Raw genomic sequence first — 121,896 nt, 5'->3', positions numbered from 1 at the left:
ACTGAATATTATATGATATGGGAAGTATTCTATCAATGGTTAGAGAGTAAAAAAGGAAAATTGGAAATAAAAGATTAAAGAAGAATAGAAAATATCTTAAGATAGAGGTATAAATAAGATGATAATTGTCCGTATTAGGATAAGGAAGATAATTATGTGTGAAGTTATTATTATTGTACTTTTATTAGAAGACATGTTGAGAAGAAAAACAAATAGGCTTATAACATTTAACTGTTTTTTTTTAAAGTTTTATTTTAACATTCTTATCCAATAACATATCCAATAACATATTTAATGTACTATCATATACAATTAATCGGATCTGCCCGGTCACCACCCCCTTCCTTTTACTCTCCTTCTCTACCTTCTTCTACTTTCCATAACCATCCTCCCCCTCTCTTATCTACATCCTCTCCTCCTTCCTCCCTACTCCTTTCTTCTCCCTCTTCTATCCCTCTTCCTTCCTTTCCTCTTCCTCCTCTTCTCTTTCCTACCTCCTTCTCTCTTCTACTTCCTTCTTTCCCATCATTCTGAAGTGGTAGCCAGGCAGCTCCGATCTTACATTAATTATACACCTTCAATCATCTTTGTACATTAACTATCAATCCATTTTCTACCCTCCTCCCCCCTCCTCCTCCCTTCCCCTTCCTCCCCCCACCCCCCAGGACTTCCCAGAACTGAATACAGGGTATAAAACTAACAACAAAAATTAAAATATAGCACAAATCATAATCCATAATCACTCCTTAAAACCTCCACTCCCCTTCCAGAGACAAAGAAAATACTTTTCTTCCAATCCATTATATATCAGACCATTCCACTCCTAGAATTCTCAGAAACTTCCGATTGAGTTAGTGTTTGTTCTTGAATAAAGTACATAGTTTTTAATATCCAACCTTCATCAATCAATATCAAAACAACGTTCCATCTTCCAATATTCACCAAGGGTTCTTCTAAAATGTCTTTCTTCCTTAAGCAGTCTCTCAAGAATAGTTCATATTTCCAACTTAATTTCTTTAATTTTTCTGTCCAACCTTCAAGGGTAAACAATAGTCCATCTTTTCACATCTTTAACATTTATATACATCAAATAATATTACAAATATCCAATATATCAATTGTAATAATTAAAATCTTCACTTTACCTTACTTATATCAAATAACATTATTAAAATTACACCTATAACTTATCCAAAATATATCTATTATAACAATTACATTCTAATTAGCCATATAACAACATTACATCCATCTCTTAAATATAATATTTAATCCGAATTCCTAAATTTTACTATCTATCCTCCAAAGTTAAACAATATTCCATCTTCCTATTCCTTTATACCTCAAATATATCAAATAGTACCCCTAAAATTACACATTTATATCCAAAAAAGTCATTTACAAAAGTTAACCATAATCATATATAATAGAGTTAAACATTCTCCCTCCCCTTCTTCTGTCTTACATATTTTCCACCATCTATTCACCATTCAACTTAACATCTATTAATAAAGAATTCCCAATCTTTAATACATTAGTGTAAAAATCTCGTGCTTTACAAATTGTATTGAGAAAATACTTTCTTCCTTTATAATTCATTGTTAAACCAGCTGGAACCTCCCATCTAAAATATATCTGATGTTTCTTAAACTCATCCACTAAAAAGGCAAATTCTTTTCTCTTTCTTAACATTTTAGGAGGAATTTCCTTCATCATTATTATATCTTGTCCTAATATTTGAAATTTATTTTTATAAAATGCTTGCAAAATTCCATACCTAATCTTTTTATTTGTAAAATAAATAACCACATCTCTCGGTAAACACTTCTGCCTTGCCCACCAAGAATTAACACGATAAATTTTTTCAATATTAACTTCAAAATCTTCTGGTTCCACTCTCTCTATGTGAGCAAAGGCCTGAATAAAAATCTCTTTCAAATTTTCTTCCTTACACTCTTTTAATCCTCTCACCCTTATAGCATATTCCATTAATTTATATTGTAATATAACCCTTTCTTCATCTGCCTTATCAACCTTAACCTGAATATTTTATTTTCTAAATTCAGATTAATTTAAACTTCATCTATTTTCCTTTGCAAATCTAAATTAATTTGGTTAAATTCATCCAGTCTTTCTTCTGTCTATGTACTAGATAACAATAATGGGGTAATTGATTCCTTTAATTTTTTCATCTCCCTCCTCTGCTCTTCCACCAAATCTTTAAAATCCAGTATTTCTTTCTCCATTTCATTAAATTTTTGATCTATTTCTGAAAGATGAGCCTCCATAAGCTCCTGTAAAAAATTCCTTAGACTTTCTTTAATATCCTCTTTCAATTTCCGTACCTGAAGTGAAGAAATTTCCAATATTTTAGAAGTGGTTAAATCTCTTTGCTTAAAGGCCATTTTTAAACTAAATAATACCAAGAAGAAGAAAAAAAAGGAATAAAAAGAAAAAAAATTCAATAAACTTTTCTTCTTAAACACTGTAAGAAAAAGATAATAAAAAAAGAAGAGATTTAAAAAAAAAGAATTCCATTTAAAAAAAAATCTTGTTATATTCTTCTTAAAGGTTCCACACCAGCAATTGTAATCAGCATTTCCTTAGCTTTTGCTTATCTTAGCTTTCACTTTCAAGACACAAAACGCCATCTTTCATCATCTCCACTCTTGAATACAAATACCTTCTCTGTCAGGGAGTTAAAATCATCTTACAATCAAATGCCAGCCCTCCTGTTTTCGGCTCTTTCCGTGTTGGCAATCTATCAATAATCCTTTTCAGTCACGGAGATGGACGCTGCGTTTTGTTCTGCATTTGCAGAAGCATTCTGGATTCTGGAGCTTTTTTCGAGGTATAGAAGGAGCGTTCCCAACAAACCACCAGAAATCATTCTGGGGCTTTCCTTGGGGGCTCTACTTCAGCCCAAATGCTCACCTCCCCCTCTTTGCCCGAGGGCAGAGATTTACGAGCTGTTGACAGCAGATTAACACTGTCTAAACAGCTCTACAGAATCACACAGAACTGGCGGACTGAGATAGCCCGCCATTAATGAAGCGGAGCCATCCGGAAGTCCAACATTTAACTGTTTAACATACCATGATTCCCTGAAAATAAGACCCTGTCTTATATTTTTTTTAACCCTGAAATAAGTGCTTGGCCTTATTTTCAGGGAGATCTTATTATTTTGAGGTACATGGAGCAAGATGGGGCTCCTCTTGCCATCTTACCTAATTTCCAGCTCTGTGTTTAAATATTTTTGGGGAGGGCTTATTTTCAGAGGGAGGCTTATTTTAGCGCATGCGCTAAAAAGCCCAACTGGGCTTATTATCAGGGAATGTCTTATTTTTGGGGAAACAGAGTACTATAATTTTAAGATTAGAGAATTATATTAAAGTGAATGATGTTGTAATTGTTGAAGGTTGGCGCACAGAGATATTTGAACCCAGAAGACACACTGTTTAAGGAAAGATGAAATGTTTGTATTTGGAAAAATAAAAAAAACTTATAAAAATACACAATAAAGCCTATTGCTATTAGTATGGAGAAAAAATCATAGTTGATACCTGATGATTTCCTGGACTAGTACCTTCAGTTTTCTGGGCTAGATTTCAGAAGTGATTTGTCCTTCCCTGCCTCCTGGGACTTATGCATGCCTCCTGGCTTCTTCTCATTTATACCTCTCAATGATATTGGATTACTCCTACCTCTTTGACAACATTGTGTTAAAATTCAGAGGAAGAACTCAGAAGTATAAAATATAGTTTCCCTTAATCTTGATATCCACTATGGAGTATGTGGCTTCCATTATTAGAGGAATCTGACAATTAGCACTCCACTCAAATGAAGACTTCCAGGCACATACCTTCATGTGACAGCGAGCATGATTAATGGGTTAAGAGCAGCAGTAGAACTAAGGGAGGAGATGGATAGAGAGAATGGCTCAATAATGAGGGTGGTGATGGGCAGAGAGAGACATGGCAGAAGGCAAAGTTTTTTACGAAACTCTGCTTAACAACTAATTTCGACAACACTGTCAAATAATCTACTAAGACTGTATTACTATTATTCTTCTCTTCCTTATTAGTATCTATCTCTTCCCACTTATTACTACAACCATGTTGCTTGTATCTTTCAATTTATATTGTTTTTATTTGTTTCCTAGTACGATTTGATAACTTATTAGTAACCTTGACTATCACTAAGTGTTGTATCTTTTTATTCTCGATGAATGTATTTTATTCTCCTTATGTACACTGAGAGCATATGCAGCAAAGACAAATTCCTTGTGTCTCCAATCACACTTGGCCAATAAAGAATTGAATTCTATTCTATTCTATTCTATTCTATTCTATTCTATTCTATTCTATTCTTTATTTTGCTTCATAAAGCTGAATCTCTTGCTATATTTTTGTACTTCTCACTATGAACATGATGCTTCAAATCAGTAGATTCTTACTATGAATGGACTGATAATTGACACAAATCAAATACTTTACTTCATTTTATCTGCACCCGTGAAAAAAGCAGTGATACAGATTTATTTTATTTATTTATTTATTTATTAATCATATTTATATACTGCCCTATCTCCCAAGGGACTCAGGGCGGTTTACAGGCACTAAAAACAAATAAATAGAATATAAATACAATATAAAACATTTAAAAAACTTATTCTAAAGCCCGTCCAATTAAAAATAGAAATAAAACCCAATTTAAAACCCAAAATTTAAAATCTAGCTCAGTCCTGCACAATTAAATAAGTATGTTTTAAGCCCGCGGCGGAAGGTCCGAAGGTCCGAAAGCTGACGAAGTCCGGGGGGTAGATCGTTCCAGAGGGTGGGAGCCCCCACAGAGAAGGCCCTTCCCCTGGGCGTCGCCAGACGACATTGCCTCGCTGACGGCACCCTGAGGAGACCCTCTCTGTGAGAGCGCACGGGACGGTGGGAGGTATTTGGTCGCAGTAGGGACGTAAATAACCCGGCCCAATGCCATGGAGCGCTTTAAAGGTGGTCACCAAAACCTTGAAGCGCACCCGGAAGGCCACAGGAAGCCAGTGCAGTCTGCGCAGGATAGGTGTCATATGGGAGCCACGAGGGGCTCCATCTATCACCCGCGCAGCTGCATTCTGGACTAACTGTAGCCTCCGGATGCCCCTCAAGGGGAGCCCCATGTAGAGAGCATTGCAGTAATCCAGGCGAGACATCACGAGTGCGTGAGTAACCGTGGATAGGGCATCCCGGTCCAGAAAGGGGCGCAACTGGCGTACCAGGCGAACCTGGTAGAACGCTCTCCTGGAGACGGCCGTCAAATGCTCTTCTAGAGACAGCCGTTCATCCAGGAGGACGCCTAAGTTGCGGACCCTCTCCATCGGGGCCAATGACTCGCCGCCGATGTTCAGCCGCGGATTTAGCTGACTGTACCGGGATGCCGGCATCCACAGCCACTCTGTCTTGGCGGGATTGAGCTTGAGCCTGTTTCTCCCCATCCAGACCCGTACAGCCTCCAGACACCGGGACAGCACTTCGATAGCTTCGTTGGTATCCATAGTGTCTGAAAATTTATATTTTCTTTTAACAAACAATTTTATTAAATGGGCAGTACAAAAATATTAATTAAGAGAAAATCTTGCTAGCGATAATATGGAATGGATGATTTCATCAAATATCATTCATAGAAAATCATGAGTCATGTGATCTATAGACTACAGTGATCAACAATTTGAAGGGCTGGTTTGAAGCTGATTACTGGAACTGGGAATCATCCTAGATGTAGGTTTTCAAGAAACAGCCAGTTCACAAGGTCATAATATACACACTTTGCACTTTCACTGTGATGAAAACAGTCTCCCACACAACCTAAGACACTCTGGAATTATGTCTGCTGCATGGAAAACATGAGGACAAAAAGGACATGTCCTCATTCTGCCAGAATTTAGTAACCCTAGCTGCATGGATAGTGGGATAGTGACAAGAAGTGGTTGCTAAGTGAAAAGAGAAAGAAAAGGTAAAAGAAAAAAATATGAGAAATTTATACATATACTGAAATTAACCACTAAATGCTATCTGGATTGGAAAGCAGTGAAATCTCTGTTTTGATAGTTAAATGCCTGGATGTGGGACTAAAAAGGCAAACTGGTGGTGTTGGTAGTGTATTTTCTGAACTGGAGTTGGATTTAGGTAGAAAGTGAACAACTAAAGCTTGGGGCCTAATAGTCTGAAGAGGCTTCTTGGAATTGTGGATTTTTTTTCATCTGTTACTGTTCTATTATAATTTTATATATGGAAGTCAAAATAAACTTACCCTTTCTATATGGCTCAGATAACCTTCATTGATAAGGATATGTTTTATTTTTACATACAATCACTCTCTTCTAAGAGGTCCTTTTCTTACCTTATTACAGGATTATTCCACATCTTGACAGCATTTTTGGCAAGTCCAGTTGTTACAGAGCCTTATTATGTCTTAGCATTGATTAAATAGAGTTTCTATGGTTTCCCAGTTTAGGGACTCACCATATCCAAATCTTGTCCTTTGAGTCTAATCCCTAACATGATCAAAATCCTATTTTGGCAATTATTCTGGAGATGTTGAATGACCTACCTTGTGCTTACTAGGAATATATTATGAATTCTACTTCTCTATGTATACATAGAGAACTGTTTATTTATGCAATTAAAAATACCAAGCTAAAGGATATTTCAGCATTCAGCTTCCTATTTTGATCTTCATCTTCTGCAAAAATGTTAATCTCTTAAAACTCACAGAAAAGAATGTATCAACATATTCTAGTGCTCTTGCTCCCATGTCTTAAAAAAGTACTGAAAAACCCTCAAGCCAAATTAGCAGTTACACTGAAAGATTTCTCAGTTTTTGAAAATATGTATACACCACATAGTTTTGTTAGCAACCTTATTGATGTGGTTCATCAATGTCTTCTTCCAGATTTGATTTTGGAATGTTTTCTCCAAGGTGAGTTGGTTTTCCTCAATGAGCAATAGCAGTTCTCATTCCCTCTGTGGATTAGTCTTATTTTTCTCCCCTTATTCCCCTTTCAGATTTACTAGAAGATGATGCTACTAGGAGCTCATGCTTTCACTAGCATCATTATCAGCACCATTAAAGCTGAGCCTTTTCACCCTATAAAGATGGTAAAAGGATAATAGGTAAGAATGGATGAAATCATGGAGATCATACAAACATTTTAGGAAGAGCTACTGAATATCACCAGGAGCAGGTCAAATTGAGTGCATTTGTCTATTCAGTCACAAGAGTCAGATTTAATTTGATGGCATCTAACTATTCTCCAAAGCATCTGAAGAGAGGACAAGAAGCAATGGATGAAAACTAATCAAGGAGAGAACCAACCTAGAACTAAAGAGAAAATTCACGATTGTTAGAACAACTAATCAGCTTGCCTTCAGAAGTTGTGGGAGCTCCATCACTGGAGGCTTTTAAGAGGAGACTGGACAGTCATTTGTTTGAAATGATATAGGATAGGAGGTCAGACTACAAGACCTCCAATGTCCTTTCCAACTCTTATTCTGTTAATTAATGAATTTATTTCATAAATTGGTGAATATATTTGGATATGCTTTTTTCTCATGCCTTTATAACCCGTTTATTCATAAGAACATTCTTTGTGTGTACCTAGCTGTTTAGCCAAAATCTGACCCCTTCACATTTCTTAAAAAAAAAAAAAAAGATTTTCTGTCACAAGTCATACAAGATTTTGGCCTCAAAAATATAGGGAAAAAACCTCTTTTAGAAGTTGCCTGCTGCTACTATTTCTCCATAAATGGACAGCAACAGATCAGAAAAGAGGCACCAAACCTTCATTTTTAGAATAAATACTCTCTGCCTGGTGTGCAAGAACAGCAGCCTCCCAACTCTTGAGCCTTCCAGATGTTTCAGTGGAACTTTGTGGGGAAAGCAGCATAAAAATCCATAAAAGTATTTTGTAAAAAAAAGAACTGTGAAATGATAAAATAACCATGCAAAGTTTTAAAAAGTTCCACAAGAGAATCTGCATTATAACCAGTGCAGTGGTGTGTTTCAAATGTTTTTACTACCGGTTCTGTGGGTGTGGCTTGGTGGGGATGGCATGGCTTGGTGGGCGAGTCAGGGGAAGGATACTGTAAAATCTCCATTCCCACCCCACTCCAAGGGAAGGATACTGCAAAATCCCCATTTCCTCCTGATCACCTGGGACTTGGGAGGCAGAGAATACAGGGGGGCGGGATCAGCCAGAGATGGTATTTGCCAATCCTCCAAACTACTCAAAATTTCCACTACTGGTTCTCCAGAACCTGTGAGAACCTGCTAAATAGCACCCCTGATTATAATTTATGTTTACTAAACTAAAGAATCACCATCAGTTTCATATTTCTTTACAATGTTTTGAAGACAGATAAAAATGTAAGTTTAAGTTCCAGTTTTTGTTGAGCTTTCCTGAAATTCCAGTCATTCAATATCTTATCTAACATGGCAGTTCATTACTGACATTCTACAACTTTTTTGGATATTAATCAGAAGCATTAATTTCATGTCTGGTTTTCTTGTCTGCTACCTTAAAATCTTCTTTTCCCTAGAGATAAAAAAGGAATCAATTCCATTGTTTCCACATTGCAAAATTCATCTCCACTAAACTGATATTTTCAGTCCAATAATTTTTGTTTGCTTTTAGAATTTTGTTACGAATGGCAGATTTCCTATATATTGGAGAAATTTAGATACCAAACATCAGAACATTTCTTAGATACAGGCTCTTTCTGATTGCTGTGCATTCCTTTGTTCAGTCCAATCTTCCCTATCTAATTGGTAAAATATTCTGTTTCTATTCAGCCTTTTGCTTCTGCACCTGTGTGCCTATATTTACCTACTTTCAAATTACAGTTTATGGCAGTGATGGCTAACCTTTTTGTCGTTGCATGCCAAAAGTGCCCATAAAGCAATGTGCGTGCGACCCACACACATGTGCCCCACCCCCTGCCCGTTTTTGGCTTCCCGGTTAGTGCAGGAGGCCTTCCATGCCCAAAACGGGGCACAGGGGTGCCACACAAGGCCCCAAAATGCAATGCAAGTGTCCCCCGTGCATGCACCCCATACATACGCGCAGCATGCACTCCATACGCATGCGCAGCAGAGACCCAAAGACCAGCTGGCCAGCGGGAGGCATACACGCATGCGCAGTGGAACTGGGCTAGGGCGACGACTGGCATGCCCGTAGAGGTTCGCCATCACAGGTTTATGGCCTTTGTTCCTTATCTCTCATTTCTGTCTCGTTATATTGACAATAAATGCCATGTCATTTCAGCCTTGTCTGTCATTTGCTTTTATTTCTTGACTGTAAATACAAAACTGAGCTGTCTCTTGTTAATTGCCAGTTGCCTAAAGAAGCATACAAACATGCAAATTATATAAAAAAGGAAGGCAATTGATTGGCCCCTTTATCAGTTGAAAAGGAGTATGATTTGCAAAATGTTGCATCATGATAACAGAAACATAGGAGACACTCCATCTTGTGCCAAAATTATATGTTACCAGGGTTTTGACTGCCATTGATGCCATTAGAAACTGTCTGGGCATAACTGTCTTGGCATAACAGACAAAGCCGAGGGCACAGTATCTGTGCTTTGGCTTAAGTCTATTAGCTTGATATGCCACGTTTCTCCCTAATGCTATACATGATACCTCTCGGATTATAACCTGAACTATTTCCCCCCATGTATACTTACCTGTGCCTTAAGATCTTCTAATGAAGCCTTCCACCAAAGGAGGCCACTACAAACCAGAGTTTTTTCTCTGGGGGCATCCCATTTACGCAACGCTCTTCCCAACTGGTGCTCACAGAAACATGATTTTGTATTTTATTTGATTTTGTTGTGTATGTTTCCACTCACATTTTTAAGTATGTCTTTCTGTAAACCACACATAAAGCTTCATTTTTAAAAATAATTTAAAACTTTTAAAAATTATATGATTACAAATCAATTTGAATAAGGGTGAGGGTTCAAATTCAAAATTGGCTTGGACATTAGGAGCATTCCCTCTTTGTTTTTTTTATACAAAATGGAACACATTGGATTTATTTATTTTTAAGCAAAACCAACACAAATCGGGAGTAACTTGCCCATTTCTAGTGATTAAATATTTTTGAACATGGAATCCTATAATTGTAAAGGCCAGATTTCTGTAACCAGAAATATATTTAGATTTGAGTAAATCACTCCAATTCAATTACAGCAACTTTAGGTTTGGTTTTTTAAAAAGTTCCTTCTTAGCATATAAGGGGGAAACATCAAAATGCCTGCAGCTGCTTCAATTTTAGCAGTTTCCATGCCTTTTTAGCAGCAAGAACAATAGACTCTTGGAAAATTCTAAGCCTGCAATTTCAGTTGAATATCTTCAGTGGTTTCAACACAATACTTTTTTGAGGTATTCCTTTCTGTATCTTTTAAAGCAAAATGAGATGAGACAATACAGGGCAGCCAATACTGCCAAATAGTCAGGCAGAGAGCCTTAATCACATTGAACTAATGGATGACAGTTGATAAAGATAATATATGATATTCTGCCTTGATCGCTGGATTTGTGGAGCCCTAAGAGAGCTGGTATAGCAACTTGGGGAGGAGCCCTCAGCACTGGCAGGATTGATTGGGCCAATACCTTGAAGCAAAGAGAAGTTATAGAGTTGGTGGTCAAAGCGAAGGAAGCTTACGTTATATATAGACTTTTCATCTTCTATTCATAAATACAGTAAACTCCATTTAGGCCGTTACTTCTTTGTGTTAACTCGTCACCATTTCACTTATTGATGAAACTTAAACTTTGTTTGCACAGAATTTTAAAGCAGATTTGATCCAAGAGTTTATTCCTGACTAATTTGCCTTACTTGTGTTGGACACCCAGTGGTGTTTCCAGAACCAGCACAGAAATGAATTCACATGCTGTTCTCTACTGATGAGACTGGCTCTACCAGACATATCCACAGCAAGCCAAGAATTTGTCAAAATAGTGAAATGTGTGCCTTGATATCATGATGCAAACATCACCCATTATGTACTTGCAAAGAGAGTTTATGTTGCAATATCATAGCACACATTTTGTCATTTGTTCCTCATAGGCCTTACTCAAGTGTGGCTTTTATTTCACCTTCACTCTTATTCATCTCCCCAAAGGAATACAGTATATTGCTCAGCCCATTTATGATGTTAATGGTACCATTAAGTATATTTCATAAAGCAAGTAAACTGAGGTAGACAAGTTTTCTACATAAATCATTGATTTCAAGGATATATTCCATTATATTTACATAAAGATTTCTGTAGTCCCCTGATATTACACAAATACAAAAGTGAAAGTGGACAGAGAAGCTATTTTTTGCCAGATGTGGAAATACAATGAAAGAAATCAAGGAGGATCTTTGGCAATAACTAAAAGTCTATCTGAAAAATGATGTCATGGATCGTAGTTATGATTAATTGCTTTTTATAATATCAATAATTTCAACTTACAAACTTCTCTTCTTTGTAACATTATCACACACTATAAAATCCTAAACATTCACCCAATTCTGTATTATATACAGCATTAGATTTCACAGTATAAATGTAACATCTTGCAATATCTGAAGCCATTTTCAGTAGTTAATAATAGCTTTCCATGGTCAATTTTTCAGTACAGTAAAATAAAACCAAAGTGCAACAAACATGAAATTCACTTAACAAAAGCAAAATGCAAAGAAAATTCTAATATATGCTGAAGATTTGGCTTTGAAACAGATGGATTGTCATTATTCAAAACTAGAGTTTACTTGCATATTTCTTACTGTCCTAATCAATCAGCTCCATGTGTCAAGGAAGCCTCCTGGTGGCCATAGTCTTCTATTACAGTTTGATAATTTTGAATCATAATTTATTTTTTTCTTAAAAGCACAGTATCATATTGCTACTGTCACAATTGCACCTGGCATTTAAGTAAGATTTTTTTGTGGTCTGCCAACAGCCTGTGAAGCTGGCAACAGAGTCGGATAGCGATGAGGCTGAGGAAGAACATGGGCCAGTCCTGGAGGCTGGTGAAGGCCCAGATGAGGGCTCTGCGTCGGGAGGCAGAGGTGGGACCAGGGCCATCGGGGAGTGATGTGCGGACTCTGGAGCCTGCAGAGGCTGACAGTAGTGAGGAAAAGGAACACAAAGAGCCTGTTCCTAATGCAAGCATGAGAAGAGCTGCCAGAAGGCAAGAGCAGTTAAAGCAAAAAGGACGACTCAGGAGTAGGGCCAAGAGATGATTGGACCCTCCTATAAGGCTTAAAAGATCAGCAATGGTGTTTCAGCTCTTTGTTGGAAAACAACGTTGAAAGCTTTGCTCCTTGTCTTGCTACATTTATTTCTTGTCGGCATCTTCTGCTTTTCAACTTTTGCCAAGAAAAGCCTTTGGCAGTTTGCCTAATTAGACCAAGATTGGTGATAAGACTGAAGAATTGTGTTATGAAGAATTTGCTGTAATTTAGTTTGGACGATGCTGAGAATGAGTTAATTCTTAGCTGTTCTAATAAAGTCTGTTTGTTTTTGAACTGATTACTACCTACTTGGGCCTGGGTCACAACAGATTTATCCAACTTTTTCTTCAGAAAGGGCACATAATATTGAATATGGATCTCTCACTTGATCATCTGAGTCTCTTCACTGGCATCATAGAATTCTTCATTGTCACTTTCGGTCCTGGATGAATCTTGGTCAGACTAAAACAGAAGTAAGAGTTGATTACAGGACTATTTCTTCAGCATAATTTGGATAAAATATTTAATAGGATCAATCCTGATACAGCAATAACATTTTACCAATTTATGGATGGAAGATAGAAGTCTTTGACAGGTTTAGCTTCTCTTATTGTTTTTAACATTCCAACTGCACTACACCTAATATTAAGAATAACTTACAAAGATTTTAAGGTTTTAAAAAGTATTTAAATAGCATACATGAAAATGCAGTAATTACTAGTGGAAAGTAAGCAAACTGGTATATTCCAATAAACATATATTTTTAAATTTTATTAGAAATACTATACAATCTGTATCCATTAAGAAAGCTGAGTGCTGAAGACTTGATGCTTCCAAATTGTGGTGTTGGAGAAGACTCTTGAGAGTCCCTTAGACTACAAGGACATCAAATATTTCCAATCCTAAAGGGAATCAATTTTAGATATTGGGAGATATAATTCAACAATATTTCAATTTCAACCTAATTAGTATGCTATACGAAACCTGCCAACAATGGCTTATTCAGAAGCCACTCAAAATATGGTTTAGCACAATGAATTAATTTGGGGATTGACTTAAAATCAACTAGACATTTTCATGCAAAGTGATAGAACTTGAATCATTCAGTTTTCAACAGTATACAAAACAGTAGTTCTATTTTTGTTGTTGTTCTGTTTTATGCATTTTCAACTGTCAGTCAGAAGATAGGGCAATGATATTAACTACTGAAATATGTAAGATGTTATCTCTTTGACCAAAGAACTATGTACCGTAAAATGATTTAAATAATAATACTGTTGAGGATCTTTTGAAGTATTTATTTATGTATATTTAGTTGAGGGTGGGGTGGGGGAGTAAAAGAAGAATGTTTATGACATTTCTAAGAGTTAAAAAAGCAGTTATATAAAACAGAGATAAGAAAATACCATCAGCTGATACAATTATCAATATATTTAGAAACTGATTATGTACAACTCATGAAATTTAATCAAAGAGGCTCAACTTTTTGATTAATGGGAAGCTTTTTTGAATATTAAGGAAGTTTTTCTATATTTGCCTGTGGAAATGTAATATATAAAATAAAACCTCAATTTAATGAACCAACATTTAACAGATTTTGCATGCAAGAGATTAAATTTAAATAATAAACAAGACAGTTCCATGTGAAAATAGTTTGGTGGAGGTAGTTAAAATTTGCAATTAAATTCTACGTCAACCATTTGTGATTATATATTTTATATATCATGGTTCTCTGAAAATAAGACAGGGTCTTATTTTCTTTTGAACCCTGAAATAAGGGCTTGGCCTTATTATGGGGGGGGGTGTCTTATTATTTCAGGGGTGCAGGAGGCCCCAGACGGCCTGCGCACTCACAGCCGGAAGTCTGGCAGAAAGAGGCTCCCTTTGCATGCTGCCATCAAGCCCCCCACCCCCACGGGGTGTGTGTGTATAATGCGAGTGGCCCGAAGGCACCAAGCTGCACGAGTGCCTGTCCCCACCCCCCCCGTTGGCGCACCTCCCAGGCCTCATCATGTCGATGTGGGTGAAGCCGGTATGCACCAGGTCCTTGGGGAGCTCATAGCCAATGCCGCCTGCGCCCAGCACCAGCACCCACCCGGAAGCCACAGCCTGGCCCAGCTCTCCCTGTAGGGTCCAGCTCCAGCTGTCACCAGAGTGGGTAGTACACTCCCAGAGTGGCCGCTGCCCTGGCCGGGGTTTGGAAGCTGCAGAGGCAGAGTTTGGGAGAGAGAAAGAAAGACTTCTGCTGCTTTCCTTGAATGCAGCCTAAAGCAGAAGCAGCAGAAGTCTTTCTTTCTCTTCCCCAAACTCTGCCTCTGCAACTTCCAAACCCCGGCCAGGGCAGCGGCTGCTCTGGGAGTGTGCTTCCCACTCTATGGTGACGATTGCTGGAGGCCTCCTCTTCCCCCTGATCCTCTTCGTTCCTATCGCCCCACAGTCCCCCCACCCAAGCGCTGATCAACCGGAACCCCCGCTGGCGAGCCCAGGAAGCCCCTCTGCCTCGGGAGTTACCAGACTGGACGGCAATCAGGCCAGACTCTTCCTGGGGAAGGGAGCCTTGCGGGACACTTGCCTGCCCTCTCTTCCTCCCACAGGTCCAGTTTACTCTTTCCAGGTGCCCGGCAGCGAGACACCGGGCAGCCGTGTTGAGGGCAGCCTCAACAGACACAGCTCAGCCAGCCCAGTCATGGCCAACGCTCCTTGGCTCCGCGGCTGAGTTTGGCTGCAGGGAGCTGCTGGGCCTCCATAGGCGGCAGCGGCAGCAGCAACGCCTATAGTGCCTCAGTCATCCCTGCCGAGACCTGCACCCAGCTGCGGGACATGCCAGGCCTTCCATTGTAGTCCTCTGCAACTGCCTGCCGTGCATGGAGGCCTCTCTGCCGCTGGTGGCCGCCCTGCCAAGGAAGCCCTGGGGAGGTGATGCTTGCGCTGGGGCTGCTGTGGTGGGCACTTGGTAGCATGGGCTATGGGGACATGGCGCCTGGGCACGGGGGTGAGAGCAAGCAGGCCACCACCATAGCACAGGAGCAGGAGCTTGAGGTCTACAGTCGGTGCCGCGGGGGGCAAAAGGAGCAGGGGCACAGGAGTAGGAGTTCACAGGGATGTGGTCTTGGAAGGGTTGGAGGGGTGAGGGACCTATGTGTGTGTGTAAGAGAGAGGGGGGGACTTATTTTAGGAGGAGGGCGTATATTTAGGCCCACCCCAAAAATCAGGCTTGGCCTAATTTTCGGGACAAGTCCTATTTTTGGGGAAACACAGTACATAATTATATATAGTACTGTCTTGTTTAATATATATTTGGGAATAACAGATACTTTAATATATAAAACTAACTAAATAGATAGTTTAATATATATTTGGGGATAACAGATACTATTCCCCTAAGTGGTTCATTAAATTGTTGCTTTTTAGTTAAGATTTTCCTAAAGAAGAAAGACATCTAAATTATATATAACAGAGTTGGAAGGGACCTTGGAGGTCTTCTAGTCCAACTCCCTGCTTAGGCAGGAAACCCTACACCACTTCAGACAAATGGTTATCCAGTATCTTTTTTAAAATTTCCAGTATTCATTTTTATTGTAGCTATTCTTCCTATTAATGATAATTGTAGATTTTCCATTTCTCCAAATCTGCTATAATTTGTTACATCAGTTTATAGTAATTATCTTCCTTAACAGTTACACTTCTTGCTGTCACTTTCTTATTAATCTGAATATCTATTCTCTTCATTAACTCTTTTTTCTGCATACCGTAAGATTTTTAACTAATATCTTAGTTTTCTCTTTATTTGCTTAACATTTATTGTTTCTTTTATGTAAAGAGCTACTCCTCTCTTATGTTGTGATAGAGAAGATATAGTTTCCCAATTTTGGAATGTTCCAACAGTTTATTATGTTGTTTTTTTTAATATAAACCTCTTACTGGCAAATCATATCCAACTTTAATTTTTCTAATTTACTAAAAGTCCTTTTCCTTTTTATAGCTGAATTATAGATGGGTTTTGTTGTTATGGTCGCTCTTATCTCTCTCTGCTCTTTTGCCTTTGCTCCTTCTCTCTTTGCTATTTCCTCTCTCTTTTGTCTTCTTTTTGTTGCATTTCTTTCTCTTCTATGGCTTCCTCTTGTTGCCTATCCTCTTTTTCCTCTCTTACTCTCATTTCCTTTTGTGGTCCAAAATAGTGCTCATAAAATTGTTCTGCTTTTTCTATGGAATTCTGTCTATATCTTTGCTCCATCCAGGTCACCAATATTCCCTCTGGTATCAGCCATCTAAAATTTACTCCATTCTTAATGAGTTGTCTTGTCAGAAATTGATATTCCTTTCTTATTTTTCTTACTCTTCTGGGGATCTGTTTTAAAACTGCTATTTCTTTCTTTTTGTATTTTAAAGGGTCATATCTCGCTCTTTGTAGTATCTCTGCTTTTATTGCTTTTTTAGTAAATCTCACATGTACCTCTCTGGGGTGTCTATTTCTTGTTGCATATCTAGTGTAAACTCTAAATATTTCATCCATCTCAGCAAGCACCTTTTCTTTGGCCACCTCTAAGGCATTTGGCAGCAGCTCTGCCATTATCTCTGCCAAATGTTCTCCCTTTTCTTCCTCAATATTCTGGAATCGCAAGTAGTAATCAGCCTTATCCATCTCAAGTGATATTATTATTCACTCATGACTTTTATCTGCCAGGATAAGTCTGTAATCAACTTCTTCCACTCTTTTCTCTGTTTATTCAGCTTTCTCTTCTACTTTCTGAATGCATTGTTCATTTTTAGCCATTATTTGTTGAAAATTCTCTATTTTATCCTCTAGTTTTCCTATTCTTTCCTTACTCCCTTCATACATGGCCTGAAAAATAGCTTTCATCTCTAATTGCATCGTATTCATTTTCTCTCACTGCAACATAGCATCCAATGACCTTTGGCTGTTGGGCTAGATGCTGATGCTGAGGATGGCACAGATATAATTTTCTTCATTTTGAGATGTTTTAATAAATTTAAACCAATTATTAAAGATTATAACTACAATACCCCAATAGCCCCAGTGTTGACCGCCCACTTCACTATCTCCTTCCAATTTCCCTTTTTATAAAGATATTCAGGAGTCAAAACATTCAATATTACTGTATCCCTTTTTCCTTCTTATTTTCAATCTCCAAATAATGTCACTGTTTTTTTTAATTGTAATCCCAAAGGAGTGTATTATAATCCACAAAAAAGAAGAAGTGAAACTGTTAATTATAATCCAAGAGGAGAGCGAAGATATAAATTGTAACCCAAGAATTGTTAAACTGTTGACCCCTTTGTTCTTCAAAAAATATTCTTCTCTTGTTAAATTTATAATCCACATAGGCCCATTAAGCTCCAAAATTCAACCACCAACTGTCTTATATCTTCTGAGGGTGAGTTCACAGAGCAGAAAATAAAAGAGAAGGAAAATATTTTGCTGTTCTCAGTTTCTGTTCGCTTCATCTGTTTAGGTTCTGCTTGAGTTCCAAGAGCTACACTATTTTAAAAGGCCTCAGTATTTCACTCTCAGCTATCTAACATAAACAGCTTATTGATGCAGGTGTTCTTTGTTTTAACAGCTAGTCTTTATCTTCTTCAGCCTCTCAAGCAGTGGTGGGCTGCAACTGGTTTAACAACCAGTTCCGTGAGAGTGTGTGCCTAACGCGCTTGCGTACAGCTTTCAAGATACAGCAATTTGAAGCTCATCTGCTTACTTTCTAAGGCAGCCCCAGTAAGTAGAACAGCGGAGGCACAGAAATCAGCTACGCCATGCAAATCAGATGACCCAGAAAGAAGGAAATATAGGACAGAATAGGGCGGGTCCAGCTGATCGTCAGAACTACCAGTTTGTCTGAATCAATCCGAACTAGCAGCAGCTTACCATGGCTGTGTTTTCTTTCCTTTCTCACTTGTACCTCTCAACATCTCCTTCTGTTTGTAGGTGTCACAGTTGCTCTTTTTCTCTCCCTTTTCTTCCTTTTATTTTATATTATATTATCCTATCTAAGTTTTTTCAAAAAAGATTCTCTAGATCCAAATTTTATAATCCCCAAAAGCGTCCAAATTAGTCAATATTATATTTGAAGTCCCCAGTCCAGCTTCCTAGTTTCCAAATTCTTTCACTCTTTTAAAAAATTCTCTTATCTTTCTTCTGGTTTTAAAAATGGCTCTTAGGCTTACTCGCCGCTTTTCTTGGGAGGTGTTAGGAAAACAATTCCACAATTCCTCCTTTTAGGGTCCTACTTTCACCAAGGCTAATTTCCAGGTGGCTCATTTCTCAACAGAAGTCAGAAGTTAGAAATCTACCCCAGATCTCACAAGCAGATCGTTCACACTGTTCCTCAGTCTTTTGTGCTTTCTTCATCGGTGGCTGCCACAGCTTCGGTCAGGCCCACAATGGCCATCCTTTTCTTCCTGCTGGATTGAAAGCCTTCTCTGGATCAATCAGGGAGTTTGCAATTTCCTGAGATCAACAGAGCATGCTCTCTTACTTCATCACCCCTCCAAAGTGATTTAGGTCCATCAGAACCTCCTTGCAGTTTGAATTTTGCCATGATCCCATGGAGCCCCATGGAGATGCTCTGTGTCGCTGCAATGTCAGCCCTGCCCTCAATTGAGGACTACCCACTGAGTGCGGTTGGTCAGCCAGTTACAAATCCATCTGGTGGTGACCCACATTTTTCTATTTTATCTAGTAGTAGGTTAGTCTACTTTATCAAATGCTTTACTGAAGTCCAAGTAAATTATATCGACAGCATTCCTCTGGTCCACTAATTTTGTCATGTTGTCAAAGAATACAATAAGATTAGTCTGGCATGATCTGTTTTTGACAATCCCATGTTGGCTTTTGGTTATTACTTTGTTTGCTTCTAGGTGTTTCGCTGATTCATTGCTTGATTATCTTTTCCAGAATCTTCCCTGGGGTCAGGCTGATAGGTCTGTAGTTACTGAAATTATCTCTCTTAAAGCCCAAAACTCTAGTCTGACTTTGCTCTATTGCTTGTGCTTGCATAATGTTGAATTCCAATATTGCATGATCGCTTGCCCCCAAGGTTCAAGTAGCTTCAACATTTTCTATCATTTCATCTCTGTTAGTGAGAATTAAATTCAATATGGCTGATCCCCTTGTTCGCTTCTCTACTTTTTGGAAAACAAAGTTGTCTGCTAGGTTTGTTAGGAACCTGTTGGGTCTTCCACTTGGTGCAGTTTGTCTCTCAGTTGATGTCAGGGTAGTTAGAATCCCCCATTACTTATATGGTTCCTACATACCTTAAGTTAGCTGCCTAGCAAAAAGTTCATCTATTTCCTCTGTTTGGTTGGGTGGCCTATAGAATATACCTATGGTAATGTCATTTTCCTCCCCTTTAATATTTACCCAAATGCATTCAAGATGATTTTCATCATTGTTGTGCTCTATTTCTGTAGAGATGTAGTTATTTTATATATATAGTGCAACTCTACTTCCTGTTTATTTGGTCTATTTCTTTTAAATAATTTAAATCCCTCTAGCTGTATGTTCCATTTGTGGGTTTCATCCCACCAAATTTTGTAATGGCAACTATATCATATTTGCCCTCATTTACTTGAACTTCTAATTTATTCCTCATACTCTGTGCATTGGTGTATAGACATTTGAGTACATTTTGATTGACCCCGTGTTTACTGTCTACATAACCTGTGTTGTGCCTGACTGCTCCTACTTTCTTGCTGCCTGTTTGATTAGTGAACATGGTATGGCAGTCACTATTAAATGCTTGGTTTTGCTTGACAGCAAGGTTGATAATCTTACCCACACAAACATCTATGTTACATGCACTGATAACTCTATTAAATTTAGATTGCTGGGGACAGAAACATTATGTATCAATTAATTCTCTGTCACCGCTGTTCAGTTTAAATGTTTATCCAGAAAATCTGTGCATTTAGTGCCAAGTGACTCAGTTGGGTTGAAGGGTTGAAAACGGATTAGATTCATTTGCCAATCTGCTTGCTGGGGTAATCAAGTTAAGGTCCAAACTTTACTTATCTTTACTTATTTCCAAAGATAATCCAAAGCTCTTTTAAGACCATTTTAGTGAATTTGGTGATCTGGTTCACCTACCTTATCCATTGTCCTCTCCTCTCTTACTTTTCTTTCAATCTTGCTCAATATTATGTCAATAAACACTTTTTAGAAGTACAGTACTCTATAAGCCCTTGTTTTTATTTTTTGAAGCCCATCATGACCAGCTAACATGACATTAACGTAATTTAGAAAAAAATTCCTAATCAACTTGATAGTTGTTAATATAAGATAAAATACCTGTGAATCTTCTAAGATCTTCAGTGACATGGCTTCACTCTCAAGCCTTCGATATGAGCAAACTGGTATATCAGATAATGTCTCCAACAGTGGGCTATTTAGGGTTTCTGGCAGTAAGAGACTCAGAAAACCAGATAACACAGTTGCCACTCCAAACACAACATATGGCAGACACCAATATATAACTTTCTGGGGGGAAAAAAAGATTATTTGGGGGAGCAATTATACTTTCCATGTTAATCCCACAACCCAGCTACTAAACCTTTGGCAAATTTAAATCATTTTTAGATGCTCTAAATTGTGAATCTGGTAACTTCAGTATACCTTAACTGATCCAAAATTATGTATTTTCAATATGTATGTTTATTCAATATATATTATATTCAATAATTTCAGTATGTAAAGAATTAGAAGAAAATCAATGGGAGTCCACTAATGGGAGAAAATAGGTGATGGGCAGCAGGGGAAAAGCAGAACTGCTTAATTCCGTCTTTACTTCTACTTTTACACCAAAGGAAAAACAACCCAATCTACCAAAACCAACACAGTAAGAGACAGAAAAGGAATGCAGGTCAAAATAGATAAGAAATTGGTAAGAGAACACCTATCTATTCTAAACAAGTCCAAATCCCCAGGACCAGATGGTTAACATCCCAGAATTCTGAAGGAGTTGGCAGATGTGAATTTGGAACCACTGAACCATATCTTTTAAAGATCCTTGAGCACTGGGGAACTAAGAGGGGAAAAATGATTCAACAGTGTTGAAATGATTCCCGGCTTCAAGAAGGGGGAAAAAGTAGATCTGGAAACAAGAGACTAATCAGATTGACATCAATACCTGGAAAAATCATTGAAAAGATAATCAAGCAACAGATTTGTGAGCACCTACAAGATGATCACTAGAAGTGTGGGTTTGTTAAAAACATCATGCCAAACAAACCTTACTGCATTTTTTGATAAACTGACTAAATTAGTGGATCAAGGAAATGCTGTGGATATAGTTTACTTGGACTTCAGTAAGTCACTTGACAAAGTAGACCACAGCCTACTTCTTGATAAGAGAGAACAATGTGGAATAGACAGCAATATCACCAGATGGATTTGAAATGTGCAGTCCTCAAAGGAAGTATAACTACATGGAGAAAGCATGCAGTGAGGTGCCTCAAGGTTTTGTCTTAGGGAGTGTTCAGTGTTCTTCAACATTTTCATAAATGATCTATATATTAGATCAAATTTGCAAATGATACCAAGCTGGGGAGAACTGCCAATACTTTAGAAAATGCAACAAGATGCAGTTCAATGGTGAGCACAGTTAAGGTCTTGCACTTAGGCAGAAAAAACCAGATACACAGGTACAGAATAAGGAATATTTGGCTCAACAATAATACCTGTGAGAGGGATCTAGGTAATCCTTAAATGATGCTGAGACTCTAAGAAAGAATGCAGAAAAGAACAACAATTTTAAGTGGTCTACAGGTTGGACTATATGATGAATGGTTAAGAAACTAGGTATGTCACCCTAAGAGAAGGGTGACATGATAGTTGTCTTTCTGTACTACAGGGGCTATCACAGAAAAGAACGGGTCAACTTATTCTCCAAAATATCTGAAGGCAGGACAAAAAGCAACATGTGGAAACTCATTAAAGAGAGATCCAAACTAGAATTAAGGAGAATCTTCCTGATAGTGAGAACAATTAATCAGTGGAACAGTTTGCCTCCTGGAGTTGTGAGTATTCCATCACTGGAGTTTTTCAACAAAAGTTTGGACAACCTTTTGTCCGGGATGGTATAAAGTCACCTGCCTTGGGCACGGGGTTGGACTAGAAGACTTCTAAGTCTTCTAGACTTCTCCATCCATCCCAGTGGTGAAATCTAGCTGGATCTATCCAGCTCACGTGAACAGGTAGCGGCGGCAGCGGGACACTCCACCCACCCACCGGGATGTCATTACATCCCGTTTTTCACCCTCTGCAGATGCACAGGAGGTTCTGTGCATGCGCAAAAGAGGCACATGCGAGCTTAACAAGTCTGTGCTCGCACGCGCTCCCATTCCCAAACCGGTAGCGAAGGTAAGTGGATTTCACCGCTGATCCAGCCCTGTGATTCTATGAAAATTATGTAAGCACAGATAAATATACAAAGCTATAGTAGGCAGAATTAAGTTAAATGAAGAAGAGGACAAAATGGAAGGGAGAGAAGTTGGGGAAAAACTTGATTCTGATCTATAATACCTTACTCGTGCCTTTGATTTAAAGGGGAAAGTACAATGTAATTCTCATGAAGCAGAATGAACTTCATTCTTTTGCAATATGGATTTTTTTTTTTTTGTTTACATTTATACCCCGCCCTTCTCCGAAGACTCAGGGCGGCTTACAGTGTATAGGGCAATAGTCTCATTCTATTTGTATATATTTTTTTACAAAGTCAACTTATTGCCCCCCCAACAATCTGGGTCCTCATTTTACCTACCTTATAAAGGATGGAAGGCTGAGTCAACCTTGGGCCGGGCTCGAACCTGCAGTAATTGCAGGCTTTGTGTTCTTAATAACAGGTCTTAATAACAGGCCTTACCAGGCTGAGCTATCCGGCCCTAATTCCAACTGTTTTAGAAAACACAATGAATCACTGAAATTTGCAATAGAATTTGGAAATAAATTTCTCATCATATTTCACACATTCTAGACTAGTGTTCTTAATCTGGACTCCTTTTAGTCTGATGAATTGTATGAAAATTAAATAAAAATGAAAAATGTATCTACTGTAAATGGATGAAATAAAACACACAGATACACAGACTACTGCAAAGGAAACTCATGAAAGAAATAATGATGCAGTGTCAGATTTTTACCCTTGATTGGGCCATATAAAATCTTTTTATCTTATCACTGGTTTCACCTCCTCTGATATCTGTTCCTTTTCTCCTTAGAGGAAAGGAAGGGAAATGTGATATAGAACAGGATATCCCCTTTTGTTTTTTTTCTAGATTTTTCTTAGTATGTTTCTAAAATCCCAAAGGAGCTGAGGCAATGCTTCCTACTTTGGCCTGGCTCTTAAGAGGAGGAAAGAATTCTGAGAAGGTTGATAACATGAAGACTGAATCCCCTGAAATACTGATAGGTATATGGTCTGACCCTATATAATGAATGGGGAAAAAACCCTTTCCCAGAGGTTGAAAAGGGTTGAAAGAAAGCTCAATCCAATCACTTTAAGCCTGTCTTTCCATGGAATGGTCAGAGACCTTCAGAGTCCAGGAAAATCAGACTTTACAGTCAGAAATAGGAAAAAATCCCTTTCCAGTGGATTTTTAAAAGAAAGGAGAGCTCAGTTTGGTCTGGGCTTGCAAATTCCAAGTTAAGAAAGGATCCCCATAGAAAGTTGGATTGATAATCTAGGAAAAATATAGTTATCTATACTAGCGGAAACGTATAGTGGCTGAAATTAGCATTTTGACTCTAGGAAATCATTCAAGTCCCTTTAGTAGCCCTTCTTTTCTTATTTTATTCTACCATGATTCTCTCTCTGTGTATGTATCTCTGGCTGAAAAAGCATTAGCTGTAAAAGTCACAGGTCTTTTGTTTTTCAGATCCCATTTGTTTTGGCAATGATGATATACATAATAAAAAGCTTGACTTTTTAATACAATCAGTGCTTTCATTCTGACAAGAGAATTTGCCTCTATCATTTATCCAGCTATGTGTTTAGATCTCTAAAAGAAGGTAGGAAGTTTGCTATTTTTCATTTGAGTAAATAGTCCAGAAAGAGATTTTTTTTGCTGGAATAAAGTAGATGATGCAACATAAGAAACAGGATTTTCTTAGGCATGCAGGAAAATACAGTGGAATTGTGGTGAAAGGCTAAGTGATTCCAACTCAAGGGAGTGCCAACCCATTACATCCCAATAAATGTGTGCAAGAGTGTCCCAGTTACAATCTGTATTTATAACCAGACCCTGTATGTCCAAATTGATACAGCAATCATGTTAAGAATGGCTAAGAATGTTCTTCAGCTCCGTCATCCAAGCAATTAGAGCTTAGAGCAGGGGTGTCAAACTCAAGGCAAGATGTGGTCAGATCTGGCCCGTGGGAAATGTCGGAACCGGCCCGCATTGCTTCAGCCCAGTCTATCTGCATCACTTTGGCCTGGTCTACTTGCGTCGCTTCTGCCAGTCTACCCAATGCGAAGAGGAAACATTGGGCTAGCATGGCTTTGGCCCGGAGTATCCAATGTAGAGAGGAAACATGCCAGCAATTTGGGGAGTGGCATCAAGCTGGCCACGCCCATCCAGTCAGCCATGCCCAGTGAGTGGCATCAAGCTGACCACACCCATCCACTTGGCCATACACCCCTCCCTCCCCCAAGGTGAACCACAGCCCTGATGCAGCCCTCAATGAAATTGAATTTGACACCCCTGACTTAGAGGATCTTAATATGTCAGACAAGTTGCCCTGAAAAATAAATACATTGAATGTAATCATGTTGATCCCTCTGTGGGAAAAGGCAAGAACTTTGTCCTGAAGGTTAATACTGCAACCTATTGCTTCATTAGATGATGCTTTTATAGTCTAGTTACTGGCTCCCTCCTGGGTCAGAAGAATAAATAAAGAAATGCCTGTTTCCAAACTTTGTGGAAGAGAGGTCTTTCTGAAAGTCCACTGTACAAATGCAATGAAAACAGAGACCAGGAACCAGATAGTAGGTGGCAGGCTTGCAATGGGCAAGTTGGAGTCCAAAAGTTCCAATAGACCTAGAATGTCCAGTGTAGGGTATCTTCCATTTTCCCATGGAAAATAACCAGTTTCCTGCAATATCACCTTGGATTGTCTTTAACTGTCTCAACAGTGGACTTGCAACGAGAGCCCATTTTGAGGGCATGTTCTCAGTAAGTGGGGCTACCTCTCTGAGCCAGGAGAAGGTGATTGTGTAGCTGCATTCTTTATCAAAAAATCTGTCTCTAAAAAACAACAGCAGTACCATTTCTGTTGCAATGAAACAATTTAAATTAATATCTGTAGAGATTCTCAGTCATCCAGCTCATGGTTGTCCCAAAGGTGCCTTTTCAGGAGAAAAAGGGACAACCATGACCTGGATGACTAAGAATCTCTACAGACTTTTAGCTATACAATTTGGGATGAACACCCTCTGAATTGTGTAGGAGTAGGAATGGATTTCCAGAGGGAAAATTGTAGACTACAGGAACCAGGAGCACTACTCAGGTGACCCTTAGGACACAGATAAACTGCCAAGTGCTTCAATGACCCGCTAAAAGGATGCAGATTACCAGTTTACTGCAAGGAATATAAATCCTTCCATTCCCCACTACCGTGTCAGAGCTGAAGAAGCTTCTTGGATGAGAAGCAAAATGTCTTCAAAAGAAAAAACAAGAAAGTCCAATTGCTTCCTGAAAAAGCACCTTTGGGACAATTTAAATAAATCTACACATTGGTGCTAATCCCATTTGGAGGTACAATGGGTATGAAAAGAATAGAAAAAAATTGAGACATACCAGAGATGGGACAAAAGGAGCAATAATTCCACCGACTCGGGAAAACATAGAACAGGTTCCCATTCCAACATTCCTTTAAGGAAACAAAACACAGTGATATTCATGTGAAGGTTTCTCTTCCAATTTAGGATTAGAGTTATACTTCTAAATCCAAGAGATCTAAGAATTCTTAGAAATTTAAAATAATTATTTGAGGGCATAATTATTTTAAACATTCATGATAAATGTACCACTAGAAATCCCAGAGCTACAAAAAGCTTGGAAAACCTTTAAGAGAAAGGGAGAAAAAATCAACCAGCAATAATGTCAACGAGATTTCAATCAATTCAGAATAGAACTGGAAGAGACTTTGGAGATCTTCTAGTCCAGCCCCCTGCTCAAGCAGGAGACCTATGCTATACCATTTCAGACAAGTGGCTGTCCAGTCTCTTCTTAGAAACCTCCACTGACAAAGAACCCACAACTTCTGAAGGCAAACTGTTCCACTGGTTAATTGTTCTCACTATTAGAAAGTTTCTCCTTAATTCCAGGTTGCATCTTTCCTTGATTTGCTTTCATTCATTGTTTCTTGTCCTGCCCTCTGGTGTTTTGGAAAATAAGTTGACTCCCTCTTCTTTGTGGTAGCCCCTCAAATACTGGAATACTGCTATTATGTCACCCCTAGTCCTTCTTGTCTCTAGACTAGCCATACCCAAATCCTACAACCGTTCTTCATATGTTTTAGTCTCCAGACTCATCTTAGTTGCTCTTTTTCCAAAGACTCAATATCTTTTTTGTATTGTGGTGACCAAAACTGGATGTAGTAGTCCAGATGTGGTCTTACTAATGTTTTATATAATGGTACTAATACATCACATGATTTTTATTCTATGCCTCTGTTTATAGAACCATTATAAGGTCTATTGTTCAAGTCTGTCAAGATCTTTTTTGATCTTGATCTTGTCTTCTGGAGATTCCTGACAGTTTAGTGTCATCTGCAAATTGGATGAGTTCCCCTTCTATTCTTTCATCTAAGTCATTTATGAAGATATTGAACAGTACTGGGCCTATTTAATTTTACTTACATTTAAATTAAATCACATTAAGACATGAATTTAATTCTAAGCAAGATTGTTCTGACCTTGTATAGATTCAAATAAAAAATAAGCAAGCAAGCTTGAAAACCAGGAACATTTTTTTTAGCCTGAAACTATATTTTATTCCTTGACGTAAGATTACTTCAATTTAGCCTACATATACTCTAATTCAGGGGTCACCAACCTTTCGGACCTCAGGAACTACTAAATTCATAATTTTAAATCCTGCAGACCACTAATATCTGCCTAATGACCGGCTGGGTGGGCATGGCCAACTCGATGTCACTCACGTGGAGTGGCGCCTCACCAGCCCCTATGCGCCCCTCCGCTCCCAGCCACTCCTTGCCTCCCCAGGCTCCTTAGGGCCCCAACAGGAAGCAGCTGTTGCACCTAAGCAGCCAGCACAAGAAAGAGATGGCTCAGTTCAAATTGGATCTGACCAAGAGGGAGGCTCAGCAGAACCACCTCAATGAGGACTAGGAGCATAGGCTTTCCAAGCAGAGGGAAGACCTGTGGGAGTGCAAGGCCAGGTACCGGCACCTGGAGGCTCAGCGGGCTGAGATGGTCAGCCAGTTCCAGGCCATGATGCAGTCCCACTGGAACAAGGCCCTCTGGCTCTTCACCACCTGTGGCACTTCATTCTAGCCTTTGCCCAAGCCCTGTACCAGGAGGCTGAAGCAGATCGCAAGTTGGAATTTCTGCCCCCCTCCGACCCACACAAAAAGACCTCAAAGGGGTAAGACTCTCTTGCAACCATTCATTGCATGTATCTGGCCCAGGATACCATACCATAGTTTGAGGACCCCGATTTAGTGCAATATAAAAAATGCAAATAATTTTTCTGTGGACCACCAAAATTTTCTCGCAGACCACCAGTGGTCCACAGACACCAGTTGGTGACCACTGCTCTAATTAGATCAATACCTACTAAATATGTTAAACAGATTATTAGATACTAAAAAAAGATTTCAAACACGCTCCTGTTTTTTTTTTCAGGAAAAAGGAGTAGGGGGGTCATTTCTGCTCAAAAGGACTTATTAAATTGATTGATTTTCTAAGCAGACGGGAATTTCACAAGCGTTCGATCTTTGATGTAGAATCAGCACGGCAAGTACCGACTCCCTTTTTGAAACCTGAAACCTTTCTTTGTCTTTGATTAATTGACTTTTAAAATGGCGTCTGAAAGTGAAAGTAAAATTTTTTAGTACGATAAAGTAGCGTTATTTGTGGATTGTTACAAACGGAGTTTTTTTATACTAAAAAAAGATTTCATGAGATGGTCAAATCCTTGGGTTTTCTTATTGATGTCTTACACACAAAGATAGCAGTTTCATGTTTTCTCATTGCCAGATGGGTCACAGAGCTTATATTTTGACCTCTATTTCTTCATGGACACAAACTGTTAGCACAATAAATACTGATAGTTATTTAACTACTTTGATGTAAAAAACTAAGGGACTTAGTTCCTTTTTTTTAGTTAGAAGTCAAGTTTTTTCTTACAGGTTTTTTCCAGGCTTTAAGATCTGGAAAATGATACAAAAACTTAAACTTGACCCCAATTTTCATGAGAAAAAAATAGTGCCAGACTGAAAATTGCTGATACATCTTGTCCCTGAAATCCTTGGTAAAGAATATAATTAACACACTATTTACTATTAGTCTTTTTATATCAAAAACTATTTCAATTGTCCAAACCAGGGTGAAATCTAAAATTTTTCCCTACTGATCCTGTAGGCATGGCTTAATTGGTGGGCGTGGCTTGGTGGTCAGATGACTGGGTGGGCGTGGCCAATAACATGATAGCTGTGTTCCAATATCTCAGGGGTTGCCACAAAGAAGAGGGAGTCGGGCTGTTCTCCAAAGCACCTGAGGGTAGAACAAGAAGCAATGGGTGGAAACTGATCAAAGAAAGAAGCAACTTAGAACTAAGGAGAAATTTCCTGACAGTTAGAACAATTAATAAGTGGAACGACTTGCCTGCAGAAGTTGTGAATGCTCCAACACTGGAAATTTTTAAGAAAATGTTGGATAACCATCTGACTGAGATGGTGTAGGGTTCCTGCCTAGGCAGGGGGTTGGACTAGAAGGCCTCCAAGGTCCCCTCCAACTCTGTTGTTATGTTATGTTAATAACAATAAATAATAAAAATAATAAACAAAGTATACAAAACAATAAGAGGTACCAAAAACCAACTTTCACACTTTACACAAACACAACACAACTCAATACAACTGACTCACACACAATGTAAAAGCAGCTGCACTTCACCCAAAATGGCCCCTGCAATAAGCAGGAATTTCACACATCCAAAAAAGCTCAAAAACCAACTTTCACTCTTTACACACACACACAACACAACACAACTGACTCACACACACACACACACACACACAAAATACCACATACAGCTTTGTGAGATTTTGTGTGTTTGTGTAGTTAGAGTGAAACACTACAGAAACACACCAAATCTCAGAAAGCTGCACACATATTTTATTTTATTATTTTATTTTATTTATATTTTTTAGACCAGGGGTCTCCAACCTTAGTAACTTTAAGGTTTGTGGACTTCAATTCCCAGAGTTCCTCAGCCAGCAAAGCAGGCAGATTGGGTTGCTGACTGAGGAGATGGATTTTAGACAGGCAGATTCAGTTGCTAGCTGATGCAACTGACGTAAAGCATGGCCTTCCCAGCCGGAAAGGAGCAGTAATAGATAAGTGCTTCATCGCAACCCTCTACAGCTGAAGAGCTTGTAGAAAACATGTTTTTTAAGGTTCTGGTGATGAGGAACTCAGCTGGGATTGCAAGAGGAGCCTTTTAAAACAATTTTTTTTTACAACCTCTTCGGCTGAAGAGGTTATTTAAAAAAAAAACTTTTAAAGGGTTCTGACGATCTCAGCTGAAAGGCCTTTTTTTTTACTTTTAAAGGCATGTTTTTGGCTGAAGAAAAACTGCTTTTAAAAGTAAAAAAAGAAACCTCTGATGATGGCGAGGCTCAGCAGAGGCAGGGGCGGGGCCAGGGACTTTTGCTACCGGTTCTCCGAACCACCTGCCGCCATCGCTACTGGATCGGGCGAGCCGGTCCAAACTGGGAGCATTTCACCCCTGGTCCAAACCTAGTGAACAGTAATATATTCCATTTAAAACATACTCTGACTTTTTAGTTTGTGCCTGATATGTCAATAATTAGTCAGAATATTGAATAAAATCTTGGAGATCCCCAAATTTACAGTTAATTTTTGGGTACAACTAAAAAGCAGTATATGCTAAGATAGGTATGGAAAACCTGCAAGAAACTTGAAACAAAGAGCAAAAATATCTTGTTTTAATAAACTAAATAGCTAGAATTTTGATGAATGTTAAATTAATATCTTATCATTGTGCAATCCAATTAATTCAATAATAGGTTTATTGGAAACTTTATGGAGGGAACATGGACTATGTTTTTTGTTTTGGTTTATTCAGCAAATTGTTAATATGGTGTTGGGAAGGAAAATAGTGCTTTAAACTGTGCGTATGCTGGCAAATTATATATCAAAAAATTGGTGACTCAGAAAGATGATGGCTTCTGGATTCACTATTTCAGTATACAGCTAAAGGCATTGTCTTATCTTGAGAGACTGTGCTACACTTGATTTAAAGTCTTGGTTTGAAGACTTGTTTATTCTCAAGAGATGAATTAGGTTTTTTTATCGATGTATGAAAGGTCTCATCAGTATCACTGCATATGGTAAAGATTTTATTTGCTGTTTATTTATTTATTTATTTATTTATTTGATTTTTATACTGCCCTTCTCCCGAAGGACTCAGGGCGGTGTACAGGCAAAGTAAAAACAGGCAATACAATATACAATTTAAAATGCAAATTAAAAAACTTATTTTATAATTGGCCTAAAAAATTTAAAATATATAATAAACTAAAACCCCATTTAAAATTATTAATAGAAAATTTAAAATCAATAAAAATTTAAGCCAGCCCCGCGCGAATGAAAAGATGTGTCTTTTGGAATGGAAAGGGTTTTTTTGTTCCTATTTCACTGTGGCTTTTTGTTTTCACTGTGGCTTTTTGTTTTCTGCCCTTTTTGGTCCATTATATTTATATTTGATTAATATCTTTTATTTCTATATTAAATTATTTTTTAAAAAAGATATATTCAACCCAATTCTAAATTCAAGTCCCTACAACACCAACACATTCTTTTTTATTTGATTTATATGGCTGCCCAATTCTCAAAATGGTTAAAAGTGGTTTTAAAAAAAAGAACCTCCCCCGCCAATTAAAGCACAATAAACATTTAAAACAAAATAAATGAGCCCAACTACAGTATATTCCATTCAAAGCCTTTTAATTCTGGATGGGCTCATCCCACAAACTGGCAAACTGAAAATTTATTTATTTATTTATTTATTTGATTTTTATACCGCCCTTCTCCCGAAGGACTCAGGGCGGTGTACAGGCAAAAATAAAACAGATAGTACAATATACAATTTAAAATGCAATTAAAAAACTTATTTTAAAATTGGCCTGAAAAGTATACAATGAACTAAAAACCCCATTTAAAATTAGTTAATAAAATTTAAAATTTAATAAAATTCAATTTAAGCCAGCCCCCTGCGAATAAAAAGATGTGTCTTCAGTTCGCGATGGAATGTCCGAAGGTCAGGTATTTGGCGTAAACCCGGGGGAAGTTCGTTCCAGAGTGTGGGAGCCCCCACAGAGAAGGACCTTCCTCTGGGGGCCGCCAGCTGACATTGCTTGGCAGACGGCACCCTGAGAAGTCCCTCTCTGTGAGAGCGTACGGATCGGTGGGAGGCATGCGGTAACAGCAGGCGGTCCCGTAAGTACCCAGGCCCTAAGCCATGGAGCGCTTTAAAGGTAGTAACCAAAACCTTAAAGTGCACTCGAAAGGCCACAGGTAGCCAGTGCAGTCTGCGCAGGAGCGGTGTTATATGGGAGCTACGCGGAGCTCCCTCTATCACCCGCGCAGCTGCATTCTGGACTAACTGAAGCCTCCGAGTGCACTTCAAGGGGAGCCCCATGTAGAGAGCATTACAATAATCCCTAATACTAATATTTCTACTAGCTGAAATATTTATTATAGGGCTATGGCTATTTTGAAAACAGTCCCTATTCAAAAGAAGTGCTTTTGAACTTCCATGAGTGTGTAACAATTGTCTACCATTAATTGTAGTGTATATTGGTAACCTCATAAAACAGGCACATATTTTAGACTTGCATAGAACTGGTTGCTTTAATTTGTAACCAAGAAGAACTACTGCACTCAAGCAAGTTCCAAAACATTCCTTCCATATTTCTGAAACATGCATAATCCTAATCTTTTATTTTGTCTGATAAATGTATAGCAGCGTAACAATGACATTCTTTATCACCAGTATGTTTTTTTTTATTGAAAAAGTTTTACAAAACTTTTTCTCCCCCGTTTCCCCCCTCCCTCCTAGCCCCCCTCCCTTCACAACCCCCCCCCCGACTTCCCAGAACAAACACAAGGTATAGTTAAAAATAAAACAAACATATGCTAAAAAAAATTTCCTCCTAACTCAATTATACTCCTACAATTCTCATCAATTCCTAACCTCCCCCAAAACAATAAAAAATAATACATCCTAATCATTCAAAGGCAGTCTGATAACTCTTAGTCTGATATCTGTTTTGAATATATATAGTTAATCCATTTTTTCCATTCATTTAAATATCTTTCTTGCGTATTGTCTTTCAAAAAGGCTGAGATTTTTGCCATCTCAGCCAAATTGGCAACTTTCGATATCCAATCTCCTACTGTAAGTATCACCAGAATGTTGACTAAGTTTTGTTTCAATATTTTTATTCTTCCTGCCTTTTGACCAAGTATGAAACAGCTACTGAAGTGTTTTTATATGAACTCTGAAAACCCTATATTAATACAAAAGCTATACATCAGGCTTTAAAAATAACATATTTTCTATATGATCTATATCCTTTGTCTAAACAAGGTTTTTTAGTTTAGGTTTTACATTTAAAAAAAATTATTTAGATGTATACCCCGCTTTTTATTCAGGCATACATTCTGCTTCCTCTTCCTATTTTTTTCCACTACAACAATCCTGTAAGGTAGGTAGGCTTAAGAGAGAATGACTGACAAAATGCCAATGAGCTTCTACTGACTAAGGGTAGATTCGAGCCTTGGTCTCCTTGCCCCTAGTCTAACCGGTTAAACATTATATTTCAGACAGAGCTCAAATTCTAATATACAAATTCTAATGAGCAAGAACTCTGATCTTCCTGATTTGCTGCCTCTCTGCTGAATGCAAGACTCTTAAGAATGGTGTTCTACCTCCACAAAAACAGAACGGATAAGTGATCATATAGAGTTACATTAAGTGACTACAGACCGAACTTGACTTACCTGATAACAGTAGGATAGAGTTCTGATGTGTAGATATACACAATGTTGAAGGCTGAACTGATAGTCAGCTTTCCGAGTAAAGACAAAGAACGGTTGTTCACAACTGCAAATACTCCTGTAGCTGTTGGAACAAGAAAGGATGACTTTTATAATTCTGATTATCCCAGAAATGGTTTATTTATATATCAAATTTAGGCATTGCCCTTCATCTCTCCAGGCAGTCCTATGCAAAGTACTCCCACCACAGGTCCCCTCTCTGCTGAACTCCTGAGATCTTCTTTATGGACTGCTTTGATTTGTATTTATAGTATTTATGTGATAGGCTACCATCGACAGACAGAACTAAATAAAATCTTATGACCTTATTAAAAACACGCATACAATTTTTTTTGTTTAGTCAAGAAAAATGTTTTATAATACTGTTTCCTGAAAATAAGCGCCAGGGCTTATTTTCGGGGATGTCTTAATTCCCTCCCCCCGCACTCTTCAGGGCAGCTCAGTGTTCCAGAGAAGCCAAAAATGGTGCTTTGCTGGCACTCTCTGAGCATGTTTGAGGCCAGAAAGCAGGCGCAGTTGGGGCCACAGTTGTTTCTTCTTCCTGCTTTAGTCAGGAGCGGGGTGGTTCATGGCGAAATGTGGGTGAATTTGCTTGCAGGGTATTCCTAAAGCCTCAGCAGGAGGGGAGCGTTGCTTGGGTAGTAGGTTGAGAAAGTGAGGTTAATATGTGAGGTATGGGTACAGGTTGAACTTGGCATTTCACCTTCCTGCCTTTTGCAAACTTTTGGCTGCACCAAGGAAAGCAGAAGCAGCAGAGACCCTGGCTTCTCTCTCTCCCCCAAACTCCGCCAGAAATGGGTCTTCATGAGGCCTGTCACACCAGTGCAGCCACTCACAGCACAATGCCACAAGGCTCGTAATGGTGGGAGGCTTGTTGCGGCGGGACAACATGAGGAGCCTTGCGGCATCCTGCTGCAAGTGGCCAGAGGAAGACCCAAGTGAGTGGGCAAGTGAGTGGGTGAGCAGAGTGCACCAGGCTGGGCGGCGGGAGCGCCCAGGGCTTCTCATTTTTATACCCCCTGCTGTTGCTGTGCTGGCTCAGAGCCGCTTGCGGCCACACTGAATTCTGGGTGGCGTGTGTGTGAAAATGGGAAGCCCCCTACTGCCTTCAAATTTATGACAGCGCTGAACAAAGGGGACCTGCAATGGTTCATAAAGTTGTGTCCCTATGGCCATGTGATCACCACTGCAACCTTCCCAATGGCGTCCACAAGCAAAGTCAATGTGGAAGTTGACAGGAAAAGTAGCATGTCATTCCCATAAGTTGCTTCCATCATTTTTCCTCCAGAGGAGCCCCACTACAGAGTACAAGATCTCATACTCCAAAGCATCCCGTTGCCTCCCTGCATTTTTCTTTCTTTTTTTTTTTTTTTGGAGTTATTTATTTATTTATAAGTTTTGTTGGATTTTTATTTTTAAATATATCAATATCAATACATGAACAGTATGGCCTCTGGGTATAATTCATTTTGATAAAAGAAGCGATAATAATATTAATAATATTTGTTACATTAATCAAATTTATGTATTCCTAGTATTAATATACATGTTTGTTTTACAGTAGTCATTCAATATTTCAATGTTCCATTTTAATGCCAATGACATTATTTAAGCATATATAATAATATCATCTTTCAGCCCCTAGTCTTTCCATCTAGTTATTGCTTATATTCTATTACATAAAAATTATATATGCTAATATTCCCCCTATTTCTTATTTCTACCTCTATTCTAGCTTCTAGTCAGGCCACCATTACTAATCCTAGTATTAATACACATGTTTATATTAAGACATAGTCCTTCATTATTTGGTTGCTTAATGTTTCAATACACCATTCTAATATCAATCATTATATTATTTAAACATACATAATAATACCATCTTTCAACCTCCAATCTTTCCATCTATTTATTACTTTATATAAAAGTATGCATTCTTATTTCTACCTCTATTCTAGTTTTTAATCAGGCCATAATTATATTAGAAAAAAAATATTTCCTTTGTATCCATCATCTCTTGCCCATTTTAATACTTATACATACAAATGGATGAAGACTATTGCTTAACACAATGTAAGCCGCCCTGAGTCTTCGGAGAAGGGCGGAATATAAATGCAAAAAAAAAAACTTCAATTCTTATTCATTTTTAGCTTGCCTCCCATACTTCTCTCTTAGATCTTTGTCTCTATCAACATCTGTGTCTTCACCATTCAGTCTGAATATTTCTCCCATCTCTATCCCCCTAAGCTGCCAGGTCTCCAGAGTGTCCATTCAAGCCCCTATTTCCCTTTCAAAAGTATCTTCCAGCTTATCCGATTCCATTTTTAAATCTCTTAAAATACTTTTCCCTTGGTTTATTTCATCAGTCATTATTATTTTTATGGTCTTCTCCTTCTCATTTCCTTGCTTTATTTGCTGATTTGTCTGTTCTATCTTTTCCTCCATTCTTTCTGTTGTCTCCTCTCTTTCCTGGACTCTTTGCTCTTCATTCATTATCAGTTGTAGGATATTTTCTATTTTCCCATTTATGCCTTGCACTAGATTCTTCATCTCTCTGTGATTCTTTGACATAGTATCCCTAATGCTTTGAAACATCAATGCCATTTCTTTTGAAATCACACTCATTTCCCCCTGATGGCATCTTGTCTTATTTTGGTAAGTCCCACTTACTCAATAGTCCAAAAACAATATATTCAGGTCCAATGTTGCTCCTCAGAAAGTTCAATAATCATAGTTCTTTACATCTCAGGATTATTAATCTGTTCCATTTAAGTACTCCAGGCAGCTTTCCAAAAATCAAAAGTCACTTAGCTTTACTTAAAGGTCTTCCTTAGTCTCACAATAGAGTCCAGTAATCATAAAGTAGATAGTTATATAACAGAGTATCACCACAGTCCTCCAGATGGATGTTGTTTATTTCTCTTATTAGAAATTTTCAAGCTTGTAGAGGTATGATATATTTTCATTCATCAGTTGATGGCACCCTCAGTTTAGGGTTTAGCATTGTTTTGAGTCTGACAAATTGATTAATCCAAATTTAATACAATTTATGGGAGCAAAGTCAGCTATTCAAGTAGATATTTCCAGCATATTATAATGCCTTTCCAGAACAATGCCTACCCAGTTAAAAGTCCAATTTTCTATGTTTTAAAAGGTCTTTAGCTTTTCTCTCCTTAGTTCCTTTCTTGTGGGTCTAAGATTTTTCTTTCTATGGTTATTTGTCACTTTAAGAAATAGTTCTAAGAATCTTTTTCCCTGGGTTTTCCTCTTCTTTTTCTTTTAAAGTTAGGGTCTAAATGAAAAAGGAATCTTCTCACCCAGCTCCAGTCACTGTTCATCTACACTGCTCCTGCAAATTCCTCTTCCCAGCTTCATAGCAGCCATGTTGGTTGCCTCTTCTCCTTGTTGTGGATGAGACGGAAGAAGCCATGGGTCAAGCAGAAAAGTTGTGGCTGTCCACGACCTGCAAGGCACCCCTCTTTACTTCACCTTTCCTACAGGGTGGCTTTAGCTCCTTTCGGAGCCCTCCAACAAGGAGAACTCTGTGTGGGAGCGCAGAAACCAGCTCCTCACGTCCGATCTCGCCACAACATCAGCCGGAAGTCCCTCCCTGCACTTTTCTAAGCCCATGTGCTGCCCTTGCTGGCCCATGGGCTACCTTTGCCAACCTAGGTGTCCTCTTTAGCAGCACCAGCAGCATCAAGCATGCAACACCTGCAGTATCAACAATTCCTCCCCTGTATTCCTTACTTGGGTCTCCTTTTACAGTTCTGGGGTAATGACAGCAATGGGAAGTGTGGAATTGTTATTAAGCAATGCAATCACATGTCATCACACTTTACAACCACAGTGCATAATAGAAGCCATCCTGGCAGTCCCCACTGCCATTGTAAACCCAGAACTACCTGTACACGTATTAGGTTAAGTTGATAGCCTCCCACTCTGGCATGCTTAGGAAATATTGGGAGAAAATGAATTGTGCCTGCTGCCCGTCGTATATTTCCAGGCTATGAGGTTCATAGTTCAGGGATAACCAGAGCATTCTTAGAGAGGGGACCAGCTCCACATTTGATTAACTCTAGTTTCCATAATTAAATAGATCTTTTTACCTTTCTGTTGTGGAAGGAACATGACAAGGAGAGAGGCTACTCCTCCTAGAAACAAAAATGCAGCAAGTGTCCGTTTACGGCCAAACCTTATAATCAAAAGGAAATGAAAACAAAAAAAGGCAAAATGAGAAATTAATGAATGTATTTGATTTATATCCTGTCTTTTTTGTAAAAAGGCACTATTTTATCATGATGTCATGAGATGAGGACAGTTTGAGGACCTATTGCTCTTGTCATACCTGTGCTGATTTTTACTAATCACCACAGTGAACTACAGAAACTTTCCAGATAATCTATTTGCAGTTTTCACAATGTTGCTTCTTGTTAGATAAAATATATTTTACACACCTTTTTTACCAACATGTTTAGAAATATAATTAAAATAGGACAGAAACTCTTTTTTGGTCTGTTGCATTGATTAGGCTTCATAACTAGAATATCACTTCATTAATTTTCCCCAATTTTTTATTCCAGTTGCCAAAAGTTACAAAGAACACTGAAATGATGAGGTGAGACTACTACAAAATATGGATCGAGAAACTTGCACTATTGCAAGACACATGTTCTTGATCTGTCCTAAAGAAGAGTTGTGGTGGTACAGTGGTTAGAATGCAGTACTGAAGGCTACTTCTGCTGACTGCCAGCTGCCAGATGTTTGGCAGTTCAAATCTTACTGACTGAAGGTTGATTCAGCCTTCCATCCTTCCGAGGTCGGTAAAATGAGGACCTAGACGATTGGGTATGCTGACTCTGTAAACCACTTAGAGAAGGCTGTAAAACACTGTGAAGTGGTATATAAATCTAAGTGCTATTGTTATTGCTATTTTTATTTTTTTGATAAGCATGAGCATACATGTATATTCACACACAAGGACTGCACATACAGGAAGTCCTTGACTTACAACCGTTCATTTAATGACCATTCAAAGTTACAACAGCCCTGAAAAAGTGACATGACTATTCTTCACACTTTCAAGCACTGCAGCATCCCCATAGTCTTATGAACAAAATTCAGACACTTAACAACTGGCTCATATTTACGATGGTTGCAGTGTCCTGGTGTCACGCAATCACCTATTGCGACCTTCTGACAAGTAAAGTCAATGGGGAGACCACTTAACAACTGTGTTACTAACTTAACAACTGCAATGATTCATTTAACATTTAACATCTATGGTAAGAAAGATCATAAAACAGAGCAAAACTGCCTGACTTCCTTAGCAATAGAAGTTTTGGGCTCAACACAGTCGTAAGTTGAGGACTACCTGTACTGAACTGGAAAATGTGTATTTTCTCATTGCTCATTTCTTTTCAAAAAGGAAAGTCATGCTACTATTTGGTGATGGAATCTTCAGTTGGTACAAACTTAGGGGGTCTCCAAAAAGCTATAGGGGTCAATGGGATGTACAAAAGGGATGTACAGTCAATGGGATGTACTTGGTCCATCTTATTATAAGTAAAAACCTGTCTTTCATGCTAAATGTCTAAACTGAATGTGTAGAGATGCTTATATACCGTTTCATCGAAAATAAGACATCCCCTGAAGCCCAATCGAGCTTTTTAATGCATGCGCTAAAATAAGCCCTCCTCGAAAATATTTAAATGCAGAGCTGGAAATCAGGTAAGACAGCAAGAGGAGCCCTATCTTGCTCCATGCGCCCCAAAATAATAAGACCTCCCTGAAAATAAGGCCAAGCGCTTATTTCAGGGTTCAAAAAAATATAAGACAGGATCTTATTTTTAGGGAAACACAGTATGATCCCATGGACTCATGTTCTTGATCTGTCCTAAAGCAGATGCCTGCATAAACTTACGCATATGTAACATCTATTCAAAACTCACCATTTCTGGCTTATCAAATAGGCACAGAGTGGGTATGCAGGAATCTCTATTAGACCAGAAAGAGCCAAATTAGCATAGATATTGCCACCCAGTTCACCCACGTTGAGAGTAAGACCATAATAAACCAAGCTGCATACAAACCTAGAGGTGACAAAAAAGAAACATTTTAATCACAATACACTTTAATATCCTGTGTAGAAAATGAAATAAAAATAACTATAAACTTGAAAGCAAACAAATATGTTTTGCCTGACCATTTTCTACAATTTCCAGAAGACCAACAATTGGAGCTGCAGTGGTTAGAATGCAATATTGCAGGCTGACTCTGTCCACTGCCAAGAGTTTGACTCTGTCCGGTTCAAGGTTGCCTCAGCCTTCCATCCTTCCGATGTCAGTAAAATGAGGACCCAGATTGTTGGGGGCAATATGCTGACATTGTAAACTGTCCAGAGAGGGCTGTTTAGCACCCTGGGGTGGTAATGTAAGTCTAAATGCTATTGCTATAATCAAGGGTGCCAATCTGATCTTGAAGGGAAGCATGTTCCATCATATGGAGACCACTATAGACAAACATTGCTTGAAAAGCCCAGCCCTGTTCAAAAGCTGCTCCCACAGGGGATCATTAAAAGATATTGGTAGGACGACTGCAGTATATAAATAGGGGGATCTGTTAAGCTCTGGGAAATCAGGAAATTCAGGCAGTTCAAATGAGCATAAAGGTTTATTTATAAGCTTAAGCTGTCTACAAGAATCTGAGCTACTAATGGTCAAGGGAAATTCGAAGAAGTTAAGAATACAAAGGAATTCAAAGTGGGCTGGACTTAGATCTCTTGTGGGTGAGTGCAGGGATTCATGATTAATGACATCTTTGACCCCTCCCTTTGCTCAGCCTGGTCATGTACGAAGAGAAGGAGTCCATAAGTAACTTAGTGTCAAATCATATACTGTGATATAGCTTTAAGAACTACTGCTTCTCCAATTTTACACAAATGTTATCAGGGCATGAAGTGACATAATAAGGTTATTATGTTCTGGAATTTCATATCCAAAGTGCTGTTTGATGCTAATTCAATCTTTGTGGATGTGAAATGCAATGATAAAGCTCACAAGCCATGATCCTTGGGTGATACCTGATAGTACACTGAGGAAAGTTAATAGTCCTACAAAATATGCAGAGCCTGTTACACCTAAATATAACTACTTTTCTTTGGCATTGTTTTTTTATTTTCTTTGGAAAAAGGTACTCTCTGGATAGGTACCAGAGTACTTTACCTCACTTGGCATGCTAGAACTGACTTTTGAGAAGAAAATTATGTCCGCTACATTATCTCTTCCTGACATCATCTTTTTTGGCTTTGTCTCTTATGTTGTTAGTTGCGAAGTCGTGTTCGACTCATCACAACTCCATGGACAACATTCCTCCAGGCCTTCCTGTCTTCTAATCCCCCAGAGTTCGTGTAAGCTCACGCTGACTGCTTCAGTGACTCCATCCAGCCATCTCATTCTCTGTTATCCCTTTCTTTTTTTGCCCCCAAATGTTCCCAGCATTAGGCTCTTCTCCAGTGAGTCTGGAGTCTTTATGTCTTTGTTATTGTTGTTGTTGTTAGTTGCAAAGTTGTGTACAACCTATCGCGACCCCATGGACAAAGTTCCTCCAGGCCTTCCTGTCCTCTACCATCCTCTGGAGTCCATTTATGTCCATTAAAACTTTATGTCTTAGTTTTAGACAAATAATAGTCTGGACATTTTTTGGTCCTTGAGAGGCAGTTTGTTAGTGGTAACAATATGAACAAAAATATTCTCTACTATTTTTTGACTTGTGTTTTGTTTGGTCCTCCTATTTTGCTTTTAACAGTTTTAAACTGTTTTGTTTTATACTGATCTTTAAACAAAATAACTGACTAACTATAATATCATGGTTAGGTACTAATGCTAGCATCATGGTTAGCTGTTAGCTGTGGCAAAGTAAAATGGCATAAAGTAACAGTTTCACAGTATTTTATACATGTATAACTTCAGAATTTTGGAATGTGTCTGTGTATAGCAGGGGTCCTCAAACTTTTTAAACAAGGGGCCAGTTCATGATCCCTCAGACTGTTGAGGGGCCAGACCAGTTGGGTGGGCATGGCTAGGTGGTCATTTGACTAGCTGGCCAATTTAGCAGTCCAAACAATACAAACTAATTAAACTTTAATTTATTTTGCTCCTGGGTGTGGAAAGCAGGTTAGTGAAGGGATGTGGCTGCCTTGGGGTGTGTATGAGGGACTTCTGTGTGTGTGTCTGTGTGTGTGTACATGTGTGTGTGTCTCTCTCTGGAGGCCAGGGAGGCCAAAATGGGCCCGTTTTTGGCCTCCAAAGGCCTCTGTGCGTCTGTTTTTGGCCTCACTGGCCTCCAGTACCTCTCTGCTGCCCAAAAATGGTCCTGTGTTTTATTTTTATTTTTTTATTATTATTATTATTTATTCAATTTTTATACCGCCCTTCTCCCGAAGGACTCAGGGCGGTGTACAGCCAAGTAAAACAAACAATGTAATATACAATTAAAATACGAATTAAAAAACTTATTACATAATTGGCCTAAAACTTTGGAACCTTTGGAACCACTAAAATTTACTAGTAAAAAATTTAAAACCAATAAAATTTAAAATTTAAGCCAGCCCCACGCGAATAAATACGTATGTTTTTAATTCGCGGCGGAAGGTCCGAAGGTCAGGTATTTGGCGTAAGCCCGGGGGAAGCTCGTTCCAGAGGGTAGGAGCCCCCACAGAGAAGGATCTACCCCTGGGGGCCGCCAGCCGACATTGCTTGGCGGACGGCACCCTGAGAAGTCCCTCTCTGTGTGAGCATATGGGTTGGTGGGAGGCATGAGGTAACAGCAGGCGGTCCCGTAAGTACCCAGGCCCTAAGCCATGGAGCGCTTTAAAGGTAGTAACCAACACCTTAAAGTGCACCCGGGAGACCACAGGTAGCCAGTGCAGTCTGCGCAGGAGTGGTGTTACGTGGGAGCTATGTGAAGCTCCCTCTATCACCCGCGCAGCTGCATTCTGAACTAATTGAAGCCTCCGGGCGCACCTCAAGGGGAACCCCATGTAGAGAGCATTACAATAATCCAAGCAGGAGGTAACGAGCGCATGAGTGACTGTGCACAGGCATCCCGATCAAGGAAGGGGCGCAACTGACGAACCAGGCGAACCTGGTGAAAGGCCCTCCTGGAGACGGCCGTCAAATGATCTTCAAACGACAGCCGTCCATCCAGGAGGACACCCAAGTTGCGCACCCTATCCTTTGGGGCCAATAACTCGCCTCCAACAGTCAGCTGCGACTGCAGCTGACTGAATCAGGGTGCCGGCATCCACAGCCACTCCGTCTTGGAGGGATTAAGCTTGAGCCTGTTCCTCCCCATCCAGACCCGTACGGCTTCCAAACACCGGGACAGCACTTCAACAGCTTCGTTGGGTTGGCCTGGGGTGGAAAAGTACGGCTGAGTGTCGTCAGCGTACAGCTGGTATCTCACCCCAAAGCCACTGATGATCTCACCCAGCGGCTTCATATAGATGTTGAACAGAAGGGGCGAGAGAATCGACCCCTGTGGCACCACACAAGTGAGGCACCTCGCGGCCGACCTCTGCCCCCCTGTCAACACCGTCTGCGACCGGTCGGAGAGATAGGAGGAGAACCACCGATAAACGGTGCCTCCCACTCCCAATCCCCCCAGCCGGCGCAGCAAGATACCATGGTCGATGGTATCAAAAGCCGCTGAGAGGTCTAATAGGACCAGGGCAGAGGAATAACCCCTGTCCCTGGCCCTCCAGAGATCATCCACCAACGCGACCAAAGCTGTCTCCGTGCTGTATCCAGGTCGGAAGCCGGACTGGAACGGGTCTAGATAGACATCTTCATCCAGGTATTGGGGTAGCTGCCGCGCCACAGCACTCTCTACAACCTTCGCAATGAAGTGAAGGTTGGAGACCAGACGATAATTACCCAAAATAGCTGGGTCCAGGGAGGGCTTCTTGAGGAGGGGTCTTACCACCGCCTCTTTCAAGGCGGCAGGGAAAACCCCTTCCAACAAAGAAGCGTTGATGATCCCCTGGAGCCAGCCTCGTGTCACCTCCTGAGTGGCCAGCACCAGCCAGGAAGGACATGGGTCCAGTAAACATGTGGTGGCGTGGAGCCTCCCCAACAACCTGTCCACGTCCTCGGGAGTCACAAGATCAAACTCATCCCAAACAGACTCAACAAGACGTGCCTCCTCCCTCTCGCTTGGATCATCCCAATTTCGGTCCAGACCATCCCGGAGCTGAGCGATTTTATTGTATAGATAACCACTAAACTCCTCGGCACGTCCCTGCAAAGGGTCATCCCGCACCTCCTGATGAAGGAGAGAGCGGGTCACCCGAAACAGGGCGGCTGGGCGGTTATCTGCCGACGCAATGAGGGTGGAAGCGTAGGAACGCCTTGCCTCCCTCATTGCCACTAGGTAGGTCCTAGAATAGTTTTGCCTCCAGAGGCCTCTGTGCTTCCCATTTTTGGGCTCCAGCCTCTAGAAGGTGGGTGCGAGTCGGCGGAAAAGCGAGGTGATGTGGGTGCAGCCTCATGGTCCTGCTAATGGCTTCAGTGGGCCGTATCCAGCCCCTGGGCCGTAGTTTGAGGACCCCTGGTGTATAGCATACCATACCATCATATTTGTCATTTTCAATTGATCAGAGCCTTCTCTATCAATATATGAAATGGCTCTGTGTTGTGGCATTCAGAACTACATCTCATGTACACTCAAATCAGTTTGACTTTAGATACCTACCCTATCTTGAACATATATGCTTAGGATTGGCTCTGGGTGTGTATTTAAGCTTAGGGATAGAAATGTAAAGGTTTTAGGAGGCAAATCCTCATCTTCATCTCCACTCAAAACATAACATGAGCCCAAAATCATACTGCTGAAATTCAGTACCAGAAACAATCAAATTTAGATAAAATTTATAGCTGACTGGAAAGGAAGGAGATATTGTCATTGAGAATTAAAAAGGACTGATATGCCTCCGAAAAGTCAGCTTTTGTCTTGATTTGAAAAGTGTCCCAATCTTATACATAATAAGAAATAGCAAATTATGATGAATTACAATCTAATTAGCATTATTACACTTCAATGCTTTCCATGGCAACATGGCTGAAACAAAAACATTTTCACAATAAATTACCATCTTTAGCATTGTCTACATTATATTCCAAATCCACTCAGACATTTTGCCACAACCCTTTTCTTAAGTAAATGGTTTCAAACTAAGAACTACAGAGAAAATTAAAAAAAAGACCAATAAATTACAACAGTCCCCAAATCACTACATGACTATTTTATGACATATTTCAATAAACAGAAAGCAGGACTTCCAAGATAATTTTCAAAAAGTAGTATATATACCAGATGAACAGCATGACCAGAGTACGTCCCAAAAGGATCTTATATCGGAACAGATCCATAATACTACAAGACTGCTTACAACTCCATGTAGTTGGAAGTTTAAGTGAAAAAGTACACTTGGGCTTGTAGTTTCTCTTTGCAATGAGGTAGAGAGAATCTTCAGCTTCATGGAGCCGACCTTGTGAATATAACCAACGAGGTGACTCAGGAATGAATCTAGAAGGAAAGAATCATTCATTGAGAGCACTAGGGATATTTTACTACTGAAAACTTTATGCTGGTGCACCTATTATGCACATATTTTAAACTAAAAATAAGCATCAACTTATGCATAAATGAGAACAAGTTTGCAAATATGCAGCACATGAACTCCAGCATGCAACTGTTTTAAAATATTTAAAGAAATATGTTTAACATGTAAATCCAAATTTTGAATATTTCATGCAGTATGAAAGCAAGAAGACAGAAACACTGGATATTGACATAGCTTGCTCAAATATAATCAAAACCACAATTAATCTTCAGGGGATATTCAGATCTGCCTGACAGGAGATCAGTTTTATTAGTAGCTCTATTAATAGTATTTGTACATTTTAGTTGTTTGATTTTTATGAATATTTTAAAGACAAATTATTTTTTCACTGTAAGCCACCTATAATTGTGAGAAAGGGTGACATACAAATGTTGATTCTCAGTTCAAAAAACATATTTCAACAATATAGATAGAAATGGTTGATCATAAATTTAACCATTCTTAATCAGAACTCTTTCTTTTTCTTTATTTCATTCCCCTAAGCAATTTAAAGTTCAGATAGATTAAAGATTAAAACAAGTATATAGAATACATTTTTTTCAAATATTCTCCCAATAAGTCTCCATTCTGTTACCAGAGGCTTTTATAAATTTAAACTTGGAATAAAAGAAATTAATTTCTTTCTTCTGAATGCAAAGTGCTTAAGTAAACTACTAGTTTTAATTCAAATGTTTACATTTTATCCTTTCATTACTGTAAGAAAGAGGGATGTAGGTTGATGCTCTGATACAAGGCAATTTTTTCTTTGGATTGAGCTTTGAAAAACAAACAAACAAACAAAATATTTTGAGGTTTTCAGAGTTATTTAGCATAGTGAGAAAAAGCTAAACTCAGATTTTGGTGGCTTCATAGACACATCCATGAAATTTTCTTGGCAGCAATACACAAGCAGTTCACGACAGTCTTTTTCTGGGAAGTTAATTTCATTCAAGTTCCAAAGCTCTCTTAGATTCAGATGTTTCCAGTCTCCCATCCAAATACTTGGATTGAACCTGTTTAGATTCTTTGGGGGGGAAGCAACACACTGTTTAATTGTGGCTGCTTAGAAAATGGCATCCATTTCTGGGACAAAGCCAAGTTCAGTGGCCCAGGGACACTGGAGATGGAGTGGCATGATTGGTAGCAGAGATGGGATGGAAAGCAGACATGAGACCCATGGAGGGTGTGGGGGGAGAGTGGAGGGGTGGCATTGCAGGGTCCCTGTGGTTTGTTGTAAGGGAAAATGACTGTGGGGATGCTTCAGTTGCTATAAGGGCCATGATAGCTCAGGCTGTAACAAGCCTGTTATTAGAACACAGCAGCCTGCAATTACTGCAGGTTCAAGCCCGGCCCGAGGTTGACTCAGCCTTCCATCCTTTATAAGGTAGGTAAAATGAGGACCCAGATTGTTGGGGGGGCAATAAGTTGACTTTGTAAATATACAAATAGAATGAGACTATTGCCTTATACACTGTAAGCCGCCCTGAGTCTTCGGAGAAGGGCGGGATACAAATGTAAATAAAAAATAATAATAATTTTGAAACGGGCTACTGTATGTAGCTTGGGGGGGGGCTGTTCTAACTTTGAATGATACTTAAGTAATCTCTGTTCTCTGTTGTATCTCAAGGCTTCAGATTCTTAGTATAGATTGTCCACAGCTGATATTTTATGAAATCTAGAGACAGAAACTAACTTGCATGAACCAAACTTGATATAACAACAACAAAAAAAGAGTAGGTTCAACACAAGAACCTGTGAAGATAGGCTCACCCCCGACAGTGTCAAGAGTAACAGTGTTGCGAATAGTACAGATAACCACCTCTTGCCTTTTGTTTCTAGATTCAAGACAGAGTACACTTTAGGAGTAACAGTGGAAACTTTTTAAAAGGAGAATTATTAAGACCAAGAAATTTAGAAGATAAATGCCAAGAAAAGAGCCGAATTTATTTTCAAGTATAGAGAAATTAGGATGGAAGGGACTGAAAAGAGGACAAACAGCTATTCTTTTTATTCAGTGACAAGTACTCTCATATTTTAGCAAAATAATGTAGGTATATAACTTACAGACAAAGGAGAAAGACTACTGCTCCTTCCAGGTTAACCACCACTGCTAATAATCTCCAGGAGCGAATGAGATATCCTAATAAAGCATATTGAGCAATTCCCACAGCAAAGAAGAGACAACCAATTGATCCTATTATAATGCAGATAGGGGGAAAAGTGTTATTGACAATTTTGTAGTGACTTCAAAAGTGATGATTTAATAGACAAGCGGAGAACAAATATGCAGAGATAAAGAACATTCAAAACTCTAAAAAGTGGTGGATGCCATCCAAAAAGGCTGTTATAGGCATATTCCAACATTCCAAAATGTTTGCCATAGACACTAACATATTGTCGGGGTGGGGCGGGGGGGGGAGAGAAAATTATTCATTATAATATGAACCAAAGCAATTTAGATCTAAAACACAGTTTCTTTCTTAAAATCCTAAACCAGTGAACACTGCACTTCCAGCCAACCAGACCAAGAGCCCAGACTGTAAACTGGCAAAGGATTATAGGAGATAGCAAAGCTGCATGAACAGTAATAAATAATTAAATACATTTGCTTCTAGTTTTATATTAGCTTCTAATCACCCAAATTCAGAATTTGAGGTTGGCACTTTCATCTTCCTTTCACCCTGATCTACATTCCTTCGCTATGGTAAGAGTGTCCCTTTGTCACTTCCTGTCCCAACATTCTTTCACTGTTATATGGCTTCTGCTCCCTTTCTCGGAATCATTTTAAGTTCAAAGGACAACCTGAAGGACATCCTGAACTCTAACAATTCATAGAATCATAAGGGACCTCAGAGGTCTTCTAGTCCAACTTCCTGCTCAGTGCAGTAGCTTCTCCCATCCGAACCAAATGGTTATCCAGTCTATTTTTGAAAATCTTCAGTGATGGAAAAATCACAACCCTAGGAGACAAGCTATTCCACTGATGAATTGTTCTCACTGTCAGAAAATTTCTCCTTACTTCTAGGTTGGATCTTTCTTTAACACGTTTCCACCCACTACTTGTTGTCCTGCACTCTGGTGCCCTAGAGAATAAGTCAATCCCCTATTCTTTGTGACAACTCTGCAAGTACCAGAAGACAGCTACCATGTCCCCCTGCCCCAATCCTTCTCTTCAATAAACATACCTAGCTCCCTCAACCATTCACCATCTAATTTAGCCAACAGACCCTTCATCATTTGTTGCACTTCTCTACACACTTTCCCGGGTGTCAACATCTTGTTTTGAGTCATGGTGACCAGAACTGGATGCAGTATTTCAAGTGTGGTCTCACCAGCACAGTGTAAAGTGGTACTATCACTTCTCACTATCTTGAAACTCTCCCTCTTTTGATGCAGCCTAAGATTGCATTGGCTTTTTTGGAAGCTACAGCACACTGCTAGCTCATACTTAAGTGGTTTCTATTAGGACACCTAGATCCCTCTCACAGTTACTTATGTTGAGCCCTATTCTAAACCTGGGTCTTTTTACAGCAGGTCTATGACAATTAGCCACAGCTAACTTGTCACAGCCAACTTACCATGACAAACTCAGCACAGCCAACTTACCATGGCCAACTTGTTGTGGCCAACTCTCTGTGGGCCAACTCACCACAGCCAACTCACTGTGGACAACTCACTGCGGGACAACAGTTACACTGATATGAAAGAACTGGTGGAATAGAATCATTAAAGAAAGGATGCAAAAGGAGGGACAGAATGAATTGTAAATGACAAAAATTAAAATATTTATTTATTTTAAATAGCTAAATTAAAATTGCTAAATTGTCCTGCAATGAGTTGTCTGTGGCGAGTTGTCCCATGGTGAGCTGGCCATGGGGAATTGGCCATGGCAAGTTGGCTGCAACCAGTTGTCCCCATTCTGTTTTATGGCTCCCGAGCTGCATATAGTCCTTTGGCTGCCCTTGTCCAGCCTGCATACTGTAAGTCAATTGGAAATTAGAAATCAAATGTAAATAAATATACACCATGCATGCAATACAACTACATTGCTTTTATTTTGGAGACTAATTTTTTTCAATTTACGTATATAGGTGACTGCGCGTGCCTACGCACCTTCACAGCCTTATTGGTTCAGGTTTCCACAACAGTCCCAATTTCTCATGTAGCCTCTCGGGAAAATTAACTAACCACATCTGGCATACTCTATACTTATATATTTGGTTTTTCCTGCCTAAGTGCGGAATCTTACTTTTCTCACCATTAAACTGCATCTTAGTGGATATGGCCCAATATTCAAGTCTGTCAAGGTCTTTTTGGATCCTATTTTTTGAGCCTATCTTCTAAAGTGTTGGCTATTCCCCCCAGCTTGGTGTCACTGTCTTAATTCTCTGCAATTTTTGACACAGGAAACATGACTTAGAATAAAAACCAGACCTTAATTCAGAAAACCTATTTTTGAACTCCACAATAAATAAAAAAACTAGAAAATTTGCCCAGGTAACTGACCATGATTCAAAAGGGAGGTGTGTGATTCCAAAGCAGAAGAGTTTTCCTTTAAATTAGCTTTAGCTCCAATAGAATTTTCAATCCTTAGAAAGTATGCCAGTCAAGTCAATTCCAAATGTCTCTTCACTATGTCAGTTAATTCAACTCTCCCCAACTCTCTCATTTTGAGAGAGCTGTTTCATCCCCCAACCCATCTGTATAGAACAGGCTTGTCAAACTGGCCACTCGCAGGCTGGATGCGTCACACATAGGCCACACCCACCCTGGCTCCACAAAGGCAAAAAACATTGCGATAACTCATGAAACGTCCCGTGACATGATCAAGTTTGATACCCGTGGTATACAAGCAACTTAGAGCACCTTTTTTCTTCAATCTCTCTGTAAATCAGTCTCCCTCATGGTTCCAACTCCCTTCCTACCCACATTTTCAATCTCCCCACTTTTCTGTCATGATCCTGACCTTCTGTTCCCCATCCATTCCTTACATGCTCATGGCCCAACCCACTCTATTTTCTGTCTTTCCCATATTTGCTTCAACAGAGACAGAAACAAACAAGCACTGATCCTCTTTTTTTCCCAAGCAACAAAACACTTGTTATTCAATCAGAATGGAAACAGCCAGCTGCACTGAAGGCCCAACTAGCAGGAAGAAAAACAATACTGTACAAACATTTTTGGTAATTTTTTAAAATTTAAAATTTGGATTTTTCAAAATTCAAAAATTCAAGCAACATATTATGAAGGCAGATAACATTATAGTATCCACAGATATATTGGCATAGAGGGCAACCAAAATGAACTAATTAAATAAGATAAACACTTAAACCATAATTATAGACATTTGCTTTTATAATCAAGAATTAAGAATTATTTGCCATTAACAGACAGAAAACAGTGGGTACAATTACAATTTTACACTGACATGTTCTGAACATTCAAACATCTCTTGACAAGTAAGAATTAGGAGAGAACACAGAGGATTTAATATAAATCTATTAGAAAAGTGAATGTAATATATTATAGTTTCATTGCAGACTTATTAGACATGTAACATCATTAATATATTTTATTTTTAAAAAATTAAATTAAAATATTTTAATTGAAAATAGTCAAAAAACTTCATTATAAAATATATTGTAGGAGAAACATAACTCTAGTCATTTCTAAGAATTTATTATTGTATAGTTTCTGCTCTTAGTAGATACTCCAACTTCAGGACTATGTTTCAAAATGTTCTCACGATAAAATTTTGCCACACTGAAATTAGACGAAGGGCAAAAGGTGGACTTCTACATAACAAGAATTTAAAAAGGGGGGGAATCCAATTTCTCGAAAAATAAATAAAACACAATCTCAAAATAAATAAGCTACAATCTATCTGATTCTTCCAAATACATTACCGTAAACATTTATTATGAACTGAGCTTATATGGGATCCTTAAAAAAAGGAGGGCTCAGGCTCCTAGGATTAAAATACTAGCAGACAGGAGGAAGAAAGAAAACAGAAGACAATTAAGAAAAGAACTACAGATAGCTTAAAGTCAAGATCAAAGATTAAGATTAAAAAGAGAACAAAGGCAGGTGTGAAAAATGTAATGAGAACAGCAGTGAGTACAAGTTAAGACAGAAGCAGAAACAAGTCCAAGAGGTGGGATGGAACATGCACATTCAGAGAAAATGAAAACAGAAAGGTCACATAGAACTTTACTACATTTAATTTAAACCAAATATGCCATTCCCAAATAGTACTTTGGCAAATCTGCTATAGTGATGGGTAGAATCATATTTATTACATGCAGATATTACATGTGATCCTTGTTTAATGACCACTGATTCAACAATTGTTCAAATTTCAGGGCCGGAATAGCTCAGCCTGTTAAGAAGCCTGTTATTAGAACACAGTAGCCTGCAATTACTGCAGGTTCAAGCCCGGCCCAAGGTTGACTCAGCCTTCCATCCTTTATAAGGTAGGTAAAATGAGGACCCAGATTGTTGGGGGGGCAATAAGTTGACGTTGTAAAAAATATACAAATAGAATGAGACTATTGCCTTATACACTGTAAGCCGCCCTGAGTCTTCGGAGAAGGGCGGGATATAAATGTAAAAAAAAAAAAAAAAGACAGCACTGAATAAGAGATAGCTCTCAGAGTTTTAGCAAACACAGCACGCCAGTTATGTGATTGCAATTTGCAATTTTCCCTACTGGCTTCCCACAAGCAAAGTCAAAAGGGAGGTTAGGGTCACATGAAGTCCTTGCTTAATGACAATCAGAACTGCCAAAATGTCTGTTACAAAATGGTACATTAAGGTGGACGATATACATCTCAGAGGGCATTACCATCTTGGCATGGTGAGGGACCTCTTTAATGAAAGTGACGGTGACAGAAACATAAGCTTCTAGATTGGCTCACCCTCACTGGCAAGAGGATAAAAGTCTTGGGCAGTAAGAACAAAATAGCCAGAATCTATAGAGACACAAAGTACGGGAAGGGAAGGGAAGGGAAGGGAAGGGAAGGGAAGGGAAGGGAAGGGAAGGGAAGGGAAGGGAAGGGAAGGGAAGAGCTCTCAATCAAGAATTTCAAGAAGTAGAATAAAATATGGAAAATGAGATAAATTTTTAAGATCAGAAAAATCAAAGAAAAAACTTATAGCTAAGGTATGAATACAAGAACAATCACACATCTATAACAAAGGCAAATGGAAATATTATACTGAAACCTTTTACAAGCAGGATTAAAGACCATCTGAAGAGAAAACCTATTCAGAAACCAATTCTACTATGGTAGATAGTAAAGTGACAAACCAACTGTCAAAAAGGGAAGTGCCAGGTATACATTAAATGCCTATTGAACTGTTTAAAACTTCAAGAAAGAAGGCAATTAAAGTGCTAACTGCTCAGGTTCAACAATGGGGAATCCAACTAATCTGTTCTGAAGAAGTACTGACTATTCTTCTGAAGGCAATGATTAGCAAACATAAACTCACATACTTTGAGTGTGTCATGTAAACAGCTGGTGTACTGGAAAAAAGTTTGGCAAATTTGAGATTAGAAGATGGGGTCAATGGTGGTTCAGGTAGATAGATGTAGATAGATAAGATCAGAGATACCACTGATGGATGAGCTGCAGATTATCATTCAGAATAGGATGAACAGAATATGAAGCATTATCTATATATTGTTACCAGGAATTGAGCTTGACTTGATGACACCTGATTAAACTATAAGTATTAAAAAATTCACAAACTATTTACAGACTGAGAGAAGCTAAAGCTAATCATATGTTACATAGGTCATTCCTGGGCCCAGCAATACAGTACCAAACAATTTCAATCCAGTCTTCAACTTCCCTTTCTGGGGAAGGTTGCCAAGAAGGTGGTATGTTTACAGCTCTAAGGGCTCTGGAGGAAGGAAATTATCAGAAACCACTGCAGTCAGATTTCACATCAAGATAAGAACTTAGATGGCATGGGACACCTTCATGAATAACCTCTGGGAGACCCTGAATGGAGCAATGTATCCATTCTGGTCATCCTGATACCTCAGTGGCTTTTAATACTATTGCTCATGATAGTTGGATTATTCAGGGGGCTGGGAGCAGGGAATCATGGTTCTCTAGTGGTTCTGCTCTTTTTTTGGAGGTGGATCCTAGTCAGTGTAGGAGGAAGACAAAGATCCAGTCATAGGCCTTTGCTTTAGAGAGAACCACAGGCTCAAACTCACTCCCAGCTCTTATTTAATATCTATATGAAGCTTCTGGGTGAGGATATCCATCAGCACAGAATCAAACATCACGATGAAACATTATGAAATTAACATTATACATGAATAAACAAACTACTTGCTAATTTCTTAACATGTGAGGGAGTTTTTAATTATTACTGAATTATCTTGATATTTGCTACAAGAGTAAATCTGAAAGATCTAACTATTAAATCTGTACCTGCCAATGCCCAATAAGCAGTTCCCAAACATTCATTCAACAGGACAAAAGCAACCAGTGACATTCCACCATTCATTACTCCAACCAAGAAACGAGAAACTGCAAAAAACTCATATGTAGGAGAAAATCCATTAGCAACAGCAAATACAATGTCAAGGCCAAAACCTAGAAGAGAAAGAAAAAAAATCCTTTAGAACTATTTGACAGTGTTTAATGCTGATTTTATTGGTTTTTCCCCAAATATCAAGCACAATTATGAAACAAAATTCTTTAGTATTAAAATGCACTGAGATACTCAAAAACAGTAGACACTAGTCACTAATCTCAGTTAAGAATGAAAGTATATTGTTTCAGATTAACTTTTAAGAAAATTCACATGACCCACTTTGTGGAAAAAGAAGAATAAAAACTTAAAGACCATATTTTATTAAAACTAAAAATGTTTGATGTTTGGAAGTGCTGTACCTTTTGATTGAACTATGAAGCCAAATATAATTATACAATCAATATTTATCTCCTGTCTTATACAGGTAATCCTTAACTTTCCACATTTGGGACTGTAATATCTGTTGCTAATGCAGTTGTAAAATGTGACGTCACATTACCACATCACATAGCAACAGAAATCCTGGCACTCCTTGTTGCCATCATTAAACAAATTCTACTGGTCATTACGTGAGGACTTACCACAATCAAAGCCATCCCTGGCTAAGTTCCGCCCAGTCAAAGCCTTGGCTTTTCTAAGGTAAGATATTGACACCCCTTCAACTCTCCCCAGTTGTCTATTCCCCCCATCTCTGTCCTTTTGGTCACCCTGCACCCTGCCTTATAGGATGGCAACAGCCGCAGAACCATACAGCTTTGTGCTGGTAGAATTGAGATAGCTGCTTACAGCATGGGGCTTGAGGCAGCATTTCTCAGTGGTAGTGGTGGCAATGGGGTTGTAACAGAGGTTTGGGGGCAGTGGCAGCCGGACAACACTGGTGAAGTACCCAGACCTCAACTTCAGCCCCAACCCTAACACTGACGCCAAGGAATGCCACTGTGCAAAGTGGCCAAAAAGGTATAGATGTGAATATCAGCAGGTGGGGAAAGTTGTAGCACTTCTGTGGTTGTAGTGTGGATGGGCTGCCAAGTGGCTGAATGTTGATCATCTGAACAATGGAAGTGCTGCAAAGCCATATTTTCAAGAACCAGTCATAAATCTCTTTGTTCAGTGTCACCATAATTCTGAATAGTCATAAACCAAGGACTATCCGATCTGGGTACTCGAGTAACAATATTTATAGAATCATAGGGCTGGAAGGGGTCTTGGAGGTTTTCAAGTTCAGTCCCCTGCCCAAAACAGGAGATCTTATATCATCCTGAACAAATGGCTGTTCAATCTTTTCTTGAAGACCTCCAGGGACAGTGCAATCACAACTCTAGGAGGCAAGATGTTCCATTGGTTAAGTGTTCTCCTTGTGAAGAAGTTTATCCTTAGACCCAGATTGGATATCTCTTTAACAAATTTCCACCCATTGCTTCTTATCCACCCTCAGGTACTTTGGAGAATGAGTCGACTCCCCCTCCTCTGTAGCAGTCCCCGTCAGCGTTCCAGAAAAAAAACCCTCTCCAAGTAAAACTCCAAAGCAGGCATCTTTCAAAGTTCTTTTACTAGGATAGGTAAACTGGCACATGGGAAAATCCAAATCTGAGAGAGCCAGGTTTTCCCTCAGTAAATCAAAACCCTCAAGACCATCCCCTGACTCCTCAGTCGATCACATGCTCCAATTGTCAACTGTCCCATCTCGAGACATCACTCCGACCACTCCTTCTCCAGATGCAGGACTGGCCTGACCTTGACCAGCAGGAAGAATGTTATTATGTCTAACGACAGCCCCTCTACTAAATCTCCCCTCCTACTTTCCCAAACAGGAGAAAGTGGCAGCATGGAAGCTTCTGGTCTAGTATGGCTTCCAAAGCTGACAGTCCCTCATGTACAGGAAGACAGCTATCATATCGCCCCTAATTCAGCTGGACAGACCTAGTTCCCTTAATCATTCCTTGTACAATTTATCCCACAGATCCCTTTAGTTGCTCTTCTCTGCATTCTTTCTAGGATCTCAGCATCTTTTTTTATAGCATGGGGACCAGAATTGGACATAGTATTCTAAGTTTGGTTATACTAGTACAGCATAAAGTATCATGTCTTGTGATCCTCATGATATTCTTCTGCTGATGCAGCCTGGGACTGCATTGGCTTTTTTGGTAGCTGTAGCACATTGCTGGTTCATACTAAAGTGTGGTCCAGTAGGATACCTCATTTCTAGGTGTAGGTATCACTAGGTACATAACTCTATAGGACATTCCCATGCATTTTCTCATTTTGAGGCAGCAACTGTTTTTCTGTGATGGCTGGAGAAATTAGTTATCAGTTGGAGGGAATAGTCAACCAAAGGGACTCTCAATTGCTACACTTATTGCTTCTTCCACAAACACACATATCAGAGAAAAATCCCTTCCCTTCCATGTGCAAGAAGGTGGAATAAAGAATAGTAAATCCTGCAACAAGCCGATTAAACTTGGCTACCTGAGGATTTACTCAGCTTTCTTGAATATCATATTTTCCAAGGATTAAATAGATTAAACAGAGAAGGCTAACATTTTCTACTAAATTCTAACACAACTTACCTATAAGAAAGACTTTTTTCCTCCCAAAATGATCTGATAGTTGTCCAAAAGTAATTACTCCAACAAACACACCAGCAAAGAAACATGAACTGGCAACACTGATCTTATATGAAGTATTGCCAATTAAAAACCACTATGGACAGAAAAGAGAATGTTAGGTAGAATCTAATGGAATTTATAAGAATTACAGAATCTTTCAACAAGAGGAAAACTAAACCATATTCAAAACTAAACTTCCGTCTTTCATTTTTCAGATATTCTATTTGCAGATGGCTCTCTAAGAACAATAGAAAAGAGCAGATTGACATTCTTGATGCAAACTGAAAAGGATCTGAATTATTTGTCACATCAAGTTTCGTTCAGTATCCTCACTTGCATTCTTATGCTCAACCACAGAGCCAGTAAGACAGCAAACATCCTTTTTAATACTTATGACATGAGAGTCAAATTCAAATGAAGCTCCAGGGCTAGGGAAAATCCTAAAGGTCCTTCTTAAGGTTTCAGGTAGAATGCTTAATACATGTTTAGAACTATATTGGCTATCAGATCCCCTGCAGAATAAACTAACCATTGCCATTACTACAACTGTTGAAATTATAGGCAGGGCTGTCTAAAACATCGGTATACAATATCTAACACAGATTGATTTCCAGAGAGATCTGAGTAGGGTTGGAGACTGAAGAGAACAGTAGTGTCAACCATCCCACTCAAACTGTAATTCCCTTCTGCCCCCCTGCCCTGCCCCACCCCCATGTTGCTAATATCAGGCTGTCATCTTATGAATCTTGGATAGGAGAGAGGCAGCCATGACAAGTAGTCATTGAAATAATTCCTATTCTTTCCAAAAAAAAGCGATTGACAAAAAACATGATTGCCTTTTAGGTTGGTGGTTAAATTTCCTAGATTTTAGGGCAGTCTTTTCAATTTTCTAGAATTGACTGTAAATAATCAGATTATCCAGAAACCATCGAATTAAATTAATAAACTCTCCATAAAAGAGATTAGTTAATGCTGATGTTGAGTTGATGTTTTTCAGTGAATAAAGTAATTTTTATAGTTGCATTTATTCATGCTTTTTTATACTTTCTATTTTTCAAGGCCTTTTCAAGCTAAATTTAATACCAAAAACATTAATCAAAAACTATTTATTTGCTATCGAACTATTTTTATATACTTCTGCAAAACAATAACATTTCAAACTTGCTGATCAAAGCTGTTCAATAGAAATCTTGGAGTACTATGAGTCTCATATCAATGAGGAGAGAATTCTATTTCTGCTCTGATATCAAGAGACTCCAACTTAACGACTGACTTTTAGAGTGAATCTAGGACAACTCACTGCAGCTAACTCACCACCAGCAGTTCACCACCAAATAACCTCTGTCAAGATGCGCAGGACAACTCCACATAGCCAACTTGTCATGGGGATAACTTGCCATAGGTGGCTGGAGGGAGAGCCGGGTGAGTGAGCAAGAGAGTGGGCAGATTGCAGAGTGGTGGCTGGGGGCATCCCACTTCCGCACCCCTTGCTGCTGCCGTCGCTGCACTGAGCTCTAGGTCAAAGAGGCCGAGGATGGCAGTGGTGGGCAGTGGGAGGTGGCAGCCGGGGGCATCCCATTTTCACACTGGCACCAGACATGGGATGTGTTGGAGGTTCTATGTTTGCAAGAGAGCATTCTTGATAGTCATTATCTGGCTTGAACAATAGTTAGTGAAACAGATTTTATAACTATAACAAAAGCAATATCCATTTACTGGAAATACATTACAGGGATAGGCAAAATCTAGTACCTAGTAACATCCTACCAGAAGAACAATTTAAGCATTTTGTGTCTGTTGGGGGGGGCTGATACAAAGGCAGAAGGAAGTTATTTAAAATATCATCATCTAGATAGGCAGAATAGGCAGAATTGTAAATAAAGAGAAAGCAAAGAATAAATTCTTAAAAATGTATATCTTGCTGCTACACTATGGTCAAGTCATGAGTACTAAGAGTCAGTGTCACTAGAGTCACACCTCCAATAAGCGTTTGGCAAGGTGAGCAAGCAGAAAAAACTAACTGGAATCTGGCATTGGAGATTGAGGGGAAGGCATTTTTTTCATATTTCTTTTCTTTCCTATTTTCTTTCAATCCAGACTCAAGAGGCAATTTCTGGGAGCTCATAACTACAAAATGCAAACAGGAAAGATCTACATGGAAGTGTGTTCACAGAAGACATCAAGGAAGGGTTCAAGCAACATAAATTAGGAAAACATCATGACTTTCAAAGTGTGTATGACATTGGTCTTCCTGCCTGAGGAGAATGCAAACAGCATTTGGTGAAATGCACATTTGTTTTTATTGGAGAAAATGAAGGGATTTGAGGAAACAGTTGCTACACTGAAATGTATCCAAGAAGGCAAGAGGTTCCTGAACATGACAACCGAAACTCTCCAGAAGGGACAATGAAGACTATAGGAATAATTATTTTTGGCTGAAACAAATATATGGAAGAATATGACATGAAGGAACAAGAGCGTCAGAAGCTCAGGAACTGTGCTGTCTTCTAGATGCCTATATTCAAGATGTAATGGAAAGATTATCAAAACCAGAGATGGTATTCAGCAGGTTCTGACCAGCTTTGGAGAACTGGTAGTGGAAATTTTGAGTAGTTCAGAGAACCGGTAAATACCACCTCTGACTGGCCCTGCCCCCATCTATTCTCTGCCGCCCAAGTCCCAGCTGATCGGGAGGAAATGGGGATTTTGCAGTAACCTTCCCCTGAAATGGGGAGGGAATGGAGATTTTACAGTATTCTTCCCCTGTAGTGGGGTGGGAATGGAGATTTTACAGTATCCTTCCCCTGCCACGCCCACCAAGCCATGCCACACCCACCAAGCCATGCCAACAGAACTGGTAGTAAAACATTTTGAATCCCACCACTGATCACAACCATTCAACCCCACTAACAATTTCCTTTTCTCTAGATGTGTACTGATACAGCAATGAAAGCACTTTATAAAGACAAAATCTTGTTCTGTCTATGAAGGCAAAGCCAGTAAATAAGGATTCTGTTCTGTTCTGTTCTATCTGCCTCTAAAACAAGGTTCATATTACTATTTAATTTGAATTTTGTCCGAAAGCTCAACATTGCTGCTTATGATTTCCAAGTTCTAATACTAAAGTTATAATATTCAGCCTTTCCACAGAAATTATTATGCTTCATACCTCAGAGGCTATTGATGTAAAATTCTTGTTAAAATGTATGTATGTATGAAGATCATTCCAATTGGCTGTTAGGAGCCACTTTCTAAAGTTGTTTTCTTCAATAGCTGTGTCATTATTATGGCTATGATTAGCTAGTATTCCTTCAAGATCCCAGTGATAAGGTGGTATTGCTCCTATCAGTGCAATGAGGACTGCTTCACTGGCTACATAGAGCTGAAACAAGAAAAACAACAACATCAAGATCAATGCCAGATACACAGACAACATTCAAAGCATTAAAAAATTGAAGAGCCAGTTTGGTCTAGCAGTTAAGGTACCAGGCTTGAAAAGAGAAGATCATGAGTTCAAATCCTGCCTTAGTCATGAAAACCAGGTGGGTGACTTTGGGCCAATCACTCTCTCTCAGCCCAACCCACCTCACAGGGTTGTTTGGGGAAAATAAGAGGATGGTGTGTTGGATATGTTCATCACCTTGAGTTATTTGTAAACATAATAAAGGCAGGATACGAGCAGCATGGTGGGTTAGTGGTAAACAGCCTCACCTCCCACTTGGAAGGTTGAGAGTTCAAGCCTAGGTAGTGGCAAATATTTCTCACCTAGGGTGCAAAGAAAAAATATCTGCTGCCACATGCCTTCAGGGCATCCAGCACGTAAACGCTTAGCTTTGTCCAGTTGTCTTGACTCTATCCCAAATTAAGGGATTGCAGGTTCGTAAAAAGTGAGTTTTAATAAAGGCAGGAAATAAATAAACAAAAAACCCCAAACAAATACATTCAAATAACAAATTTCTCAAAAGTGAAAAGGGTGATCTTTTTTATCTCTTGGATTATACTGGATTACAAATGCTACCAAATCAAACTCTTTGGATACTTTAGTTACAACTTGTTCACACTAAGGTATACCTGAGTCTTTGCCTGCCCATGAAACCCTTATAAAATCTGACCAAACAAGGAAGCCTTTCATTAATCATAGCTTCTCAGCTTGAGTGAAATAGAAAAATCTGATAATTCAGACTTCCTGGTCAACTTGAACTATAAAAACAACTGAATTGACAAAAGGATTCAATGTATAGTTGTAAAGTCTTTACTCAATAAACACACAATGTTAACCAACAAATGACTCATACATTTTAAACCATGTGCTTTCTACATCTCAAACGTCCTTCAATTAATTTGTACACAAAATATGACTTAATATTTTCAGTCATGTCCTTTGCCATTAGACAGCTTGTACAGTCTGTCTAAATTCTCCTCGCAGTTTATAGATAGTAGGGCTAAGGAGACAGCACACCTTTTCACCACCTTCTTGCTCTCTTAACCGCCCCTTAAATTCTCTGCATTCTTCTTGCGGGTTTTTGTAAGGGGACCTCACGCCATCAGGACATAAGTTCTTTCCTGAGGTAAATCGCACTGCGCTATGCGAACCCTGCCCGACCCAGGACCAAAAGCGGCCCTTTTTCTGATGGGTCACCTGATGGTGATGAGGTCCCTGCCCCTCACGACAAGAGATGCCCCTCAGGAGTCTTTCTCACCTGGAGCAGTGCGGCCAGCAAGACGCAAAGCCACACCTGGAAGGGGCCCATCTGGCCCACCAGAAAGAAGGCCTCTTCCACCTCCATGGTGACACTCGTGAGGTGGCGGCCTTCCTCCTCCTCTCGGGTCGCGCATCCCCTTCCCCAGAACTCTTTGGCTCTTTTCCGGAGCCAAAGCGAAGCAGCGCTAACTGAAGAATCAGCACCCGAGAAGCAGAGAGCAGAAGTGCGTATGCGCAGAAAGGAATTCCGACTTCCGCTCTAGGAAAACCGTTCAGCTGGGTAAGAGATTTCCGGGTTGTGTCGGACGTGGCCTTTGTACGGCGGGATGCTGGTGCTCATTTGAGAAGGTGTAGCTCAGGTGTAGCTGAGGTTGGGCGCTAGGGGGCGCACGTCTCCGCTCCTTCAGATTCTCCTTAAAACTGCGCCTTCGTCGTATGAAAAGTTAAGGTTCAGGATACAACGTGGATTGAAAACTAAGCAAATGATGTAGACCTAGAAGCCCGGGAAACTGTGCAACATGGCTAATAAGGCAGGGCACTATTAACCGAGGCCCAGAGAAAGAATTCAGATTGCTCTCCTGACAGTTATCACCCAAGTTTCTTCAACCCAATTAAAGTGATTGCATAAATGCAGGTATGCTTTATTACGCGGGAGTAGGATTCAAACCAGCCCATTGTTAGATCCATACTATTTGGAAGAAGTGATAAGAGTCCATTCTGTTCAGCATTTTAATGATTTAATTCCAATTTAGAGATTTTTTTAAGATGATTGAATCAAATATCTAAATATGTGAATGTACCTAATGCAGGGGTGTCCAAACTTGGTCCCTTTAAGACTTTTGGACTTCAACTCCCAGAGTTCCTCAGCCAGCTTTGCTGGCTGAGGGACTCTGGGAGTTGAAGTCCAAAAGTCTTAAAGGGACCAAGTTTGGACACCCCTGACCTAATGTGAATCAGTTTTCTGATTCAGTTTAGACTTACTTTGAGTGCTTGTTAGCCCTACTTTGGGAGTGATGAGCTTGTAAGTTCTTTTCCATTGCCACTAACAACAGCTGGTTACTCAAATTCAGAAGGGAGATGAACCCTCCTGACATTCACTAATGGCTCTCAATTGCTAATGGAGAAGTATAGGCCAACATAATGAAGAGTCAGTACTGTTTTGTGGTGTGGAAGAGCCCCTCCACAGCACTTGGTTCTGCTTCACCTACATTCACTTAGTGAATTAGTGATAAGATATCACCGCTGTGGGAAAAGCAAGCAGTTATTTTGTGGGGTGCTGCAGAGCTTGGTATTCTCCCTCTTTAACAAATAAAATTAGTGGACCAGTGAAATGATATCGACATAAGTATACTTGGGTTTCAGTAAGGCATTTGACAAAGTAGACCACCATCACCACCAGATGGATTTGTAGCTGGCTGACAAACCACACTCTGTGTGTAGTTCTTAATGGAACTACATCTTCACAGAGGGAAGTAAACAGTGGGGTACCCCAAGATTCTGTCGTAGACCCAGTACTCTTCAACATCCTCATAAATGGTTTAGATGTGGGAATTTTAGAAGGGGAACTTGTCAAATTTGCAGACAAGTTGGCAGGAATAGCCAACACCATGGAAGATAGGCTTAAGATCCGGATGGATCTCGACAGACTTGAACACTCGTTCTTATCTAAAAAAATGAAATTCAGTGCAGAAAAAAGTAAGGTTTTACACAACCAAATGTACAGGTACAGATTAGGTGAAACGTGGCTCAATAGCAGTAACTGAGAGGGATCTTGGAGTCCAAATGGACAATCATCTAACCAGCAGTGTGATGCAGCAGCCTAAAAAGCCAGTGTAATCCTAGGTTGCATTAACAGGAATAGAATCAAGGTCATGTTAAATGTTAGTGTCACCTTGGTAAGACCACACTTGGAATACTGTATACAATTTTGGTCACAACAATACAAAAAAGATGTTGAGTCTCTGGAAAGAGTGCAGAGAAGAGCAACTAAGATGATTAAGGGCCTGGAGACTAAAACATATGAAGAACGGTTGAAGGAATTGGGTATGGCTAGTTTAGTGAAAAGAAGGACCAGGGGCGACATGATAGCAGTGGAACTGTTTGATACTTTGTGGCAGCCCCTCAAAATTCGAGGGGCTGTCACAAAGAAGAGGGGGGTCAACCTATTTTACACAGCACCAGAAGGCAAGACAAGAAGCAATGGATGGAAACTAATCCAAGAGAGAAGCAACCTAGAACTAAGGAGAAATTTTCTGACAGAACAATAAACCAGTGGAATTGTCCGCAGAAGTTGTAGGTGCTTTATCACTGGAGGCTTTTAAAAGACTCTACTTGTCTGAAATGATTTTGGGTCTCCTGCTTGAACAGAGGGTTGGACTAGAAGACCTGCACTGTAGGTAAAGGATCACTATATTGCTGCAGAAATGCATGAAACCAAAGACGAAAACCTCCTGGAATACATAGGGGCCAATACAAAAGGAAAAAAAAGAATGACATGGCCATAGGTGTATACTATAGGCCACCCAATCAAGCATAAAAAATAGATGTCCTTTTTACTAACCAACTAACAAATATATGTAGGAAACACACTACAATAGTAATGGGGGACTTCAATTACCCTGACATCAATTGGAAGACTACAATATTTTTCGGAGTATAAGACGCACCTTCCCCCCCCCCCAAAAGAGGGTGAAAATCTGGGTGTGTCTTATATTCAGAATGTAGCCCCACCCAGCTTCTCAAATGGAGATTTCAGAGGCTGAAAAGAGCATCAGAAACGGAGCTTCAGAAAAAAAGCCCCAAATGGAGCTTCAGAAAAGAAGCCCCAAACAGCTTCAGAGGCTTTTTTTCTGAAGCTCTGTTGCAGAGCTTCGGTGGATTTCAGAGGCAGAAAAAAGTTTTTTTCCGAAACAGAGTTTCAGAGGCAGAAAAAAAAGCAAAAAAAAAGCAAGGCACAGAGCTCACAACCAAGGAACCTGTTGCTAAAATTCACCTCTGGGAACAGCTGGGAGGCCAATCCACCTGCCAATCAGTTTTTTTCTTATTTTCCTCCCCAAAAACTAAGGTGCGTCTTATACTCTGGTGCATCTTATACTCCAAAAAATACGGTAATTCTGCGCCATGTGAGAAATCTAATAGGTTCCTAACCAACCTGGCTTTTGTTGTCCAAAAGGTTGAGGAGGGAACTACACAGAGGGAAGTAAGCAGTGGGATACCACAACATTCCGCCTTGGGCCCAGTACTCTTCAATATCTTCATAAACAACTTAGATGAGGGAATAGAAGGGGAACTTACCAAATTTGCAGATGATACTAAGCTGGCAGGAACAACTAATAGGCAAGAAAAACCAAAAGTATACATACAGACTGTGTGAAACCAGGCTTAATAGCGGTAACTGTGAGAGGGAACTTGGAGTCTTAGTGGACCATCAGATACCGTGTTTCCCTGAAAATAGGGCATGTCCCGAAAATAAGGCCAAGCCTGATTTTTGGGGTGGGCGTAAATATACACCCTCCTCCGAAAATAAGCCCTAGTGATGGGGTGGGTGTGGCCAGCACAGGAGGCAGCCCTTCCCTTCCCCGGTTATCTCAGGGCTTCTCGGCTCCTTAATTGGATCAGCTGAGCCGCTCAGGCCACCATTACAGCTGATTTGTGGGTGCTGTTCCTGTTGTGACCCAGTGTTGTGACCCAGGTTCCTGGACCCGGACTCCTGGACTCGGATGATTCAGAAAGTGAGGGAGAAGACCTGGCAAGGCCTGCTTCTCTTGGGCCCTCTCCCTCCCTGGCACCCACCCAAAGGGAGGAGGAGGGGCCGGCAAGGCCTGATTCTCCCGAGCGTTCTTCTGATTTGGCAACGCCCCAAGAACAGTTTTGGAGTGATGCAAGACTGCGCAGACGTGACCGGCGCGCGCAGCAGAGGAAGCATTGGGACAAAGCCAAAGAATGATGGTCATGCAGTGACATCTGCAGAGACTATAAAAAGGAGGCGGGACTTCCTGGTTTTTTGTCTTGGACAAAGCAATGAATTTGCGCGGGCAAACTGTATCAATGGAGGGAAGAATATATTTGTGAGTAATTCTGGCCTTGTCTATAATTTCCTCGTTATCTCCAGAGACTTGGCAGGCCTTTGGGTAGACGTGGCCAGGACATTTATTTATGTAAATAAATCAGAAGAGAAGGCCTTTAACTGACTCTTTGTTGGGAGTATTGGGGGAGGGGAACAGAACAGCTCCTGGCGCTTCCAGCAGCGTGGCCACTTTTGCCATCAATTGCAGCCACTTCTGCAACAGGAGGCCAAGTGATGCGCTCCATGTGCCTAGTGCCAGTGTTCCGAAGAGTGCTGTAGCAGCAGCTATCCACAATTTTTTTACTCTTATTTCATCCTGACTGTACTGGGCCATGTGGGTTGGGACGAAATGAGGGTTAAAAAATTGTGGATAGCTGCTGCTACCTTTTGGAAGGCCAGCACGATCCGCGAGTGTCCTGCTGCAGAAGTGGGTGCACCCAAGGAGCACTTTTGGGAGAGAAGGCAAAGGAGAAGCGATCGTTTGCAAACTCCCGCCCCGCTCCCCCCTCTCCACCGGGCAACTCCTGGCAGCCCCAGATGCCCAAAGCCCAAGCCCACCCGGCTCCATTTTCCACTGTCCCAGGCTCTTTATTGAAGGTGGTGGCAAGTGGGGTGGAGGAGAAGCAAGATGCATCGAGTGAGACAAGGCTCACTCCTCTTGCTGTCTCTTCTTCCCCCTCACCGGGCATGGCAGGGCTTCCTGCCCCTGCCCAAATTGGATGCAATTTGGGGATGGCAGGTGGGGAGGGGTGGGCCCGGGGAGACATGAGATGCGCGTCTTACCTGCCTTGCAGCTCTGTCGTGTGCCTCGCCGTTGTCTGCAGGCAAATATGTTGTAGGGTAAAACCAAACTTCTCGCGAGTTCAATCAAACTTCTCGAACTACAACGTGTTTGCCTGCAGACAACATGCCACAGAACTACAAGGCAGGTAAGATGCGCATCTTGTGTCTCCCCGGCCCCACCCCTCCCCACCTGCCACCCCCAAATTGCATCCAATTTGGGCAGGGGCAGGAAGCTCTGCCATGCCCAGCAAGAGGGGGAGAAGAGGCAGCAAGAGGAGCCCTGTCATTATCCACGCGTTTCATTTCTCCCCGCCCTACCTGCCGCCCTCCCTCGACAAAAAGACGGTGCGGAAGGGCAGCAGCCAGGCTGCTGTTACGGTACCATTGGGGCACATGGAGACGTCTTACCTGCCTTTCAGCTCTGTTGCGTGTCTCGCTGTTGTCTGCAGGCAAACACACTGTAGGATAAAAAAACCTCGCGAGTTCAATCAAACTTCTTGAACTTGCGAAAAGTTTGGTTTAACCCTATGATGTATTTGCCTGCAGACAAAAGCAAGACATGCAACAGAGCTGCAAGGCAGGTAAGATGTGCCTCTTGCTTCTCCCTTGCCCCACATGCCACCCCCCTCGATAAAGAGCCAGGTGCTGTGGAAAAGGGAGCTGGGCAGGCACAGGCTTTGGGCATCTGGGTCTGCCAGGGGTCGTGCGGTGGAAAGATTGGAGCGGGGTGGGAGTTTGCAGGCAAGGGGGATGGATGGATGGATGGATGGATGGATGGATGGATGGATGGATGGATGGGAGGCGGGCAAGTACACAGAACGCCCGGGAGATTCCCACCTTTGATTGCCCCAGCGAACAGCTGACAAGCGGCTGTGTTGCGCTGCCATAGCAGCACAACACAGCAGCAGCCATGAGGTGGCCACACTCACCGCCTCCTGGGCCCCCAAAATAATAAGACTCTCCCAGTAGACAAAAAAGCCAATGCAATCCTAACCTGCATTAACATACAATCAACATCAAGTGAGGTACTAATACCACTCTATAAAGCCTTAGTAAGACTACACCTAGAATACTGCATCCAATTTTGGTCACCACACTATAAAAAAGATGTTGAGATCTAGAAAGAGTGCAGAGAAGAGCAACCAAGATGATTAGGGGACTGGAGGCTAAAACATACAATGAATGGTTGCAGGAACTGGACATGGCTAATCTAGTGAAGGACCAGGGGAGACGTGATAGCAGTGTTCCAATACTTGAGGGACTGCCACTGAGAGGAAGGGGTCAAGCTATTTTCCAAGGCACCTGAAGGCCAGACAAGGAATAATGGATGGAAACTGATCAAGGGGAGATTCAACCTAGAAATAAGGATAAATTTTCTGACAGTGAGAACAATCAACCAATGGAACAGTTTGCCTTCAGACATTGTGGGAGCCTCGTCACTGGAGGCTTTCAAGAAGAGATTGGACTGCATTTGTCAGAAATGGTGTAGGATCTCCTGCTTGGGTACAGGGTTGGACTAGATGACCTACAAGGTCCCTCCCAACTCTATTAATCTGTTAAACCTCCAAGTCCCTTCCAACTCTATTATGTTAAGGATCTACATGAAGATGGTGTTAAGATCAGAGGTGGGTTTCAGCAGGTTCTGACCAGTTCTGGAGAACCGGTAGCGGAAATTTTGAGTAGTTCGGAGAACTGGTAAATACCATCTCTGACTGGCCCCTGCCCCCATCTATTCTCTGCCTCCTAAGTCCCAGGTGATCGGGAGGGAATGGAGATTTTACAGTATCCTTCCCCTGCCATGCCCACCAAGCCACCCCCACAGAACCGGTAGTAAAAAACTTTGAAACCCACCACTGGGTAAGATCATCTCTGACATGGGTTGAGGTATCCGACAATACACTGATAGTCAGTTTTATATCTCTTCGGTGATTCAAGTGATGCTGTGGCTGCCTTCTCACAGTGTCTGGAGATTATGGGGGCCTGGATGGGGATAACAGGCTTCAGATGAACCCTGGCAAGACTGAGTGGCTTTGGGTGCATGGAGCTTCAAGATCTGGACTATAACATCTTTAGTTCTGGATGGGGTGGCATTACCCCAGATGTGCTGCAGCTGCCAAAAAAGCCAATACAGTTCTAGGCTGCATTAACAGAGGAATAGAATCAAGATCATGTGAAGTGTTAATAGCACTTTACAATGCCTTGGTAAGGCCACACTTGAAATACTGCATCCAGTTTTGGTCACCACAATGTAAAAAAGCTGTTGAGACTGTACAAAGAGTACAGAGAAAAGCAACAAAGATGATTAGGGGACTGGAGGCTAAAACTTATAAAGAACGATTGCAGGAATTGGGTATGTCTAGTCTAGTGAAAAGAAGAACTAGGGACGACATGATAGCAGTGTTCCAATATTTCAGGGGCTGCCACAAAGAAGAGGGATCAAACTATTCTCCAAAGTACCTGAAGGCAGGATAAGACGCAATGGATGGAAACTGATCAAGGAGAGAAGTAACCTAGAAAATGGAGAAATTTCCTGACAGTTAGAACAATTAATCAGTGGAACAACTCACCTCCAGAAGTTGTGAATGCGCCAACACTGGAAGTTTTAAAGAAGGGATTTGTCTGATATGGTATAGGGTCTCCTGCTTGAGCAGGGAGTTGGACTAGAAGACCTCCAAGATCCCTTCCAACTCTGTTATTCTATTATAATGTTTGTTTATTAACTTGGGGATTCTCCTGGTCTCTCCTGCTTGAAGAGCAGATGGTAATCACAGGCTAGGAGAGTTTTTGCACAATTTCATCTTGTGTGCCAGTTGCGGGCTTTCCTCTATCAGGAGTCCCTGCGCCTAGTCAATCAAGCCCTAGTCATCTCACATTTGGACTATTGCAATGTGCTCTACATAGAGCTAGCCTTGAAGAGCAGTTGAAAGCTATAGCTGGCACATAGTGCATGATCTGGGCAGTTTTTAGGTCCCCTAAAGTGGCCTAAATGACACCACTGCTTTGTCAGCTGTACTGGTTGCCTGTTCCCTTCTGAGTGCAATTCAAGATTTTGGTTATCACCTTTAAATCCCTGCATGGCATGGGTCCAGGCTACTTAAGAATTGTCTCATCCCTATGAGACTGGCCGACCCCACCCGCACTGGCAGCATGGGCATACTCTGGATTCCATCAGCCAAGGAATTTGGGGCTACCCCTGAAGTGCACTCGGAGACTCCAGTTAGTCCAGAATGCAGCTGTGCGGGTGACTGAGGGAGCTCCACGTTGCTCCCGGGTAACACCACTCCTGCGCAGTCTGCACTGGCTACCTGTGGTCTTTCGGGTGCGCTTCAAGGTTCTGGTCACCACCTTCAAAGCGCTCCATGGCTTAGGGCCCGGGTACTTACAGGACCGCCTGCTGTTACCTTATGCCTCCCATCGACCCATACGCTCCCACAGAGAGGGTCTTCTCAGGGTGCCATCCGCCAAGCAATGCCGGCTGGTGGCCCCCAGGGGAAGGGCCTTCTCTGTTGGAGCACCTACCCTATGGAATGAACTTCCCCCCGGTTTGCGCCAAATATCTGACCTTCGGACCTTTCGCCGGGAATTAAAAACTTACTTATTTACCCAAGCGGGACTGGCCTGATTTTTTAAATTTTTTAAATTTTAATTTTCTGTAATTTTATATGGGGTATTTTAGGTTGGTCAAGTGACAGTTTTAATTCGGCCATTATTTGAATATGTATTTTAACTTGATATTTTAACTTTGTATACTTTATTGTTTTTATCTTTGGCTGTACACCGCCCTGAGTCCTTCGGGAGAAGGGCGGTATAAAAATTTAAATAAATAAATAAAATAAATAAATAAAATAAATAAATTTTGGCTGGTGGTATCTAGGAGAAGAGCCTTCTCTGCCTTGGCTCCTGCCCTCTGGAACATCCTTCCCCCAGGTGAGATTGGCTCTCACTTGCCTTAAAATCTGCCTCTGCCAGATGGCTTGGGGCCCAATGGGGAAGTTTCACATTAGAGGTGATTGACTAATTAAAATCTAATTCCACCTTCCCCCGCCCACCATGTATCCGGCTCCCTCCTTTGCCATCTTTTTTTTTTTTAATTGATAAAGTTTTACAAATTTTTTTCCCCCATACATCCCCCCCCCCAACCCTAACCCTTTCCCTCCCTCCTCCCTCCTTCCCCCATCCCCTCCCCCCCATGACTTCCCAGAGCAAATACAGGGTATTGTATCTAACAATCATAAACTAAAATATGCTAATTAACATAAACTCCCATCCATCCTTTTGAGCCTCAACTCCCTTTTTCCATAAAAAAGAAGAAAAAGGAAAATATTAATACTAATACAATTACATTCTATTCATTTAAAAGCTATTTAGTGTTTTGTTATTTCAATCCAAACCGTCTCCATTATATATATCTTTAGAAAATAATCTTTCAAATACACTGATAATTCTACCTTCTCATCTAAATCCTTTAAATTTAAAATCTAATCTTCTGTAATAAACAATATCCCATCTTCAATGTTGTAGTATCAAAAATTATTCCTCAGTATACCTTATAATCCATCAAATTTGTATATCCATCATACATAATAATAAACATCATCTTTTGAGCTTATATAAATTTAACATTTACCTCATATTCTTCCCCATATTCCCCACACTATAAATTTCTAAACATTTTACGCCCCATTTATCATACAATCCATAACTAATTACATTTCTTATCCCTACACAGTATTACGCTATCAAAGGATTTCAATATATCTTATAGTCCCTCAAATTTATATATCCATCATACCCTAAAAACTTTTATACTATCTAGTTTAACTATCCTTGCTAAAAGTAAGGAGCGTGCATAAGAGCACAAAAGTGCCTACCGTTCCTGTCCTATTGTTCCCTTCATTATATCAAATAACATAGTTGTTGCATACTTTTACTTATATATAATTTTTCTCTCATGATGAGTTATTGTTTATGTTGATTGTATATACTGTTGTGACAAAATCAAATAAAAAAAAGTAAATATGACTTATTCTTTCTACTTTTTATATTCAAAAATATCCCTTATAATTTACCCTATCCCATGAAAGGAAAGTCTTTTCATTTGAAAATATTACTTCTTTACTCCTTGCTCTTTACGTTTAATAGTTACAATCATACTTTGATCCTCCCCTGCGGCTTTCTGTGTTTCTCCCAAAATTACAGCCCCAGTTTTAGGTTGTATTTGCTTTGCTTCCTTTCCCCCTTTTTAACCATTCCCACCTCTCCTTCCATCTTAACTTCTAACAATGGCAAACTTCCAACCTTCAATACTTTAGTATAAAAATTTCTTGCTTTAAAAACTATTAAGACAATATTTCTCTCCCTTATAGTTTACTGTTAATCCAGCTGGTACATTCCATCTATACTGTATCTGGAGATTTCTAAGCTGATCCACCAAAAAAGCATAATCTTTTCTATTTCTTAACATTTTAGAAGGAATTTCTTTCAATACCAATACCTCTTGTCCCAATATTTGAATTTTGTTTTTATAAGAAACTTGTGAAATTTCATTCCTAATCTTTCTAGATGTAAAATAAATTACTACATCTCTTGGCAAGTGTCTCTGCTTTGCAACCCATGAATTAACATGGTAAATTTTTTCAATTTGGATTTCAAAATCCACTGGTTTCTGTCCAATCAGCTGTGCAAAAGCCTCTCAAAAATCTTTTTTAAGTCCTCTCGTTTATTTTCTTTCAGGCCTCTTACCCTCAATGCAGATTCCATAACTCTGTATTGCAATAAAACCCGCTCTTCTGCTCTCTCCGCCTTGATCTGGAGTACCTCTATTTTATTTTTTAAGTCCACATTAACTTGATTAATTTCTTCAACTCTCTCATCCAACTGCTTTATATTCTCCGCCTTGGTCTGAAATTCCTCTATTTTACTTTTTAAGTTCTTATTAACTTGATCAATCTCTTCCACTTTTCCATCCAATTGTTTTATGTATTCAACCAGAGTCTTAATTGTTGCCACCACTTCTTCTCTTATCTCTTCGTCCTCAGCTGCAACAAAATCCTTAATTTTCAATATTTTCTCCTCAATTTCCTTAATTTTTTAATCCTGAGCAGCAATTTGAACTTTTAGAAATTCCTTCAGCTCCTCTTGTAATTTATATAGTTGAACTAACGGGGCTCTAACTTCCTTGAAGACAGCAGGCTGTATTTGTACAGAAGCCATCTTACTTTGATTTTATAATTTAAAACAAAGTCAAATCTTTTCATAAACACAGTATTTAAGTTGAATAAATCAGTGGTATTATCCTTCCAGCTTTTACTTTATGGTTTCTTCATATAAACGTAAAATCCAGCAAGTTCAAACAAAGTTATAAATGGCAACAGTGTTAATAAACATCTCTTTGACTTTCACTTTCATGCCCATTAAGCTCAGACGCCATTTCCTTTCTTCTCAAACGGAATCCACACACGGGGTTGAGGTCTGGTACTTACATCTACCTTGCCTCCTGACATTGCTCTGTCTGGTTAAGTCAAAAATCCATTTAAACTCATTATTGATCATAGATGTGGTCGCAGCGTTTTGCTCTGCCAAAAAAGACAGAGGCGTCCTGGAGCTCTTCCCTTCAAGCCTTCAGGACCATTCCCGGGGCTTTTGGGGGAGCTCTACCTCCACCCGATTGCTCACCTTTCCCTCTTCACCCGGGGGAAAGGTTTCCAAGCCACTAGACAGCTGATTTTCGCTGTCTTAGCGGCTCTACGCGATCCAGGGCTGGCAGTCTAAAAAGACCGTCCTCAACGACCAGCGGAGCCACAGGAAGTCCCCTCCTTTGCCATCTTGTGTTAATGATTTTATCTGCTGCATTATTTTATAATGGAATATTTTAATTTTTTTAAGTTGTAAGCTGCTCAGAGTTGTTGGACATAAGATGGGTATCAAATAAATTTCATAATAAATAAATAAATAAATAATAAAATGTTACTAAAATCAAGTTTCTTTGGAGCATCCCTTGCCTGGGAAGATTTTATGCCCTTCTGTCTATTCCACTCATAACTGCTCTATCTCAATGTAAAGGACTTTTTTAAAAATTTAAATCCTCCACTAGAAGGAGATGGATCACATAGGTGAAAGCCTTAAAGGTACACCTCTGGTTAAGATTGGGGAAAAGCTCTATTTAATGTGACTATGTATATTTGTATTTCTAGTAAGAAGCACAGCAATATGATTGCTTAATTGGAATTCTCCAAAATAACCAACCAAGCCTTATTGTGAGTGGGGATTAGTGTTTCCATCAGGGAACATTTGTATTGCCCGTCCTAGTACGTCTTCAGCCTTTCTTTGTTGAAGCATCCTCAAATGAAAATGGGATGAGGAAGAATAAGTATTGCAGCAGCAATAGTCTGATGGAATGCATAGTCCAATCACATTCCTCTCCCCAAAAACAGATCCAGAGTGGCTCCTCCCAGAACTCCCCAAGCATTCTCCCCAAGCCTAATACATCAATCAGCTGTAAGCTAAGCCTGATCCCTTCTGCTATATTGGCCCAGGAAGAACATATTTTTAGAAAGAAAAGTCCAATGGCAAGAGACAAGACAGCACTTCAATCAAGTCACCAAGAGTCCTTGAAATAAATGCTGCTAGAAACAGCTGTACAGCTGTTGACTTAACAACAGTTCATTTAATGACCATTCAAAGTTACAACGGCACTGAAAAAAGTGACTTATGACCATTTTTCAATTACCTTTGTAGCAACCCCATGATCATGTGATCAAAATTCAGATGCTTGTGATCACGTTTTTGTGACCTGACAAGCAAATCAATGAGGAAGTCAGATTCACTTAACAACCAAGTTACTAACGTATCAACTGCAGTGAGTCACTTAACAACTGAGGCAAGAAAGGTCATAAAATAGGGCAAAATTCACTTAACAAATGTCCCACTTAACAACAGAAATTTTGGACTCAGTTCTCATAAATCAAGATCTACCTGTATTTCATGCCATGTTTAATCAAACTTCTCAAAACAGATGTTTTGTTTCAAACATGAAACACTCAAAGAAGCTTGTGCTTAAACCAGTTTATACACCTCATATTGGGGTACTTGAAAAATGCAGAATATTTTCTCTGAAGAGTAACACTCCACATATCTGCTACATGTTCAGAATCAGTCTCTGATTTCTTATGAGCACAGAACAGACATCAGTTGAGTTTTGTGCACTGAGTAAACCTGCATGCTTCAGTAATATTAACATGCCCCACTCCTGTCACTGTCATAAATTTGCTGTAGGATATAAATTCAGGGCCTGACATTCTAAAAGGATTTGGCATTTCAAACTGCTTCACTGAGCTTAGCACCTGAGGCTCTGTGAAAGCAAGAGTTTTACAGAGTACATTTACAATGCCTTTAATGGTAGCATTTATTAGATGGAATTGTGTTGATGAGGCGAAAGAAGCTATAGGAGAGATGAAAAAAACAGAGGTGTGAAGGAATACAGCTGAGCTCCCTTGAGGTTAGTAACTAATGTGCTAAACTTGGCCTTTGGATGACTGCAAGGCCAAAATAGGAAACAAATTCCTATTTGCTAAGAGTGGCAAAAGAAGATGGTTAATGCTCACAATGCAACTATTCATATATGTGGCAGCTCAGAAGACAAAAAATCCCCTGTAGGTATGAATGTAGTGTAACTATATAATGAAATAACATCACCATCTTTGCTGACAATACTGGTAATGTTGAGTCTTTAATATGTATGTACCCAATGTCAGTTGCACTGAAATCTAGTCCTCAGCATAGCAGAGATACTGAAACCCTAGTTAATCAAAAGGGGAATACCAGTATTTGAAGTTATAGGGCTGGAAAGGACCTTGGAGGTCTTCTAATCCAACCTCATGCCCAAGAGAGCAGTCTCTCAGACAAGTGAATGTTCAATGTTTTCTTGAAAACCACCAGCGATGGAGCGCCCACAACTCTGGGAGGCAGACTGGACTTTTGCAAGTAAAATGACCCATACCTTGAGAATTCTTGAGTGTCAGGAATAGCATAAATTTAAGACAACCCTATCCCATAAAATTTCATTGAAATGGTTACCCCCTCACACTAAATTTAATCATAAACTTCAATAAAGTCTAATCCTAATCCTAAATATATCCCAAAACCAATACAAAGAAATCCCCTAAACTAAAATACAGAAGCCGCTCTAGTGTTAACAGATTTAACAGATTAACAGAGTTGGAAGGGAGCTAATAGGTCATCTAGTCCAACCCCCTGCTCAAGCAGGAGACCCTATACTATTTCTGACAAATGGCAGTCCAATCTTTTCTTGAAAGTCTCAAGTGATGAAGCTCCCACAACATCCGAAGACAAACTGTTCCATTGGTTACTTGTTCTTAACTCTAACATAGGTTTAGTTTTAACCCTAACCCTAACATCTTAAAACTATCCATTGATTTATCAGGCTCTTTGACTACTTTTAAACTCTTTGACTACTTTTAAAAATAGAAATGTGATTCTTTTCAAAGCAAAATTCTCATAGAAATCTATTTAACGAAATGTGCGTAGATGAATGGGATGGGGTTAAAAGTGTTCCAACAATGAAACTATTTTTATATTTACGTATATTATCTCTATCTAATGTAAGTTAATTTTCTAACAGTCTTCTTATGATCTTATGAATTAGGTTTGTCTTCATAATATGTTTAACTCCAATGTTAACCATGCTTTATGAACTAAAGTATTATGTAAGCCAGCCAATTATAATTTTTTTTTAAATTTGCATTTATATCCCGCCCTTCTCCGAAGACTCAGGGCGGCTTACACTATGTCAAGCAATAGTCTTCATCCATTTGTATATTATATACAAAGTCAACTTATTGCCCCCAACAATCTGGGTCCTCATTTTACCTACCTTATAAAGGATGGAAGGCTGAGTCAACCTTGGGCCTGGTGGGACTTGAACCTTAACAACCTGTAATAGTTGTTAAGAAAACTATGATTAAATGTAATGTTTAATTCATTTTCCTATTTTGTGTTAGCAATTGGGAGAGTAAGCTATAAAGCAGCAGTCCCCAACCTTTGCAGCTTGACAGCCCAGCAGGGGGAGAAGGGAACCAAGCCATGTGAATGGCAAGCTGGCATGTGTGCACAGCTCAACTTGCATGAGTGGCAACCACTTTGCACACACATGTATGCGCAACTCAACTTTGCAAGTTGAGCTGCATGTGCATATGCATGCATGCCAGCCTGCTGCTTGTGCAAGTTGAGCGGCATATGTATGCATGTATGCTAGCCTGCCACTCGTGTGGCCCAGTTGTGAATAGGTCATGGCCCAGGAGCAGGCTGTAGCCCGGAGGTTGGGGACCTCTGCTGTAAAGGATATGCATATGGGCCAAGTGACTCAGTAACATAATAGTATTATGACGGATACATCCCACAATCTAATAATGGTTCTGTTGGAAATGAATTCAGCCAACAAGCATGAAAACAAAGAGACTTTATTAAAATCAATTTTGCAAAATAGGGTGGTATCCCAGAAGATCTCAACAAGGAGTTTGAGCCAGGAAGCCACACCTGAAATTTCAAAAGCATCACATTTTATAGTTCCCTAGCCTGACGCCCCCCATGCCCCTCCTACATCGGACACAGTGACTGATACCCACTAATCCGTTGACGCCTTCAGAGACAACATCATCTCTTTCTCTAATTTCATGTTAATCAACAACTTCCTATAACTACCCATAAAATATTCTGCAAGCATGGCTCTTCCTTATCTCTACTGCCCTGGCATTAAGGAATGTCCTCATATTTATTTATTTTATTTATTTATTTATTTATTGTTTGAATTTATAGGGTCTGGGTCTCTTTCTAAAGGGCCTCAAACAAAGAAGATTTATTCTAATACAACATTGTTACATTTTCAGCATGTCATTTCTCCACTATCTTAAAGCAGAATAATGTCTAACAAATTTAATAGAATAGCAGAGCTGGAAGAGACCTTGAAGGTCATCCAGTCCAACCCCCTACTTAAGCAAAATTGAATTTCCATTTATATCATTTCTAACCTACGTATATACCTACATACTATTTTATTTTTGAATTTTCTCATATCCTACAGTTTAATCTAAAGATATTTTTATAGTTATAATGTATATATAGATATTTTTATAGTTATAATGTACACTGAAGATGGCATTTAATTTCATTGTACTGTGTGCAATGACGATAAAGTAAACTAAAATTAAACTGATGAGGACTGAATGCTAAGGCTTTATAATATATTGCTAGATAAAAGATGACATATGGAAGGAAGGAATAGGAACTCCTATTATGGGAGTCCTCAACCCACAGGCCAGGGCCCACTACTGGGCCATGCCTATTCGCAACCGGCTCTGAGTTGGTACACACGTACACGAGAGCACCTCAACTTGCAGTAGTGGTGGGTCGATGCATATGCACATGTGCAAGCGCAGCTCATCTTGCAGTCCAGCTGTGTGTTCATGTGTGTGTGCCAGCTTGCCGCTCACATGAATTGAGCTGCATGCACCCACGCATGTAATTTACAACTTCTACACTGCAAAAACATATGGACTACAAATCTTGATCAGGGCAAAGCAATAGATGCAATTTACATAGACTTCTGTAAAGCTTTTGACTCTGTGATACATGACAAATTTCTCCTAAAACTAAAATCCTACGACATCTCCGGACCCCTCCACAATTGGATAACAGTATTCCTGTCAAACAGACAACAAGTGGTCAAAATAGGCAGTGCCCTGTCAAATCCTGTTCCTGTCAATAGCGGCATTCCCCAAGGCAGCATTCTTGGACCAACACTCTTCATATTATATATTAATGATCTCTGTGACCATATTATAAGCAATTGTGTTCTCTTCGCTGATGATGTTAAACTATTTAACACTACCAACAATAAAGCTACCCTTCAAAAAGACCTTGACTTTGTGTCAGATTGGTCAAAAACTTGGCAACTCCAAATCTCAACCAACAAATGCTCTGTCTTACACATTGGAAAAAAGAATCTGAACACTAAATACAAGCTTGATGGACACTACCTTATAGATGACTCCCACCCTGTTAAAGATCTATTATAACATAAGAGCACCAATGTGCCTACCGTTCCTGTCCTAATGTTCCATTTGATTGTATACAATTTCATATAGTTATTACATATTTATGGTTATATATATGCTTATATTCCATGCTTATGCTTATATATAATGTTGTGACAAATAAAATAAATAAATAAATAAAATAAATAAACAGATAAGACAGTGCAGTGGGATTGGATTGTGCACTTTCAAATTGCATTTTGGATTGCTTGAGTGCTCAAAATTCTACTTTTTTAAAAGCTTCCACCTAAAAATCTAATAGAAAAATGTTAGTTTCTCTCTGTCATGCCAAGTGTTTTATGTACAAATCATTAATTTGTATTCAGTAATATGAAGATCTAGAGAACCTTCCCAATGGAGATTTGGTACATTCATTGTCTTTCTTCTATGGTATTCAAAATAGCACTGTTTGTTTTAGTGCAGTTTATTTCTAAAAATTCTGAATCTTTATTTGTTCTCCTGCCAATATTTGATTTGACTTCTTTATATGATGAATGATTCTTACAACTGAGACAAGGTATCCAATCATTTAAATTCTTAAAATATTGGGAGTCACTCTTTATGTTAAAAAAGTACCCAAGATTAAAAACAGTGGGCAAAAATATTAAAACTATATGACACATTCATAAAAAACTGGATTCTAGAAAATATTTAAATAAACAACCCTTGTGTTAATTAGCAAGACAGAGGGACTGATTAATATGCAAATGAGGAGCTTATTCATATTAATCATGAATTTAAAGAGTTTGTAAAAAGTTTACAGAACAGGTTTTAGTAACACTAAATATCAGCAGGTATAACATGTATAGTAGCCAATAGTTGGAAAATATGTGTTTCTTAATAGAGGAAAAGGAAAGGGATTCTGAGGGAAGTAAAAAGTCATTTTGCAACAGAAACTAGAACTGACAGAAAGCAATTTTATTTTTTTGGCAAGAGATACAGAATCTAATAGAGTTAGCCACTTCCAAGTTCAAATTAAAAGTAATTCAGTAAGGCAGACAACATAGAGCTGCAAAAATTATTGACTTAAGTATACTTAGAAATATATAAAGAAATTTCTATTGTTACGACAATTCGAAAAGAACATTTGGACACATATTTTCTTGCCATCATCTATCTGCCTGCCTACTTACCAGAATGAAAAATGATACTGATGAACCTGTACAGGGAATTCATGTTCTGCAGAGCCTCTTGGCTGGCTAGCCTTGAATGCTCATTTTCCATCACATATCAGCTGAATAGTCAGAATCTCATTAGTGTATTTGCAAAGACAGTCTAGAGAAGACTTTCCAAATGTGAATACAGATTTGAACCATTCACACATTACATATAGCAAGTTTTATTTCATTCATTTATCAAAATTATTCATCAAATTTATCTGTTGCTTATCTCATAGTTCAAGGTGAGTCTGAGCAGCTTACAACATAATAATACACATGGATATAAAAATAATTGTAAGTATAAAAACATTAAAATTACAAAAGATTAAAACAAACTTAAAAACCCCGCAGGTTTAGAGTGGAGAGGTGGTGGTGGCGTCTTGGTTACTACATTAGCTACCTCCAGCCAACAGCTTCACCATCATGGCCCCATGCCAACCTGCATAGTCAAATTTAAGGCATTTTCTGAAAGCCAGAAGGGTGGGGGGAAGACCTTGCCTTCTCCAGCAAGGTGTTCCAAAGAGTGGGGGCCTTTGGCCTTTTAATTCTACTTTATCGGGTAATTGTCTGATTCACATATATAGTAGATGATAATAGCTTGGTTTGCATATCTGCATTAAAACTTCTTGTCATGTGTGAATCCAGCACTGTGCTGCTTTTCATTAAACGAGCATGTTGTTGCATGCATTGCACTAGATAAAGTTGCAGTATTTTCAGAGGAAGTTTACATATAAAACTAAAAGGCAACAGGATCTTGTACCTTTCGTATAGCACTTATTTTAATCATAAATCACAAATGAATTAATTTTGTCTCTGAAAAGTAATTATTGGCATTTGAGGGTTGCCATATTATATATATATTTAGTAAATACATAGGAATTAGGCATAATTCTTTTGTTTAATCATATTTTTATTATAAAACAATAATTCATTTTAAAAAGTAAAGAAAAACTCAGAAAAATTGGTGATGGACCATTTAAATGTTTTGTTTAATAACTCTTTGCAGTTTTTTAAAAATGCATCTGGAACTGGACTGGACTGGAATGGAAAACTCCCTTCACCTCTACCAGAAATCACGATTTGCTGCAGATAATGTACTACTGGCATTAAATAGGTTACTAAACTTGCAAAGCTGGAAAATGGAAATGAATTAGCAGCACCTGCTCTCTTTCTCTGTTGGCAAAAAAGGTTTCTCTCAGCTGACTAGACAGAAAGACATATTTTATTCCACTGGAATCAAACCTCTAGATGAGGCACCTCCAATTTGTCACATTCAGGCTCAATGTAGTGATAGGGAGAAAAGCTGATAAATGCAGGAAGTGATATAAAAGCTACCAAATTATCAAATGCATTTTAGTTTACTGAGTAGATTAACTCTTCTGCTATAATAGAATGAATAAACTAAGGATTCGGCATATAGTCCCTTTATCTTGAGAGAAAATGGCCTTTCTACCTTTTCTTGCTTAGGTTTTCATTCTCCTAATTTCTGGCCTAGTGACCGTCTAAGGACTGATGAAGAACCTTGCAGTGTCTGATCATATCTGGTGTTGATTTAACAGTTAAAAAGTTATCTGTTCTTATTTCCCAGTCAGCATTGAGTAAATTTGTGTTGTTTTGGTGTGTCTAATGAGGCTGGATAGATGGATGCCTGGACAAGCAGACAAAGAGAGTCAATCCTTGGGGATTATCTAACAAATAACAAATAACAAAAGCTATCTTCATGGTTTTAAAAAGTAAAGAACGTAAAGTAGAAAATCCAGAAACTGGCATTTTTTAAATCTTTCAAATCCTAATGCAAAGTATTGTGACAAATCCAGAAAATGTTAATCTTCACTGACTCATAATTCATATTTATTTCTAGATATCGAGAGGAAGGGAGTCCAGAAGCCCCTTCACCTCCTTTGTTAATGTCCTTATGAATGCAAATAGCTCTTCATTTATCCTCCTTTGTTTCTTGATCCTATTATGAAGTAGCTTACACTAGTTTGCTTCTCCCAGGAGAGGCAGGCATGAAGCAGCATCATATCTGTTTCTGTTGCTGAGCACTGACAAACTCAACTTGCAAGAGGCAGAAAGAGCCATGGCAATGTATTCCTCTCCAGAATGGTATGGACAAATGGTCTCAGATTGACCTTCCTTAGATAAACACACCTGTAATGGAATTAGAAGGCAGAGAATGTAATGATTACAGACCAATTTGAACAAAACCACTGTGAATGGCATATAAATCTTGTTTGTGTATGTACTGTATATTTATTAATTTACACATATTCTATTCCTCGGTCTGTAATCTTCCATAGTTTAAAAACAGGAACTCTTTATTACTACAGGTGTATAATTTGAGGTTTCATGGTTATCCTTCATCCTCTAAAAACATTTATAGTTCCAGAGTACTTCCAGATATTATATTCGCTTCTCATTTAGCAACCAAGTTCCATTCCAGTGATCAGGCCATTAAGCAAAATGGTGCTAAGTGAACACATGAGAGATACAGAGAGAGAGGCTGGTTGCTGCCATCTTATTTAAGTTGCTGTAAGAGATAATCTTATAAAGTTATCTCATACAGCAATACAATGTTACTCTCCCTCCAGCATATGATTTTGTCAGGCAGAAATTTGCTCATAAATGCACACATTGGCTGGAAAATAAATTATTATTGTTTATTACTATTGTATTTGCAAATGATAGCTGAGGTGTTGCTAAATGAGGAATGGCTGAAATATCAAGCTATAATTTTCAGAGTGAGAGAAGAGGAAATGAAAATAATTAATATAAAATAATCATATAAAAGACAGTTTGGTGTAGTAGTTAAGGCATCAGGCTAGAAACTGGGGGACTGTGAGTTTTGGCCTCACCTTAGACAAAAAGTCAGGTGGGTGATCTTGGACCAGTCTCCCTCTCTCAGCCCTAGGAAGGTGGCAATGGCAAACCACTTCTGAAAATCCTCGCCAAGAAAATTGCAGAGACATGTAAATCTAAATAGGGTGGCACATAACTAGGACTTCCGGAAGAGAGACTGAAATGCCAGAGAGGTAGGCAAAAATAGAAAGTAAAAACACATCATGAAAAAGGCAGAGATAGCCACTTGTATATTATTGCCAAGAAAGCTACATAAATATGTGTGTATGATCATTAGGAATCAAAATAAATTGAGAATGGCTTTCCAGAATTAAATTAAATGTAAATTATTGTGGATAGTTGCAATCAGCCAGATGTTTAGACTGGATATGGCATTTTTATCCACCTATAGAGCAGTGGTGAAACCCAAATTCTTCTACTACCTGTTCTGTGGACATGGCTTGGTAGGCGTGGTGTGGCTTGGTGGGTGTGGCAGGAGAAGGATACTGCAAAATCTCCATTCCCACCTCACTCCAGGGAAAGGATATTGAAAAATCTCCATTCTCACCCCACTCGGGGGCCAGCCAGAGGTGGTATTTGCCAGTTCTCCAAACTACTCAAAATTTCTGCTACCAGTTTTCCGAACTGCTCAAAATTTCCACTATCGGTTCTCCAGAACCTGTCAGAACCTGCTGGATTTCACCTCTGCTATAGAGTCCTTCCTGAGGACCTGGGATACGCAGATGTTATTTGATGGTGTTGGTGTTAAAGGTATCATCACAGGATGTAAGCTGTTCTAAATAAAGTTCTGTTTGTGCAAGAGATTTTGGCAATGCCAATAGTATACAAGGGGTGTTCCAGATGTTTTGGGATTGCACCCAAAGCCTCTATTACTATTGACACTATGTTTGTTTTTTTCACCACTGTCGTTCTAATTTCAATTTGCAGGCTTTTGATTTTTGTGATGTTCTCTAGTCCCTTCTCTTCTATTCTGCTGTCTCCAGGTATTGCAATGTCCATTATCCAAATGTTTTTGTCTTTTTTATCTACAATTGTTAACTTAAAATGATTTGGCAGGACCCTGTCTGTTTAACCTCTAAAGTGCTAAACCAATTTAGCTTCTTTATTTTCTATTACTTTGTCTATTCTGTGGTCCCAGCAGTTCTTGCTGCAGGCAAAAGGTATTTCTTGCAGATATTCCAATGCTCCACTGTTGTTACTTGGTCATACTGTTGTTTGTAGTCGGTCTATGCAATTTTTTTGCAACAGCTAACTAGGTAGTCCACTGTTTCTTCAGCTTCTTGCAGAGGAGGCACTTTCTATCTGTTGCTGTCTTCTCAATTATGGTTCTGTGTGCATTTGTTTTTAAGGCTTGGTCTTGTGCAGCCAGAATTAGCCTCTCTGTTCTTTCAGTTTTCCGGTTCTCAGCCATTGCCATGTCTTGTTATTATCAAATTTGCCTGCTTCTTTTTAATTTCTGATCATGTAATACTTTGCCTTGCTATATCTTTTTCCTATTCTTCATTTGGTCTTTCTTTCTTCATTTGGTTTTTAGAATAGAATAGAATAGAATTTTTATTGGCCAAGTGTGATTGGACACACAAGGAATTTGTCTTGGTGCATATGGTCTCAGTGTACATAAAAGAAAAGATACCTTCATCAAGGTACAACACTTACAACACTTAACGATAATCATAGGGTACAAATTTAACATTTAAGGATACACCACTTAATTAGTCATAGGCTACAATTAAGCAATCAGGAAATAATCAATTACAGTATAAATCATAAGGATACAAACAACAAAGTTACAGTCATAAGTGGAAGGAGATGGGTGATGGGAACGATGAGAAAATTAATAGTGCAGATTTAGTAAATAGTTTGACTGTTGAGGGAATTATTTCTTTAGTAGAGTAATGGCGTTCGGGAAAAAACTGTTCTGTGTCTAATTGTTCTGGTGTGCAGTGCTCTATAGCATCATTTTGAGGGTAGGAGTTAAAACAGTTTATGTCCAGGATGTGAGGTATCTGTAAGTATTTTCACAGCCCTCTTTTTGACTCGTACAGTATATAGGTCCCCAATGGAAGGCAGGTTGGTAGCAATTGTTTTTTCTGCAGTTCTAATTATCCTCTGAAGTCTGTGTCTGTCTTGTTGGGTTGCAGAACCAAACCTCTTATCCTCTGAAGTCTGTGTCTGTCTTGTTGGGTTGCAGAACCTAACCAGACAGTTATAGAGGTGCAGATGACAGACTCACTATCTCTGTAAAACTGGATCAGCAGTTCCTTGGACAGTTTGAGCTTTCTGAGTTGGCACAGAAAGAATATTCTTTGTTGTGCTTTTTAGATGACGTTTTTGATGTTAGTTGTCCATTTTAGATCTTGCGATATGATAGAACCTAGAAATTTAAAGGTTTCTACCATTGATTTGACTTTAGCAAGAAATTGCAGACCAATATCCTCATTGTTTAATGATTATAAGTTTAGAATGATTTTAGCTGGAAATTTTTGAAGTGGAGAAAATAAAACATACATATTTTAGACTCATACATTCACTTCCACAATGCCATCATTTCTGTTTTTTTTTTGTTGTTTTTTTTTTGTTTACATTTATACCCCGCCCTTCTCCAAAGACTCAGGGCGGCTTACAATGTATAGGGCAATAGTCTCATTCTATTTGTATATATTTACAAAGTCAACTTATTGCCCCCCCAACAATCTGGGTCCTCATTTTACCTACCTTATAAAGGATGGAAGGCTGAGTCAACCTTTTTACTGAATTCCCTTCATTTCCCCTTCTCCCACTGTTTTAAAAAAATGGGAAATTTCTTTAAAAACTGAAAATTTACAAAGACGGGGGGAACAGATCCATATTTTGTCTGGAAGTTAGGAATTGAAATGATGGAGTTCCCTCCAGGACAAACTGGTTATAAGCTCTGCAGAACTCCACCATTGAAAAAGGTTTTGCCATAGCTGAACTAGAAGTAAAGTGGTTCAGTCAGTGAATTCAGATTTGGTCAGAAGATCACAATGATCTTGGAGCTGCTTTTATGTTGCTACAGTCCTCATATGCACTGGTCGAGTGCTACAATGCTTCAGCAATCAAGAATCCTGTTGGGCTTAATTCAACTCAGTTGCAAGATTGGGGAGTTTCAAAGTAGAGAAAATAGAGACAGTGCATGAGGTTTTGTGACTTTTGTTGTATATAATTTTTAAAGGCAAAATAAGGCTATTGTGTTCAATGTTTCCTCCAGAACTGCTCATTTATTTGACTAAAAATCCAGTTATATGTCACTTGGGGAAAAAACCAAGTGGATTTGAGGATGGAATGTGGCCATTCTGAAATTTCCTCTACTATCCGATTAGGACAGGAGTTCCCACACTCTTCAATTTATCCATCCTCTCAGGAAATTTCAGATGGTCTATCAAAATCTGAAAATACTTTAATAAATGCTATTTTATAACAACCATAACAACAGCAATAATAGATAGTTCCATTGACCCTTGGCGAACCATAGATTATTTGTCACTTGAAAGATATCTCTTAAAAACCAGAACTTGGGTTTGGAGCTGGGAACTCAGAAAAGGTTAACATTTGAAAAGACTTGCTCAGCTTAATGGTGATGCATAGAACATACAACATAGAATCAAAGGGCTGGAAGGGAACTCAGATATTTTCCAGTCCCACCCCCTGCTCAAGGAGGAGCACCATTCCAGTCAAATGCTTGTCCAATCTATTGTATACATTTTAAAAGTCTATTTTTTTATTGAATAAACTTTAAAACTTGACTTTAAGAGTCAAATATCTCAAGCAAGACTTCTTAACTTCTAGCTAATGCCCCTACTCCCTTTACTATTTCTGATCTTAAATTCCTACTCTTGCAAATCCTTACTTCTGTCCAAACTTTCCTAAGCAGTATTGGCAGATTATATGTTACAGTGCTGCATTGTTGGAGCACAGAGCATTCTTCTGTTGGGGAAGCTGGAAACCGTGAGATTTGGGAATCCACACTTGCACATATTATTCTCTTCTGTCCTGTGAACAGTTTAAATGTTCCTTTCTAGGGTTAATACTTTCCTTCTAGTCATATCTGGATTATATGAATATCTCTTTTTCTAGAACAATGCAAAATGTTACTGTGAATATAAACCTTTCACAAAATATTCAGAGTGATCAGAAACAGATTCTTTTCTCAACACTCTGTGTGCCTTCTGCTTTTTCAAAAAAAAGCCTAAGGATATCAAGAAAAACATTATTTTATAATGTAGGCTCATAGTATCTTTGTTTTGAAGCTTTAAAGGAGTTGTAAATGTGTAAAATGTGATGGAGCAGGTTTGATTTCTCTGCCTTTCTCTCAGGAATCATCTGACAGCCCCAGGCATGGAGCATGTGTCTTTCTCCCAACTATTCTGTCATGCCGGTAGTCATAGCAACCATGACGATCGATTAGATACCATCTGATCTCAACCTCATAAAAAACACACATGCAGGCACACACCCACAAGAGGCAGCAGATGGCAGCCAGGCCAGTAGGTCTGTCTCCAGAGATAGAGTGGGGGAGAGAAACAGGGATCTTGAAGCAAGGTTGGGGAGATGAGAGAAAGAAGAAAGAAGAAAGGAAGGATGAACAGATAAACAAAGAGAAGGAAAGTCTGTGTTGGAATATTAGGCAAAGCATATCTAAAATGGATGAAAGCAGAAGAGTTACTGTACACCCTGATAAACTCAGAAAGATCAATGTTATGATAAGAACAATCAGAGTTTTGTTATTTATGAAGCCATCAGGAACACTGAGGTTCAATACTTAACTGATATACATAATCTTCAGTTAAGGAGCAATGTTCTTTAAAAACCTAATAAAAACGGCATGAACATATATTCATTATATTTTGAAGCTTTTTTTAAAATAAAGGAATGTCTATTTAGGTAAAGTGTTCATTTTTTTTCTCCGCATCCTTAGCTCTCTTTTAATTTTAGGGCCAATGATACATCTTTAAAGCAACCAGCAAATACATGACATTTATTAAGAATAATTACAAATCACCAATAATAAATTCCATTTTTATATGAATAATAGATTTGGGGACCCTAATCTGGATCCTAGGGGCAGGAGGGCAAAGGTTAGTCCACTCCCTGCATTATTATCCTGAATCAGATGGAAGGAGAGGTGAATCTCTCCACTTGGCTTTTCTAATGTTTGTTTCTTTTTTGTTTTAAAGTGTGCATTACTCTATTTTTATAATAGTTGAAAATTTTTGAAAAAAAGAAGACCACAAAAGTATAACATTATATAAGTATACATGTGCATTTTTATTTAAGTTTTTCTTAATGTATAATTTTAAAAAACATTTTCCCTAATACAGTTTTGTACATAATTTTTGTTAATTATAGGCATTTTGGTAAGAAAATTTAAAAAGTGGCCTATGTGGTTCAAAAATGTCAATTTATTTCTGTTCGTATTCACAAACATAATTTCTCCCTCAATTCTATATATATGCCTAATGGTATGAATAGTGTCATGATTATATTGCTATTGTTAATACAGGATGAAAACAAATTCTTCTACATATTAGAAGCATATGGTGTTTAGAAAACCTACAACTTACCAAAAATTGTTAGCTGTATAGAATTCAGATGAAACATTGTTTCTGAAAGTCAGATAATAATGATGTGGAATTAAATGGCCCCAATATTATATGTCCCATATTCTGCCAAAATAAGCTCCTCTGATTTCCTGACAACTTCCTTTTTCAAATGGGAGCAGGGTATAGCAAAAGCACTTAGACTTATATACTGCTTCACAGTGCTTTACAGCCCTCTCTAAGCAGTTTACAGAATCAGCATATTGCCCCCAACAATCTGGGTCCTCGTTTTACTGACCTCGGTAAGGATGGAAGGCTAAGTCAATCTCATGCCAGTGGGAATCAAACTGCCGAATTGCTGGCAGCTGGCAGTTAGCAGAAATAGCCTGCAGTACTGCATTCTAACCACTGTGCCACCACAGCTCAAGATAGCAGTTGAAGCCAGTATAAATATAGCTAAATAAGTAAATAAATAACAATCTGAAAACATTCAAGAATACACTAAAGAGATCAAAGGAAATACCATCTAACAAGAAAGAATATAGACAATTGGCACAGATGGTGATGGAGATGGTGGCAGGAAAGAGAAAGCTCAAAATGAACTGAGGTTGACAAAGGATGCTAAAGATTTTTAAGTTTATATACTTTTGTAGATAAAAGTATCAATATACCAGCTTCTCAATGAAGACAACAAACTGCTAATAGGTAAGCAAAGAAAAGGCAGAGTCACTTAATTTCTATATTGGATCAGATTTCTGTGACAAGGAAGGATGTGGAAATTAAATCTCCAGGGCAAAATGAAATGCATCCTAGGGCACTGAAGGTCCTAGCTGATGGCAAAACCCGAGAAATATGAACAGTTCTTTCTAAGATATTGAGCACAATGCCACAACATTCAGCTCTTGCCTTTTAGACTTCAATATTTTTATTAATTATTTGGATGAACAGATGCAAAAAATACTTTTCAAATCCACATGTGGCACAAAATCATGCAGAATCTGCAAAGAGGGAGTCAGGAAAGCTATTTTTATTTATTTATTATTTATTTATTTATTTTATTAAATTTCTATACCGCCCTTCTCCCGAAGGACTCAGAGCGGTTTACAGCCAAATATAAAACAGTATTCATAATAAAAATTAAAAACACTATAAAAATCTAATTAAATTTTGGCTCACATTAAAACTATTAAAAACGATAATAAAATCCCAATTAAAAACCATAACACAATTAGGCCAACCCTGCGCGATGAAACAAGAGGGTCTTGAGCTCGCGTCGGAAGTCCCAGAGGTCGGGGAATGATCGTAACCCCGGAGGAAGCTCATTCCAGAGGGTAGGAGCCCCCACAGAGAAAGCTCTCCCCCTGGGGGTTGCCAGCCAACATTGTTTGGCTGACAGCACCCTAAGGAGATCCTCCCTGTGGGAGCGCACAGGTCGATGGGAGGCTATCGGTGGCAGCAGGCAGTCTCGTAAATAACCCGGTCCTAAGCCATGAAGCGCTTTGAAGGTGGTCACCAGCACCTTGAATTGCACCCGGAAGACCACTGGCAACGAGTGCAGCCTACGCAGGACAGGTGTTATATGGGAGCCATGAGTGGCTCCCTCTACCACCCGCGCAGCTGCATTCTGGACCAGTTGGAGCCTCCGGGTGCCCTTCAAGGGGAGCCCCATGTAGAGAGTGTTACATTAGTCCAGGCGGGAAGTGACGAGAGCATGAGTGACCGTGCACAAGGAGTCCCGGTCTATGAAGGGACGCAACTGGCGGATCAGGCATACCTGATAAAAGACTCCCCTGGCGACGGCCGTCATATGATCTTCTAACGACAGCCGGGCATCCAGGAGAACACCCAAGTTGCAAACCCTCTCCATAGGGGCCAGTGACTCGGCTCCAACAGCCAGCAATGGAACCAGCTGGCTGTACCGGGATGCCGGCATCCACAGCCACTCAGTCTTGGAGGGATTGAGTCGGAGTCCGTTCCTCCCCATCCAGACCCACACGGCCTCCAGACACCGGGACATCACTTCAACGGCTTCATTGGGGTGGTCAGGGGTGGAGATGTACAGCTGAGTATCATCAGTGTACTGGTGATACTGCACCCCAAAACCACGGATGATCTCACCCAGCGGCTTCATATAGATGTTGAACAGGAGAGGCGAGAGAACCGACCCCTGCGGCACCCCACATGTGAGGCGCCTAGAGGTCGACCTCTGCTCCCCTGCCAACACCGTCTGCGACCGATCAGCGAGATAGGAGGAGAACCACCGAAAAATGGTGCCCCCCACTCCCAATCTCTCCAATCATCGCAGCAGGATACCATGGTCGATGGTATCAAAAGCCGCTGAGAGGTCTAATAGGAGCAGGACAGAGGAACAGCCCCTATCCCGAGCCCTCCAGAGATCATCCACCAACGCAACCAAAGCCGTCTCCGTGCTGTACCCAGGTCAGAAGCTGGACTGGAACGGGTCTAAATAGACAGTTTCATCCAGGTACTGAGGGAGCTGACATGCCACCACACTCTCAACAACCTTCGCCAAAAAGCGAATGTTGGAGACCGGACGGTAATTTGATAAAACAGCTGGATCCAGGGAAGGCTTCTTGAGGAGGGGCCTCACCACTGCCTCCTTCAAGGTGGACGGGAAGACACCCTTCCTCAAAGAAGCATTTACAATTCCCTGAAACCAGCCTCGTGTAGCCTCCTGTGTGGCCAGTACCAACCAGGAGGGACACGGGTCCAATAAACATGTGGTCGCATTCAGCCTCCCGAGTATCCTGTCCATGTCCTTGAGAGTCACAGGATCAAACTCATCCCAGATAACATCACCAAGAGTATCCCCATCATCCCACCTGAACCCACCCCATCAGAGTCCAGCCTGTCCCAAATCTGAACAATTTTATCGTGAGACTGGCTAAGACTGGCAATGATTTATTTATTTATTTAGAAAATTGATGTTGCTGCCTACTCACACATGGCAACTCAAGGCAGCTTACAAGGATATAAAAACAACATATAAAATAAAGAAAAATAATAAAGAGAAAAATAATAAAATAATAACTACCCCTACCCCAGCAACAACACACATTCATACTACCTATTTAATGGGCTCCATCCTGCTCTGGGTTCCCCAGGCCCATTGACAGAATCATGTCTTCCGGGCCTTCCGAAAGAGTGTTAGACTTTGTCAGTCTAATCTCTGGGGCAAGGATGTTCCAGAGAGAGGGAACAACTACAAAGAAGGCCCTTCTTCTGGGTCCACCAGATGTATCTCCTTAGGGCTGGTGTCAGCAACCCATGGCTCCAGAGTTGCATGCAGTTCTTTCATCCCTCTGCTGCGGCTCCCTGTCACTCTGTCACAGCAGAGGGATGAAAGAGCTGTCGCCCTGTCATGGCAGTGGCGATGGCCGGAGCCTTAGTGCGGAAGCGAAGCACCCCTGCACTTGCCTTTCCGTGCCTTCATCACATACATTTGCTGTTGCCGCTTCTCACAGCACCTTGCACAGCACAGTGAAATTTAGTGTGCTTCATAATGGGGGAGGTGGGGTCCCCTCCTCCTGGAGCCCATTACAACAATGGAGCCACAATGCGACCCTGCCCCACTTGGCTCACACTCTCCTCCCAGATGTCAGTTGATTTTCCTGCACTTTTCCTGCAGAGCCACCAGTGTTGTGATGCCCCGCCTACCCGCTGGCCAGCTGGTCTTCAGCGCACTGCTCCTGGCCTTGTTGGCCTCCGGATATTAGATTCCTACCACCCAGCACCAGTTCAGGGGTTTCCTCCCCCCCCCCCCCCCCGGGGGAGAGTAAAAGGGAGTAAGAGTAAGATGGAGGGAGGGAGGGAAAGAAATAGAGAAAGAGAAAGACACACAGAGAGAGATACAGAGAGAGGGAGGGAGGGAGAGAGAGGGAGAGAGAGAGAGATACAGAGAGAGGGGGAAGACGGGGAAATAGAGAGGGAGAGAGAGAGAGACAGAGAGATACAGGGGGGAGGGGGGAGACAGAGAGGGGGAGATAGAGAGAGAGAGACATGGGGAGGAAAAGAGAAGAAGTTAAAAGGGTTTTGTTCTTTCCAGTGTTTTTTAAAAACCATTCTCTGCCCTAATGACCAGCTGGACAGGCATGGCTAGGGGATCATATGATGGGTGGGAATGAGTGGCATCGAGTTGGCCATGCCCACCCAGGTTTTGTGGTTCCCAGTGTTTTCTTTTCTATGGGAAATGGGTCCAAATGACTCTGAGTGTTTAAGGTTGCAGAAATTGGTGAGAGAATACTTATCTGTCCTGGATGACTACAAATCACCTGGACCAGATGATTTACCTCCCAATTCTGAAAGAGATGGTAGATGTGATCTTGGAACCATTGAATAAGCTCCTGTAGCACAGGGGAACTACCAAAGACTGGAAAAGAGCTGATACGGTTCCAACTACAAAAAAGGGGTAAAATGGATCCAGGAAATTATATGCCAATCATCTTGACATCAATACCTGGGAAAAACCTGGAAAAATTAATAAAGTGGCGGATTTTTGAGCATTAGAACTGAACAAGGTGATTACTTGAAGCCAATATCTATTTGTTAACAATAGACCATGCCAAACAAACATTACTGTCTTTTTTTTTTAATAAAGTGACTAAATTAGTGGATCAGAGAAATGCTGTGAATGTAGTATGCTTGGGTTTCAGTAAAGCATTTGATAAAGCAGACCACAGCCTTGATCTTGATCTTCTACATCTACATAGTGTGAACCATGCGGTGGGGAACCTCAAGGTTCTGTTCTGGGGTCAGTGCTCTTCAACATCTTCATTAATGATCTAGATAAGGGGATAGAAGGAAAGCTCATCAAGTTTGCAGATGACATCAAGCTGGAGGGAATTGCTAATACTTCAGATGATAGACTCAAGATTCAAAAGGATCTGATAGATTTGAGCATTGGGCCCTATCCAGTAAAATGCAGTTCTATGGTGAGAACAGTAAGGTCCTGCACTTAAGCAGAAAATAGCAAATGCACAGTTATAGAATAACCAGTATCTGGCTCAACAGTAGCAATTGTTTTTTTTATCAAGTTTTATTGATTTTTTTCTTTCACACACACACATACACATATTTTATGAACAGAGTATTGACTGTATAATATCTTATACAACTTATCATACCCAATTTCATTTTACATAGTTACTATTTTTGCCAAAATATTCTTTTTCCATACTTTTTTATCTTATCTTAATACTTCTGTGCTTATTATATTAACAGCATCACCATCCGTCCTCAAATCATAGTTTCTTAACATTATTTCAATTAGTTATCTTATCCATTGTTAATCATATATATTCCCTTTTAACTTTCATATTAATTCATTCCTCATCCTAATAAATTTGAACATTCTCTGGATAGCCTTTCATCTCCCTTGTTTTACAACAATTCTTCTTCTCCTCTCCTCTCTTTTTCTTCCCTCCCTTCTTCTATCCTTTTCTACTTTCGTCTTTCCTCCTCTCCTACTCCTTCTCTACTTCCCCTTTCTTTCCCCCCTCCTCCATTCCTTCCTCCCTTTCTAACCTTCTCTCCTACTCTTATTTCCCCTCCCTTTCTTCCTTTCCTTTTCCCTTTCTTCTATTCCTCTCTCTCCTTCCTCTCTTCTCCTTCTTCCCTCTACTCCTCCTTCTATTCTCTTTTCATTGTTGTATTCATTTTCAATTCAACATTTTCCACAATGGTATCTGGGCAACCCCAATTTCCCCCCCACTATTAACTATATTTTTCAAAGTCCCCATCACATTTGTTAATTATTACCTTTTGACTTAATTAACCTTCCACCTCTTATTCTCCTTAGTTCCTAATTTCTTATTCCAAATCAATTAAATATTTTCCTCATTTACTAGCCTTTCAGTTTTATATCTTAATTTCAGTTATTTTCACATTTGAACCAATCTTCATTTCATATTGCATCTGCTAATCCAAAATTACAATAAACAATATATTTCTTCTTTTTTACTTCTTACATACAACATTTACTAACATTTCAATTTTATATCTTAATTTCCATTATTTTCATATTTAAATGTAATTTCATATTACACCTGCTGATCCATTTTAAAATAAACAATATACTTCTTAGGATAATTAGAACTGCCGAAAAAATAATTGATACCAACCTGCCTTCCATTGAGGACCTGTATACTGCACAAATCAAAAAGAGGGCTGTGAAAATACTTAACAAATACCTCACATCCTGGACATAAACTGTTTCAACTCCTACCCTCAAAATGATGCTATAGAGCACTGCACACCAGAACAACTAGACATAAGAACAGTTTTTTCCTGAAAGCCATCACTCTGCTAAACAAATAATTCCCTCAACATTGTCAAACCATTTACTAAATCTGCACTACTATTAATCTTCCCATTACCCAACTCCTTCCACTTATGACTGTAACTTTGTTGCTTGTATCCTTACGATTTATACTGTAATTGATTGTTTCCTGATTGCTTAATTGTAGCCTATGACTATCATTAAGGTATCTTTTATGTACACTGAGAGCATATGCACCAAGACAAATTCCTTGTGTGTCCAATCACACTTGGCCAATCAAAATTCTATTCTATTCTATTGTTTACTTCTAACATACAATTTCTACAATTAATACATTTCCCTTAAATCAACTAATAAATGCTTTATTCCCCTTCCTTCTCTCCATTATTCTTCCCCTTTTACCCATTTTCCTTTGGTCTCTCCAAAATTCCATTTCTTAATATTTTTCTCCTTTTCTCTCTTTCTCTTATTTTCTTCTTTTTCTTTTTATATTTATTGTATCTTTTCCTCTGAATCCTTTCTCTTATTTTAAAAATTGTTACCCTTTTAATTCTCCCCCTCAGTCTTTTCCTATTTCCTTCTCTTTCTTTCTTTTTTTGGGTGATATTCCCCCCCATCCACATTTTGTTTTTCACTGTCAATCCCAGTGTAATCATCTATTTTTTCATCTTCAATTATTTTCCTTTCAACATTATATTCTTGCTTCACATTTATATTCTCTTTTTCTTTTTTTTGTATTCTAACCAAATTTCCACTTCTTTATCACCCTTAAATGCTTCACGCAGCTTTTTAAACATTTCCATTCGTTCCTCATATTCCCAATGTTCCATACTGTCAATTAAAAAATAAATAAATTTATATACAGTTAAAATTCAAATCCATGTAGTCTCTCTCTCTCTCTCTCTTTTATTTCCAAATAGTATCCAATTCAAATATTTATCTAGACTATTTCAGTTTAAGGCTTCATTTTTTTCCACTTCTTTTCAAAGTCAGGATCCAGCTGTTTAAGCAAGTACTGCTTAAAATTTCCCACAGTAGTCAAAATTCTTACTGTTTAAAGTGTTCATTGTAGTGTTTTCTTTCCACCAGTAGATGTCTCTCTCCAGTCCACAAATCCCTAGACAACAAAGTATCACTTTTAAATCCACATAGAAAATACTTCCTTTTCAATCTGTTTTCCTTTTATTGTAAAAAAATGTTTTCTCTCTGTTTTCTTTTTCTTGCATTATTTCTAATTTCTCCAAATTCAATTTTAAGTCCAGGTAGAAAGTTTTCTTTTTGGGGCTTTAGTCTTTAACTTCCTCTTTGTTCTTTTCCCTCCAATTAACATTCCAAAGTGCCAATTAGATCCCACTGGGATCTCTTTTAAGCTTTTTTCAAAGAATTTCTTTTTACCTTTAAATTGGCCAAATTGCTCATCCAGTAACAATACTCCATTCAAACATCACTCCTGCACCAATCTTAGTTCGGTTGCCCCAGCTTAGAGCGGTCATTTTATTGGCCACCACCGCCGCCGCTGGATCAAAGTGCTGCATCCAGCCCTTCAAGGAACTTGCCTATTCCTCTTGGTCTTCCGAGGTGCCTCTCTTTCTTCACCGTCCCTCCAAGACAGTCTGAAGACCCTCCCAACAGCGGTTTGTCCAGTTGGATTTTCGCGAAGTTTGTTGGAGCTTCGCTATTTTCCAGCCAGTCTCACTGCGACATTTCCGGTTCCTTCCCAACAGTAGTAATTTTGAGAGGGATGTAGCTGTCCTAGTGAACCATCACTTAAGTATGAGTCAATGGATGCTGCAGCTGCTAAAAAAGCCAATGTAGTTCTAGACTGCATCAACAGATACAGATCAAAATTACAAAATTACAGATCAAAAGTGATTATACCACTTTACACTGCATTGTATGGCCACGCTTGGAATATTTTATTCAGTTCTAATCACACAAATCCAAAAAAGATAGCTAAGATCCTAAAAGTGTGAAAGAAGATGAACAAAGATGATAAGAGGCCTGGTGTTTCTATTAAAATTCCTTGTTGGGAGCAATGTGCAAAAGAAGAGAAGGTTAACAGCTAAATCAAATCAAATTTCCCATTGCTCAAATTACCTAATCTGTACATATTTCCAGATAAGAAGACATGATCAGGATTTTCCATCAAAAGAACAATAATGTCAGGCATGCCTCCTTTCAAAACTCAAGAAAGAAAACCCCCAACTCCATGTTTATAGAGAAAGGTACTTTTACTGAGTATGAACTGAATGCAAGAAAAGAAAAGCAAGGTCTGAGGCAATAGGCTCGAAAATTAGACATTGAAAGCAATCCCAAATCCCTCCCCCCAAGGAACCAGGTTCAGTGTCCAATCCACATCTCTCCAGGGTGTCATGTGGGGCTCTTCTTCAGATGGGCCCCATTTCTCTGGCATGCTGGAATGGTTGACCTTGACAGCTATCAGTTCCTTTCATAGCTGCTTGAAGCCTGTGAGAAGTTTCCTCCCTTTTTCTTGAGACGTCTCCACCAGCTCATTTCCCCCACAACTCATATACCACTTAAACCTCCCCCCTCCCGTTACAATGGCAGCCGATAGCAAAAGCAAGCATCATAGGCAAAGCATCATAGGCAGTGGCTAACATTCAACCCTCCTGGAGAAAAGACGTTAGTCAAATAAAATAATAAAATAATAAAATAATAAAATAAAATAAAATAAAATAAAATAAAATAATAAAATAAAATAAAATAAAATAATAAAATAAAATATTAAATAAAATAAATAAAATAAAATATGAAATAAAATAAAATAAATATATAAAATAAAATAAAATAAAAATATATAAAATAAAATATAAAATAAAGAAAATAAAATAACAGCATAGGATTATCCTAATACCCCCCCCAAGCAGACATAAACATACAGAAATAATTATGCGATTCTGCTTGAAAGAGCACTACTAGGAGAAAGCAGACCCTTAAGTGTTTGAAATAAAGTTCAGTGGGAGAAGCCAGCATAAAGGGGCAGCCCTAGCAAGTGGAGCATGGAGAGATGTAATCAGTGGTGGGTTGCTACTGGTTCTCCCCAGTTCAGGCAAACTGGTAGAGGCGGTGGTGGGAGGCTCTGCCTACCTGCCCAGATGGCTCTGTGCATGTGCAGAAGCATCATGCATACGCATGAGCGTGCCAACGAGCAAACTGGTAATGGCTGAAATTGAAACCCAAAACTGGATGTAATGGAATGTGTAGATGACCTTGGGGGACAAGGGGAAGGGATGCTGTCTAGGAAACAATCTGTTCTGTCCCCCTCGCCTCCTTCCGAGTGATGGCTTAATTAGTCGGCACTATCAGCTCTGGCAGCAAACTAGCAAGCGTATGCCAAGTGTCTCTGTTATCTCCCTTGATGCCGATGAGTTAACAAACAGTACTTCAGCTCTAGTCAAGCAGTTGATTTGCCTGCTACAAAGGGGCATAGCAGCCCTTGCTGCTTTTTTTTTGTTTACATTTATATCCCGCCCTTCTCCAAAGACTCAGGGCAGCTTACAGTGTATAAGGCAATAGTCTCATTCTATTTGTATATTTTTACAAAGTCAACTTATTGCCCCCCCAACAATCTGGGTCCTCATTTTACCTATCTTATAAAGGATGGAAGGCTGAGTCAACCTTGGGCCGGGCTTGAACCTGCAGTAATTGCAGGCTTTGTGTTCTAATAACAGGCTTCTAACAGCCTGAGCTATCACGGCCCCTTTTATATCCTGTGGGGTGTGGCTCCATGACTCAGCACTTCCTAGGCCTGCTCCACCCCTGTTTCTGTTGTTATTTATTTATTTATTTATATATTTATTCACATTTTTATACTGCCCTTCTCCGAAGACTCAGGGCGGTGTACAGCAAGTAAAACGACAATAATACAAAAACCATTTAAAATACCATAACAAAATTTAAAAATCTAATTAAACTGCTGTATACTTAAAACTATTAGGTAAAAAATGCAAAAGATAAAAACCCCTGTTAAAAACCCGCTAAAATCCCCAAATATTAAAATCAATCAATCAGGCCAGCCCCGCTTGGTGAAAAAAGAAAGTCTTGAGCTCGCGTTTAAAGGTCCGAAGATCAGGGAGAAGACGGAGTCCCACCAGCAGCTCGTTCCACAGAGCCGGGGCCCCGACAGAGAACGCTCTTCCCCTGGGGGCCGCCAGCCAACATTGGTTGGCTGACGGCACCCTAAGGAGGCCCTCCCTGTGAGAGCGCACTGGACGCACCGGACAATGGGAGGGAACTGGCGGCAGCAGGCGGTCCCGTAAATATCCCGGTCCGATGCCATGGAGCGCTTTAAAGGTGATAACCAACACCTTGATCCGCACCCGGAAGACCACCGGCAACCAATGCAGCCCGTGCAGGAGAGGTGTTACATGGGAGCTACGAGGAGCTCCCTCAATCCCCCGCGCAGCCGCATTCTGTACCAGTTGGAGCCTCCGGATGCTCTTCAAGGGGAGCCCCATGTAGAGAGCATTGCAGTAATCCAGGCGGGAAGTGATGAGGGCATGAGTGACCGTGCATAACGAGTCCCAGTCCAGGAAAGGGCGCAATTGGCAAATCAGGCGGACCTGATAAAAAGCTCCCCTGGCGACGGCCATCAAATGATCTTCTAAAGACAGCCGTGCGTCCAGGAGAACGCCTAAATTGCGCACCGATTCCCTGGGGGCCAACGATTCGCCCCCCCACAGTCAGCAATGGGGTAAGCTGACTGTGCCGGGACGCCGGCATCCACAGCCACTCCATCTTGGATGGGTTGAGTCGGAGCCTGTTCGTCCCCATCCAGACCTGAACGGCTTCAAGACACCGAGTCATCACATCGACGGCTTCGTTGGGGTGGTTCAGGGTGGAGATGTACAGCTGAGTGTCGTCGGCATACAGCTGACAACTCACCCCAAAACCACAAATGATCTCTCCCAGCAGCTTCATATAAATGTTGAACAGGAGGGGTGAGAGAATCGACCCTGCGGCACCCCACACATGAGTTGTCTAGCGGTCGATCTCTGCCCTCCTGTCAACACTGTCTGTGAACGGTCGGAGAGGTAGGAGGAGAACCACCGTAAAACGGTGCCTCCCACTCCCAAACCCCCCAACCGTTGCAGCAAGATACCATGGTCGATGGTATCGAACGCCGCTGACAAATCTAACAGGACAAGAACAGAGGAGCAACCTCTGTCCCGTGCTCTCCAGAGATCATCAACCAACGCGACCAAAGCCGTCTCTGTGCTGTACCCAGGCCTGAAGCCAGACTGGCATGGGTCTAGATAAACAGTTTCCTCCAGGTACCGGGGGAGCTGCCAAGCCACCACACTCTCAACAACCTTCGCCAAAAAGCGGAGGTTGGAGACCGGACGATAATTAGCCAAAATAGCTGGGTCCAGGGAAGGCTTCTTGAGGAGGGGCCTCACCACCGCCTCTTTCAAGGTGGCTGGGAAGACTCCCTCCATCAGAGAAGTGCTGGTAATTCCCTGGAGCCAGCCTCGTGTAACCACCTGGGTGGCCAGTACCAGCCAGGAGGGACACGGGTCCAATAAACATGTGGTGGCATTCAGCCTCCCCAGTACCCTGTCCATGTCATCGGGAGTCACAGAGTCAAACTCAGCCCAAACAATGTTCTCAAGACATGCCTGCATCATCCCACCTAGATCCACCCAATCAGTGTCCAGCCCGTCCCGAATCTGAGCGATTTTATCGTGCAGATAACTGTTCCTGCCTCTCCTGCCTACAAAACCTAGGGTCCAGCCAGGCCTGATTGCCTTCAGCTGGGTCTGGAGGCATGGCCTGGGGGGGAGTCAGGGGACGGAAACCTTGTTATCTCCTCCACCTGGCCTGCCTCTGGCTCTTGGAGCTGAGCCAGGGAAGCTGGTGCTCCCGAGGTAAGTCCTGATGGCCCTTCCCCCTCACTTTCCAAGTCACTTTCTGGCAGGGGGCTTGGGGGGGGCGGGCACAGACACAAAACAATCAGACAAGAGAGACAGGAGCCCCAGATGGCTTAGCAATCAAAGAGAGAAACTTAGAAAGGACCTGCCCTAATTGACCAGACCCTTAAAAGTGGCAGTGTTCCAATAAATTGCAAGACGCTGTTAATTTAACCTCCCATAAAGTAGTTTTAGTTCTTCTAGTTGTGTTTCCTTTTTAGTTAACCCAGGAGAGCTGACAAGTGGGCAGAGCATTCTTCTAATTACTGAAGATATTTGTGAACACTAGTTCTGGAAAAGAACATCTGGACTGTAGATGTCACCATAGGCATGTATTATGCAAAAAGCAGCTGTTCTATTTTCTTTCAACAGATTTTTAGGAATTGCAGGCAGATTCTTGTTTGATCACAGACAGTTTAGTTTTCAATTTTAAGTGTCTGCCTATTCTCAGGTTTGGGCTTTTATAACATTATTGTGTTCGTGCTCTCAGTTGTTTAATTTTTTACTGATTTTATTGCATTATTTTCTGTTTTTTAATACATTTGTATTTTAACCAGATAAACTGTTATTAAAAATAATATATTCATTTTATTATTTTAGTCAGTTTCAAGTTGAATGTTTGCAGTTGCTAGATGCCACATATTAAACAGCAACTGAGAATCAAACCAGTTCACAGAAGATTGTGACATTTGCTATTCATTATCATGTTTCCCCGAAAATAAGACCCTGTCTTATATTTTTTTGGAACCCTGAAATAAGTGCTTGGCCTTTTTGCCATGTGCTCAAAAACCTGATTGGGCTTATTATCAGGGGATGTCTTATTTTGGGGGAAACAGGGTACTAAAAACATTGAAAGTTCTATATTTGTGCAAAGTGATGTAGGGTCTTCTGTTCATAGGGGGATTTGGATTAGAAGACCTCCAAGGTCCCTTCCAACATTGTGCGTCATCAAGTCATTTTTGACTCTTAGTGCCCACATAGATAGATTAAATGTCCCTAATCTGATTCTTCAGCTCTTATCCCATTGCCACTGTAACTGAATCCATCCACCTTGCTGCTGGTCATCCTCTTCTCTTTCCTTCTACCTTTCCCAAAATTAAAGCCTTCTTCAGATAACTAGGTCTTTGCATAATGTGTCCAAGACAGAATAATTTCTGCCTCATCGTTTGTACCTTGAATGAGAACCATGGTTGATTTGTTTGATGATCCATCTGTTTGTTCTCTTGGCAGTCCATGGTAGTCTCATGAGTCTTCTGCAACACCATATCTTTATATAGCCAGGCTCATGCTTCTTGTTTTATCACACAGACTAAGCATCTTTTTTTCTCATCATTTTCTAAGCATCATTTTCTAATCATCTACAGCAGTGGTTCTCAACCTTTATAGTGCTGCGACCCCTTTAATACAATGTGGCGACCCCAACCGTAAAATTACTTTCATTTTGAATTTATCGCGCCTGAAGCCGTATTGGCTAGCGATCTGAACCGCTTGCGATTGCCTTGAGGATGGAGGCATTAAAGCGGAGACTCCTCCCCTATTAAGTTGATCGCGCCTGAAGCCAGATTAGGCTAGCGATTGGGAGCGATTGCAGCTGGCTTGAGAGGGAGACATCAGAGGAAAGATTTCTCTCTTTTTTAATTCATTGTGCCTGAAGCCAAATTCGGCTAGCGATTTGAAGAGCCTGCAGCTGGCTTGTGGAGTCAACCATTGGAGTGCGATTCTTCGACTCGCAAGTATACTTCCATATTTCCGATGGTCTTAGGCGACCCCTGGCAAATCGTCATTTGACCCCCAACGGGGTCGCGACCCACAGGTTGAGAACCGCTGATCTACAGTGTTTCTTTCTTTTCCTCCTTCCCTTCTGTTTATTCCCTCAAGAAGAGGCTAAAAATAAAAATAAATAAATAGGTTGAAAGCTGTGCACCCTAATGCAAGGCTTTGCCATGCTTTACGTATGAAGTAAAATGCTTTTTTTCCCCAATACATATAGGTCATCCTCAACTTACAACAGTTCGTTTAGTGACCATTTGAAGTTACAGTGGCACTGAAAAAAGTTATTTATGACCATTTTTCACACTTATGACCTTTGCAGTATCCCCATGGCCATGTGATTTACATTCGGATGCTTGACAATTGGTTCATATTTATTACGGTTACAATGTCTCAGGGTCATGTGATCGCCTTATCTGACCTTCTGATAAGCAAAGTCAATGGGGAAGCCAAATTCTCTTAACAACCATGTTTTTAATAATAATAATTGCAGTGTTTCACTTAACAAATGTGGCAAGGAATAGGGGCCGGGATAGCTCAGGCAGTAGAGAAGCCTGTTATGAGAACACAGAGCCTGCAATTACTGCAGGTTTGAGCCCGGCCCAAGGTTGACTCAGCCTTCCACCCTTTATAAGGTAGGTAAAATGAGGACCCAGATTGTTGGGGGGGCAATAAGTTGACTTTGTAAAAAATATACAAATAGAATGAGACTATTGCCTTATACATTGTGAGCCGCCCTGAGTCTTCGGAGAAGGGCGGGGTATAAATGTAAACAAAAAAAAAAAAAATGTGGCAAGGAAAGTTGTAAAATTGGGCAAAACCCAACAAATTTCTCACTTAATAAAAGAAATTTTCGGCGCAATTGTGGTCATATGTTGAGGACTACCTGTATTTTTTGTGCTTATAGTTCTTACTAGCATCTTAAGAACCCAAGTAAAGGACATATTTGGCTTAAGGAAGATCAACAGATGTTACAAACATGCCTCTGCACCAGGGGGTGAAACGCTACCTGTTTGCACCAGTTCGGGCGAACTGGTAATAATAAAGCTAACCGGTAGTAAAAAAAAAAGCTATCGGTTCGTCCAAACCAGTATTTCCGATGATCAGCTGTGCCGTGTGATTTATATTCACTACAAAGCAGGAGAATCTAAATCGCGCACCACAGCTGTTTTCCCCCCCTCGCTGTTCTACTTACCTTCAAACGGCTCCTTTTTCAGCGTGAAGCGCGTGTTTGGTGCACACTGTGCATGTACATGCATACAGCGTGTGTTTAGTGCACATTGCGCATGCACGCACAGCGTGCATTTGGCATGCTCTGTGCATGCGCGTGCAATGCGCATGTATGGGTAGCAAACCGGTGGCAACCTGCAGAAGATTTCACCACTGCTCTGCACACTCCAAAGCCCCCCTGCCTTTGGAACACAAAGAACTACTGAGTCCTAATGTGGAAGCCTTGAAGGATTTGGCAGCTACCCAGAGGGCAGTAGCTGGCTCCAAATTTATATCTCAAGGAAAAGAGCCTCTGCAAGATGCATAGCTCTTGGCAAACTCTGACAGAGGGAATATTGGAACATGGTGATAATGTGTTCTCTCAAATGCTTCAAAATATTGCATGGTTTATAGTTGCTGGCAGTCTTTGTATATTGAGCTGGTTAATCAATTTTAATATATTACATTTATGGAAAATCTTCCATCTTTTTTAAGACAATGAGTTGTTTCTGCCACATAAAGTAAAATTAGCAGTGGTAAATGATCTTGTGTTGGCTCCTTGGTGCTCTTTCATTTTGATTATTTTTTTTGGTAGATGTTTATTACTGAAATAGATAACATCATCAGTGCAAAAAGGAGAGAAGTTCCTGGCTGGCTCTTTATATGCGCTAGTTTGCCCTTCTAATCATGATGGTGGTGTGGCTTTCCCCTTCATGATTCCATAAGTAGGATATTGTTTATTCCTCAATTGTTTATTTGGTGCTATTTGGTATGTGGGCATGGGAGGAAGGCAGGATCTAGGGAGCACGGGTGAGCTGGCATGGGCTGTGGGTGGGTGCTGGGGAATCCAGAGGGTCTAGTGAAGGCCACAGATGGATGGTGGATTACTGTGGGAATCCTAAGCATTTATGGGATCTAGAGATCCCAGAATCTTACAGGAGCAATTTGTGACCTTCCCTGCCAGCTTCTCCATTGACTTTGTTTAGGGGAATGGCAGGAAAGGTTGCAAATGATGATGATGTGACTATGGCTTGCTGTGATGTTGTAATTAAAAGCTGAGTACCCAAGTCACAACAATGTGACCATGATGATAGTAGTACCTGTGAGAGGGATCTTGGAGTCCTAGTGGATAACCATTTAGATATGAGCCAGCAGTGTGCAGCAGCTGCTAAAAAAGCCAACACAGTTCTGGGCTGCATAAACAGAGGGATAGAATCAAGATCACGTGAAGTGTTAGTGCCACTTTATAATGCCTTGGTAAGTCCACACTTGGAATATTGCATCCAGTTTTGGTTGCCATGATGTAAAAAAGATGTTGAGACTCTAGAAAGAGTGCAGAGAAGAGCAACAAAAATGATTAGAGGAGTGGAGGCTAAAACATATGAAGAATGGTTGCAGGAACTCAGTATGTCTAGTTTAATAAAAAGAAGGACTAGGGGAGACATGATAGCAGTGTTCCAATATCTCAGGGGTTGCCACAAAGAAGAGGGAGTCAAACTATTCTCCAAAGTACCTGAGGGTAGAACAAGAAGCAATGGGTGGAAACTGATCAAGGAAAGAAGCAACTTAGAACTAAGGAGAAATTTCGTGACAGAACAATTAATAAGTGGAACGACTTGCCTGCAGAAGTTGTGAATGCTCCAACACTGGAAATTTTTAAGAAAATGTTGGATAACCATCTGACTGAGATGGTGTAAGGTTTCCTGCCTGGGCAGGGGGTTGGACTAGAAGGACTCCAAGGTCCCTTCCAACTCTGTTGTTATATATTATATTATGAAACTGCAACAGCCACAACTTCATTGATCAGTCATAAATTCCCCTTGCTCAGTGTTGTTGTAATTTTGAATGATTGCTGAATGAGTGGTTGTAAATTGAGAAATATTATACTTGTACTAATTTCAAACATAATCCATTCCCCTTGATCAGAACCAGCACAAAACAATGTCAAAGATTTGCTGTCTCTGCCTACCTCTGCTGTGTCTGTTTGCAAACAAGGATTGCCGTGATTTATCCAACAAAAGGCCAACAACAGGGGCCGTGATAGCTCAGGCTGTTAAGAAGCCTGTTATTAGAACACAGAGCCTGCAATTACTGCAGGTTCGAGCCCGGCCCAAGGTTGACTCAGCCTTCCATCCTTTATAAGGTAGGTAAAATGAGGACCCAGATTGTTGGGGGGGCAATAAGTTGACTTTGTAAAAAATATACAAATAGAATGAGACTATTGCCTTATACACTGTAAGCCGCCCTGAGTCTTCGGAGAAGGGCCGGATATAAATGTAAACAAAAACAAAAAAAAACAAAAAAACAAAAACCATCCAATGAAGGAGCAAAGGATTTTAGAAATAAACCACTGGCTTAAAAACTGGTGTCATCAATAGAACTTTGGCTTCCTAGACCGTGATTTGAATTACCTGGATGAAGGGCTACAGGCAGGGGATGGGCTGCACCTCAAAAGAACTGGAAACAATATTTTCAGAAAATGACTGGCTCATCTTATCAGGAGGACTTTAAACTAAAATTGAGGGAGGACCTTTAGAACCCAAATCCAAGCATAAACAACTAGATAACCAATCACATAAGGAAGAAGGGAGTAAAGAGAAAGAAGAAATTAAAACATAATGAAGTAGAGAGTGATGGAAAGGATGGAAATCTCAGTTACAAAATAGGAGATATAAGAAACATACCCAAGACCCATAAAGGACTCAAATGTCTATACATTAGCACTCAAAATTTAGGGGACAAACAGGGTGAACTTGGAGTATTAGTATGTGAAGGCAGATACAATAGTTGCCATTAGTGAAACTTGGTAGAAACTGATGAATGGAATGTACTAATAGAAGGATACAATTCAGAAGAAACAGATCTAACAAAAGAGGAGGTATTCAGTGGTAGGATTCAAATTTTTCTATTACCGGTTCTCTGGGCATGGCTTGGTGGGGCAGCACCTTGCTGTGAGTGACATCGAATTGGCCATGCCCCCTCAGTCACATGACCCCCACCAAGCCACACCCACAGAACCAGCAGAAAAGACAGCTCCTGTGGCCTGTCACTTTAGGGTCCCTCCTCCCACACCATGTTGAAGTACCTGTTGAAGGCACTGCAGTCTGACTGCCTTCTGTGATGCCATCCCTCTGGTGCAGTAAGCCATTCTCCTGGCTGGGTCTGGAATGGGGTGCAGCTGTGCATGCGCACTGGCAGGCAATGGGGTGTGTATGTGCCAGGGGTGGGTTCTAAATTTTTTTACTACCGGTTCTGTGGGTGTGGGTTATTTTGTGGGCGTGGTTTGATGGTCATGTTATGTTATGTCATGTGACACTGGGCGTGGCTTGGCGATCATGTGACTGGGTAAGAGTGGCTTGGCAGTCATGTGACTGGGTAGGCATGGCCAATAACAATAAATAATAAAAATAATAAACAAAGTATACAAAACAATAAGAGATACCAAAAACCAACTTTCACACTTTACACACACACAACACAACTGACTCACACATAATGTAAAAACAGCTGCACTTCACCCAAAATGGCCCCTGCAACAAGCAGGAACTTCACACAGCCACAAAAAACTCAAAAACCAACTTTCACACTTTACACACACACAACACAACACAACACAATACAACTGACTCACATATACAAACACACAAAATGTCACATACAGCTTTGTGAAATTTTGTGTGTTTGTGTAGTTAGAGTGAAACACAGAAACACATCAAATCTCAGAAAGCTGCACAAATATTTTATTTAATTTATATTTTTTAGATCAGGGATCTCCAATCTTAGTAACTTTAAGGTTTGTGGACTTCAACTCTCAGAGTTCCTCAACCAGAAAAGCTGGCTGAGGAACTCTGGGAGTTTAAGTCCACAAGCCTTAAAGTTACTAAGGTTGGAGAGCCGTTTTAGATAAAAGCAGCTAAATTTAAAACTTCCTTAACTTTTAATTTCTGTCTAAAAACCCAACTCCTTAAAAAACCCTGATTAACTATTTTTTAATAGTTTACTTATCCAATTGAGGCAGGCAGATTGAGTTGCTCACTGAGGAGATGGATTTTAGGCAGGCAGATTCAGTTGCTAGCTGATGCAATTGATTGCAGAAGCCAAAGGAAAGCATGGCTTTGCAGCCCGAAAGGAGCAGTAATTAGGTAAGTGCGGGAGGGGGCGATTGGGTGGGCATAGGTGGGAACGGTTGTAAGAGGTTGTAAAAAAGTGGTTTTAAAAGCCTGTGATGATCAGGAAATTCATCTGGGATCACCAGAGGAAAAAAAGATTTTAAAAGGCTCCTCTGACAATCCCATGAGGCTTGCCTCATGGCAGCCCAGAACCTCTTAAAAGGATTTTTTCTACATGTTTTTTAAAGGTTCTGGTGATGAGGAACTCAGCTGGGATCACCAGAGGAGCCTTTTAAAACCTTTTGTTTTTACAACCTCTTCGGCCAAGGGAACTGGTTCAGGGGCATGGCCAACTGGACATCGTTACCGGTTCTGCGAACTTGGCCAGATTTTTGCCAACGGTTCTTAAGAACCGGTCAGAACCAGTAGCAACCCACCACTGGTGTGCGCAGATGGCAAGGAGAACAGGGAGGTGACGGTGGTGAGGGGACTTTAGGCCTCTTTTTTGGCTTGTAGCTTTTGGTAGTTTTTGGCACAAGAAGCCTGCAGCCGCCGCCTCTTTTTCAGTGCGAGAATGCCATCTGGAAACAATCCAGCAGTGACAGCTGGAGGCTTCTTGTGCCAGAAAAGAGGCAGAGGCTGCAGGCTTCTAGCACCAAAAACTACTGAAAACTATAGGCCAAAAAAGATGCCTGAAGAAGTCCTGTCACTGCCTTCGCCATCGCCACCCTGTTCTTTGTGCCAGCCACGCATGCATACCCCATTGCCTGCTGGTGCCGTTTGCAGCCAGACCTGGCCAGGAGAACGGCCTGCTGCACTGGAGGGATGGCATAGCAGTGGAGCTTCTCGGAAGGCAGCCAAAAACTACCGGCAGCTGGAGGTTCACCGGCCGAGCCGAGCCAGGGACTCGTACCAAGGCGAAGGTGAAGGTGAATGAGGTAGAGGGCGAGTGGGCAGCAGGGAAGGCCAGAGCCAGAGAATGGCACGTTCCCTGATCTGGCCAAGGCAAATGGTGAGCGGGTGGAGGCTCCAACTGGGGTCTCGGGGAATGGCGCCTCCCTGGGCCCCGACCCGAGGTGAATGGTGAGCGGGTGGCATGCTTACCTTTGGTGAGCAGAGTGGATGAAGCGCAGAGGCGAGGCAAGGTGATTAGTTGGGCCACATGGCGAAGGCAACAATATAATTAAAGGTAAAGGTAAAGGTTCCCCTCGCACATACGTGCTAGTCGTTGCCGACTCTAGGGGCTGGTGCTCATCTCCGTCTCAAAGCCGAAGAGCCAGCGCTGTCTGAAGGCGTATCCATTGTCATGTGGTCGGCATGACTAAATGCCTAAGGCACACAGAACGCTGTTTCCTTCCCACCAAAGGTGGTCCCTATTTTTTCTACTTGCATTTTTACGTGCTTTCGAAACTGATAGATTGGCAGAAGCTGGGACAAGTAACGGGAGCTCACCCCGTTATAATTAGAGGGTGAAAATATCTGCATAATAGGGGACTTTAATGGAGTAATAGACAATAAATTGGATTATAGGATTACGAAGAAAAATAAACACAAAAGATGAAAATTACCAAGTACATTTTTTGAGATGGTAAAAGAGTTTAATTTAAGAGAAGCATGGAGACAACTGAACCCAGAGAACTGAACCCAGAACAATACACTTTTTTCTCCCACCCACACAATTCCTGGTTGCACATAGATATGGCCTGGATGAATCCAGATTGATAAATAACTTGGAAGAGATGGATATAATGCCAATCACCTGGGCAGACCATAGTCCCTAAATATTAAAATGGAAAGGCAAGAGGGAAAAAAGAAAATGGACTTTAGATCAAAAAATCATAAAAGAAAAATCTTATATACAACCATGGAAAGGGAATTAGAATTTTTTTTAAGGAAAATAGGAATGAATATACAACATCACAGAACTTATGGGACACCGCCACAGCATATATGAGGGGAATTACTATAGCATATGTGGTGAGGAGAAACAAAGAGAAAAGGGAACAACAAGAAAGAACCTCAAAATGTGAAAATTATAGAGGAAAGAAAATTAGTGAAACATAAAATTAATATACTACAACCGGAGGCACAATGATACAGAATATAAAATCGGTAAAACAAAATTATTTTGAAACAGTAAATAAACCAGGAAGATGGTTAGCCCACAAATTGAAAAAAGAAAATGCTAAGAAACTGATACAGCATTTACAAGATGAACAAGGAAATTTGTGCTATAAGATAGATGAGAAAAAAAATATTATTCAAAAGTACTTTCAAACACTATATTGCCAAGAAAACATTGCAGAAGAAAACATTATAAAATATTTACGAGAGAGAAATTTGCCAAATGTATTAGAGGAAGATAGGGAAATGTTGAACGATAAAATTACCGTAATAGAATTGAAAGAGGCAATCAAAAAGCCAAAAAATAATAAAACCCCAGGGCCAGATGGAATTCCGGCAGAATTATACAAAACATTTTAAGAATCTTTAGAAGAAATTATGTTGGAAATATATAATGAGGTATTGGAGAGCGCTAAAATGACAAACTCATGGAAGGAGGCATATATAATCCCAAAAGAAAATACAGATAATCAACATATTCAAAACTATAGTCCAATCTCACCGTTAAATGCCAGCTATAAAATTATGGCAACAATAATGGCAGAAAGATTAAAAAAAAATTTTTAAAAAATTATTCATTCGGATCAAATGGGTTTTTACCCAAATGACAGAGTATTATGAGGCCCACCCTGAAAGACAATTGGCATTAATATTGGTGGATACACAGAAGGTATTTGACAACTTGAATTGGCAATTTCTAACTATTCAATTAACTGGGATGAAATTTGGCGAAAAATTTATAGAAATGATTAGTGCAATTTATCCAAATCAAACTGCAAGAATTATGGTAAATGGAAACCTAACGGAAAAAGTCAATATAAATAAAGGGGTTCGGCAAGGATGTCCATTATCTCTGCTCTTATTCATTCTTTCATTAGAAGTTCTATTGGCTCAGATAAGGGGAAATAAGGAAATAAAAATGTTAAAAATTAAAAAAGAGGAATATAAAAGATACTCACCAAAAATCTCACAAAAGGTCAAAATAAAAAATTAGAGAAGAAATTAGGAATTCAAATTGGAAAAAAGTAAAATATCTGGGTATTTGGATAACGTTGAGATTACCCTTAATAATAATAATAATAATAATAATAATAATAATAATAATAATAATAATAATAATAATAATAATAATAATAATAATAATAATAATTTAATTTGTATACCGCCCTTCTTCCGAAGGACTCAGGGCAGTGAACAACCAAATAAAATACAAACACAGACACATACAATATTAAAAAACAACCCTTAAAAAACTTATTCAATTTGTCAAAAAATTTAAAATACAAATTACACCCATAAAATTACAAAAATTTAAAACCCATTTAAATTAAATTAAAATTTTAAAAATCAAGCCAGTCCAGCCATACAAAATAAATAGGTTTTAAGTTCGCGGCGAAAGGTCTTAAGGTCAGGTAATTGTTGAAGTCCAGGGGGAAGCTCGTTCCACAGGGTAGGAGCCCCCACAGAGAAGGCCCTCCCCCTGGGGGCCGCCAGTTGACATTGTTTGGCTGACGGCACCCTAAGGAGTCCCGCTCTATGGGAACACACTGGTCGCTGGGAGATAGAAGACGGCAGTAGACGGTCCCGTAAGTAACCCGGTCCTAAGCCATGGAGCGCTTTGAAGGTGGTAACCAATACCTTGAAGCGCACCCGGAAGACCACAGGTAGCCAGTGCAGTCTGCGCAGGATAGGTGTTACATGGGAGCTTCGACCCGCTCCCTCAATAACCCGCGCAGCCACATTCTGGACTAGCTGGAGTCTCTGAGTGCTCTTCAAGGGGAGCCCCATGTAGAGAGCATTGCAATAGTCTAAGTGAGAAGTAACGAGAGCATGAGTGACTGTGCATAAGGCATCCCGGTCCAGGAAGGGACGCAACTGGCGGATCAGGCGAACCTGATAAAAAGCTCTCCTGGAGACAGTCGTCAAGTGTTCTTCAAAGGACAACCGCCCATCCAGGAGCACGCCCAAGTTGCGCAACTTCTCCATTGGGGCCAACGACTCACCCCCAACAGACAGCCGCATCTGCAGCTGACTGTACCAGGGTGCCGGCATCCACAGCCACTCCGTCTTGGAGGGATTAAGTTTGAGCCTGTTCCTCCCCATCCAGACCCGTACGGCTTCCAAACACCGGGACAGCACTTCAACAGCTTCGCTGGGGTGGCCTGGGGTGGAAAAGTACAGCTGAGTGTCATCAGCGTACAGTTGGTATCTCACCCCAAAACCACTGATGATCTCACCCAGTGGCTTCATATAGATGTTGAACAGGAGGGGTAAGAGAATCGATCCCTGCGGCACCCCACACATGAGGCACCTGGGAGTCGATCTCTGCCCTCCTATCAACACCGTCTGCGTCCGGTCAGAGAGGTAGGAGGAGAACCACTGATAAACGGTGTCTCCCACTCCCAACCCCTCCAGCCAGCGCAGCAAGATACCATGGTCGATGGTATCAAAAGCCGCTGAGAGGTCTAATAGGACCAGGGCAGAGGAGTAACCCTTGTCCCTGGCCCTCCAGAGATCATCCACCAACGCGACCAAAGCCGTGTCTGTACTGAAACCGGGCCGAAAGCCGGACTGGAACGGGTCTAGATAGGAAGATAATTATTTGAAACTACTACAGCAAATTCAAAAAGATTTAGAGAGAAGGGCAAAATTACAAATATCATTGATTGGAAGAATTGCTACTATAAAGATGAATATCCTACCAAAAATTTTATATCTATTTCAAACAGTTCCTATAAAATTGGGGGAAAGCTTCTTCGAAAAATTAAATAAAATTATTAGTAAGTTTATATGGTTGGGGAAAAAGCCCAGAATCAAATTAAAACTTTTACAAGACTCCAGAAATAAAGGTGGCTTTGGACTCTCAGATTGGGAACTTTACCATCAGGCTGCAGTAATATCATGGCTCAAAGAATAGATAAATCTAAAAAATGGAAGAATTCTAACGATTGAGGGGCATGATTTATAGACGGGTTGGCATGCCTTTATTTGGGAAGGAAAGAACAAAGCCCACACATACTTCCAAAGACACCATGTAAAAGAAGTATTGCTAGAAATTTGGACAAAGATTTGGACTTTTTACACAAAAGTACCAAGATGGATATTGACTATGGAAGCCAATTTAATTGATTTAAAGAAAATAGTTACATATAAAGAATTGTTAGACAGACAAGGAAATTTGAAATCTAAACAAGAATTATTAGAAGGAATTAAAATAGACTGGTGGCCTTATTTACAGATCCAAACAAAATACAAAAAAGGTTTAGAATTATATGGTTTTCAAAATGGACAGCAAGAAATAGATAAAATATGAACAGGTACAGATGAAAAGATAATTACCAAAACATATAATTGTCTCCTCAAATTTAAAATGGAAGAGGAAATGGTGAAGGAAACAATAATTTGGATGAAAATTTTTGGATACAACATAGAATTGGAATATTGGGGACAAATATAGGGAACAAATTATAAAATGACGTTGTCAGCCGCCTTCAAAGAAAATATTTATAAAATGTTTTATAGGTGGCATTTACCCCTGGCGAGATTGGCCAAGATGTCTCCAAACAATTCACCGCACTGCTGGAAATGCAATCATTCATAAGGGACATACTACCACATGTGGTGGACATGTCCCAAAGCAAGAGGTTATTGGCTTAAAATTAAAAAATGGTTGGAGGATATGACTGGGAAAAAATTGATATGAAACCTGAATTATTTTTGTTAGGGATTATAAAGCAAAAAATGACTAAAGAAATTCAATACCTCATACTCCACAAAATTAAAGCCGCTAGAATTTCATTTGCCCAAAACTGGAAGCAACAACATGCTCCAACAAACACAATGATTATAAAAATGGTGCTGGAGTGTGCAGAAACAGATAAATTAATGATGGAATTTAAGGACAGAGTGGAAATGATTTATTATGAAATATAGAACAGATGATATGACTGGCTGGAAAAGGAATCTAAAATTAATGGATAGTGTATAGTAAAAGAGAAGATATTATAATGAAATGTTATATTTAATCTGTAGTAGGTACATATATAAAATATATTGATTATATAAATAAGTATGTAACAAACAAAATGCATATGTATATAGTCGGCTGAAAGGTAAAGTGGTTATTACCAAAAATGCCGGTATTGGAAAGCTTTAAAAGTGTAATTATGATTTAAATATGTAAATGTTGAATAAAAACAATTTTAAAATTGTTAAAATTTTGTATAGGGTGGGTGAGTGGGCAGGCAGGTGCGAGCGGCGAATGGGTGGGTAGGGACAGGGCCAGTTAAAATTTCCGCTACTGATTCATCCGAACCGGTCCCAACCGGCTGTATACCTCCTCTGGTGGAGTTGCATTATATATAAAAGATCACTATATCTCTACAGAAATATACAAAACCAGAGATAAAAATCTCTTAGAGTGGATATGGGTCAATATAAAATGGGGAGGGGGAAACCTAACATAGCAAATAGAATAAATAGAAGAACTCTTTGCTAATCAATTAACAAATGTATGTAGGAAACATGCCATAGTAGTAATGGGAGACTTTAACTACCCTGATATCAACTGGGAGACAAATTCTGCAGCCAGTAAAAGGTCGAACAGATTCCTAACCAATTTAACTGACAACCTTGTCATCCAAAAGGTAGGGGAGGGAACTAGAGGAAAAACTATATTGGACCTAATTCTTATTAATAGAGAAGAAGTGATAGAGGGGTTGAAGTTGCTGGAACCTTAGGCAAGAGTGACCACGTCATACTAGAATTTGGTTGGGTTCTTTGTAGAAAAGTAATGTTGATTCCATTGCTTCTTGTCTCTTGAACTTTGTGGGGGTTTTGCCAAGAAAAGCCTTTGGCAGGTTGCCAAAGACAACAAAGGTTGATGATAAAGCCGAAGGATTGTTTATGAAGAATTTGTTTTGGACTAAGCTGAGAATGAATTAATTCTCAGCTGTTTTAATAAAATAAGTTTGTTCAGAACTGAATTGTGTTTGGTAATCATTACTTGGGCCTCGGTCATATCACCAACCTACCAAAAACATAACTGTAAAAGACAGAGTAGAAATAAAAATTAAAATAAGCAAGAAAATGGTAAGAGAACATCTGTCTGACCTTGATGAATATAAATCACCAGGACTAACAGATTATGTTGTGGTCTGCCAGCGGCCAGCAGAGCTGGCAGCAGATTCAGACAGTGAGGAGATTGGGGAAGAACGTGGGCCAGTCCTGGAGTCTGGGGAAGGCTCAGACGAGGGCTCTGCGTTACAGGTAGAGAGGGGGCCAGGGCCATCTGGTAGTTATGTGCTGCCTCTGGAGCCTCCAAAATCTGACATTAGTGAGGCAGAAGAACAGGGGGAGCCTGTTCCCAGTGCGCACATGCACAGAGCTGCCAAGAGGGAGGAACAGTTAAGACAAAAGGGGTGACTTAGGAGTAAGGCTTGGAGATGATTGGCCCCTCCCATAAGACATAAGAGAGGAGCAAACGGACATGAGCCTTTGCAGGAAGCAATTTGTTCATTCTGGTCGGTTCAAACCCTGAGAAGGTCCATTTGACACTGTGCTCTGTTTGGCCATGCAAAACTAATTGGCAATTAGGTAGCAGCGTTTCAAGGGAGATAAAGGTGGGTGCTTATCAGCATTACATTGAAAGACTGTGGCAGACATCTGTTGGACTCTTCACAGAAAGTTTGTGAATTATTACAGGCTGTGAATGATCATAATTCACAGCCATTTAAATAAAAGAGGGTTTTTTGGGACTAAGTGTGTGATTTAAGCTTTCTCAGGGAGCATAGGTCAGAACAGATTAACAGAAGGACCTTGTAGGTCATCCAGTCCAATGCCACACCCAAGCAGGAGACCCTACACCATTTCTGACAGATGGCAGAAGTGATGAAGCTCCCACAACTTCTGAAGACAAGCTGTTCCACTGGTTGATTGCTCTCACTGTTTCTGTGTTTCCAGATTGAATCATTCCTTGTTCAGTTTTCATCCATTATTCCATACATCTTTACTTATATTACTTTGTAGTGTATGCTTATTTTAAAGTTATTCTGAAAAGTGGTAGCTGCCTCTCTGGTTTACTTAAGGTAATCTAGGGATATTTAAATAGTACCTTCTATTTCTGATAAAATGCATTTTTCTAGGGTAGTCTTTGGGAAATTTCAAAAATCTATATGATTGGCTTATCACTGTTGACCCATCCTAGGGACTGTCATTTTATTTCTAGAGAGCCTGGCCCTTGCTTGTTTAGGAAGAGTTTAAGTCTCACCATGGAAGTGAGGAGTTGGCCTTTTCCCAACAGATTTTTATCTTGTTTTCTGCCCTCTTGAAACATTGAATGATTACCTCCATTTTCCCTTACATTACCAGGTCATATAATTAACTTTTTTGGGTCATTTTTATGCCTCATTATTTCAAAGGACTGTAGTAAATCACAATGCACTGGCTTAAAACATAATTTTATTAATTAACATGCAGATCCTTCCAAAATGGCACCCTGAGTGGCTGGAGGTTATTCTCCCTGCTGATGAATAGCTGATTTTGCTGCCAAAGTGGTTCTTTGGTGACACACTTCTCAAATTCGAACAGGAGCAACTAGCAACCACTCCAGATGATTCTAAGACAACTACAATTTACTTATCTGTGAAGAGGAATCCTGATGGCTGCAATTCACAGTAAGAACGACTGGAGAGCCAGCTCTCCATCTTTTCCTATCTGCTGTTTGGATTTTCAAGCACACCTTTGTTTTAATATCACTTTTTGAATTGGTTTTCTCTTACTTCTAACTTACATTTTAAATGCATCTGGTTGAATGCTGAATTATCCATCACTCCCTTGCTGCTTTATACATGTGCATTTTTTACTACTTTTTTTTTTTTAGTAACAACACTCTTTTGCTGCATGGCAGTTGACAGCATGAAGTTTTCATCTTTTGTAGTGAAAGCCATCTGATCCTTATAGTAAAGAATTTGTATTTTACCAGTGTTTATAATACATTTGCTGTTTTATTATACTTTATTTCTGAATATTTCTTTGGTCCTTTTTTTTAAAGAGACAGGAATTTTTTCCTTTGTCTTTTCTATTCATTTTCTATAGTAGGAAACATAATCTCAGTCCCTCCTAGGGTTAGCTGCTTGTAGAACCAACTGTCCTTGAGAGGAATTGCCTATATTTTTGGATTACATTAAAAATGAAAATAACAAAAGCCTTCTTGAAAGCCTTCGAAAGAAGAATGCTTTTTAACTTATAAGCTCTCTTTGAAAATTTAGATAATAGGTTTAATGAAGCAACAACAATTAACTAAAGAGGATACTCAGATACAGGCAACAGCAGAATCAAATTTGCAGTGGGATGGATTAGAAATTAATTTGTTGCTGACAAAATTAATAATAATAATAATAACAACAGAGTTGGAAGAGACCTTGGAGGTCTTCCAGTCCAATCCCCTGCCCAGGCAGGAAACCCTACACCATTTCAGACAAATGGTTATCCAACATTTTCTTAAAAATTTCCAGTGTTGGAGCATTCACAACTTCTGGAGGCAAGTTGTTCCACTGATTAATTGTTCTAACTGTAAGGAAATTTCTCCTTGGTTCTAAGTTGCTTCTCTCCTTAATTAGTTTCCACCCATTGCTTCTTGTTCTACCCTCAGGTGCTTTGGAGAATAGTTTGACTCCCTCTTCTTTGTGGCAACCCCTGAGATATTGGAACATTACTATCATGTCTCCCCTAGTCTTTCTTTTCATTAAACTAGACGTACTGAGTTCCTGCAACCGTTCTTTATATGTTTTAGCCTCCAGTCCCCTAATCATCTTTGTTGCTCTTCTCTGCACTCTTTCTAGAGTCTCAGCATCTTTTTTACATCATGGCGACCAAAACTGAATGCAATATTCCAAGTGTGGCCTTACCAAGGCATTATAAAGTGGCACTAACACTTCACGTGATCTTGATTCTATCCCTCTGTTTATGCAGCCCAGAACTGTGTTGGCTTTTTTGTCAGCTGCTGCACACTGGATTGTGTGCAGCAGCTGCACACAATCTAGAACACTAAATTGGAAGAGAAGGAATTTTGTTGGAAAATTTGGTTTGGTGGAGGATGAAAGGATCATGAATCCAAAACATTTAGAGATGACAGAGTGGAACAGTGATAAATTGGACTTTTAAAAAAATCATGAACTTTTTGAAAAACAAAATGTCAGTCGTCCCAACTTTGTCAATAGGAAAGAAGACTCTTACAGCCATAGCAGTAAAAGTATACTATACTGAGGCCAAGTGGTTACAGAGCAGCAAAGCCAAATCTAGCTGTTCATACCCAAACCAAGCTGTTAATTTTTTCCTTGGGATTCATCGCCTTCCTCCATTATCCCTGAATGAGCCATCACTTTCAAATAAATTGTTTTTGTAACAGTCCCCAGCTGCATGGGCTTCAAGGTGTTGCATTCCATTGGGTGACCTTGGAACAGGCTTTCAGCTTCCAAGCCACAGTAGGAAGATTTTCTCTTTCCTTTATTTTTTTTCTCCCCCCACCCATTTGCCCACCCTGCTGCTCCCCTCCCCAGTTACTTATGACAGCCTGACATCTAGCTAAGCAAGGCCTGCACTGCAGGATGGCAGGTCTGAGACAAATGCTGTGGAGATACTTAGAGATCATGACATTGGGGAATGAAATGCAATTATATGGAAAGACACTAGTTATAATTTTAAGGAAAAATTTTTATTATCAAGGCTGAATCCTGGACTGACCAGAGACAATGACTGTAATAGATAAGGCCGAAACTGAAGCCGTTGCAAAGTTTCTGCAGGTTAAATATGATAACAGATTGTTAACAGAAGGTTTTGAAGTTAGTTTTTGTTGTTGAGCTTACCTGTTAAGGCCTTTTTTTAACTGTACTTAGATGGTAGGTCAAATTGCTTGAATAAATGGAGTTGAAGAAGCTTATATGGATCTATTTCACAAGAGAGGAAACTACTAATGTTGAAATATATTTATCAGTATTCAACTAGGAGGGACAATATATGTGTATTTTTTCTTTTTTTCTTCTTTCTTTAATGAACTTTGTTTTTTGTCCCATTTAGTTTTGTTATGCTCCATTTTGCAATAAGTGGTCCTTTTTGGCTGGTCTATTCTTGGGAATCAGAGCCATAGTCATCAGACCAAATTTTTGAGTTACAGCTCTTTCAATCAGTGTTTCTTAACCTCAAGAACTTTAAGATGTGTAGCCTTCAACACCCAAAATTCTTCAGCCAACGTATATGTTCTGTAATACAAAATATGCTTTGTAGCACATTAGAATAAATGAAGCATTTCTCTTAAAATTGCACTTTATTAGAATAAATCCATTTATAGAAATATAAAAGTGATGCTTGATGGCAGCTGAAATCTAGATGCAAATTTCTGGCTGCTCTTGAAAAATCAGTTCCAGGAGGTAGTACATTTCCCTTGAATCAGCCTCCAGTCCCCAATGTACCATGTTTGCTCTGTGCTTGTAACCTGGCCTAATGTTCTCACAAAGTTCATAATATGCAATTTTCAGACTGTAATTTTGGCTGTTATGTGCACATCAGACCTAGCTATTTTGCTTTGCTGGTTATCCAATACATTCAGCCAGAAGCAGCTTTCAAAGCAGCCACTAAAAGTTTGGAAAAGGTGGGGCCGCTTTAGCAATGTTAAGAGAAATCCTCCTTTACACATGTTACAAAGCACCTGTTCAAATGTTCACAGGCATAGCTCTATTAACTACTATGAAAATACCTTAATTGTGCTATGTACCCTACCCAAGAGTTTATTTAAAAATCACTGATAGATGCCCAAGACAGGATGGCAAGCAAAGAAACAAATCTCCAGATAAAATAAACTTGCTACATGGCCCTCCTTTAAATGTAGCCATTAAAGTGTGATACAGAGTTCTCTGGTGCTTTAAAGAGATGAGAATGAAAAATGACTTACCATATTTCTTTAGAATGTTAAAAAAAGATATTTTCAAGATTCAGACCACTCTTGGCAAAGCAGTCATCCTAAAATTCCCTATGCATTCATACAAACTTTATTGTACATCATTTATTTATTAAACGTATTTCTATGTTGCTGCCATCACAATGACTGTTGGCATCTTATATAGAAAAAAAGCAGTTGAAAGCAGACTCTGTATAAATGATCAAATCACACTAGGAAATGAACAATACAGAGGAAAGAAAGATGGCCACATCAAATCAGGGAAAGCTTTTCTGAAAGGATCTGACTCTCCAAGCACTTCCAAAAAAGCAAGCAAAGAGGGAACTAATCTGATCTCCATACTGAGGCTCTTCCACAACGTTGCCTTTAAGACAAAAAGCATAGAAAGCTGTGTACTACTTCGGAGACAGTTCCAAAAATTGTTTAAAAGGTGCTCTTCAGAGCTGCAGGGGCACCATAGTTGCAAACACATGCTCTCCAAAGCACCTGTTACTAATAGAATCTGAAACATTCCACAAGCCTAATTGTGCAATGTAGCACAGATGATGAGGTATTGATTTGTTTTGTTGTAGCTGCTGATGGATTGATATCGTGCCCTATAGTAAAATACCAGAACAGCTTGCAAATCATAAAGAAAATTGAATATAAAGTATATCAGCAGTCCCCAACCTTTGTGGCTTGGCGGCCTGGTTAGGGGGGAGAGAGAACTGGGCCACACAAGCGACAGGCCAGCATGCTTGCACATGGCAAGCCAGTGCACACGTGCATGTACACATAGCTCAACTGTAAGTTGAGGTCAAGGTATGTGCATGTGTGTGCCGGCCAGCAGCCCAGTTGCAAATAGGCCATGGCCAGGTAGTAGACCATGGCCCAGAGGTTGGAGACCTCTGCTGTATATAAATATGTGAAAATAGTTAGGAACGTGAGCTGAAACAAACCAAACTAACCATCAGTGAAAATAGTACAAAATTCTAATCCCCATATATTGCTACCCAGATGTAATTTCTGATATAATTAAATGGATAGCAATCATATTAAAACTTGACAGAACGTCTAAGGAAAAAGACATGAAGGATAAACTACAGGTAGTCCTCAACTTACAACAGTTCGTTTAGTGACTGTTCAAAGTTAAAACGGTACTGAAAAATGTGATCGTATTCATAGTTACAACCTTCGCAATATCCCCATGATCATGTGATCAAAATTCAGATGCTTGGCAACTAGTTCATGATCATTGCTGTGTCCCAAAGTTATGTGATTGCCTTTTCCAACCTTCTGAGGAGCAAAGTCAATTGTTGTTGTTGCTAGTTGCGAAGTCGTGTCCAATTCATCGCGACCCCATGGACAACGTTCCTCCATGTCTTCCTATCCTCTACCATCCTCTGGAGTCCATTTAAGCTCACACCTACTGCTTCAGTGACTCCATCCAGCCACCTTATTCTCTGTTGTCCCCTTCTTCTTTTGCCCTCAATCTTTCCCAGCATTAGGTTCTTCTCTAGTGAGTCCTTCCTTCTCATTAGGTGGCCAAAGTATTTCAGTTTCATCTTCAGGATCTGGCCTTCTAAAGAGCAGTCAGGGTTGATCTCCTCTAGGACTGACTTGTTTGTTCGCCTTGCAGTCCAAGGGACTCACAGAAGTCTTCTCCAGCACCAGAGTTCAAAGGCCTCAGTTCTTCGGTGCTCAGCCTTTCTTATGGTCCAACTTTCACAGCCATACATACAAAGTCAATAGGGAAGTCAGGTTCACTTAACAACCAGGTTATTAGCTTATCAACTACAGTGATTCACTTAATAACTGTGGCAAGAAAAGTCATAAAATGGGGCAAAACACACTTAACAAATATCTCACTTAACATAAATTTTGGGCTCAATTGCAGTTGTAAGTCGAGGACTACCTGTATTGTGTTTTTCTGAGTTTTTGATGCTGCTTTGTAGTTACTTTGCTCTTTTGTTTCAGTAGATGCTATTGTCCCTCCCTTAGATTGAACATCTTCATGGTGTTCACCTCCCTAGCACCTCACTGGGGGAAATGGCTGCTTGTGTAGTCTTGTGCTGGTAAGAGGAAGAGATCCTGTATGAGCTGGCTCTCCTCCTTGCCAACAGCTGGGCTGCTCACAGCACGAGTAGAAATTACTATATTGGTTCACTTGCTTCCCACTCCTATCCATCCAATTTTGCATTCAGTTTAGAACTTCAGGACATAGTGCCTTGGCCTTCTATCTTAGCATAACAAGTTGGATCTTTGATTTTGGTCTTACCTCAGGCAAAGCCCCAGGAGATGATTATAGACTGGAGATCTATTAAAATATTGTTTAATGGAAGCCCATTTTAGTTACAACCTTTTTTTTTTAATAATATCAATTCTTCAAGTCAATTTTCCAAGAATTGGGGCACAACATAGTATCTCCAACTTTAGAAGTATTTCCAACTTAAAAGATATCTGCCAGAAAACTATAGTGTTATAGTTTTGATAGAGTTGAACACTAAGAGTGGTTGATTAAAGAATTGATGCCTTTGAATTGTGGTCCTGGTGTAAATTATTGCATATACCATGGACAGCCAGAGAAACTAACAGAGAAGTGTTAAATTGTAAAAAACTAGAGATATCATTAGAAGCTAAAATCATAAGATTACATCTGATTTACTCTGGTCATGTCATGTCTTCAAATTCATTGGAGAAGTCGATGCTAGGAATGTTTAGTGGAACAAGAAGAAGGAGCAAGAATCATTTAGAATAACAGAGTTGGAAGGGACTTCGTAGCTCATCTAGTCCAACCCCCTGCTCAAGAAGGAGACCCTATACTATTTCTGAAAAGTGGCTGTCC

The 121,896-nt window shown here is 39.9% G+C and overlaps 1 protein-coding gene across 4 annotated transcripts; it reads right to left on the bottom strand.

Annotated features, from left to right (window-relative positions):
• Positions 1-677: 677 nt before the first annotated feature.
• Positions 678-61,363, bottom strand: SLC22A15 (solute carrier family 22 member 15). 4 transcript variants are annotated; one of them, XM_058167447.1, is made up of 12 exons: positions 61,143-61,361; positions 59,612-59,824; positions 56,404-56,536; positions 53,731-53,895; positions 47,348-47,477; positions 44,992-45,207; positions 39,573-39,713; positions 37,731-37,816; positions 33,565-33,685; positions 26,087-26,159; positions 20,583-20,771; positions 678-12,739 (listed from the first exon to the last, which is right to left on the bottom strand). In XM_058167447.1, the coding sequence occupies exons 1-12, from the start codon at positions 61,227-61,229 to the stop codon at positions 12,659-12,661; spliced, it is 1,635 nt and encodes a 544-aa protein (XP_058023430.1). In that variant the 5' UTR covers positions 61,230-61,361; the 3' UTR covers positions 678-12,658. The 4 variants fall into 4 exon arrangements, 3 of the variants coding, with proteins under 3 accessions (XP_058023430.1, XP_058023431.1, XP_058023432.1); XR_009153275.1 differs by lacking the exon at positions 26,087-26,159 and having other exon boundaries at positions 61,143-61,362; XM_058167448.1 differs by lacking the exon at positions 53,731-53,895.
• Between the last annotated feature and the right edge of the window lie 60,533 nt (positions 61,364-121,896).

The sequence above is a fragment of the Ahaetulla prasina genome, chromosome 2 (assembly GCF_028640845.1).
Source record: "Ahaetulla prasina isolate Xishuangbanna chromosome 2, ASM2864084v1, whole genome shotgun sequence".
NCBI lineage: Eukaryota > Metazoa > Chordata > Lepidosauria > Squamata > Colubridae > Ahaetulla > Ahaetulla prasina.
The sequence above is the reverse complement of the archived record's forward strand: the minus strand, read 5'-3'. Positions and strand labels throughout refer to the sequence as shown.

Excerpts from the sequence above, each read along its gene's own strand:
- SLC22A15 (XM_058167447.1), bottom strand. The coding sequence starts at position 61,229 with ATGGAGGTGGAAGAGGCCTTCTTTCTGGTGGGCCAGATGGGCCCCTTC. Across the intron at positions 59,825-61,142 it reads TGCTGGCCGCACTGCTCCAG|CTCTATGTAGCCAGTGAAGC; the intron begins GTGAGAAAGACT and ends TTCTTGTTTCAG. Across the intron at positions 56,537-59,611 it reads TTACATCAATAGCCTCTGAG|TGGTTTTTAATTGGCAATAC; the intron begins GTATGAAGCATA and ends TTCTGTCCATAG.